General features: G+C 39.8%; 1 protein-coding gene across 1 annotated transcript; it reads left to right on the top strand.

Annotated features, from left to right (window-relative positions):
* Positions 1-29650: 29650 nt before the first annotated feature.
* On the top strand, positions 29651-120834 carry SH3GL2 (SH3 domain containing GRB2 like 2, endophilin A1; the record flags this gene model as incomplete). Its single annotated transcript, XM_084304659.1, has 9 exons — positions 29651-29695; positions 104404-104472; positions 106738-106810; positions 111477-111620; positions 113485-113618; positions 114423-114581; positions 116100-116203; positions 117900-118030; positions 120635-120834. The coding sequence occupies 9 exons, from the start codon at positions 29651-29653 to the stop codon at positions 120832-120834; spliced, it is 1059 nt and encodes a 352-aa protein (XP_084160785.1).
* Positions 120835-144179: the final 23345 nt, after the last annotated feature.

Here is a 144179-nt window from a genome sequence, read left to right on the forward strand (position 1 = left end):
ACTAACAAATGATTCCTTCTTCTTCACGCTTTTGATCTTAACAGTTTATATTCCTCTGGACCATGTGAAAAAAAAAAAAAAAAAAAAAAAAAAAGGAAAAACATAAGTTTCTGAATTGATGTTTAAATGACATTGAACATATTAGAATACGTGGCTTTTTGCCTATGGATGTCATGTTGTTTTACAAAGAATGGCAGTATCATTATTCATATGGGGCAGGGAATCAGAAGTCAGAAGACCTAAAATCACTCAACAGAATCATGAAACAGAAAAGTTTTCTGCCTGCCAGTCATGTGCTTTTCATAGGATGTCAACAGGTGTCTTTTAATTCATGGAGTTCAGTACTTGGTGTCTTTAAGGAAAGTATGAGGAAGGGAAGACACCACTAAGCATCTGCTTAGGTACCTGATGACAGTAGGGGCTTGAGAGAATTCTTATTGGATTTATGGAAAATTGAGCAAGCATATTCCGCAAGGACCTGTAATTTAAGATCTGGAAGAAGCCCTATAAAAAGAGGAATACATCTTTAGGAATGGTTGACCACCACCTTTTCCAAAGCAAGAAATAAGGGACATCATATCAACACTCATGACATATTCAGTGCAAGCAAAAGGATACCATTTCCAGGCAAAGCTGCATTATGGAACTCCTGTCTTCAGGGTGGGTATTACTGAAACAAAAAATGGACTTCTATGCCAATAAAAATATTGGAAAAGAAATACATCAAAATAAATAGAAACCATGTTCATAGATTTTCAGTTATTGCAGCAAAATGTATTTGCATATAATTTCAGTGTAAGGCCATTTCCACCAGGTACTGGAAATATCTTCATAAATCCAAAGCTCTGTTCAGATTAGCCTCCTTTGTCTTAATTTTCTTGCTCTGCAAGACCTTTCGGTGCCAGTCTAGAAGTCTCAGGTTTTGATGAAAGAGCAGAGAACGTCACCTAATTCAATGGAAACCAAAGAATATCTAAAGACAAGTTCCAGACTATTTTCTTCTCCTTCTTCTCCCACTTCTTCTTCTCCTTCTCCTCCTCCTTTCTCTTGTTTTGTTGTTGTTCTCCCCTCCCCTTTTTCTTTCTCTTCCTTTCTCTTTTTTCCTTCTTTCCTTCCTTCCTTTTATTTGCAGCTGTTTTACTTGTGCATCAAGAGACCCAGAAATGCTCTACAAAGAAAAAATTTTCTCCATAACTTTCTTTGTCCTGGGCCTCAAGTGTAGGATGCATTTTCTACTTTCTCTGGAAAGTCCTAGGGTCAATAAGCCTCGTACACTTAAGTGGCCAAAACGTTACATTTCAAGTCTTTTCCAAAACAAGTTCTGCAGAACATACCTTGATACAGATACGTCTTTTCTCATCATCGTAGTCTTCTACAATTTTCATCCACTTCTGTCACCGTAGGCAATGAAACAGCTCTATGTAGGGGAATTTCAATCAAATTAATGTATTGCTAATTAACAAACTTTTAATTACTGACTGTGGTATGGAGAAATCATAATACTTATTATATGTGGGAAGGGAACAAATGCCTGAAGAGGAAGAAAGGCACAGAAAACTGTTGACACAGGGCAGGGCAGGAGGGGTGCCCAGGGAAAAAGGAAACAAGAGGGTGCTGGGGGTGCAGCCCCAGCCAGCAAGCGACAGAACCATGAGCAGGGAACAGCAGAGACAAGCTGGGGTGTGTTTCCTTAACAGCTCATTTATTTGTTTGATTTCTCCATACCCACACCCCACGCCCTCAGGTGGGTGCAGAGCCAGCTGGCACCAGCTGAGGCCGGCTGCGGGCAGCCCCTCAGTGCTCCCCAGCTGCTGCTTGGGTCTGGCCCAGCCCCGTGCCCGCCCCAAAACCCACCCCTGTGCCTAACGCAGTGGTAGGCACGTTGGCCATCTGGTGGTTACAGGTTATATAGATGCAACGGTATGCATATAGGTTATCCCCCTACTGTGAGATAAACATTAAGGCCTTAAATTTATACTGATAAAGCACGGGATTAAGTACTGGACTGGAAGGTTGGAAATGCAATCTAAAAATTTTCAGAATCTGTGTTTTGGTGACCTTAAGCCTGCATTGCATGGCATGCCCCACTATGGCTTGGGGTTGTTTAGGCAGGTTGCAGTCTTCATCCTGCTCCGACGAGCAGTTTTCAGAGGCCCAGCTGTGTGCTTCGGTCATGGATCTCCATGCTCGCTAATCCAGCAAAACAGTGAAATTAACTCTCCAAATGTATCATGCCCCTATGGTGGTGTTTTTTCAGTTTCTAAAGTTAGATTTACTGGGTCCTCTCTGCCATTCCTACTGGCCTGCTCAGGGCAGACAGTGTTTGCAAGCTTTGTGTGCCAGCAAAAACGCAAAATTGCTAGTTCTGTTTCCTCAGCCGGTTTCCAGCCTGTGCTGGCTCCTAAAAGGCACATGTGTGGAGAGAGGCAGAAGGAACCCCACATGACATTTTATTTGCTACACCAACTTCTTCCTTCTGATTCAGAGGAGATTAACTTAAACTGTGTATTTTAAGAATGAGTTTTTAAAACCTACCCCCAGCACCAGTGTTGTTATTTCACCCCTTCTGGAATACAATAAGGAAACATGACAAAAAGCACATTTTGCAAATAGAAGCACTCAGACACAGGGATGTCTCTCCTTGGATTTTGATGTCTTTGGTATCTCTTCCATGTAAGTTATCACAATCTTAGATCAGTGGCATGCCCTTTACCTTGCAAATTGGCTTCCGGCCTCACAGAGCATTAAGCTGGGGAGCAAGGGCACCTTCTAAAGGAAAGGAAGAAAATACCCTCACACCTCTGAAAGAAAGGAAGCCTCTCCACAAAAGTGCAGGATTGTGAATTTCTGCTGTCTTCACATCATATTGTGAAGCATGTTATAAGCATGGCATATTCAGAAAGCAGTGTCTCCCTTAAGTGTCTCTGCTACAGGCAATAACTAGACTTTCTTCATGTAGCTGGTGAGTAGCACTCCACCCTCCACTACACGTGTATTTCAAATTCAAAAACATTTATTTCATTGTGAAATGAAAAAATAAACATAGTACATATTGTGGCAAGACATAGGTTGCTGTAGCAAATCCATATAGTTAAGAGTCTTGAGATCAAGAGACGCCGGTCATCTATCTACCATATCTGTTCCTCTTTGGGAAGTGTGCAAAGCAGTGTATTTTGACAGATTAATGTTTTTTGTTTGTTTGTTTGTTTTTTGTTTGTTTGTTTTTGTCTTTGTTTGTTTTTTAAGGTTGAAAATGGAAACCCAGTATCATAATGAGAAAGGAAAAACAAACAAACAAATATCAACAACAAAACACATGAATTAGATTTTGAAATGAAGAGGAGGAAATGAAATAAATGCTGTTGTTGTCTATGTGCTCCTTGAAATTATAGCACTGGTAATCTTTCTGCAAACTTCACTGGAATGCTTGCAAGTATCTTTGATGATTTTAGTTTATCTGTTAAAGGTAAAGGTAGTTCATTTCAACTTGTTTAATCTAATATGAAAATTGAAAATGGAAGTATCAGCATTTTTGGAAGAAGCACTTCATCTAGTTTCAGATATTTTTGTAAGGATAACAATGCTGATGTTGCAAAGAAAACTTTTTTTTTTTTTTTTTTTTTTACATTTCTCTGTCATTAAAGTTAAATTCTGTCTCCGAAATGAACATAGTTATTTTTTCTTATTATTCCATCTTTTTCTCACCAGATGAAGAGAAGGCTTCTGAAGCAAACTTTCTCATTGTAAAAGGATGGAAGTACATATCTCGATTATGCTTTATGAACAGTTAAAATATCCATTTTCACTGGAACCAGATTTCATAAGCATGTTACATATTAGTGAAGAACTGATTCTGCTATGGGGAGAAGCAACAGCTTGGCACTTTCAAGATAGTGTTGCTAACAAAGCTAAATATAAAATATTTTTAAATTTTTTGAACTATCTGTACCTATGAACATTCAGAAAATTCACTTAATCAATGTCTGGTATTATATCCTTGTGCTTCCTAAAATGACCTCTAGATGGCAAACTTTCACAAAAAATGTGTTCAGTGCTGATTTTTGGACACGGTGAGTAGATTCACTTGTGCAGCTTGGCTGGGATGTTTTATTCCTGGAAGCTCTGAAACACAATGTCAGAAAGACCTGTCACTCGGGCTGCAATAGCTGATATTGCAACGTATGAGGTATATTGGCTATATACAGCCTTTATGTAAGGCGTCACAAAGGCAAGTCCCTATAACATAACAACTTTCATGTATTTACACACCCAGCCATGTATGTATGTATACTTGTGTGTGCATGCATGCATGTGCATTCATACATAAATATGAAGGCTTCAGAGTTTTTTAAATGTTCCAGGCCTTTCAAAAATCTTCATTTTGTACTCTAAAATGTCAAAATTAAAGTCAGCATCTGTCAATAATGGCTTTTCATATTATGTTTCTCTAGTGCCATCTGTCTAACCCACGCAAATCCTAATTTACCTTGATAGGAACCAATCAGAGACATGAGTCTTCCAAAATGTAGATCACTTATGACAAATGATGCCCATCTGTTTCTGTCCTGAGGATTTGCCGTTAGAGAAGGCACTGTGCATGTCTCCCTCCCTGTGTGCTTCAGCACTTGGCATTGTCTGAATAACCCTGGTATCTTCCATGGTGCAAGATAAGGCTGCATATTCTTACATGAATGAGACTCTGGCCGTAATGGTATGGTATGACCTAGTAGTAAAGAGGAATTCAGAGAGAAATTCAAAATGTCAAAATGTTCATGTAGTTATTGCATGGTTTCTCACTCTTTGCTTTCAGAGAGAGAGAGAAAGAGAGAGAGAGAGCTGTTTACACCGTTATCTTTTCTCTGTATGCCTCAAAGTGAAGTGTAGTACAGTCATTGGAATTAAATATTATTCTATTTTTTGTGTCTTTGAGTCCTTGAACTCCATTTATTTCCGTGCTTCACTCTATCTTGTTATGCACTCATCTCTTACATAAAATAAAAGTCTTATTTTGAGATTTCATGGTCTGAGATTTTCTGGGGTATAATGAAGGACTGAGGGAGTAGAGAACACTCCCTTACTTCTGTTGTAGTCTGATATTCATAAATCAGTTCAGTTGTGCTGCTACTTGTGCCAAATTTTAGTTTTATCTTCAGGAATGCAGAGAGGCTATGGAATCAGGAAGGTCTGTATTCTAATTTTGGCCATCATTCTCTCAATTAAGTTAATTGCCTTTTCTGTTTCATCTTTACAGTTGAATTAATATTTCATTAAACTATAAACTGAAGATCAGAACAAAGAAAAAAACAAAACTGTGTGGAAGTAGCTGTGTTCCACAGTTTGAGCATCACTATTGGATAGTTTGGTGTGATTAAACTGGACATTTTGTGGAGGGGGTCTGTCCCCAGACAGATCCTGAAGGTCCTAGCAGAGGGTCTAGCTTGTTGAGGATTGATATTCTGAGATTTTTTAGGTCAAGGTACCAACCTTTCAGAGATAGCTGGATTAGTATTTACATTTTACTCAGCTGTATAAAAGTCACATTTCCTTCATGGTTGTTGGTCATGGAACAAAGCAGCACTTGCAGCATATGTTGTTACAATTTTTATTTAAAAAGGCATTCAACCTGATCTGAAAAACTGATGCTGTGAAGAATACAATACTATGATCAACAACTCTCACAATTCAATATTTCCCATTCAAATTGCCTAGATTCAAAGCTTTGCATTCATTGCTATAAGAAAAATCTCCCATAAAGGTAATCAAGGCTGTGAGCTAGACAGAATGTTAATTTCATCATGGTGTGCATGTGGGGAGGTAGGTATGACTGGACCATAAGCATTGTAATGCATCTGTGCTATGTCTCTATATTTTGTTCATGCTGCAGAAAGACTTGAAAATATGCGCCAAGCAGTGCTCTCATTACATGATTTTTATTCAAACGGTAGTGCTGTTGCCATATTCTCTTTGATCTTTTTCCGGTTATACATGCAAGGATCACGTTTACCCTCTTAGCTACAGCTTTGCATCAAGAACTCGTGTTGAACTGGGTATTCCAAGGGATTCACTGTCATTCTGTCAAGGTCTTTTTTTTCTTCTGTGCACTATCACACATCATTAGTAACCATAGTCAACAGGAGCTCTACCTATAGCATATCAGTGTGAAACTCAGGGTTTACATTTATCAATTGAAAATACAATGACTGCTACTCTAAAAATATTTTCTCTATGAAGTACCTTTTTCTCTATGACGTACCTTTTACAGATCTGAATGGGAGAGTAACATTGTCCTTACAGAAAGAAAAACAAAAACAAAAAAACAAAAAAAGTTAGTTTAATGCTTATTTATGTAACCCACAATTTCAGTTAAATGTGGTTCAGATGTTTGTATATTGAAGCTGCTGATTCTGTACTTGTTTTTCAAAATTAGCTTTTTTTCTTCTGAAGAAAAATAATACGTTAACACTTAAAACTGATCGTACTATCAGAATATTGTATATATAGGAAATTTAGAGATTTAGGGGTGTCATTGCTATGTTCTCTCTGTCCTTAAGGATTTAGTTCAAGATAGGAATTTCTCTACGTTATTTTATTGTCATGTGGCTTTCCAAGCATTAAAAAGCAAGTGAGGCCATTAACTGGCACAAGACAATAGCCATGCCAGGGAACCTGTGATCTCTTTAGGCAGAACAGAGCAGCTTCATGGCCTGAAAGCCCAAAGGTACCAGGAAATCACCCCAATGATTTCAGCGGGCTCTGTCGTGCCCGCGAAGGAGGCTGCGTGCTTGTTCAAGAAGCACAGATCCCTCCGGTGCCCAGCCCTGGATAAGAAGGCTGGATAAGCCCTGGCACATGCCTCAGAGCCATCGCTGCAGGGTCTTGTGACAGGCCTCTAGCCATCAGGCAATACGAAGCAGTGGCTTACATCCAGGGTCAGCCCAGGAATGACAAACAGCAGTTTGGCAGCAGCAACAGCAGGTGACAGGGCTGGAGATGGGCTCTCCTGTGGCATAGCTCACACCAGGTGGGACCTGGTGAAGGTTTGTGGAGAAGTTCAACAGTTCTGCACTGACTGATGATCATCATCTGCAACCTGCTCTAGGGAACCTGCTTTGGCAGAGGGGTTGGACCCAATGATCTCTTGAGGTCCCTTCCAACCCCTACAATTCTGTGATTCTATGATACTGGATATATTGTGAATTGTGAACACGGAAAGGTAAATCAGGAAGGGAAGTGTTAAAGTATCAGAGGGCTTTATTTTGTTTTGTTTTGTTTGGTTTTATGTAAATGACCTTTTGTCTAACACTGGATGGCACTGAAGCACAAAATATGAAGACAAGTAGGGTAGAGGAAGAGGCTAAGTGCTATTATATGGCTTCTTTTTGCATGGAATTAACTGGTTAAGGGTTTTTCCTGGTATTATCCTCCCCCAAAATAGCATCTGTATTTAAGGTGCTATGCAAAGAGGATTTACAAGTCATTCATGAGGTCTGATTCAGTATGAATCCTGGCATTATGACAGAAAGTCTGCAAACACTCGACATAGTGACAATTTGATAACTTACTAAGATTTCAAGGCAAAGAGCTCTATCCTGACAGTGCAGAGCAGCTTTCTGCCTGGTTTTCTATGATCCTGGCTTCCCTGCTGAGTGACACGTACAATTTGTTGAGAATCTCTAAGAGGGAGATTTCAGTATTCACGAACATGAGGGGGTTGCAGTGGCACAGCCAGGATGAGGAGGAGAACTGAGCATCTCCTGAATTTTAAGCACACTAGAAGTCCCTTAGGCAACCCCTCTTGAGTCACCGCTGACTGTTATTAAAGGAATGAAGAATGACAGCGCAGTGCAGGCACCAGATCCCAGGCCAGTGGCAATGCCTCCTTCCTGCCCTCTCCTGTCTGCACCCTCTGTGTACTCTGTAGAAGGAAAGTCTCAATCCATTTTGGGGTGATTTTAAGAAAGTTGTCTTACCTATATTTTAATATTTTAAGATGTGTGTTTTTCTCACTCTTAAATCTGTCTTAGATATTCATGTCTTATCTTTAGTAGAGCAATGAAAGGGCAGGATGTCTCCTATTCTGAGACTCTGTCAAGTCACTTGTGTGCTACAAAACAGAAGCTAATTGCAGGAGCTGGGTGTGGACTGATTCCTTCTTATGAATTTCCAACTTTCCTTTTTTTTTTTTTTTTTCCCTGAATTGTAATAAGCAGTATTGTTTTTGATTCATTTTTCTTTTCCAAGCCAAAATGCTTCATTATGATTGGTTTCTCCTCTTCTACTTGAACGTGTGCTGTTAATTTTGATCCTTTAACTAACTTGGAACATGATCCTGTTTTTAGTGAGAGATAGGTAAAGTACCAGAGACAGCTCAGTTCTTAAAAAAAAAAATAAAAATAAAAATAAAAATCTTCCCTTGTACAGTAAACACATATTTTTTATATTATAAATTTTATCACAATCGTTACCTGAAGTCTCCCAGCTTCCTCTGTATGCAAAGTCTACTCTTCAGCAGCTTTCCAGAGCACATTTGTCTGTGAGATTTTGTCTGTTGAGATCATTAAGTTTTTGCCTACAGACCTGTCGGATGGAGAGTGGCAAGTGGTGCCACTGAAAACAGAGTAGCATCAGCATCTGTCTGGTAATTAATATTTAAACTCAATGATAAAAGGCAACATACAGACATGAGCTATCTAGCATTATTTATGTCTTACATTTGAAGAACACTTTGCACCCAGGGAACTGAAATATGGGGGAAGGACCACTAGGTCCATCCAGAGATATGGAATCAATCAGTCATAGACCAAGTCAGGCATAAAAGTCAGAGCTGTTTCCTTGTGCTGCAACGTGCAGATCACAGACTGTCATCAGACATGACACCTGGTGGAGTTTGTGTTTCTCTTAGCTGATGCGGACACCCATGCTGCTTTTGCTCTCTACTACTTTTCCTGTCACACTATTTTGCTGCACAGTGACCTGTGCCAATACGTTGTACTTCAGGAACTTAAACCTAAATGACCAGTGATTCTGTTTTGACATGCTCAAAGAACTGGAAGTCTCTGCAGATACTCTGACAAGGACAGAGAAAATCTGTAGCAAGGAAACAACCTGCGAAGCACTTCATAATAGTTATAGTAAGGCTGTTACAAACAATTCCAAGAAAAAGAAATAAAAATCCTAGTCTAGAATATGGTTTTTTAAAAAAAAAAAAAGAGGAATATAATCATTCATAAACAAAGAAGCAAACCTATCCCAATTCTAATGTAATATTTACATTGGACAATAACAAAATCTTACATCAGTGATACCCTCCTTCACTCCCTAGTCCCTCCAAACTTCTAAGAAGACTTTGTGACAGGGAGAAAAAATGGCTATTCATTTTTAAGCTCTGTTGCTCTAAATTCCGCTGGCTGCAAAACAGCAGTGACTCATTGTCTTGTGTGTGCTTTACTGCATGCTGTTTGTTGGTAATGTGTGACATGCTACACACATAAACCAGAAAGAATCTGCCTCTTGTTATGGTCTGCAGGCTGAAGTCATAAATCCTGGAATGCTGCGAAAAATACAGTGAGTTTCCAACAAGCTTTACCTTACTTTACCTTTTCGTCATCTGCTGGTGTCCCCTCTGTAATCAATGACTCGGTTTAAAAGAAAGTGTAGTTGGACAGTAAAACAAACTTCCCTTCTTGTGAAATATCCAATGGCACTTACTTTAAGGGGGTTATGCATCAGTCTGTCAAAATAGAGAGAGGAAAATAAATCAATTGTAACATGCGTAAAGATGGTCCCACAAAATAATCCTGATCTGTGCTCATGAAATTTTTAGTAGAGTTCAACCCTGAGTATCAGTAAATTGCTTCTGACATTACTGTGGTTTATATATCATTTTTATTGGCTTAATGAAATATACATGTGTATGTTCTCCCTTGTCTACCCTTGACTCTTCCTAATGAGCACATCTTTTTATAGCCTTCATTTGCCATAACAACAACCTTAAGCCAAAAGAAAAAATACGACCCATTTGATAACTGTTGTGAGTTAAACTTGGTATTAGATGTGTTCTAGATATTAGATGTGTTCTAGGCTTCTTACAACTGCCCATTCAAGTGAGCAGTCCTATTTCTACTTATGAAAAAATATTAGTTGTCATTGCTAAAAAAATAATTTATTGGAGAAAATGATTCAAACATAGTTTTTCTGATCAACTTATTAATAACTAATAATTATATTAATACCCACCAACTAAACCACACACACACAAAATAATAATAATAGTTTTTAATTAAGAAGAGCACCATATTCCTAATGAAACACAAGTCACAGAAAAAATGATACATTTCACTCTGGGAATGGGATAATGCTGAGGTCTTTGAATTTGGTCAACAACTTATGAGCAAAGAGCAGGAGTATAGGATACCTTCAGGTTGGTTAACCTTTGAAAGAGTTTAATTTAGACCCTGGTTTTGCTATTACTGGAAGCTGAAGGAGTAAGTTCATAAAACTGAATTAGTTTAGTTAAATTCTTATTGTATTATTCTATCAGGGTAAGCTCATCACTCTGAATTTTATTCACCTCCTCCACCATACTTTCTGCATTTCTATGACACTGTTTTTGCTGCCTGTGTCTGATGTGTAAGTGCCACAATTGTCCAGACTTATTCCACTGCCAGAACTCATCCAAAAACATGACTGATGTCATCTTTGTACACTGAGCTGATGCTTGCAAGCTTAGGAAAAGAATTTTATTTCTTGGCTGTTTTTCTCCCATGTTAAGAATTGACTTGACCATCTCCACTTTGTCTTGTTGTATATAAATCTTACCCATTTTGTACTGGTTTTGGCTAATTTTCTGGTTATTTTGGGCATATTTGGTAATTTTCTGGTTTGTACTGTGTTTTTTTTTTTTTTGGCTAATTTTGGTTAATTTTCTTCATAGCTTCTCATATGTTTTGAATTTGTTATGAAAACAGTGCTGACAACACATGTATGTTTTAGTTGCTGCAGAGCAGTGCTCACACAGAGCCAAGGCCTTTCCAGCTCCTCGTGCTGCCCAGCCAGCGAGGAGCCTGGGTGTTCACCAAGAGCTGAGAGGGAACACAGCCAGGACAGCTGGCCCAGGCTGGCCAAAGGGGTGTCCCACACCGTATGGCATCGTGCTCAGCAATAAAAACATGGATGAAGTAGGAAGAGGTGGGAATGGAGGGGATGTACACAGTGATCACATTTGTCTTCCCAAGCAGTCATTACGCATGCTGGGGCCATGCTTTCTGGAAGGGGGTGAACATCTGCCTGCGATGGGAAGTAGTGAATGAATTCCTTATTTTGCTTTGCTTGCAAATCCAGCTTTTGCTTTACTTATTAAACTGTCTTTACCTCAACCCATGCATTTTCTCACTTTTACCATCCCAATTCTCCTCCCCATCCTACTGGGGGGCGAGCGAGTGTCTGTGTGGGGCTGAGCTGCCCACAGGGGTTAAAACCACACCTGCCATCCTCAGATATTGTTTCTTGTAGTATTTGGATGCTCAGATACAGAGTGCTGTGAACTCTCACTTAGCCTCATAACAGACTGACTTCCTGTCCTTGACAAAGTCTTATTGTTCTGTCAGGAATGTATTGTGTTGCCCTACCCTAGTGATGTTCCCTGAACTTTTTTCCCAGAATCTGCTCCTGATCTGCTCTTCAAACCTGCCAGATTCCTTTTTTTTTTTTTTTTTTTTTTTTTGACAAGGTTAACCACACACCCTTCACTAGTTTAAGTTTCACTCCATTATTTGTTTAATATAGAAGAATTTCTTACATTTTTATTTTATATGGAGTGCCATCTTCCTTGGTTTCACAGGATTCAGTTGCCAGCACTTGATTAAACTCAAACATGTTTAATTTATTATGGGCTTCAAAACCAATTACAGTCTTCTCTTCTGCTTACCAAGTGAAGTTTTATTTAAATGTATTTTTTTCTGATATGGTACCCATCTACAAAAACTTTAAACTACAGTGTGGTTTTGACTGCTCCATCTTTCCCATTATGGTTTCTTTCCCTGCTGAGTACTAAGTGGTGACCAGGCATTACTCAGGCTGTGGTTTTGCAGTCACCTTAAACCAACATGAATGCTGCCTGCCATAAAAAAAAAAAAAAAAAAAAGGATCTTTTCATCACTCCCTCACTAGTCTGCATGTGCCTTTGGACTAGTCCCTTTGGGCTGGTAACTATGTGGGTGAAAACAAACTGAACCCATTTTCTTGCATTTGGTTAGTTCTCACCTGTATCAGTTTCCTGATGCAGCTTGTTATGGACCTATGGAAATCCAGCCAGTCACAGCTCAGGTAGGAGAGGAAGGGAAAAAAAAAAAAAGCTGAGGAAGAGTAAGAAATGGCAAGAACTTTAACCTCCTGGCGTAATCTTCATGCAAGAGATCAACTTTGTATTCACCTGCAATAGCCTTTAGGTAACAAGGCACCTTGTCCAGACCAAGACGTAATGCTGAGCCTTTAAATGCAGGTTTTCCTGTGCTGTAGGAATGAAGGCATGGGTCAGAGTCTGTTGGCTTCAGAAGTCACATCCCCCATTGATTTAAATGGAATAAAGATTTTGCTCTGAGGAACACAGAAATCAAAGTAGTCCTTGCGGGTTGCTGTGTGCTAAACATATCTTTCAATCTCTTTAACCATGCTTATAGTGCTTGTGCTGGAGAAGGTGCCAAAGGCAGAACTGATTGGAACCTGTAGAAAAATATAGAGTTGCTGTATACTATGGACAAAGTAGCATGGGCAGAGAAGATAGTCACATTCCTAAAATACTGAGCTTTAGGAATACAGTCTTCAATTTAAACTTCGGGTATACACATGGTTTCAGCTCTGATTCCAACCTTTTGGATATATCTATGCTGCAGAGTTTGGTAGAAGTTCCTGACATCCCTGTAAGGGAAACATCTCAACACATGTTAAATTACCTTAAACCCAGTGGAAACAACCCTGCATCCAGGAGCCTACGGCCTAATTTTAGCAGATGCTCCAGGCATTGTAGGCATTAAAATAATGATCATCCAGCCTCTTAAAAAGATGAACAGGTTATTGTTGCAGCAATGTACAAAACTCCTATGGGATATAAATTTTGAACATATTTTACTCCACCATACATTTCAGAGTAAAGGAACCTTTATTTCTTTCAGGCATCTATATTGCCAAGTCTCAAAAACAAAAGAATTTTTTTTTCCTCAAAGGAAGAAGATACTATGGTGCTAGTGTCTATATCAGCAGAGTCCCCACTGCAAAGATCACCATGCAGAGAAAGAGCATGCCTCGAGGTTATCTAGTGATGTTGAAATTGCTCTTGACTCAAACCTTTTTTCTTTTTTTTTTTTTTTTTTTTTTTTTTCCTTGTAAAGGTACAGTGAGTAGAAATGAAGGAAAACAATGCTTTATAAATTTGTTTTAAAAGGCAAATCCAAAAGTCTTATTGCTTTTAGTTCGTTTACAACTGAAAAACATAGGTGTTTTTCACTGAAATCTAGGTCTTAATGAATTCAAAGCTGGAAGCCCATTCTTGCTGTTATACTCAATTTTCTCTTTGTAAAGTCCACTCAGATTGAGATCATTGCACTTAACAAAAGAGACAGCTTTGAAAATCATTCTGGATTTCTGACTCCCCTTTGGAAATAACTACATCATTTTTACACAGGTGATGCACTGGTGAATCCATTTTGCAGCAACCAAAATCTCTCACTAATCTTGCCCTCATACGCCAAGTAAGGCAATGTGTAAATCTCACCGTGAAGGCTCTCCTAAACTGGCTTCTGTATCTCATAGGAAAAAACAATATTGGCAACTGGTACTTGATAGAAGAAAGCACATGAAAATCTTATTAGTAAGTTGAATGTTACCAGGCAAACAGTAGTCAGCCTCTTTAAGATGATAATGAATCTGCAGTCACACAGTTTAATCTCCAAAAGATCTCACAAGCACGGGCCATTGTTTTTAACTAAGTTTGTGGGAAGATTTTGGCATTATTTTTTCTAGTTTCCTTTCTCTCATCTGTGAGAAAGAATGGTATCCTCCCACCACGTGCAGGTAACTTCCTGCCACATCCTTGTGGCTGAAGGGAAAGAACTGGAAATATCAAAGTGCAAAGATGGCATACAGACACAGTGATCACTGTGTGATCTGGAGAGCAAAAATGCTGTCAAGAAGAGAATTCAAGACAAACATACAAAGTGGCAGCCACTGGAAATACCCAGGGAAAGAATGATTGTGTAAGAAGAAAAGGAAAGTAAGAAAATGGTTTGTTTGGTGAATAAGGAACAGGAAGAAATATACAAGAAAAGATGGCTTTCATGGCTCTCAGAGACTGCTTTAAAAATGTATGTGCAAGACTGTTCCTTGAATGATTAATACAGGTTGCATACCTTATTTTACGTGATGTACTGCATCTCTTTAGCTTCTTCATATAGTGTTGTATCTGGAACTATCTAAACACATGATAAAGGTGATGTTAATGGGACATCTACTGAATAGGAACTGGGAAGATTTGGACTGGGGTTTGAGGATTTTTATAAGGACTCCCTAGAACAACGATTATGCTTGGCCCTTTTGAACATGCTATAAATAACTCCAGAAAGCACAATGCCAAGATTTAGGAAGTGGTCTAAAATAAGAACCTGTTTAGAGCTATAAGAACAAAACTGCACAATTTTTAGCCTATTTTTCTTTGAGCACAGAATCATAATATACAACTGAAGGATTTAATTCCTTAGTGACAGTAATTCTATAATGTTTGCTTTCTCAGCAGGTCCACTAATTGTGATGATGTGAGAGTTTAATGCGTAAATGATTGTTCACTGTTAATGCTAGTTCAGTGACCTTAAGCAGCTTGAGCTGAAGCTATTTATAGTCTGGCAGTGCCTGAAGTCTTGAATGTTGCATGGGAAAGCAGTAAGTGCTTCCTTCAATTGTTCATTTCTGACTATCAGCTTGGACTCCTGGCATCCCATCAACATCTGGAAGCAGCTGGCCTATTTTGTCTTGTATGCACTGATGTTGACAGCATATTTAAAATGACATTAGTAAGTATGGCCTGATGACAGTACAGAGCTACATCTTCCAAGGTCATATTCCAGTACTGGTATTTCAAAGTGTTGTAGCAGAGGCGAGTGCAAGGCAAAAGTACTTTGAGCAGTTTGAGAGATCTTAATGGTCTCTGACAAACTAAACAACAGATGGAAAGGTGCATCTAAAAGATTTAAACATTTCTCTTCGGAGCAAGCCTAAGGCAAGCCACTCCTCTTCGGAAGAAGAAACTAAAGTTGTTTTTACTGCTTGAATTAGTTCATTGCAGAACTTTTTTTTTGTGTGTGTGTGTGTGTGTGTGTGTGAAACACTGAAACTTCCACCACCTCCTCTACAGGATGCCTGAATTTCTCACCAGGCTGAAAATTCAGTTTGTAGCAGAAAATGTAAACAAAACCAGGGATGCTTAAAGTGTCTTTTCCTTTTGACATGAACAATTAATTTAACAAGCATAGACCAAGAAATAACAGAAGCAAAGTTCAGGGCAGTTTGTTCAGGGTATTCAATTTTACATTATGTGCTGGGGAAGGACAGCACCCCTCAAAGTTTGAATCCACCTTTCTGAAGGTCCCTCAAGTACACAGGGAGGGGTACTCCCTTTTCTTTGATACCCGAACTGGTATATTTAGAAAATTAAGTCTTCTGTGCAAAGTCCTCCAGACTTGTAAATGCAAAAAGAGAAGGGAACAAACAAAAACCTTCCTGATTTTTCAACCATATCCTCCTTTTCTAATAAACTAACCGTAAAGCATGTTCTGTGTGCATTTCAACAAAAAGCTGTGTGTACTCTGTTAATACAACTTACTTAAACTGTTTGCACAGGCAATGTTTGTCTCTTTCAGAAGTCTCACTGGGACTTCAGCAAAGCATACATACGCTTGTTTTACTGGGAGGGGAGACAACATCCATTTCCTAACTTATGAACGAGCTTTCTTCTCTTCTATTTATTCATCTGCTTTGGAAAGCATCATCAGCTTGCAGTCCTTCTTCCTCATTTCCACCAAACATTTCCTTAAAAAACTGAAACATTTCCAGCAATAATATTATTTTATAATTTAATACTTATAACAGCATGGTTCTTACTGATTTTGAAATATTGTTTTGGCAGTGTAGAAGAACCTCAGTGTAAATCTGTACTGTATGTGAGGCAAATTTACTGACGAGCAGTCTACATGACACCACTAGCAAAGAGTAAAGAGGTATGTTGCACTGAGCACAAACCCACAAATAATATTTCTTCCAGCCTTGAGGAAAAGACATGCTTAGAAAGATAATTGTCCTTCCAAAGTTGCATTACAATTTTAAGTTGTTTGTTTACTATCTTGAGACATTTTCCTCCAGTTTTGAAGACTCACCAAACAGCAGAGAATGCATTACAGAGTCACAGACGAGTTTAAGCTGGCTGGCATCTCACAACATTGTGCAGTCCAGCCCCCTGCTCAGGGCAGGGTCAGCGGCAATGGATTGTTTTTGGCCGTGTTGGCCTGGCTTTCAGTATCTCCAAGAATGCAGATGTTGAATGAAATTCATCACATCTAAGTTTAGGCAACTGCATTGTAGAGAATCTACATCTGTGCTGGTTGTCTTGTTATTTTTTAGAGTCTGTTGAGAGAAAAGGCACATCAGCAAGTGGCTGAAAAGCCTCCCAGCAGAAAAAGACCTGGGGATGCTCATTAACATCTAGCTGAATATGAGTCAGCAGTGTGCCCAGGTGGCCAAGAGGGCCAACAGCATCCTGGCCTTCATCAGAATAAGTGTGGCCAGCAGAACTAGGAAAGTGATCTCTTGTACTCGGTACTTGAGGTGAGACCACACCTCGAGTACCATGTTCAATTTTGGGCCCCCTCTACAGGAAGGATACCGAGTTGCTTGAGCATGTGCAGAGAAAAGCAATGAAGCTGGTGAAGAGACTAGAAGACAAGATTTATGAGGAACCACTGAGGGAACTGAAGTTGTTTGATACAGAGAAGAGGCTGAGGGGAGACCTCATTGCTCCCTACAACTACCTGAAAGGTTGCAGTGAGGAGGGTGGTGGTGTCTTCTCAGGACATGAAGAAATGGCCTCAAGTTTTACCAGGGGAAGTGTAGGTTGGATGTTAAGAATTTCTTCATGGAGAGGGTGGTCTGGCATTGGAATGGGCTTCACAGGGAGGTAGTGGAGTAATTCTTGGAGGTACTTAAGAGATTGATGGATGTAGCATTAAGGGACATGGTTTAGTGATGGGAATCAATAGGTCTGGTTGATGATGTTGAAAGTTTTTTCTGTCCTAGATGATTCTATGATTCTATTCTATACAGGAATAGAGAGATATGGTTTTAGGTTGGTTCTGAAATGAGGGTGAAAATGGTTGTCAATCCCTCTTACAGTTGGATATTAAACCTCTCACATAAGCACATTCATGAGAACTAGTTAGTTTCTGTATTAGCCTCAAAAGCTACTGTACTCTGGGACAAAGACGTGTTGTGTTTTATGTATATATGTTAGGAGCAGGGAACACAAAATTGTAACCTTTGACTATGATGCAGACAAAAGGGAATGAAATGAGCTGGCCAGTGCTTTAAAGAGAATATATATCACAGAATCTCAGAAATTATGTTTGAAGTTAAACAATGGGTTAGGCAATGGACATGACCTCCTTAGGGTGCTTAGAGAAAGATGGGTTGAGAAGTTTGCATTGTGCCCAGTATTCACTCTTTTCTCATTGACTTTCTATTCCCATTTCTTATGGGGCATTTAGATTAATTTTTAAGGAACAATGAACACTTTTACTGCTTTTTTCCTTTTCTGCATTTTTGGGGCTAATGAAATCTAAGTCCTGGAGCCTTTATGAAAAAATATTGTACCCTGTCAAGAGTGTGCTGCCTGCTTTTATGAATCTCTGTCTTCCCCACAATGCAGTGCAAGAGGCATACAGGAACTCTGCATGTTTCTGCTCAGGCTGTATTGATTCTCTCATGCAGTTATAGAAAAGGTTATGGGAAAATGTAGCTCGATTATCTCACAACACTTTGGTGAATTACCCTGTGTCACATTTTTGAGGAAAATGCTTAGGACGCCCTGCAGCAAAGAAACAGAGGCTGTGGGGAATAGAGGAGTAATCTTTGTTTAGCACAGGTATGACCAGAACTGTTTCTTGTTTTTGTAGTCAGTGGAGGTGGGAGACTTTATTGTTATCTGTTTTGTTTTTGTAGAAGCAGCAAAATTTGCTACTTTATATTTTACTCTCCAGTTTAAGACTTGAGGTTAGTCCAAACTGTGATTCCTAATCAATTATATAAAACAACTTCATTCATCGTATAACTTCCCTATACCCACTGGAGATACAGTGGAAGTCAATTCTTTGTTTTCTGTACAAACTCTGTTATAACTTGAGTTCAGTCATAGAAGTGGAACAAAAACAAAAAACAACAACCAACCAAACAAAAAACAGTAGCATTCTGAAAGCCCCACCTGTGCATCAAATATATATATATATATATATATATATATATATATATATATATGTATGTATGTATATTTATATATATCAATCATCTTGGTGAAAGAGATGTACTGGAAAGAGAAGTACTGATTACTTAATTAATAGAGAGGGTATATAAAGTGAAAGCAGTGTGGGTGATGCCAAACTCTGGAAGGACACTCTGTTTCATTTTCTCTTACCAATACCTGGATCCCTGTGCCAGTTTGTTCACTTAGGGTAGTTAATGAAGGACGGAGAACATGAGGCATCCTATCCTCCTATTAAAACTGTTTCTTTTATAGCACTAAAACCAGTGAGTGTAGGAACATTCATTTTAATGGGAGCCCAATGCATGCTGCATAGCAAAGGTCTCTGCCTCCTTAGCAAAGGCGCCTGCCTCCTCCCTGCTATGGAGACCTCTGCATGCTTAAATATCATGGCTAGCGTACTCAAGGTACGTGTGTTTGTCATTGAGGTCCCTGGCTCAGAACTTGGATGGGATCTGTTATGTGGTACAACACATAGCATTCTTAGGTGATAATTAGAGAAGCCTGAAGGCTATCAAATGAGACTTTAGGGGACTGGGACGGTTAGTGGATGGAGCGCGAGTACAGGTGGTGTTTTTGTCCATCCCTACGGTGGCAGGAAGGGATACAGAGACGACACAGAAAGCCCACCTGATAAACATGTGGCTCAGGGGCTGGTGCCAACATAGAAATTTTGGGTTTTTTGACCATGGTGCACTTTACTCGGTACCGGGCCTGATGGCTGCAGACGGGTCCCTATCTTTTAGGGGAAAAAGGATCCTGGGCCAGGAGCTGGCAGGGCTCATTGAGAGGGCTTTAAACTAGGTAAGAAGGGTGATGGGGCTGAAACAAGGGTTGTTGGAGCTGTGCCAGGGGAACAATGTCAAGGCCGGGGGATAAGGCAATGGCCCAGCTGAAGTGCATCTACACCAATGCACGCAGCATGGGTAACAAACAGGAGGAGCTGGAAGCCATTGTGCAGCAAGCAGGCTACGACTTGGTCGCCATCACGGAGACGTGGTGGGACCACTCTCATGACTGGAGTGCTGCAATGACTGGCTATAGGCTCTTCAGAAGGGACAGGCAGCACAGAAGGGGTGGTGGTGTGGCTCTCTATATCAGAGAATCTTTCGATGTTGTAGAACTTGAGGCTGGGAATGACAAGGTTGACTCCCTTTGGGTTAGGATCAGCAGGAAGGCCAACAAGGTTAGTGTCCTGGTGGGGGTCTGTTATAGACCGCCGAACCAGGATGAGGAGACAGATGAGGAGTTCTACAGGCAGCTGACAGAAGTTGCGAAATCTTCGGCGCTTGTACTTGTGGGGGACTTCAACTTCCCTGACATATCCTGGAAGCACAACACAGCCTTGAGAAAGCAGTCTAGGAGGTTTCTGGAGAGCGTGGAAGATAGCTTCCTGACGCAGATGGTTAGTGAGCCTACCAGGGGTGGTGCCCCGCTAGACCTTCTCTTCACATATAGAGAAGGACTGGTGGAGGATGTGATTGTCGGGAGCTGTCTTGGGCAGAGTGACCACAAAATGGTGGAGTTCTCTATTCTTGGCGAGGCCAGGAAGGGGACCAGTAAAACCGCTGTATTGGACTTCCGTAGGGCTGACTTTGTGCTGCTGAGGACACTGGTTGGTAGAGTCCCTTGGGAGGCGGTTCTGAAGGGCAGAGGGGTCCAGGAAGGCTGGGCGCTCTTCAAGAGGGAAATCTTAATGGCACAGGAACGGTCTGTCCCCACGTGCCCAAAGACGAGCTGGCGGGGAAGAAGACCAGCCTGGCTCAACAGAGAATTGTGGCTTGAGCTTAGGAGAAAAAAGAGGGTTTATAATCTTTGGAAAAGTGGGCAGGCCACTAGGGAGAACTATAAGGATGTTGCGAGGCTGTGCAGGGACAAAATTAGGAAGGCCAAAGCTCATCTGGAGCTCAATCTGGCTACTGCCATTAAAGATAACAAAAATTGTTTTTATAAATACATCAACACGAAAGGAAGACTAAGGAGAATCTCCATCCTTTACTGGATGCGGGGGGAAATTTAGTAATAAGAGATGAGGAAAAGGTGGAGGTGCTCAATGCCTTCTTCACCTCAGTCTTTAGCGGCAATACCGGTTGTTCTCTGGATACCCAGTACCCTGAGCTGGTGGAAGGGGATGGGGAGCAGGATGTGGCCCTCACTATCCACAAAGAAATGGTTGGTGACCTGGTACAGCACTTGGATGTGCGCAAGTCGATGGGGCCGGATGGGATCCAACCGAGGGTACTGAGAGAACTGGCAGAGGAGCTGGCCAAGCCACTATCCATCATTTATCAGCAGTCCTGGCGATCGGGGGAAGTCCCAGTTGACTGGCGGCTAGCAAACGTGACGCCCATCTAAAAGAAGGGCCAGAGGGCAGACACGGGAAACTACAGGCCTGTCAGTTTGACCTCAGTGCCAGGGAAACTCATGGAGCAGATCCTCCTGAGAGTCATCACGCAGCACTTGCAGGGCAAGCAGGCGATCAGGCCCAGTCAGCATGGGTTTATGAAAGGCAGATCCTGCTTGACGAACCTGATCTCCTTCTATGACAAAGTGACGCGCTGGGTGGATGAGGGAAAGGCTGTGGATGTGGTCTACCTTGACTTCAGCAAGGCTTTTGACACCATCTCCCACAGCATTCTCCTCAAGAAACTGGCTGCTCTTGTCTTGGACTGGCGCACGCTTCGTTGGGTTAGAAACTGGCTGGATAGCCGTGCCCAAAGAGTCGTGGTGAATGGAGCCAAGTCCAGTTGGAGGCCGGTCACTAGTGGCATTCCCCAGGGCTCGGTGCTGGGGCCGGTCCTCTTTAATATCTTCATCGATGATCTGGACGAGGGCATTGAGTGCACCCTCAGTAAGTTTGCAGATGACACCAAGTTAGGTGCGTGTGTCAATCTGCTCGAGGATAGGAAAGCTCTGCAGGAGGATCTGGATAGGCTGCACCGATGGGCTGAGGTCAACTGCATGAAGTTCAACAAGGCCAAGTGCCGGGTCCTGCACCTGGGGCGAGATAACCCCAAGCAGAGCTACAAGCTGGGAGATGAGTGGTTGGAGAGCTGCCAGGCAGAGAAGGACCTGGGAGTGATGGTTGATAGTCGGCTGAATATGAGCCAGCAGTGTGCTCAGGTGGCCAAGAAGGCCAACGGCATCCTGGCTTGTATCAGGAACAGTGTGACCAGCAGGGCAAGGGAGGTGATTGTCCCCCTGTACTCAGCTCTGGTGAGGCCACACCTCGAGTACTGTGTTCAGTTTTAGGCCCCTCGCTACAAGAAGGACATCGTGGTGCTTGAGCGGGTCCAGAGAAGGGCGACGAAGCTGGTGAGGGGCCTGGAGAACAAGTCCTACGAGGAGCAGCCGAGGGAGCTGGGCTTGTTCAGCCTGGAGAAAAGGAGGCTCAGGGGCGACCTTATTGCTCTCTACAGGTACCTTAAAGGAGGCTGTACAAGGTGGGGGTTGGTCTGTTCTCCCACGTGCCTGGTGACAGGATGAGTGGGAACGGGCTTAAGTTGCACCAGGGGAGTTTTAGGTTGGATGTTAGGAAGAACTTCTTTACCGAAAGGGTTGTTAGACATTGGAACAGGCTGCCCAGGGAAGTGGTGGAGTCAGCATCCCTGGAGGTCTTTAAAAGACGTTTAGATGTAGAGCTTAGGGATAATGTTTATTGGGGACTGTTAGTGTTAGGTCAGAGGTTGGACTTGATGATCTTGCGGTCTCTTCCAACCTAGAAACTCTGTGATTCTGTGATTCTGTGATTATTACTGCAAGTTTTTTACTGAAACTGATAATCTTTACATAAGCAGTGAAAATTAGAAACAAAACAAATGAACCAATGAACCAACCAAATGAATACAACCAGCCAACCAACAAACCAAACAAAAAACAACAAAGCTTGATAAGGGGAGAGAGAGATTTGGGAGCTTCATTCATATTAATAACTATGCAATGCAGCAGGTCAAAATCAAGACCAGGTCTTTTTTCAGATAAAGAGTTTGAATACTTCAATTACTCTTTTATTGCCTCTGCTGTCCCATGCATGATCTATCTGATCTACACAAAAATCTCAGAAGCAGTCTTTCTGTACAAAGACTAAACCATTGTAAAATTTGAAGCTTGTGGAGTCTTATGAATGCATGAATGTTGTAACATAATTCTTGCATTAAGAAGATCATAGGAGAATAGGTCATAACATCTGTGAACTTTATGACTAATCTGGGTCATGAATGGCAGATAATTTTTCTCAGGGAACCAAACAGGCACAGGTGGGATAGCCTCTGAAACTGTGGACAAAAATACAAACAATTGGACAAAAAATGCTATCTGATCACAGTTATTATTGGACATTCAACAGGACAGAATAACCAGTCTGTACCCAAACCTCACATGGTAATGCTATGAAACATAAATATATGGATAAAAAGTTGTGCATTTTGTTCTGATGGAGGTTAAGAGCTAATGGCACCTTACTGCACCAGAATTTACTGATTCAGCTGTGGCTGCAAAGCTGGAACTGCCGTTTGTTCTTTAAAGCGCATGTTCTTATATCATTTGATATGAAACTGTGGTTGTTTCATGCTGACTGCAATGGTAATTTGAATCCCTGAAGATGTTTTCACCTTAACAATGTCTGCCAAAAAATTACCTTGGATGTTCTGCAGTTTCATCTTGTATTTCTGTATATCTCTCTTACTTCACCTGTCTGGAACATTTTGTTCTCTATTAGCCAACCCATGCTTCCACAAAATAAAAGAAATTTTAAAGGTGAGCAGAAAGTCAAGAAAAACTGTGTAGTCATTGATTCTTAGGCCCTGAAGTTTGAAAAGCTAGACATTTATTTGGATGGCTTACGTTAGTTTGTATCAGCTCCATGTGTGGTACAGGGACACAAAGATAATATGCTGACAGTTTCTAAAGATTAAAATATTAAAAACATCCACAATGCAATAAAAGCATGAGCAAAAATAGAATGGTCACTTAGGTAAAACAGAATTATAGCACAGGAATGAAAAACTGAGTAAGAATTTTGCAACATAAGTATGCAAGCAGTCTGATGAGTTCCCACTTTGCACACTCTCTGATCAAATTTTATTTATCTACATGTAATGTAATCTGTAATGCACCAAGAGATGGAATAGCTCACTGTATAGATTGAATTAATATAAATTATCAGAAATAAGACTATGCTGGCTGCAGAGCTTTATTTAAAGCAGGCCTGCTGATAGAGTACAGTGAGGGGCTGCCCACAAGCACACAGATGAAAAGGAACACTCATTAGTTTTGGCAAGAACAAATGATGCTTACCTTTTTGCTGTTCTCTGCCTCCTGGGAGCTGGTGATGTGGACATGCTAACATCTGCTCCATGTAGTAGCTGATAGCATGCTACAAATAGACAAGGGAGAGAATCTGAGAAATTAAGCCACGCTACTCTGCTGATTAAATTTTGGAATACAACGGCAGTCATTTAAAAACCCAAGCTAGCTGCAGACCTAAAGCAGGTGTCTTGTTCTAGTACACACACATAAATGCATGTGTATTTATGTCTCTTGGCTGCAGGAGAAACATCTTGAAGATATCCAAAATGCTAATCCCGGGACTTCTGGACTACTAAAACACCTTTATCTAGGCAATGCAGCAAATACATGAGAAGAGCTCCAGCATCTCTGTAGTTGATCTAGGTTACTCTGTGCTGCTAGCCGTCCTAGCTATGACTAAGTTATAATGTTGGATCTAAGCTATTACGTTGAATCAAACAGGACGAAGGGCTGGTGGTGGGCAAAGGACTCTTTCTTCTCTGCATGCATTCTTCTGGTATTCCATAGCTGCTATGGTGGAATACATACATGGCGGCTGCTACAAAGCATGGCTAAAAAAATGCTAGTCAGTGATATTAGATGGTGACTGACAATTAATTTTATTTGTGTGTCTTAAAGATCTATTTATTATCCAGAGTAGCCAGCATCCAGTGAATGATGGATCTAACTACTTATTTAAGTTCTGGCTAAACTGGCATTAACGAAGACTTGAAGCTTGAGAAGAACACATCTTTCTCTCTCTTAATAACCAGTGGAGCAGTTCACACAAACATATTAGCTTATTGCTGGCGGTAAGCCACAATGACAAGATTCATGATTGCTTGGTCCTGCATTTTTCCAATATAGGATTAAAATGGACAAGGGAAGATGTATGTGCAGAATAGCAGGAGTAAAAGCAGACCTCATTCAACACGGCAGAGAACTGTTTAAGTATCTTCGGGAAAAGTACAGTGCTCTGCAATAGCCTTATAAGAAACATACTGTCATAAAAGGCTCTCATCACCTAAGAGAAACAAAAAATGCTTGCTTGCAAGGTATTATGGAAAAGACACATACCTTGTTTTCTGTTGAGCATGGTGACAAAAAAAAAATCTGCAGTGGTTTGATAAACACATGTCGAAGAAGTGTCATATCAGAGTATTGTGTTCAATTAAGCTTTGTACCCTTTAATAAATAAGAAATCTTTATAGGAGACATCATCTGTCAATCATGTACCAAGAAAGAAAATTGAAGTTTTAAATCCATAAGACTGGAATTGGATGATTTGCAAGGGTAGATCTGTTGGGACTAAATCTGAATAATTTATATAATGCTTGAAACAAACACCAAAATTCAGATATTTACTTTCTCTACAATGTTGTTAGGAAGAATAATAACACTTCAATGATAGGAAAAAAAACCCTGCTAATCCTGTTTTATTTTTTGTTTGTTTTCTGCAAAATGAAATGGCTGCTGTAATTCCAAAAAGAGGACGTGGTTTATGGACATTTTTCTGTCCTGCTTCTTTTGTTCTTAGGTGTTTCCATCTTCCTTCCTTGGGACTAGCTGCCTACATCTTGTGTACCATCTTAGCTGCCAAGATATTTCCCAATCAATGTAGGAATTCATTTTTTTAAGAGATTAGGGGATAATGGAATTTCTTTTTGTTTCCTTTATGTCTTACTTACATGCTTACATGCTCAATTGCTGTGATGATGGACAGAGTAACACAATGTATTTGTATCTATTTTTTTTCACTCTTTTGATAAACTGACCAATTAAATAATTGGTTTTATTTTCATAATATCATTCAGTTCCTGCTGATTTACCTTCTTTGAATTCACCTGTCTTTGCTAGCTGATTTATAGAAGAGTAGCTGAATGGATTAGGTTTTGAACAAGGACTTTGATATGCAAGGTAGAGTTTCTTGTTTAATTTCTGGTTGACCTACACAGTTTCTGAGCAACTGTGGGTAATTGACTGAACCTTCCCTGGAGTTTGGATTCCCTTTTTGTAAGGTTGTTTTATACTTTTCTGTCTTACACAAGCAAAGTGAGTATAATATCAACAAAGTTTTCATGTAAGATCATAAACGGGACACTGTAAGTACCTTTATAAATATCCAGATATTTCCCCAGTGAAGTGTGAGTGAACATTGCAAGTACATTCTGGTGTTTCCATGTTATCTATTTTGAAAGAGTTGAGTTCATAATGCTTGATGATTTCATCGTGTTTGATTACATTGACCTTTGGTCTTTCAATGTGCCTTTATTACTTTGTAACTGCTGGAACGGAGTGATTTGCTTCCAATGCACATTCTGCAAGAACCTGTAATATGTAGCCACAACATTCTCTCCTGGAATTTATTTTTGAATTCTTTGGCTCAAGTAACTCTTCCTAATGTTTTTCTTTTATTCTTAGCATTTTATTTCATTTTGGTGGGCAAACTGTCATGGGATTTTATTATACTTTACATCCCCTTGTGCTGTTGGAAATACTAGTTAACTGAGTTAAAAAAACAAACAAACAAAAACCAAACAAACAACCAAAAAAAACCTGGGATCAGATTCTTCAGGGTCTATTGAAATTAATCATGTTTTTTCCACTTCTCTCACATAATGACTTTCAGAATGAAAATAGCTGTTTAATTGTTACTGGCTTTAGAGCTGTGCAGTAAATTGCATCTTTAAAACATCTTGCTTATAAAAGGAGCATGGGGGCTGTCTCATACCACTGCTGGAAGATGCCTAGATTTCCATATCAGTAGAGGCTGAAGTCTTCTGGAGCTCTGCTATGCATCTTGATCTCCTGACAATGGGAATTGTATCAAACTCCAATTCCCTGAAAGTGATCTACTTGTGCTTCCCCTTTAATCTCTCTGTAAAAGGAATTTCAGTTCCTTGGAGTAAAATACGAGGCATAATTTGAGAATTAAGTTAAGAATGGCCAAACAACATAAGTGAAACACCACTGCAAAAGAATGAAATGAGGATTTTGAGAAAAAATGGGCATGTTAGTGTGTTTGTGCCCAAAAGAATTAACAAAAACTTAAAACTGAAATCAAGGTGCAGAGTAAATGGTAACAAGCCTTTTAAGTGTGTTAAGGAAGATCATGTTCAAACATTAATGGAAAACTCTTTCTGCCATCAGGCTTTAGCTTACTACTGTACTGATCTGGAAATTGCTATATTTTATAAAGAATTCATGCTACTGTCTAGGTAGCCGCAAAAGACATTTCCACCTTATTTTTCTGAATAATGCAGTTTAAATTACTTATATTTTGAAAAAGATTATGAGATTTTGTTCACTCTTCTAGAAAAAGAGAGGTTTTTTTTTTTTTTTTTTTTCAGCAATGTTCTGTCCCAATTAGTCTGACAATGTTTACTTGTAAGGGTTCCAAAAATCAGACAACTTGAGTCTGGAGCTTAACATACCAACTACCTCAAATTAATTCCTGCTTTAATCATCCAGATTTTAATTTAATTTAATTTAATTTAATTTAATTTAATTTAATTTTATTTTATTTTATTTTATTTTATTTTATTTTATTTTATTTTATTGTCTTCTTCTTTGCCTTCTTTACAAAAAAAAAAAAAAAAAAAAGCTGAAGAATTAATCTGTGGGCAAATGGTGAAATAGGGAAGATTCTTGCCATTCTAAATTCTCTGAAATGAAATTATCATATAGATAAGTAAAAGTGTTTCTTGCATGATCTTTACCACACTATCAGTGCTTACAAGTTCACAGTACAGCTCTTGGGTAGTTGAAAACTCAATTTTTCCTGTGATATATGAAATACTTTCTAAGTATTACTATCAATTATACTTGCATAGCATTTTTAAGTTAGTAGTCATCAAAGTCATCACATAATGCAAATATTGCTAGAAGTAGCACGCAGTTCTAAATCTACAAAATCAACTACGTGTTATATGAGAAAACATATGAGAAAACATATGAGAAAAAACAACATGAGAAAAAAGTTGTAACAGTGTGAACAAAAGATGGGATTAGGGTTGTCTGTAACAAAGTACTTACTGCATTTGGTTATTGCTTGGGTATGCAACAATGATATTTTCTTAATTCATTTTGCCTGCATATATATATATATATATTTTTTTTTTTTTTTTTTCAGAATGAGATGTGATATGTTATAAGCAAACACCTTGTTATTGTTCATTACAGTTTATTATCTATGATTCTATGATTCTCTTGGAAAAATCTAGGTGAATAATGCTCTGAAGTTCGCTTCAGTGCAATGACTTCTGTTTTTAATAAACTGTAAAGAACAATAAAAAGAGCCACAAATGATGTGATATACTGAAAAGCATATACCAAACAAAGTTGTCTTTGGCCAACAAACTTCACCATTTAATTTAGTCAAAGTAGTTGTAAGTCCATCGATGCTGACAGGCATGAATTGTATTTTAGTAAAGGAAATACTTCCAGCTTCCAGGAATAAAGGTGTTCTTTGAAATAGAGCAACATTGGTTTGCCATTCTTCATTATGAACAATGTTGGTAATGCTTCAGAAAGCAGAGATGTGACTTGTAATCATGATCCTTTCCCTCACTGCAAGTCCCTTTGTAGAACTATGCTTCTGGGTCAGCAGCATGGGGTCTTGGTGCTTTTCCATGCTTCAGAGAGCTGAGATGTATCATATGGTATCATAGAGTCACTGAATAGTTTGGGTTAGAAGGGACCTTCTAATTCCAACCCCCTGCCATGGGCAGGGACACCTCCCACCAGACCAGGTTGCTCAAAGCCCCATCCAGCCTGGCCTTGAACACCTCCAGGGATGGGGCACCCACAGCTTCTCTGGGCAGCCTGTGCCAGAGGTGGGATGTGGGCCTGCACAGGGCAGCGCTGCAGCTTTGCTGGGTGCACCAAGCATCTGTGGTACACCACGGCAAGTCCATGTGCAGTTTAGAAACATCTTCAGGTAGTTCTGAAAATATTTTCATCCCATCTAGTGTGAATCATCCTATCTAGTTTGTGTTGAGTGTTTGTTGTGACGGTGTTACAAAGCCAGCGTAGCATGGCTGCTTTCAGCCAGCTGGCTGAGCCTTGTGTGAACACACATCTCGGCTGTGCTAATTCGCGGCACACATGCACAGCTACGGGTCCAGCCTGCAGAGAAGCATCATTACGCCTGGATCACGCTGCTCTCACATTGCTTAGGCTTTTGCTGGCAGCGCCAAATAATCGTTAATTACTTTTCCGCGAGCGTTTAAAACCCATCTGACTGCGCTGCGAGAGAACTTGCTATCGGCGTTTATCGATACCAAGCGCAGTAAAAAGCCCAGGTATCACTCGAGGCTTTTTACCGTGAAGCCAACAGCCCTGCCAGCAGGGCAGCCTTCAGGCTCGGCTTCCTACCGGTGTCACTGGCACATGGACGGGAGGGGGGGAAAAGAACCGAGCTGCGCGTCGGGGGAACCCCTGAGGCAAACCGGGGGCCTGAGCGCACCGCAAGGGCTGCAGGGTTCCCGCAGGCACCGGGACTGCCCGGCTGGGGCTGCGCCCCCGGGTCTGTGAGGCGGGCACAGGGCGCTGTGTGAGGTGGGGGCGCCGTCAGCGCCGAACGTTGTGGCGGCTGGCGGAGAGGGGGGGAGAGGGGGCGGTGCGGCCGGCCCTGACGTCACGGCGCCCCCGCAGCGCCGCGAGGCCGCCGCCTGACGCCTCCCCCCCGTCCGGCAGCGCGGGGCTGCGGGCAGCGGCAGCGGCACGCGCGGACCCCTCCATCCCGCTCGGCTCCGCTCGGCTCCGCTCGGCCCCGCTCGGCCGCCTGGCGCCATGTCGGTGGCCGGCCTGAAGAAGCAGTTCCACAAAGCCACCCAGGTGCCCGCGCCGCAGGGGGCGTGCGGGGACGTGCGGGGCGCTCGCCGGGGTGTGTGTGCGTGTGCGTGTGCGTGTGCGTGTGTGTGTGTGTGCGTGCACGGGGAGGGGGGCGCGAGGGGAGCGGGTTTGCACGGGGGTGCGCGGTGCACGCGTGTGCACGGTGCACGGGTGTGTGAGCGTGCACGGGTGTGCGTGGTGCACGGATCTGTGAGTGTGCACGGGTGTGCGTGGGCATGCACGGGTGTGCATGGGTGTGTGTGTCCGGATCTGTGAGTGTGCACGGGTGTGCGTGGCGCACGGGTGTGTGAGCGTGCACAGGTATGCGTGGGCATGCACGGGTGTGCATGGTGCGTGGGTGTGCATGGTGCACGGGTGTGTGAGTGTATACAGATCTGTGAGGATGCACTGGCGTGCATGGTGCACGGGTGTGCGTGGTGCATGGGTGTGTGTGAGTATGCACGGGTGTACATGGTGCACAGGTGTGTGAGTGTGCACAGGCGTGCGTAGGCATGCACGGGTGTGCATGGTGCACAGGTGTGTGTGGGTATGCATGGCTGTGCATAGTGCACAGCTGTGTGAGCGTGCACAGGTGTGTGAGTATGCACAGGCATGCGTAGGCATGCATGGGTGTGCATGGTGCACAGGCATGCATGGGTGTGCACAGGCATGGATGGTGCATGAGTGGGTGAGCATGCACAGGTGTGTGAGTGTGCAAGGGTTCACACAGTATATGAGTGTGCAGGGCTGTTCATGGGCATGCACAGGTGTCCATGGGTATGTGGGGCTCGTGTGTGCAGGGGCAGGGGCTGCCTCCCCCTGTGTGGACCTCGTTGCTCCCCTTCCGAGGACTGGGGTTCTGCCGGCATTTGCTCGGTCTGACTTTCTAAATCCGTGGTACAGTGACATTTTTTTTCAATTTTCTTTACCCCCTCTCCCCCTTCCCCCGAGTACAGCCAAAATCTGAATAATGAGATTTGGCCGTGTTGCTCTAGGCACGGTGTGTTATTGCGGAAGGTCAGGGTGGCCGTTTCACCAGGCTTCGACCTGTTTCATAATACAAAATCCTGCATGTTGTGCTCTGTAAGGGTGCAATTCCTGAACCAAGGGCTGACTTAACATACTTCGGGGATAAATGTAAAATGCTTTCACAGAAGTCAGGGGAATTTCCTTGCATTTAGAGATTTGAGACTGAGACCTGTGTTGATGCTCCTTCATTTTATGTGCAACTCTGTGCAAAACTCCTGGTTACAACCCACTAATTGTCCTTGCAGGCATCTTCAGGTAGCAGTTTAGGTTGCTGTAAGCAATTTGTAGGTGCAAACACGCAAGATGCAGCAGCCGTTAGGCTTCTCAGCACCTGTGCTTTTCCCTTTCTCATTTGTCTTATCTTTTTCATCTAATCTCTTGTTGCACTGTGGAGAAATTTGCCCAGAAGGAGGATTTCTAATACAGGTAGTCCCAGTTCTCATTCTTGCAGTCTTTATACCATACCCATTTTGACTACAAGTGCAGTGGGGTATGTCAAGTCCTGCATAGGCCCATGCAAGAACAGGGTGACATTGTGTCTCACCTTTCTTACCAAATTATGCTGCATCACTGGTAAAACAGCCCTCACAGAAACCTGCTCTACTCTGGCAGATGCGGCAAGGAGCAGTTCAGCGTTACTGAGCCCATGCTGCAGTGTCCATCTGCTGCTGCTACTTCGTTTTATCCCCCTCCTGCTACCTACGGCGCTGGCAGGAGCCCGGAGAACCATCAAACCGTCACCACTGCACTGTGTTCTGGTGCCAAAACATGCAAATTGCAGTGTCTGTCTCACCTGGGCAAGCTGCAGTTCACTTTTGAATAATGTGTCTTGATTCACCATTACTGTAAGTTAATGAGTGTGCCTCTGCATCAGCAGGGGTAAACATCTTTTTCGTGGGGAGTGTGGTGTGAAAGGTCTGTGAACGATGCTCCGTCCTTCAGATGACACTCTCACACTGATTGTCAGCAGTACTTGTCATTTGGGAGGAAGGAAGAGTTTTAGCTGTCTGGAACCAAAATAGTAAATTTCTGATGCCAGATTTAGCAGCCTGATATCAGATGACCCAGGGATTTTTTGGGCCCAGCCTTGACTTTCACAGATCGTATGCAGGGCATGAAGACACATTCATGTGTGAGAATGACTCACAAGTAGATTGCGAGACAGATCTGTTTATTGTCTTTCTTTCAGTAGGAGTGAGAAATCCAGGACTTGGTCGTGCTGACCTTACTCCTGGGAGTAATCCTTTTGATCAGGGATTAATCCCCAGGTGGAATATGGATTGGTATTGCCACTATGAATAAAGCTTCCCAGACATGATCAAAAAACAATTTTGAAGTTTTAAAGTTTCTGACTCATTTCCTTGGTTCTTATTCACATAAGATCCTGTGTATGGTATGCAGTCATACTAGAGTTCTAAATCATACCAGGAACGATTTCAAGTTATTTCTGAGGTTGCAGTGTCCTTTAATCCCGTTAAGCATTTTCAAGTCTTTGGTTTAGTTTCTTTCTGTCTTTAATGTTGTAAAATTAGTAGCCTTTATTAACACAGGTGCATTATGACCATACAATATTATTACAAAATACAGTTCCAATTGCAAGTATAAAGATTTGTGGCACAATTTATTTTAAAAATATTTTTCTTTCATCAGTAACATTCTAGCAGAACTTGCAGTCGTGCAATTTCCATGTATTTTTTTTTCCAAGTATTTTTGTTTTCATTCATCATTTTTTGACTTGTGAAAGATTAAACTCACCTGTATTAAATACTGACACTCTGTTTTTTTAACAAGAAGTCATGCTGAAGAACTTACGGTCTGTCAAATTCCTTGCACCAGCTGCAGCAACAGTAAGTCATTGAAAAGCAGGTGGGAACTTTGCTCCTTTTAGAATGAATGTAGAGTGAATAGAATGTTTTGCCTTTCAGAAAAATAATAATAATAATAATGGTTTTACCTCTGGGCAGCATCATAAAGTTCAGAAGAAGTATTCTTGAGTTTGTAAAAACCAGGTTGAGTCTGGAACTCTTGACATTTATTCAGAATTGCAAGAAGTTAAATTGATGGGTGGAGAGCAGGCTAGACTATTCATTTACGTCAATTATCCACAGAGTGCTGAAGGAAGAAAAATAAACACATTTGAATGTTAACTGTGCTGCTGCAGATCTGTTGGACATCCTGGAGCTAAGAAGATTGCTCCAAGTCCTTTTTTTTTTTTTTTTTTTTTTCACCAGAAATAGGTAACTAAATGCTATGCCACTAAATGGTCTCCTTTCCTTTAGGCGTGCAGACTCCTCTGCCATTAGCACTATCCCAGCATGAGGGAGAGACTATTGTGGCCTGCAGGTTGCTGTATGGCTTTAAAACCACCAGCATGGATTTGGCACATAGGTTCATCCACAAGAAGACAGCATTAGAGATGAGGCAGTGTTAGGAAACACTGAACATCTGCATTGAATGGAAGAATGTCTGCTTATTAGGCAGGATCCAGCAAAAGTGAGTGTGTGTAACCCCATAAACTTGTAAGAGGTTCCATTGAAATCAGTGGGAATATGAGAATGACAAAAATTTATCTTTTCAAGTGCTTTCTATATTGTGGTTCATCTAGCTAATTTATTTGTTTATTTTTAGTTCCTTGGTCAGGAATGTGTGAAATATTTTTCACTGCAGTGGGTAAAGCAATCTTTCTTTAGACACAACGTGTTTTCTACACTTGCTTTGCTCTCAAATTTCAACTAACTAATTTTTAGTGTTTCTTTCGTACTGATAGAGGACATGGAAAGTGACATACTGATAGCAGTATTTTCCTAAATACCCATCCAGCCCCATCTTCTGTAATATACATGTGACTGTCCCACTGTGTTCAGTGGAACCTATGCATGCTTTCCAACCTCAACCGTTCCAGGCAAAGCACTTCACCTGTCTTTACCTGACTTTGACTGAAACTGCACTCAAATGGTGTCTGCTGATCTCCCTCCATGTTTCCTCTCAGCACTACCCACCAAATTCTTGTCCGTTCCCATACATGTCGAGGTATGTGGGCTAGTTTGGGAGGTTGAACAATTCTATATCGTTCCTAGTGGGGCTGTTGCACTTTGGATTGCTTACATTGGACTTAGGAAGCCTCCACCTCCCATGGCGTGGAAGGTTCTGAGCAGGTGGAGGTAAGACAAAAAGGGCCATTTGCGAGGTGGCTGGCTGAGGACAGTGCCCGAACTAGCTGTTAAAAACCTCTCTTTGAGGGCTGTGTGCCACCATCAGTCTGTTGTTTTCTCTCAGTGCAAAGTGTTAAAATTTTAGGTCAGGGAAAGGGAGCAAATTTTTGATCTGGGAGTAAAGACAGTTTTTGAGAAAGTTATTTACTTGAATGTGGAGGGAATGTTTTCAGCTTCAGGTAGGGAAATTCCTTCTATTTGTGCACTTTAGTTTGTGTGCCAGATACGGTATTCATAGTTGGCATCATTCCCATATGTCCTTTTATCAATATTACATAATTGAAAGGGTGAAAAAATTGACCTTAATCTGAATAGCCCATTACTTGGATATTGTGTAACCCTTCTGAATTGTTGATGGCTTAAACAATCTGCTCCAATTTCCATCTGTTTCTAAATCTAACAAAAAGAACAACTGCTTAGTATGTAAGAAAGATAATGGCTCATTATTTTTTCTTATTTTTGCAGTATTTCTTAGGCATTTATCACTTCACTATCTTTCCACCTGATATATGCCGTTCCCATTCTTTGTATGTATATATGTAAATATATATAAAACTGAAGTATTGATTGACACGCATTTGCAATTTTTCTCCCAGTGATCTTTGGAGGCAAAGAACACCTGTGGTTGCTATGTTCAAAGCACAACTAGGATCAGAGTTTTGTTTTTTGTCTTGATTTCATCACCATTGGAAGTATTTCACAGCAAAGAAATAGGAAGAATGAGGTGCTCCTGGTCATTCCTGTACAACAGTGTCTAAGATTTAAACATGCCCTCATGACTGTCATGCTAATGGCATTTCTAAATGAAGCGGCATACACAGATTTAGCAGAAACGGACTCTGCAGAGGTTACTCTGCAGAATATTATGCTGTGTAACTGTGAAGTGCACATTTAAATGAGGTGCTGGGATGACTATACACATTTGTTGTGGAGGCTGAAGGAGCTTGAACACCGACTGTTTGACCTGGTAATCTGCTAGTGACATCTTTGACTTTAAAAGATGAACAGGACAGACAGCATTGAAAATATGTTTTGCAGGCCATGGGGAACTGTTTTAGCTCTGTGAGTAAATCTGAAGAGAAGTAGTGAGTGGACAGCATGTGGTGGGAAGTGACAGGAATTACGTAGACCCATGGCCCTCTTCTTAGTGGGGATCTGTAGTACCCTCATAGGCAACCAGAGCTGCCTTCCAACACCCTTTTCTACAAGTTCTTGCTTTGTGCTGCCTTCTGGCAACTTCTTGGACTCTGGTCCTCATTGTCTTTGTACTGGTCCCTGGTGGACAACTGTGGTGCTGACACTCTTTTAATATGTCTATTTGCAGAGGAAGGAGCACCAATCTAAAGCACAGTATTCCTATGATGGTCTTTGCCACAGCAGAATTGCCTAGAACTGCCTCACCTTCCACTGCTTATCTAATCTTGCACTTAATCTTGGATTTAATCTTGGAGAAGAAAGAGTACGTTTTTTAAATCTGAGGTTATAGCAGATGTTAGAGGAATCTGTCCGACCTGTCACAGAAATGACAGAAATTAACTTTTTGTTTGTTTGTTTTGTTTTTGTCCTGAAGAGGGGAAAAAAAAGAAAAGAATTTTACTTTTCCTGTACTAATGTTTATCATAAGCTTTCCCTTTATGGAGTCCCTGTAGACTTTTTGTGGAAGAAAATAAAAAATAAGTGGCTATTTGAAGTTCATGGTAATTCTAATTTGTCTGAAAATGGAAACTGCCATGGCAATCTCAGACGGGATGATTTGTGGGTTTGTCATAATAATTGATGTGATGCTGTTTTGCCCATGCTGGAGGCCATGTCTTTATAATTAAATAGCATTTTAAAAAGAATCCTCTTACTTAGACTGAAACTGGCTGAAGTAGTTGCTCTAGCATTGTATGGGTCACACCAAGCGGCAATGGTTTGCCTCATCTCCATTCACCCACCAGTGAAGGGGTGTTATTTGATCCCAGCAGAGGTGCTGCTGAGGCAGCAGCAAGTGTAACCTTACTAGCAGCAGCCTGTAAAGGTGGCTTGACATTTTGCCAGAGGACCTCCTGAAAGAATTAGAAATTAAAGCACTGGTTCTGGTTCAGGTAACAGGCACGCCACGTGGGAGAGGGCTGGTGAAGTGAATCCATGCATATTTCAAAACAGATAGGTGCCACTCGTTGAGTTCATTGGACACAAAACAGCTGGAATTGCATTTCTGTAATTTCAGTTGGGCTCTGTTTTGGTCATATCTACCTTGGATTTGTAATCTGTCTGTCCAAGTGGGAATTATACCGAATTCTTGCAAGCTGAAGTTCTAAACAGAGAAAAATGTTGACTTTCTCCACCATTTCCCCCTACTCTGGTGACAGAAAAGCTACTTATACCCCATTTTAGTAAAATGCTGACACTGCTCTGTCTTCCTCATCTTTTTATGGGTTGCAGCTTGATTTTTGAACATACATATTATTTATTTATATAGATTGCCTAGTTATTCTACTGGCTGAGAAAAATCTTTAAATGTGAAACCTAAGCATTTAGAAATAGGGCTTACTTTTCACTTTTGTGTTAATAAATTTAGGTAGTGTTAAATTCACTAGCACTGAGGACACACTTCATTTTTCTTTGACTCTAAAATATCAACACTGACCATCACTTCTGTTCTGCTTCTGTGGGCAAAAGTGCCACAACAACAAAATAGGGTGATGCAAAACACATTCCAAAATAGATGCTCCGCGGATGCATCAAGCATGGCGCTGCTTGCTGATTGAGGGAAGGGACTGTCCTGCTGGGGTCCCTTGGTTTGCTCAGCCCCAAGCAGAGCAGGCTGAGGGGAGGCCTCATGGCGGCCTGCAGCTCCCTCATGAGGGGAGCGGAGGGGCAGGCGCTGAGCTCTGCTCTCGGGACAGCGACAGGACCCGAGGGAACGGCATGGAGCTGGGACAGGGCAAGGTCAGGCTGGGGGTTAGGGAAAGGGTCTGCACCCAGAGGGGGGTTGGGCACTGGGACAGGCTCCCCAGGGCAGTGGGCACAGCACTGAGCCTATGGGAGTTCAAGAAGTGTTTGGACAACACTGTCAGACACACAGTCTGATTTTCTGGGTGGAGCCTGGAGTTAGACTCGATGATCCTTGTGGGTCCTTTCCAACTCAGTATACTCTATGGTTCTGTGATTCTGTGAAATTAAGGTTGGTGGTTTGTTGGTTTGTTTGTTTGTTGGGGGAGTTGTTTGTTTTTCCCTAGAGAGAATGTTTCCCTGAAAACTGTTCTTGATTTCATCTTTTATGACTTTATGTAAACTAACAGGACTTTCAAACAGCAGTAGCTGATCATATAATTTTTGCTGAGTTCTTTTGTAGTCTGCAATTTTCAGCCTGCAAGAATGTGCCAAGAATTCCTTTTCATGCAAAATCAATGTAGATGCAGTAAACCAGTTAATAATTCAAAAGACGTGAATGTCAAAGATAGTGTTTGTCTTACCAGATGAGTCACTTAGAGCTTGTCTGTCTTGGAAAGTTATGGCATCATAATCGGAGGACTGAATTTAAAGCGCTGCAATTTTTAGAAGTATAACTCTAGGATGGATGGAGTTCCTCCTGTCAGTATACCTTTTCAAGTAGCTTTTCCACTTAATTGATATTGTTTGAAAAAGGATCTGAGGACAGTGAATGAAGCACCGTCCTTTCCACTGGAATCAGAGTATTTGCACAGAACTGTTCATGGCATTAGAGATGATCAGTTGGTATATTTTTTCTCAGTGAATTCACTGGCTGAATTTGTTTTTGTTTTTCTGTAGGATGCTATTTTAGACACTGAAACAGAGTTAGTTAAAGGTCTCTATTACTCCAGTTGGAGTAAGAGGAGATTTTAGTACTTAGGAGCAGGTCTTAGCTGAGTTTTCTGGTGGTTGCTTCATCCCATTTCTTGCTGTGGTGAAGAACAGAAAGGATTTGATTTTACTTCCTACAGTTATTAAAGGAAGTAAGAACTTTTAAAACAGTTCCAGCATGAGGAACGTTCAGTGGTATGCAAATATTTTTTAGGAACCAAAAAGTTTGAATGTAGAAGTGTACTTTGAAATGCGGAATAAGCATATGTGCACATGGTTGACTGACTAGAATGGAGTCTAATACAGGGAGCCTTGTGCTAACACTAAAAAATAAAAGTTTGTCTTTCAGGAAGAGTGGCTGTATCTTATGGTACTTTTACGGTCTCTATTATATATGCTCTAAATTTGTTTCTAAAATAGGACTATTTGTTTCTGAGACTGAGGGGAAATCTCCTTCCCTTTCCACAAAAGTGCTGAAAAACATTTTACTGTATATTGGGCATATTCACTGCTGTCAGAATGCGACTCTGTTGCAGGCAGTAGGCATAATGTGCTGTACATCTTGCCTGTCTTAAGTATAGACAGGGAAAATGTGAATTTCTGGAGGAGAGGAAGACTTAATTATTGAAAAATACACAAGCTTAGAAACTTCTGAAATAAGTAATGTAGATCTTTAACTTTTGTTTTCATATAGAAAAATACCTTTTTCTCTGTTAGTTTTGACCAGTTTGTCTTGCCTCTGTAAACAAAGGGCACATGGCAGCAAAAGTTAAGCTTTGGTGAGAACTGGATTCTTGTATTAAAGTAAGAAACACAAATGCCTGATATCAAAAGGCAGATAACTTCACTTTGTTTTGCAATGTCTTAATTCAAAATAATTTCATTTTGGAACCTGTGATTTTCACAATTGTCAAATCTCTCTGCAAAGGCCTGGTTGGCTTGTTTCAGAATGGCTGCATTTTTATAGACATAACAAAACAAACAACAACAACAAAAAACTACTCTGTGATAAGTGAAATAGATTGTAGAGCTTTTGGTGTTCTCTTCAGAGTACTCTAGTTTTTATTTAACTGTAAAGGTGGGTGGGAGTAAGATTTCCTGAAATGAAGATGAATGAGGATGAAAGAGTAGGAAAGTTCTCAGAAGAAAGCCTCAGAACCAGAACAGAGGCAAATTTTGTGCTTATGTTTGTATGGATAACTCTGATTATCAGAGCCAGGAGAAATGGCAGGCACTGGTGAATGAAGCTGCCACTTCGTATTTTCTGCTCCATTAGTGCACTGTATCCAGGATCCTCAATTCCTGATCTGGACACTATTACAGTATGTGTTGCTCCAGCATAGGAGACAAGATGGTCAGCATTCCCAAAATACACAGAACCTCAATAAAACCGGTGGTTATAGAGGTCAATGTGCATTTAGCGGTGTCCGTCAGTGTACGTGGAATCGAACATGACTAAGAAGGAAAAAGCCGACATTATTTCTATGATGATAAGCCCAACTGTTGCAAATTTCCTGTCTCACTGGGGAGAAAGAATAAGGAAAAGGGAAAAGAGTCAGCTGATCTGAACAATCTTTTAACAAAAGTTTCCAGACAGTGTCTGCAAAATAAGCCACTTGTGATTCGGGTGCTTGTTCCTTCCCATAGTTTGAGCTTGGGTAGCAAACAGAGTGGCAGTCCTTAAGTATGTGAAAATTTTCCTCAGCATTGACTGCCAAAAGCTCTGCAAGCTTGTGATGAACAAAGCACCTATTTTAAATCTTTTACTCATTCTAATAGGTAACAGTGAAGTTCAGAAGTGTTCTGGGCAGAAGCTGAACTCTGCATTAGCATATTCCTGCGTCTCTCTGAAATGCTGTGGCATCTGTGCTGGGTCCGCTGGTACAGCCAGTGACGGAAAGTATCTGGATAAGTTGCAAATGTGAAATGCAGTATCTTGTTTGCTAACTATACTGCTGCATGGATTCATGTGATTCAAGACAAGACAGTTTCAGTTTTTCGTGCTTCTTCCTAACTAGGGAGAAAACTGTGTTATTTTAATGCAAAGAAGTGCTGGTGCAACTCTAAGATAAAAGTTGTAGAGTGTCTTTAGAAAATGAGTTATCCTTCTGTTTTGTGCTGATAAGTGTGTAGCAAAAATGACTGAATTCGTTTGCCTCCTTGCTCATATTCCTGTTTAATCTCTGGACGTATGAGAGGTTGTGATGCTAAGGTCTAGAAAATCTCAACTCCAGGAGCTAGGGTTTTGTCTTTCCTGATGCGCATCGCCAATGTAGTGACCAAGAAAGCAGCTGGGCATGCTTGGGTTCAGTTTCTGATTGATGCCTACGAGTACCGTAGAATACATTTTAATAATAAAATAAATTCCTAAGTTAAAAACAAATTAGAATGTAGGTGGTCTTAAATCTAAAAATACTGCCATTGTACAGGAGAAAATTCAGTGCTGTCTCATTTCTTTTGCTGTAATTATGGGCTCTGTGAAGGTAATTCCTGATTTACTCCTCTCATTTTGAGAACAAGACCACTACCAAAATCATACATTAAAATCAGGTATGTGGGATTTGTAGCAACTTTTATAAAAAACAGACAGTCTTCTGAGCAGATTTGGAAAGTTCTCTAGAGACATGCTGCCATGGTGCTGTTATATCTTGTTCACTTTCATTTTGTGAAGGACTTTTTTCTCTCTTCTCATTTAGGGCACTGGAGAATTGAAGATTTAATGAAGCTGCAATAAAACAGACTATTCTAGTTTCATATTTTGCTCATTTGTGTTTGCAGATTAACTATGCTTGTGTCCAGGGGAACTTCTTCATCTACATGAATTTAAGCAGATTCACTGCTGTAGACTTTTTTCCCCAGATTTCCTCCTGATATTTCTTTCAAACATTTGTAAAATATTATTACTGAAATTGTATTTCCTTTAATTGCTTAATTCATTTTCTTGCAATAAAATTAAATTTAAGAAGGTAAATTAAGCACCTGGGAGAGAAGCCACACATATCATATGAGTTCTGTTGTTAAAGAGTGAAGACCAGATAGAAGCGTGAGAAACAAACCTGTGCCGTGTCTGAGCCAGCGGCAAAGCCTCCTTGAATCCTAGAGCTTTTAAGAGGATGCGAAGGAGCAGGTGGCAGTGGGCTAGCAAGATGGGAGAGTGGGACCAGGCCTTGCCGTTGTTTTCTGTGCTTTAGGAAGTTTGTTAGCACTACACTGTTGGAGAAGAGCTTATGAGGAAGGCAATGACTCTCTCTTCTACTGGGTTTTCTGTTCTCTAGTGCACCATCATGCAAGTAGTCGTGGTAAGGCAGCATAGTGTGGCTGTATCTCTGTAAGAACTAGCAGTAGCTTGCGTGCCCGTTTTCTGGCTCAAGGTCTCTCCTGTTGCCCTAGAGAGTGACTGTGGTTTTGTGGTTATAAGTGTAAGACATGCAGTGTTGAAACAGCATGGATGAGATAATGCCACGGTATTGAGATATATGAGATAATTGACCCACGGTATTCCCAGCTGAGATTTAGGAGTGCTTCGAAGTGTTGTTGCCCCTTTTTCAGTTGCATGGGCTGCCCTCGGAGGTTACCTTCTGTATGATGAAGAAAAGCGTAGCAGCCGTTTCTGGCTGTCCTGTGCTCTGCTGTGGGCAGCCTTGAGGAAAGGAGACAGGGACTTGGTCTTGACCCACCTCCCTGGCTCAAAAGCTCAGGGATGAGCGGGGAGAAAAACAAGAAACAAAAAAGAAACCAAAATATAGTTAGATCAAATTTCTTTCCTGCAGCAACTCTCACCAGCCCCAGACAACAGGGAGAACTTCTCTGCAGTGCACTGTTCTGCCCCCGTTTCCCTTCCCAAGTGATCCATTTCATCCAAGTCTTTGCCGCAAAGTGACCAGCACGGAGGGAAGAGTTGCTTTTGTCTCTTTCTCCGTACCATCCTTTGAAATTTAAAGAATTTTTGGCAGGGTTTGTGGACCTGGTTTCCTCTACAACCATCTCAGTGTCACCAAGGAGCTGGAACTTAAGCAATTAATTCATTGTATGCCCTAGGCTCTTCTGAAATTGTGTGTTTCGTTTGCAGGCTGGAAAGGTTGGAGTTTGTTCTGATACCTTATTTATTATTTAAAAGCAAGGGTTCTGTCTTTAACAACTGCTCTAAGTTATGAAACAGAATAGTATTGCTCTTAATTTTTAAATACTATATTTAAAAGATAGATAAATCTGTTCACAAAAGCAGGTGATGTTGTAACTTCAAGGAATGTGGGAGCAAACATTGCATACTGAAAAAGTTCAGAAATGTTGCCATAATTTTGTCTCTTAAGACTCAGAAGTGAACAGTGGAGTTTACCAGGTAGGTAAGAGATGATCACTAATGTTTGTGCTATATACCTTTACTCAGCAGCAAAAAAACAAACAAAAAACCAAAACATTCTGCTGACTGTTCTGCTAATTTGGGTTATTTTGCTTATTTTACATAAAGTGTTCAGTGGTCACTTTTAGCAGAACTTTTTTTTTTTTTTGAGTCATGTTTTTTTTCAGCATATATTCCCAAACTGTAAGAAATCATTACAGGATCAAGACATTTTAAAATTAATAGTGCTAAATTAATAGTGCTGTCTTCTATCTCTTTTCTAAATTCCCTTGATTTCAGGGTTTAAGTTAATTCTTTTTAGTTCAGTTTAGTTCTTCTTAGTTCAGTTCTTTCAAGGGTAAGAGATTTTCATATAATCATATGATTATAAGACTTAAGACTTTTGAAGCAGATGACAGCTTTTGCAAAGACCTGGCAATAATTCCTTTGAATCATTTTGTCTTCTAGCAACCTGTCTCCTCTGGGAGCTGTTCTAGTTCAGAATGCATGCCAGATCTTTGACTGTGAGGCGTGGTTATACCCCTTCCTCTTGGTTTCTTTCATATTGAGTGATGTATCAGCTGATCTGAAATTCTGAGGCTATGTCTGTGTTGGAAAGTCACACAGTGCAATAGGCACGGGTCTGCAGAACAGAACAACCGGTGCAGATGACCCAGTGTTACCCAGCAGAGGTCACATTTTGGGCATATTGATGGGATAAAAGTAATCCAAAAGAGGGAGGGGAACGCACAGCAAAGCTTGCACTGCCACTGGGCATCCCTTAGGAGTGTCTACAGCCCAGCTTGTATCTAGGTGTACAGAAAAGGAGTGATTAAACATCCTTTATTTCTTAGTCCAACTAAGGCAGGTATCAGTGCTCACGCACATCTGCCAGACCTGTGACACTGAAAGATCAAGTGAAAGCCAGTGAAAACACTCTGTGAATTCTTGGTGTGCCAGGAAGGATTGCTATTGTAAATAAGGCCCTAAGGACAAATGCCTGTATCCTGACTTTTACTCCTGTTACATATCTCCTTGTTTATCTCTGTTTGGAGCCATTGCACATATACAACCACAGTATTCGCCCAGTGAGTACAGTGGAGTATGATCTTGCTGTATACTGCTCTGTCTGCAGAGGGCTGGCATGTAATTCGTGATTTGCTAAATTGCTCAAATGTGCAATGTTAATGGGCAATAATACTGCCATTCCTGTCTCTTGCCAGTGGTTTGAAATATATTGCTTTAAAAATTAGGGTTATCAGCCAGAGGTAAGCCTACTATTTCTCCATGAGATGTTAGGTGAGATTTTGCCATTGATGAAGTATTCAGTGGGGCTGGAAGACTTGGTGGATTTAATCTATGCTAGATAGGCAAAGTTCCTTATGAAACAGGAGTATCTTAGGTAAGTATAGGAAGTCCCTGGACTCCACGTCCCTCTGAGGAGTGGAGAGTGTGCCTCTCTTACAAGCTGTGTAGCTCTTAGGAGCCTTATAAATACATTACTTGCATTTGTTTTTTTAATCTACAAATGTATTTGTTTTTATACCAGTTCTACTGCATATATACTCATCGTCTTCCCAGCTAATTCCATCTCTGTGTGCTCTGAGGAAATGCCTGTGAGTCAGTCTTTGCTTCTCTGCATTTGGAGATGGATTTAAAATTCTGGGATCCAATTAGTGTCTCCCTGTAGTCATGCAAGTCTTTTTGATTTCACGTTCCTCTACTTCACTTGTCCTTGTGGAACTAGCAGTGAAATGACTGCAATACATCCCCTGTTTGTAGAACTATATCTGATTATGTATCAAGCACTCCCAGCCATGAGGATGAACACATTATTTATACATACTCAAGTTTATCGATGACACTAAGCTGTGTGGTGCGGTCAGCATGCTGGAGAGAAGGGATGTCATCCAGAGGAACCGTGATGGGACTGAGAGGTGGGCCTGTGCAAACAAGGCCAAATGCAAAGTCCTGCACCTGGGCCAGGGCAATCCCAAGCACAGATCCAAGCTAGGTGGAGAATGGATTGAAAGCAGCCCTGAGAAATAAATTCTTCACTCAGAGGGCGGTGAGGCACTGGCACAGGTTGCCCAGAAAAGCTGTGGACGACCCATCCCTGGAAGTGTTCGAGGCCAGGCTGGATGGGGCTTTGAGCAACCTGGTCTGGTGGGAGGTGTCCCTGCCCATGGCAGGGGGTTGGAACTGGATAGTCTGTAAGGTCCCTTCCAACCAAACCATTCTGTGATTCCATGGTTATACTCAGACAAAGGAGATACATTATTTTGTGTATGTTTCAAATTTTTCACGTGCGGCATAGGAGATCTTTAGATATATATTTCCCACCTCTGGCAATCGGCAGACTGCAAATTGAGCAGACTTTAGAATTAAGAGGTAGGTCAGGGAAAATTTCAAGCTACTGCCACTATCTGACCATCACAAAATATCTGAGATGTAACGCATTATTCAGATATTTAGTGGAAGAGTGGTGTTTCCATTGTAAATGTGTCCACTGCAAACACAAAAAGAAAAAGCGTGGATAGTGACTGAAAGGACATTAGCAGGCTTTTTGGAGCAGATTTAAGGAGAACATTATCCTATTACAAATTAATGGATGAAAGTGGCTTCTGCAGTGGTGATTAATATTTTATGTCGCATATCCAGGTTGTTAATTATGGCCATTTAATGAGACAAACAGTGTTATTTTGGTATAGCATAGACAACTGTGAACGTTTTAAAATCATGAAGTGTACTGTTATAATAGGGAGAGGTTGCATTAAAAGATTAAAAAAAATACTTTTGGACTTATTTTGTATTACTCTTGATTTGAACCTTTACATTTTCATGTTTAAAAACCTTTTTATGAGTTCAGGCATCGAAGGCTTAATTCATAAGTGTATGAAGCAGGTATTTCCAAACCATCATTTGCATTCAGGATATGGAGCTTTTAGGAAAATACTAAATAAAATTGCAAGATTTGAAAGTAATGAAAGCTCAGAACTTACAGTAAAGTAAATTCCCCCATAGTGTAACTATACTGTACTGCCTTTTCTTTCCACTGTTGTTGTTGGGATAATACTCTTCCAAATCTAAACAGGTTTTGCTTTGCTGTGAAAAAGTGATGGATAGCGGATGCTTTAACTAAGTGTTAGACAACCCTCACATGGCATACTACATTTTTAACTATTTATTTATACACCAGCAATGCTTCAGACTTCTTTAACGAATCCTTACGACTGTCATGAAAATTCTTACTGGGTCTCCTCACTTTAGTTCTCATCTCATCTCCTCCAGTTCCCCTTTGTGCATTGATTCACTGTGTATACAACTACAGTGGTGACTCATTTATGCTGGGTGATATATTGACCCCAGTGGAGTAGTTCTATAAAAACAGCAGGATTGCAACTCAGTTCTGTAGAGTGTAGAGGGAGTCAGCTCCAGGTAAATTTCACAAAATGAGCTTTGTGTGCTAGAGATCCTGCCCGTAGGGTGCTGTTCAGTGGCAGTGGGAAAGGGAAGCTCTACCTGAATGAGGATTACTGTACCAATATACAAATAATAGTATACTCATAGTGTGATTGTTGTATTAACAGTGCCATCATGACAAGCTATAAAGTCAATAAAGCCACTATAAATCCCATTCAAGTAAAACAAACTACAGAAGAGAAATGGCTTTGCCACTTTGCAAATGGCTTTTCTTGGCACTGCTGGTCTTGTTCTCAGTCCACTTCTCTTGGCCAGCAGGTTGGGAGTCAAGTGAGTTCCCAGTCAATGCTGAGATAACTGCACTGGGGCAAATGCAGTCTAGATCTGTGTGGGATGGTGTGTGTGAAAATGGAAGGACAGGAGGGTGGTTGTGCAGTATCAGTCACACTGATTACAGAGTCCGAAACAGTAATGAGCTGTGGCTAGCCTGGGAGACAGGCCAGGATGCAGAAAGCCACACAGGAGTACAGATAAAGGGTGCTTCTTAGAGGTCAACCCAAATCTCCAGATTCTCTGAGGATGTAGGGCCTGGTTTGCAGGCACTGTACAGATCCTGAAAACGTGATGCATCTTGAAACATTCAGTTGTACTTTCAGATCCTCTATTTAGGCTCAAAGTTTCAGTTTAAGACTATGAGGACAGATTCTTGAAGTAAACAGGAGCTTGTGATAGATAGATAGATAGATGGATGGATGGATGTAACATATGAAACATTTTTGTGTAGGTAGTTTCTGTAACTTACTCCATTCCAACTACTGAAGCTGCATGGAAATTTGTAAGCTCTTAAAATCCTAATGCTTAGTATTACATTTTAGTTTATTATAGGTTTCTTGCTTTGTATTTTGGAGAAGAAAATAGATCATTTTTCTATTTCAAGTCCTGCACAGTGATTTTTTTTTTTAACCTGAATTCTCAAGTAAATTGTTTTTTGAGCTACTCCTAGTGTATTGAAGAATACTGAAAACACAAATGCTGTAAAAGTCTGGTGTGGACATAAATAATACACCCAGGGGTGATGCCTGCTACTGTGGTGGTAGTGGGAAAAGCTGTCTGTAGTTCTGAGGTAAGAGACAAGTCAAACTGTGAGAGTAACAGCATCTTCTTTTACAAGTAAACAATAACTGAACACCAATTAGAGCCCAGTTTGGCTTGTGATACACTGGAAGTGGAAATACTCACTTGGGAAAAGAATTCACTGTATGAGTAAATGAAGTAAAAGGAGACACACGGTGCTTTGGACCTTGCAATAACCTCTGTATAATTTTCCTTCCTGATTCTCACTGATAAGTTCCAAATCTAGTATTTCTGTGGTGAGGCTGCTGGTCTTAATGCTGCATCAGTCAGTAAAGTCAGTTTAGGGTCAGATGACTGAGTGTTGGTTCCTCAGCATCAGGGATGCAAGTGGTTCCAGAGTTAGTGTTGCAAGAAAAAAAGCAGAAGGATTATGTGAAGCATCAGTCTGGAAAACACTGTATCCAGGAAAAAAATAACAGGTTGTAGATGAGCACAGCAGTGAAGATTAGTGGGGGAGACTGGTAGAAGCAGCCTCACGGGTGTTTTAAATCAAATAGGAGTATTTATTATACTTTTTTTTTTCAGGCCTCCTGTGAAAACTCTCTGGTTGTGTGGGTATGAAAGGGGATTTGATTTTCCTAAGTAAGGGATATTAAGTCCTTTCACTTAAATAATGGCTTTTTCATTGGAAGAGGAAAAAAGAACTGTTGCGCATTTAAGTTTCCATTGTAAGTAGTCTAAGAGGAAAAAATACAAATGTTCAAACCACAAATGCTGGGGTTAAAAAATACATGTTTTTAGAATTGGTCTGAGGGAGGAAAAATGCTGATGCATGTTTCCAGATGGAGATGCAGTCTGTATAATATAGGCTGAAACAGCACAATAATCCCCTTAATGTTCACACACACACACACACACACACACACACAAAACAACAACTGTAGAAAATGGTGATAATTGCTTAGTTAAGAAATTATTCATGCATGGTAGTACATAAATATGTTTGACCATACTGTCCAGATGATTGTAGCAACCACTGGTGTTTTAGTCCATTTTGTGCAGATGGAAGCATCTTTGTCACATGACAATGCCTAAAGTTCTGACACATCTCAGGATCTGATATATTTTGTAATGTTCATTACAAAAATGCCACAGCACAACAAAGCCATATTAACTATTGTATTGAATGCTTTTAGTCTGCAGCTAGCACAAATGCAACTTCTCCCACTATATTTAGAGTTGGTGCAGCCTCGCCTTGAACATTACGTGCAGGTCTGTGCCCCAGAGCACAGAAAGGGTGTTCAGGCACTTGAAGGCACCTGGAGGAGGGCAGCAGGGCCGGCAGGAGGCCTGGAGGGCATGCTCCCTGAGGAGAGGCTGCACACACTCGGGCTGTCCAGCCTGGAGAAGAGGAGGCCGAGAGGCATCCCCACGGCTCCCTGCAGCTCCCTGGGGAGGGAAAGCAGCAGGGAGGTGCCGGTCTCTGCTCCTGGTCACCCATGGCAGGGTGCACAGGCACGGCACGGAGCTGCACCAGGGGAGGACCAGGCTGGGCATTAGGAAACATTTCTGTGCCGTGAGGGTGGTCAGGCACTGGCACAGGCTTCCTAGCTGGGTGGTTGGTGCCCTGTACCTCTCAGTGTTGACGAGGCATTTGGACAATGCCCTCACTAACATGTTTTGGCTGTTTGAGAGCCCTGTGGAGGTCAGGCAGTTGGACTCCATGGTCTTTGAGGGTTTCTTCCAACTGAACTGTTATGTTCCGTTCTGTTCTATTATTCTTTAGTAAGTAATGTTAAACTCGTTTTGAGTGTTAACCTTTACAGAGTCAAGCACTATCACAGGGATTATTCATTGTTCAAGGATTTTAAGCCTATTGTCTTTTCCCCCCCCCCAAATATATATATATATTGCTACATAGGCCTCCTGAAGAAATCTGATTTCTATGTAAGAATCAAGATAACTGTGTTTTATAGGAATAACATATCTGATCAAAACAAAAGAGAAACAACTGGAAGGATGTTGTGTAAGTTCAACATTGTGTAAGTTCAACATAATTTAAAAAAAAAACACAACCCACATAGTGTTGCCATTTAACTTTATATAGAAATACATATTTCTATATATAAAAAAATATAATATATATATATATACATTTCTATATAATTCTATACAGAAATATATATTTCTATATAAATCTAATGTTCAGAATACTGAAATCTTGGTACAAGTGCTGCAGATGTAGTTTCTTGCTATGCACAGTGGATGAGTTATTAGTGAACTAAGGGTTAAATGAGTTCTGATTTAATCACACTCCTTAGCTGGAGAAAGAAGTTTACTACATTTGTCAAGAGTGTTTTCAAATGAGACAGTAAAAATAGATACATTGATTTGTTGGCTTTATGGATGAGGCTACGTAAATGCATTTATTTTGAGCTTTGGCATTCAGAAATCACAGAAGATACTCAGCTGAAAGCCAGTACTGACCTGAAATTCACATCAGGACGTTAATGATGCCTGTCTGTCGGATGTTACAAGGTCACATTTCTTTTCAGCATTCCCAGAACACTGCTGATTTGAAAACTGAGTCTTCCACTGCTCTTTCCTTTGTGCTTATTTGTGCAGAGATCAGTGACATTGGAACAGTGATGCCTGTTTTGGCTGGGAGCACTTTTAGTCAAGTTTGTGGTTTCCAGCATAGGGCAAGCTATGTGGCAGTGTCCAATAGCATAATGCTCCTGTGTGACCTCCCCTTAAGGGGAAACTGCCTATATTCTCAGCTCTTGCTTTTGTTTTATTTCAGCCTAAATAAAATCTGTCTGGGGGGAATTTTGTCTGCTCTTACGTTTCTTCCACCAGAACTTTTTTTCCATTCAGAAGTATATTAAATGTCTACTGCAAGATAGAGACTGGAAGAATTGGTCTTATATTTCTGTGTTCTCTTTCCTGTGTAACTCTCTTGACATTGGTCTTGCACAGCTACTGAAAAAAAAAATGTAGGAATTAACAGCACTTGTAAAGAAAGAAAAGAAGTTCAGACTTTTGGGAAAGTCTGTCTTGGCTTACAAACACTGCAGTAAGCTGTTGGAATACAAATCTGATTCCGTTTGTGTAGCCAGTTTCATGGTGTGTGAAGACACAAGCATACGTGAAAGTATGTTTTTTGCAGAAGTAACAACATAAAATCTGTAAAATCATAGAATGGTTAGAGCTGGAAGGGATTCTAAAGATCATCTAATTCCACCCGCCTGCTATGGGCAGGGACGCCTCCCACTAGAAGGAAGGTTCAGCTTCCTTCTTACCCAAAGCCCCATCCAGCCTGGCCTTGAACACCTCCAGGGATGGGGCATCCACAGCTTCTGTGGGCAGCCTGTGCCAGTGCTTCACCACCCTCACAGTGCAGAATTTTTCTAATGTCAAATCTAAATCTACTCTTCTAGTTTGAAGCCGTTCCCCCTTGTCTTATCACTACACTTCCTGACAAAGAGTCCCTCCCCAGCTTTCCTGTAGGCCCCATTTAGGTACTGGAAGGCTGGTCTAAGGTCTTCATGAAGCCTTTTCTTCTGTAGGATTAGCAGCCCCAACTCAGTCTGCCTTCACAGGAGAGGTGCTCTGGCCCTCTGACAACATTTGTGGCCCTCCTCTGGACGTGCTGTAATAGGCGCACATCTTGCTTGTGCTGGGGGCCCCTGAGCTGGACACAGTACTCCAGATGGACTCTATGACATCAGCTTGTCTCTGAAAACATGTAATAGTAACCTTGTTGAAATAAGCTGGTTGTGGTAACAGTTTGCAGTATTAGTATTGCTATTTTAGATTAATTCTTGCCGTGGTGATGAAGTCCAGCGAAATTTAATAGGAACCAGAATTTCTTCTATCAACTTGGCATTCACTGTTCAGTTCTTCAGTCTTTTTATAGTACCTTCTGTAGAGCTAATTTTCACTTTTGATGGAGTCATAAATTCTCATAAACCAAGTACTTGGATGAATCGTTTAATTTTAACAACAAAACAGGCCAACTCAGCTAATTTGTACTGTTGAACTAGTGGAAAATAGTCATCATTTTCATCAGAAGATAAAAAAAGATTAATTTTTTACTACAAGATTTATTTTCTAAAAATAGCACTATTGGTTGTCTACAAAATGATCTATGTTTCCAAAGATGACAAACACTTGTTTCAGTGGGGAAAATGATAGCTTCAGCCAAGTGCTCGTGGGTTTAATTTTTACTTTTGCAGATTAAACAGGGAACAGAATTGAAACAAAAATTTGCTTAATTGTTTATCCTTTGTTTCTGGTCTGGAATGTGATCACAGGGAGATTTGGAAGCTAGGAAGGACATTATCATAGCCAGACCAAAGGCTTGACAGAGTTCAAATAACAGCAGTGTTCTTTAGCTTTTAGCATCTTTCACTAGGAAGGAGGTGAAACTGCTGTAACAGCCAAGGGAATAGGCTATGGAGTGCCTGTGTGTTCTGTACTGTGCCTAGAGCAGTGATGCATTGAATGCATAACTCGGGATCTCTTTGCTGAAAGTCTGAAATGATGTTTAAGGCAAGTTGGTGGTAAGAGTGACTGGAGGTTCTAGGACCTGCTAAATCACTTTGACAAAGATAAGCTGTCATTAGGACTTACAAAGTATTTAGAGCCAGGAATGGTGTGCTGCTGAAATGGATTTTAGACTGTTGATGGGTTGAAGTGGAAGGAGAGAGCAGTGAGAATTTCTTACTTGTGGAATTCACAGAATCACAGAATCACAGAACTGTAGGGGTTGGAAGGAACCTCGAGAGATCATCGGGTCCAACCCCCCTGCCAAAGCAAGTTCCTCAGAGCAGGCTGCCCAGGTAGACGTCCAGACAGGCCTTGTATATCTCCAGAGAAGGAGACTTCACAACCTCCCTAGGCAGCCTGTTCCAGTGCTCCGTCACCCTCACCATGAAGAAGTTCCTTCGCATGTCAGTGCGGAACTTCCTGTGCTCTAACTTGCAGCGTTGTCCTGTCCCCACCAACCACTGAGAAGAGGTTGGCTACATCCTTCTGTCCCCCACCCCTCAGATATTTATATACATTGAGGAGATCCCCTCTCAAGTCTTTTCTTCTCCAGGCTAAACAGACCCAGGTCTCTCAGCCTTTCCTCATAGGGAAGACGCTCCAGGACCTGTATCATCTTCGTGGCCCTCTGCTGGACTCTTTCCAGAAGATCCCTGTCTTTCTTGTACCGGGGAGCCCAGAACTGGACACAGTACTCCAGGTGAGGCCTGAGCAGGGCAGAGTAGAGGGGGAGGATCACCTCCCTTGACCTGCTGGCCACGCTCCTTTTAATGCACACCAGGATCCCATTGGCCCTCTTGGCCACCAGGGCACAGTGCTGGCTCATGGTCAACCTGTCGTCCACCAGGACCCCCAGGTCCTTTTCATCAGAGAAGTTCAGTGAGCACAGATTCCTGTGCTCACACACGCTATGCAAGTTATCGGAACAGGTTTTTGTAGGTGGCCCTGAGAAAGGTGTTCATTTGGTGCAGCATAATCATGTATGGTACCTTAGAATAATTTATACTTAAGCTTGTGCTGTGATTCTGAAAGACTGAGTTATCAGCCCTCTTTGCCCATAAACTTAACTTCTTTTTGAGATGTCAATAGTATGATTGCTGTCATTTCAGTATGTTCTTGGAACAAAGTAATCTGGGATCATCAGCTGACTTCTTGAAGGTCACAATAGCCAGGAAATTGAAATGACTTTGTTTCTGTCATCTAGGGCTTCTGTAGTTGAAAGCAGTGTGGAAAATTGCATTTGACTTGAGTGACAGGGAGATCAATCTTAAACTGAGTATGAAATGGTTAGAAATGAAGGAATTTCTGTTTCAGTACCAGCTTTCCAAACATCTCATGGTACAGTCTGTTTCTGTTGTAACTTGAGAGCCTGGTAACAGACACATGTTGTGGAGATCAGAATATTCACCGGTAGCTGGAAAATGGCTTAGTGACAAAGTTATCGAAGTGGCATTTTACTACGTTAAAAATGTATCCTAGTGTGTTGCATAATCTCGGTGCTGAATGAAAGAGCTGCTGGGGCTTTGATTAGTGATGTGCTTTGAGACTGCCTAAGAGGACCAGCAATATCATCAGTGTAAGTGTATTGTTTGGTATTATTTTGCACTTAACTCTCACGTCTATATAAAATAATAAAATATTAATAATACTTTCCTGTTCTGCCATGGCATTTTGGGGGTACAAATTTTCTTATGCATGCAATTCCTTCACCTTCTCACTATTAATAGCTTGGAAGCAGAAGCCCTTGGGAATTTACAGTCAGGAGAAGACTGGCTCCTGCAAGTCCATGTTCTTCCTTCACTAAGGAAAATGGAGATGTCTGTGGTACTACTTTGCTCCTCATTGCACTTCTGGCTATAAATGAATGCCCTTCCCATTCAAGACTATCTCTTAAAATGAAAACTTCACTTTTTCATTGTAAAGTAATTAATTCAATTTTTACATGCATATGAAAGTAGGAACAAAGTCTCACTTATTACAGTCTCAGTCAGAGACTCTGGTCCCTGCTTGATGGTGATTGCTATTGTGGCTGACTGTTCAGTGCTAAATGAGGTATATCCATGACTAAAAATGCAGGATGGTTCAGGTTAATCTTGGATCCCAGTCCACCCTGGCTGGGGTTATGGCAGGTTTATATTCTACAGAGATAGAGGGTATAAAGGAACTGGTGTTAGTGAATCAGAGCTGAATCATTATGTCCATCCCTGTGAAAAAAAGTCATACTCTTTATCAGTAGTTACTTCAAACTGGGATAATGGATAAAATCCTCCACTGTTTTTCTAAGAGACACAAGTCAATCAATATGTGATGAGCTGTATTTAGAACATGCTTTTGCTGTAGAGGTTTTGTCCTCATCCTCATCTACAAATAATCAAATACACTGCAGGAGCTGCATTGGCTGCACAGGTTAATACCTTCTTTCCTGGTAGGATTGTAAGCAGCCATGCCAAACTCTTTTATCCTCGTTCTTCAAAGAACCGCATTGGTTGTTTGCAGGGGCCTCTCTCCAGGCTGTAGAGTGGTCAGAGCAATACTCCCACTTGAGAAGCGGTTACAGAGTTATGAAGCCCACCATTGATGCCAGCAGCAGTGGGAGGCCTGAGGAAACCCAAGCCCAGGCAGCCGGCTGGGGGCTGAAGTGTGGCCTGGGGCCCGGCCCTCACGCAGCACATCTCAGTTAAGGGAGCACGGTATCCGTGCTTTGCCCTGTGCCTGGCCCTCTCCCGTTGATTTAAGAGCATTAGGTGCTTACATAACGCCGTTATTACAGTGTCTCAAGATCTCATGTCTGAGGCCAACTGATCGGAGAAATTATGGTTTACTGCGCCTGGTTGGACCTCCTTGCCCCCTACCCTCCTAAACTGATTATTGCCAGCTAATAAAGTGGTACAACCTGCTTGCGTTCTGTTTGCCTGATACAAAGTAAAGCTGTGTTTAGTCACAGGGACTGATAATCTGTATGGCTTATGTGTACGTTACATAATATTTCATGAATGCAGGCTGGGGGCTCACTTTGTCTTGGGCTGGCTCTTCGCTGCTAGGCAGGAAACTTTTTGCTGTGGTGCTATTGTCAGGACCCATATTTATGCATTTATTTAGAAATGGGTCTTCCTTTTCATGTGGCCTTTTATAAAGGATGTTGTGGCCAACTCTTACGAGGATAAAGCATCTAGGAAAAGGTCTTAAGCAATAATAAAAGTCATAAGCAATGATAGAGCAGTGGTCCTTCTATAACTATTTATGGTTGATGGTGAATAAAATGTCAAAAGCTTCCAGATGTAGTATAAATTATGTTCATCATGTTTTGACATAAAAACTTTTGATGTCTGTAATACTAACGTGCATTGGGAGAGCAAAATATTTAAGTGGATATGGGCTACTTATCTTTAAGGGCTTACCTTCAGGCTTTAACTGGTATAAAATTAAGTGCTTATTTACATCAGAGATGTTCTTGCTGCCTTATAGAAGATTTTGTTGTTGTTGTTTTGGAAAGCTAGAAATTTGTTACTTTAGTGACACAAAGGCTATTAAACATGTTGCATTTCTAGGGGAATGCCACTAGAGCTCAATCATGAAAATTAAGAATATACTACAAAAAATCGCTAACACACTAATTTAATTTGAGAGCCAGAAACTAACCAATGCTGGAAAGAGGATTTGTTTCAATCCTTGAATATGCAGAAACTTTGTAAGTCACAGTGTTGCATTGAAGTTTTTTAACTTCTGAAGACTTTAAACTTGTCTTGGATACTTATGGCGCACAGATTCTCAGGGTATTGATGCTCTTTGATGCTCAAGGTTATTGATACATTTCATAAGCATGGAGATACGTAGTTTACAGATAAGATATTCCAAAAGTGACTATTGCACTTGCATGAAGAAATAAAAGATGAGTAGTAAGTGAGTGGAGATTTGCCATGAATAGGATTAGTCAGACACTCCAAAATTTGTTAATGTGTTCTATAAGTAAATAAATCATAGACAGCAGTTGGATACTCTTGCAGCAGTGTTGGTCATTTTCATCTCTGCCTTGTCAAGAGTTTCTGAAGACATACCTTTGAAAAGCTGAAGTCTATACCCTAAAATAGATTATAGAAAAATTAAGACAAGTAGTGAGGTTGTGTTAGCCACATGGGAAGTTCTTGTGGTCAAATGTGAGTGATCAACAAATACATTTCACCATAAGCTGTCTTCAAATACTTAAACAGAAGTTAGTATCACATTTACCATATGTGGATGGAAAAAATATATCAGTAAAACCAGAAATTAATCTGTGCTAAAAAATAGGTATGATTTTGCCTTTGAGCCTATGTGGAATCATATCAAATCCTAGGCCATGTGTTTTGAATACATATTTTTCCAAAGATCCTATGGAAAATACGACAGAGAATCTTTTAGTGCCTTTGTTTATGTAGGCCAGTGTATAACCAACAGAAAATTTTGTCAGAAAATGAGTAGATAGAAATTGAAATTGAGACAGTTGGAAAATGAAGGTAGGTAGACTGAGATACTACACACACTCTTGATTCACTGCACTACCTCCTATAAGGTATTTATGAGCTGAATAGTAAAAATGAATTTTACCATTATCTGTAACAATAGTCCTTCTCCAGAGTCTTTCCCCCTGTACAAAGATTATAGGCAGAAAATGACAAATCAATTGCACAGTAAAATATAGCACATGATTGTTCTCAAATAAGCTGAAAATTTCAAATACCTATGTTTATAATCTCTTCAGTTTATACTGATTTGGGGTATTAAGAATAGTAGTTATTTTAAGAGGAAATAATTATTGTTTAGAAATGAAATGTGGGTCTCTCTCTCTTTTTTTTTTTTTTTTACAAAAAATTTTTTTGTAAAAAAAAAAAAAGAATGTAGTATTTTAGAAATATTTCGTTAATGTACTAAGTAGAAAAAAGCTGGACATTGCAACTGAGTTCATTAATAGCAGTGCTGGCTTTACTGGCATAACAGCATTTATCTTTTTGACTCAATGAGTAATCCTCAACCTAAATTGAACCCAGCTGTCTTAGCCTGTTATTTAACTGATGCAGCTTCTGGAATAAGCATGTGTTCAGCAGAAGCTTCCTGGAGATTATCCATTCCAGTGAACAGGACATTGTAAAACTCTGATATGTGTAACTGTACTGGAAGTATTCATTTGTAGTCTGATGATCTGGGACAGGTATCTAAAGTTGATTCAACTGCATTCTAATTTTGGTGTATTATGATAATGTCATTAGTCTTAAGACCTTTTTGTTGCAGGTCATATTAGAATTTTGGTCTCTTCGAGGAAGTAAACATTCATGACTCTTTGTGAAGAAGATGGAAAGTGACAGAAATACTGGTCAGTATTTCTGAACCTTTAGCAAAGTTTATGCAAATCTATCCTTCTGAAACCGATGTTTACTTCTGAAATAATAATGTATGTTAATTTTCATGTCTCTGGGGCTAAATGAAATGAACAATCCCCAGAAAACTGACATGGCTCTCTTACTGCTCTGGTTTTCTGTGTAAACTTGTATAAAAATGGCAGAACACCAGTAGCATCCATTCTGAAGGATCTCTGTGAAATGGTTTTAAATTAATTTAGTTTTGGGGAACTGTGGTGGTTTCAACCAGATGGCCAACTGAACTCCATGACATGTCTGAAGAGGGGAAAATATGAGGAAAAAGAGCTCAAATATTGAGATGAGGACAGGAAGATTGCTCACCAATTACCATTATGGGCAAACAAACTTCATTTGTGAAAAATAATATGATATGTTGTCAATTAATAATAGCATAGAGTAATGAGAACTAAAAGCAAACAAAAAAAAACTTTCCCCCATCCACCCTCTCCCCGAGGGGTGCAGGGCAATGGGGAATGGAGGCTGCGGTCAGTCCCTGTCATTTCATCTCCACCGCTCCCTCACGGTCTCTCTCTGCCCCTGCTCCCGATGGGGTCCCTCCCATGGGATGCCGTCCTTCCTGAACTGATCCCGTGTGGGCTGCCCACAGGCACCAGCTCTACAAGCACTGCTCCCACACGGCTCTGTACCATGGGGTCCATCCATCCCCAGGAGCAAACTGCTCCAGCACAAGTCCCCCACGGGTGAGCAGCAGCTCCCCCCAGACCTCCTGCTCCTGCGTGGGCTCCTCTCCACGGGCTGCAGCTCCGGCCCGGGGCCTGCTCCTACAGGGGCTCTCCATGGGCCGAAGCCTCCACCAGGCCACATCCACCTGCTCCACCGGGGGCTCCTCCACCCATGGTGGGGCTGCAGCGTGGAGATCTGCTCCATGTGGGACCCATGGGCTGCAGGGGGACAGCCTGCTCCACCAGGGGTCTCTCCCTGCACAGCCCACAGGGGAACTGCTGCTACGTGGCTGGAGCACCTCCTGCCCTCCTGCTGGATTGACCTTGGGGGCTGCAGGGTTGCTTCTCTCACATTTTCTCACTCCTCTCTCCCAGCTGCTGTTGCACAGCAGTTTTTTCCCCCTTTCTTTAATCTACTGTCATGGGGGCCCAACCAGCATCTCTCACAGCCTTGGCTCTGGCCAGTGACAGGTCTGTTTTGGAGCCATCTGGAGCTCGCTCTAATCTGACATGGGGCAGCTGCTGGGCTCTGCTCACAGAGGCCAACCCCCTTTAGCCTACCCACTATCTAAACCTTGACAGGTAAATCCAGTAGAGAAACATGGGAAGGTCCTTACTTGGAATGATTTGATGTGCTTTGTAGATTTTTAGAGGTCTAAGCACTGTTTTTTTTTTTTTTTTTTTTTTTAATTTGCAAATTTGTGAAAAATCTAAATTATTTTTCTACATATTGAATGAGATATGCAATTATATGATTATTTGAATGACTTCGATATGAGATTATTTGAATGACTTTTGTATTCCTGCAAGCCTTTATATATTTATTTCCTAAAGTGAAATTATTCCCACTGGTTACTCTCCTTACTAAATAATTTCTCTATGCAGCTTCTTTCTGAATTTTATTTTATTTATTTTATTTTTATGGCAGAAACTAGATGGATGAATCCCTTATCAGTTACTGATTACTTCTTAACAAGTCTTATTTTTCCATTCTCCTATTTAATTTACAGCTTGCATATGAGTCAGAGCCCCAAGAGAATGATTTTCCTTCTCATTTTTTTGGATCCTGAGGTGATTTTCATCTTAATTAAAACCATAACAAAAGGAAGAGTTTGGAGAAGGAGACTTGTACAGGGTTGTCACTTCACACTGATACACTCCAGTGCTTTCTCCTATGGCAGTAGTTGTCACTTTTTACTTGATGAAAATATATAATTATGATGAAGCTTGGTATATGTCTCTTGTCCAAACGCAATGAACTGCATCAAAGAGAGACCGAGTTTTTTTTTTGTTGTTGTTGTTGTTTTTTTTTTTTTATCTTTCAAATTTGGGAGGGGGTTGTAGTTTTGCTTTTTTTAAATTTATTTATTTATTTATTTATTTATTTATTTCTCCAAGTGCATGTTATTCACTGAAAGCTAATTCACAGATCTTGCCAAACCCATCTTTAGTCTCTGCCTGACAGGGAAGGACCTGGGAGTATTGGTTGATAGTCAGCTGAATATGCGCCAGCAGTGTACTCAGGTGCCCAAGAAGGCCAACAGCATCCTGACTTGTATAAGAAGCAGTGTGGCCAGCAGGGCTAAGGACGTGATTGTCCCCCTGTACTCGGCTCTGGTGAGGCCGTACCTCGAGTACTGTGTTCAGTTTTGGGCCCCTCGCTACAAGAAGGACATAGAGGTGCTTGAGCGGGTGCAGAGAAGGGCGACGAAGCTGGTGAGGGGCCTGGAGAACAAGTCCTACGAGGAGCAGCTGAGGGAGCTGGGCTTGTTCAGCCTGGAGAAGAGGAGGCTCAGGGGCGACCTTCTCGCTCTCTATAGGTACCTCAAGGGAGGCTGTAGCGAGGTGGGGGTTGGTCTGTTCTCCCATGTGCCTGGTGACAGGACGAGGGGGCATGGGCTCAAGTTGCGCCAGGGGTGTTTTAGGTTGGATGTTAGGAAGAACTTCTTTACTGAGAGGGTTGTGAGGCACTGGAATGGGTTGCCCAGGGAAGTGGTGGAGTCACCATCCATGGAGGTCTTTAAAAGATGTTTAGATGTTGAATTTAGTGATATGATTTAGTGGAGGATGAGTTAGTGTTAGGTCAGAGGTTGGACTCGATGATGTTGAGGTCTCTTCCAACCTAGAAATTCTGTGATTCTGTAGTGGAGCCTATACATGGAAAGTAGGCAGGCAGGGTTAAAGTGTTTTCAGTAACATTCCATTTCAGCTTATGTTTTTTCTTTTCATAAAAATCAATCTTTCAGGTAAACTTCACTTTCACAAGAATTATCAGTTTATTAAATTTTAGACTTATGTTAAATCCAGAAAAGTATGATTAGGAGCTGTATTTTGGGTGTCTTTTCCCTTTTAAGGGCTGAGCTTTCAAGGCGGATTTCAGATGTGCAAAAAGCGTGATGGTCTGTTATCTGAGTTATGTTATTTATAAAGACTTCTACAGAAGGGTGGACTTCAGGAGGATCATAGATTGTTATGCTTAAAAGGAATTCAATACCATTTCTGAGTCCTAGTTTTCAACCCAGTAAAGCATGGCGGATGGGTAAAGATAATATATTTTGACTGTATTTAATTTTTTGTATGCTGTTAAGAACAGTTCAACATGACTATCAGGTAATAAAACTAGCTTCATTCAGCAATTCTGCTAGCTCTGTTGAATTCAAGAAAGATGAAAATGATACTTTGAAAATTGAATGTGTAAATGTTATTTCTTAAAGTAGTCCTTTGAGTTTAAGTATTAATGAAATGTTTCAATTTTTCTGTGTAGTGCAAATTCTGATGCTTATATTCAGTCCTAACACAAGGAATATATCCACAGTCTTCATTAAGGCTTCACTTGACTAGTAACAGTAAAAGTGTGGACATTTTACTCAGATGATGGTAGGCAGCTCCAAGTTTAAATCAGCTGGTGAAGTGAAGTAGACAGCACTTCTGTGACATGGCATTTTACCTATATTTTTCTTTTCTAACTGCTGATTTGTTTCTCAACATATACAGAGAGAAAGGGATGATCTTGTCAGCTGTGCTTTTCCACAGCATAATAACTGCTAAAGTAGTATGTGTAGTAGACATATTTAGTGACAGCCACTCTAATATTCCTTCCCTTCCCTTCCCTTCCCTTCCCTTCCCTTCCCTTCCCTTCCCTTCCCTTCCCTTCCCTTCCCTTCCCTTCCCTTCCCTTCCCTTCCCTTCCCTTCCCTTCCCTTCCCTTCCCTTCCCTTCCCTTCCCTTCCCTTCCCTTCCCTTCCCTTCCCTTCCCTTCCCTTCCCTTCCCTTCCCTTCCCTTCCCTTCCCTTCCCTTCCCTTCCCTTCCCTTCCCTTCCCTTCCCTTCCCTTCCCTTCCCTTCCCTTCCCTTCCCCCATAAACAGGAACAGACACTGAAAAAAAGACTCACCAGCCCATTTTATTCCATGGTGGTTTTAGATCTCCCACCTAAAGCCACAAAGTTAATTTGTGTCATTGTCATCTTGCTGGCTTCATAGTTAGGTCAGTGGTGTTCCAGTACTTTAAAATATGTTTGTCGGAACTGGGATATTTTGAAGTAATTGTTATTTTTGAACACAGAATTACGTAAAGTGCCCAAATTCTAGAGAATTAAAATCTACTCATATTCCACATTTTACACAATCTACATATCTCTATTGCTTGGGTGGCACATTTAACCAAGAAACCTAGGTAAGGTAAAAGATTTTAATTTAACAGATGAATGAGAATCTGTTAATGGCATGCTGATGACTTTTATGTCCAAACACAAAACAAATAATCTCTTTCCCCACTTTCACCACTTGGAAAAAGTATTGTGCCAATTGCTTATCTTGGATTTGCTCTGCTATTTTGATGTCTTCCACTGTGCAATCAAGATGAGCCTATTGCCACTCTTGCAGAGAAAACCACAGCCAGAAAAAATACTAATGAAATACCACTCTTTACATAACGTAGTGTAGTGATGCTGAGAAACCACCAGGGTGTATGCAGTAAGGAGTAAAGCAGTAAGTAAGCAAGCAGTAAGGTAAGTCATTTTATTTACTGGCTCATACATCTAAGTGTACCCATCCTGGGCTTGCTCATAGTTCTCATGAGCTACAGAAGAACCTTTTATTTTGTGTGTTGGTTTGTTTTCTACAGAGTTTTTAAGTTCTGCATTTTTTTTAAGAGTTTGTATGAGATGTCTTCCATAGGCTTTTTATTCAACCCTCAAAGGTGACAAGAAAGGGAAGACACATTTTTGTTGTGTTGGTGTGAAGTTTACAGATACATTGTATTCTGGCATAATCTGATACAGTCTTTTCTAGGCTTCTCTGAGATTTGGACTTTTTTGGACTTTTCCTCCTTTTCTTCGAATGATCTGGCTATTTTTTATTGCTTTTATTTTATTTATTTATTTATTTATTTATTTTTGTAATTAAGAACAAGAAGAGAGAATTTAAACCACTGTGGATATAGAGAACAGATGTTGGTGCTCCAGAATGAGAAACCTTTTGCAATAGCTACTCTATTAGCTGGTATCATGGCTTACAATAAATTTTAGCTTTACCACAGGATCCATTCTGCATTATGTAATGTTAAAAATTTTGTGGACTAAGATGAAGTGGATTTCTGAGACTTTAAGTTGTATCAATCAAAATAAAAATAGGATATGGAGAAAGTGGTATGGATTTCATTGCTTGGCTGATTGCAATAGTTCAGTGAATGCAAAGTAAATGTAATAAAAGGTTGAAAACCACAATGAAACGTCTCACTACAGACTATTGAGTTTTCTTGTCAGCTGCTAAATTAAGCAATCTTAAGTTAGGTGTTCTTAATGAATCATTATGATTATGCTTTCTTTTGTATAACCTAAAATCCGTTTCACTTAGTCACTATATATGACCTTCTTATTGCTATTATACCATATATTCTTCATTTTGAGTTTCTTGCTTGAAGATACATTATCTTGGCCTCTTAGCAATTAAACTTCTTAAGTTGTTAAGGTTGTCATTTTAAACGGCAAGTAGAGATAGTGTAAAGAGTGCTTTTGAATGATTTAAAAGGGTTCTGCTTTGGGGTGGAGATCTGTGACTTTTACTGCCTTCAGACTGTACAGTCAGCAACAGTTCCCTGTCAGTTGACTTTAAGTAGTTCACTGAGCCTGCCCTAATTTCTTTCACTGAAGAGCTTTGTGCTCAGATGTAGATAGCAATCAAAACCAGTAAGAAATGGCCATCTGATTGGTATTTTTGAGTTAGGGCACATCAGGGAAAGCAAATTATTAATTATTAATTAATAAGCCATTCTTATCTCTGCATAGGTATACTATTTTCTGAGTCTAGTGGAGGATCTTGACATTCTCTGTATAATACAATTTCTTGGCTAACAAACTTGTGTGAAGGTGCTGCATTTCAATGTAATATTTACCTTACAGTTGTGTAGTTTTACTTTGGAAGGTGGCCAAAATTGCCTTTTATGAGTTGTTGTTGGGTTTGTGCTTTTATTCATTTACATTTATTTTCATCCTAAAATCAATGATTTTCTATTTAGCAACATTAGGCTTAAAATTTATCTTGAGAAGTAAAAATTAGGCAGATTCCTTTCTCCAATGCAAACAATAATAGTATATGTTTTACAGGCTATTTATGCTTACAGCTGGATTTGAAAGTGGATTTAGCTGAAATCTGTCCCTGAAATTACGAACTAGAAATTCTGAGAAAAAAAAAAAAAAAAAAGTTTTACCCCTGTTTTTAGTTTTGTTTCGGTGGATAACCAGCTGAATTGTCTTTAGGCAATTTATTAGCTTAGCACCTTGGTCATAGGTAAGGAGAACTGGGATTAAGAAACTTGATGTTCATTTGTCTGCTCTCCCTAAAGAGGCTAGTGCTTCATGCCTTCCTTGTGGTAAGACTTGATTTCATACTCAGTGTAGGGATGGTCATCTCTCTTTCTGTGGTGCATTCATTGTACCATTTCTTTCACCAGGCATTAATGCACTTGTTCAAAAAATGGGAGATTTCTTTTTAAGGCTTTCAAGACTCAAGTGTCCCATCTCCCATTTTTCTTAACAGTTTCACAGTCACCAAATTGTGTCTGTTATACCTTATTCCTTAAGCAGATGTAACAAATGAAGGTGTGATCTTTTAAGTGAATCATGGCTGTAAGATATAATTTTCCTGTACCTGGCTTGACCGTATGGGATTTGGAAGATTTCTGTCTGGAGAACAAGGGGCGGGCAGAGAGGCAACCCTTGTAACACCTCGTGCTTGAATAATTTTACTGTTATATCATTTTCATTATACCAAATTGTTATTTAATGCTAACCAGGATTCTCCAAAGAGTCTTACATGTTAGCATTGTAATAAAAACCTAACTGAAGATATAGAAAAGTACAGTTACTGAAAGTATTTTTCTCTACTCCTTTCCCTTAACCATTCTCTGAGGGCTTGGAAAACTGCTAGTGGGACAGAACTCTTCATGTGAAGGAAAGGTGAAACACATGAAGAGCAAACAAGACTGAAAATTGAACTCACTGTGGTGCATGTATATGTGAGTGGAACTTTAAATGGTCTCCGAAGTAGATGATTGGCACATTTTCATTTTCAGCAAATCATCATGAACATTCATTCCACATGACACCAGAACCTGCTGGCATCTGTAAGACCAAGATGTGTTGTAGTAGTAGTGGCAGTAAGAAAAGAGAAGGGGAGAGAAATAAAAATCGACTAATGTTCTGGCTTCCTCACAAGGTATTTAAATGCCTACTGTGCCAGCTGGTTACAATTAACCCTGTGCATTTAGAGTCAAATAGGTTTTGGATACATCTGGTGAAATATAGAAGGAGGAGAGTGGGACTGGGAGGGAAATCAGTTTACAGGATATGCATTGATGTGTCCAGGTATTGTGACCAAAAAGATACTTTGTCTGTTTTTCATATGCAGTCAAGTGAGAAGTTTGTACGTCTGTTGCTGTGCTCTTTATCATTCTGGAGTAGTTAGGCCCCACAAAGCAGAACTCACCAGCTGTTCGTCTTTTTCTGAGAGGAATGTCTGTAGCATAGCATCTGTTGAGTCTAACTTCACCCACGTTTCGCTTTATGCTAAGAAGCTGCCTATAATGTCCACTGCTTCCATGAATATTTGTGGATGCAAAGCTCTTCTAAAAATCAAATGCAATCATTTCTGTAAAAGCTGCTTTCAAAAAGGAGAAAAACATGCAGAAAGAGAAAGGCCTCACAGGAGACTGAGAGATTTAGCTGAACAAATTCTGATCCACACACTAATTAGAACTTTCCACTTACCATGCCTCCAATGACATCTTGGAGATCTTTGTCTCTTTTTCACAGAGGAGGAAACTGAGGCAATGGTCTAGGCAAGTTGGCTGAAATTCTAAGACAGCTGTCCTTTGCAAGTATCATTTTTATGGCATGTACTTCCTATATTAGTGAAATCTAAGGCTGTTTTGATTACAGTGGGAGAATGGATCATCCTCCTTAGGATTCTGGACACAGCATTACTCAGATTCATCTATGTGAGTAGAAATCATCTATTGTTGTAATCATACAGATGCCTGCAAATTTATTACAGTTTCAGCTGAATTGTGTGGACTTAACACCAGCCAGGATTACTCTTACATAAATTTACTTAAAAACCTCTTGAGCACATGATAAAATCTACTTGAGGAGGAATGAGGCAGAGATGTAAGGATGAAAATGGAGGTGTGATTGTGTTACAGCTACTTGTATCTGTGTTAAAATCCCCAGTAAACTGTCCAGATGCACTTGCTCCCCTTCCAGATAAACAGACACTGTATGTAATTGAACAGCAAGTGTTGAAAACATCAGTCTGCTAATTAAACTATGCATTAGTTTTCAAATTTTTGTCATTTAATCACTTGGTGAATAGAATACCTATACCATTAACACCAGTGACAGGACCCGTGGGAACGGGGTTAAGCTGAGGCAGGGGAAATTTAGGCTTGACATCAGGAGGGGGTTCTTCACAGAGAGGGTGGTTGCACACTGGAACAGGCTCCCCAGGGAAGTGGTCACTGCACCGAGCCTGTCTGAATTTAAGAAGAGATTGGACTGTGCACTTAGTCACATGGTCTGAACTTTTGGGTAGACCTGTGTGGTGTCAAGAGTTGGACTTGATGATCCTTAAGGGTCCCTTCCAACTCAGGATATTCTATGATTCTATGATTCTATAAGTAGAAAGCAAGCAGAAGCAATAAATCATGTCCAATTCTGATATCTTTTGTAATACAGCTTAAGAACTAGGTTTCTATCTTAAAGAAAGAATGTATCAATCACAAAATGGTTCAGGCAGGAAGGGACCTTGCATCCAGTTCCAACCCCCATGCCATGGGCAGGGACACCTCCCACCAGACCAGGTTGCCCAAAGCCCCATCCAGCCTGGCCTTGAACACCTCCAGGGATGGGGCACCCACAGCTTCTCTGGGCAGCCTGTGCCAGTGACTCACCGCTCTCTGAGTGAAGGATTTCCTCCTAGCATCTAATCTAAATCTATCTTCTTTCTGTTTAAAACCATTGTCCCTTGTCCTATCACTACACTCCTTGATAAAGAGTCCCTCTTTGGAAAAGAGTCCCTCTCCAGCTTTCCTGTAGGGCACCCCTTAAGTACTGCTTTGCACAAGCATGTGTTTGTATCATACAGTTAAGAATTGCATTTTCTTATAAAGCAGAGGAGTTCACTACTTTGTACTTTGCCTTTCATTACTGCTGACTACTCTGGTGGATGGCATATTTCGTTATGGACCCACTAAGGATTAATAACTAAGGATCGGGTAATTTTGTGTTTGACCGCTAGTCCTTCACGAAAGAGGTGATGACCTCAGATATCCTTTAATTCAAGCTGAGTGAGACATCCCAGGGAGCTAAATTATGCCAGTGTAAGTGAAATGTCTCTCTGCATCTGCAAGGCACAGCACCCTGGACCTGCAGACTGCAGAAGTCACACTTGGATGGCCAGGAAACATTTCAGTATATATTACAAATGGCTGACTGTGTGAAAACTCAGCTCAATGGTAGTCAGCGTCCTTGAAACTGACTCTGTGTTTAAATTTGGAGGACAGCAGTTTGCCTGGGCTGCAAGTTGCTAGATGACCCTTCACAGAAGCCTCCCTGCTTGTGGCAGCGAGTGCAACTGCTGTTCTGCTTTGCTTTAGGGTGGTATTTTTCTTTTAATGAGGAACCATTAAAACCATCATTAACCAAAATCATCTTTTTCTGAGACAGTTCCACCTAAGTGGCATCTTCTGGCATTTGTAATGGAAAATCCTGTAGTAGGATCCTGTATATAGCAGGAAAATGTACATTTCATGGACTAAATACAGACACCCCCACAATCCCCTGCTTCCCTCTTGCCTGCTTTGGAGTGATCCTAGCAAGTATGATCATTGTCATGATCATTATAGTTGATCAACTACATCTGTAAAGAAAAACTACTTTGTTAATGGTGCTTCCTCTTCAGAGCTTTCATGGCTAATAAAGATCCAAGCTCCTAGTATCTGTTACATGATGCTTTTACATTTCTGAGAGGCCGCAGAAGAATGATGTCTTCTAGAATCGGAGTTTGAAGGAATTGTTTAACAGATAGCCTCTGGGAGTCAGAAATAGCCAGGTGCTGGTGAAACTGGTTGTGTGAGTGTGTAAAATATATATGTGGAATATATCTGCAGTGTCCCTCATTGGTGTGGAAGCAGTGCCCTGTAAACACAATAAACATGCAGACATTAAATAAGGCAGTTTGCTAATCTATATGTAGTTCTGCATCTGTGGTAGCAAAAATCATAGTGCAAGTAAAGCAAAGCAGGTAACTTTTAGATAAAATTGTTGGTTTATTTAAGAACCTTGGCAACATTGAAATATGGCACGGTCCATCTTTTAAGACATTTGAAATGAAGTAATTTGAGTCCAAAACAACTGCAGTGCCGGCTTCTTTGAATACTGGGGGAAGGAGAAAGGGTGTGAGAAAGAAATTTAAAATAATGTTTTGGATTCTTTTTTTTTTCTCTCCCATTTTCCAGGTTTACCCAGAAGGCATGCCCACATAGACTAGACTGATCTTTGTCATGAATCACAAGCATTGATCTACATTACAGAATTACCATGTAAATTCCCTGTATTCAATTTGTATACAGAAACTTTACCCCAAAATTGTTAGTGTTACGCATCTGGGTTATCTTCTGGGTCCCAAAGATGTAGGTTTGGTTTTGAGTACTTTGCTCATGCATATATGCATCATGCTCTTGACACTTCATGCTAGAACTGTAGGCCAGAGACTCATTAAATCCTGAGAATCATAACTTGTCCATGGTGATATGTTTTTGCCAGCTTTATAAAGCAGCTAGTATTTACTGCTGCAGTAAAACATACAGCATCTTACAGTACCACCAGGCCAGACAGGACTTTGTAATGCTGATACTCTCATTAGAGCCTAGTGAAGCCAAATAGTCATACTGCAAGTGCCAAGGGTAACTGCAGTAAAGACAAACTTAAAGGCTGAAAGTCTGACTTCTCATCTCACTGTTCCCATGGAGTGTCTGGATGCAATTTCTCTGTTTTCTTCTTACTTTGTTCTACCACTCATTTCCTGTGTTTTATATTCTTATAGACTTAACACTTCAATATTTTGAGCAGCAAATGACAATTGGTCACTTAGGATAATGGTTTATCATCAGTTCCTTCCGTTAAAAATCAATCATGTAAGTAGGAAGGGTGCTATGGATTGTTCTGAGCATGCTTGAATTAACGTAGGTTTTGAAAGGATATAGAACTGGTGCAGATCTTGAAAACAGTTGAGCACTTAATGTAATGTACTTCTAATTTTTTATGGGCACTTCTGTAAAAACATTCAATATTCTATTTTATCAAGGAGTGCCATTTTTCAGGAACACCTGGTACATGCAATTATGTAATTCTTGATATTACATTAACTTCTTATATTAGCTTCTCTCTTTACCAGGAGCATGTAGGTGTAAGGCATTTTCCCTGTTGTAGCCTATTGGCCAGATAACAGGTGAATTTCCAAGAAACCAAGCCCCTGTAGGAATTTATGCATACATCGATTTTGTTAAGAAACACTTAGGCTTAGCCTTTAATTGTCTTTTTTCTACTAATACTGTTATTCATTTTGGATTGATACTGACAAAGATGATTGTATAAAGAATTATTTGGAACCTAAAGATAATTTAGAAAATGAAATACTAGAATACTCTCCATATACAGAGGAACAGCAGATTCTACTTCTGCTGGCATAAGTATCTTAGAAAGTCATCTCTTTAGATTTCAATTAAAACAGCATATCTTTTCTACTCCTAAAAAGACATACTTCTGGATGCACATTGAAGAGAAAAATTCTGAATACTACACTTCAGAGAGATACCTTCAAAATACAAGTCTTTTCCTTTTTCACATTAAGGTTTCCAGAGATAAAATGATGTTTTCAAGAGTTTTTTGTTGTTTTTTTTTTTTTTGAGGGGTGGGGGTAGGTGGATCTTAGTTGATGTTCTGTGGTAAGGATGGTGTTGAAATTGTGCAGAACATTAAAAGTTTTGTTTGTACCCTTTACATCCACCCAAAGCCAGAAGTGACAGTTGAAGTAAGCCCTTAGGATTCTCCTTTGCTATTAGTATCAGTAGCATTTAGAAGTTTAGCCTCCATTAAAGCTAATCAATGAGAAGGTAGATTGTTACTGAGTATTTTCCCTTTGACATACTCAGTAGCTTTTGAATCCTGATCAGAAGTGCAGATGTGTAAACATTACTACTGTTCATTGAGATGGAAGATGTCGTAAGTCACAAACCACTGCACCTTTATTTAACATGTCTCTGATTCTCTGCTCTGTGGCATTTTCCCCTAATCTATGATCACATAGCAAGAAAGGAAATATTCACCCTGAACAAAATCGCATTAAACCCTTTCTGCTTAAAAATTGCATTTCTTCTCTACAGAAGCATTTCTAAGAAGCATCAACAGATTACTTCTTGCATATTCAGAAGGTGTAGCTGACCTTTCAGCCTTTTAAGTGTGAAGTTAGACAGTTCTTATAAGACTTTCTTTAAAGTGCAGTACTTCACAATAAGTCTTACTTGCTTGAGAGACCTTTTGACTGAAGCTGGCTTTACCACCAGATAAATGCAGCTGGGCAAAAATGCACCTAGCACATTTTCCAAAATCTTAACCTAGTGTTTTAAGCCTAAAGTGTATATCTTCTTCCTCTGATGCTTTGCATTTTGCCGTTAATATCTTCCTAAAAACCAGGATTTTATTGCAGATTTCTCGCTGCCACTGTATCCTAATTATTTCCGGGGTACATGGTTTTGTGTTGTAGCACTATTAGGTAAAAAAAAATCTTTATAATATTTGCTGCAAATTATATTTTATTAATTTATTTGTTTTTGTTTATTTTAAGAATATTTCATAACTCTTTTCACAGAGCCAAAATGTTTCTGGAATACATTCTTGCTTAAGCAAGATGTGTTTCATTGTGGTTTAATTAATTGTAATTAAGTCAACTTGAAATTACATGACATTGTGATGATGGTTAACCTTGGCTGATCACCAGGTGCCAACCAAGCTGCTTTTCCACTCCCTTTTCACAACAGGACCAGGGGAGAAATTAAGATGAAAAGCTTGTGGGCTGAGGAGAGGGAGATTGCTCACCAGTTGCCATCATGGCAGAACAGATTCACCTTGGCAAAGATTAATTTGATTAATTGCCAGTTATTAACAGAGTAGGATAGTGAGTAATTAAAACAAAGCAAAACAGACTTCCCTCACTCCCTTCTCCTCCAGAGCTCAACTACACTCCTGACTCTTCTACCTTCTCCCCTCTGAGTGGCACAGAGTGATGAGGTATGGGAGTTGTGGTCAGTCCGTAACACTTCATCTCTGCTGCTCCTTCCCTCTGCAAGCCCCTCTGTAACCAAAACCTTGCCACATAAACCCAATAAATACATCTTAGAGTAGTCCAGCTGTTTATCGTAGACAGACTCTTCTTATAGCTAGATAATCCATTTGATATTAGTATGGAAAGCTCTCTGCAGACAGTGAAGAAGAGAAAAAAGGTCTTTATCTTCTTTTCATGCTCAAGAATTAAAACAAAACAAACAAAGATGAACAGAATTCCACACAGCTCTTGTTCTGCAAGCCACATATCAGCAGGTAGGAAAAAGGGTGTTTGCATCAATGAACAAGAACAAATGTAGCATATATATTATCCTAGCCAAATATATTTAATTACTGTCCTAACCAAAGAGTGGGTTTAGGTGCTCTCTCCGTGTCAGATTTCAACTGATGCAGAAATGGTATAGCTTAATTGATTTCACTGGAAATAATATTCACATTGATTTTCAACATGGAATTGAAATTTCAGATTCAAAAATCTTCTACTGATTGTGTATGCTCTATCAACATCATTAAGAGGAAGAAATTGACGGAAGAGTTGAAGGTAAATTCAAGTTGGGTCCAAGGATGGAGTAATGTACCTCATTTGCTGTACAGAGGAACACACTTTTACGTTCTTCATTAAAAGATAATGAAAGCTCTGATGCTGGCAATTTCAGCAGGGAAAAATCCCCATGATTTGTCTTGCACAAGTAGAGCTGAGTCACTGTGCCCAAAATAGAAGAAAATATTTCCATTCCTTAAAGCAACATAGCTGTGGAAAAGTAATAAAATGAATAGAATAGAATAGAATAGAATAGAATAGAATAGAATAGAATAGAATAGAATAGAATAGAATAGAATAGAATAGTTCATTTGGAAGGGACCTACCAAGATCATCTGACCTCCTCAGGGCTAACCAAAAGCCAAAGCATGGTACTGAGGGCATTGTCCAAACGCCTCATGGACACTGTGAATGCTTGCACACAACGTCCAAGACGAGGCTGCATCAACACTAAATATAGCGGGAGAAGTTGATTGTCCAATGCACCAGTCTACCTGGATCCCTCTGCAATGCCTCTCATCTCTCCAGAGAGTTAGCCACACCTCCCAGCTTAGTACATCAGCAAACTTGCCAAGAATGCATTCAACTCCTGCATCCAGATAAAATGTTGAACAGAACTGGCACTACAGTAGGGCCCTGAGAACCCCACTAGCTGCCAGATGTAGCTCTATTCGCTAGAGCCCTACCATTCAGCTAGCTGATCGGCTGGTGTAGTGTGAACTTGTTCCTCTCAGAGGAGGACTATTTGACCAGAAGGGTGTTGTGAGGGACAGCAAGTCCCTCACAGGTCTTACTAAAATCCAGAGAGGTTCCATCTACTGCATTACCTTCATCTACAAAGGGGGTGGCCTTATCATAGAAGATCAAATTACTAATTGACTTTCCCTCACTGAATCCATGTTGTCTATGCCTGATAATAGCCTTTGTTCTTTAAATGCCTTTCAGTATCCTCCAGAATATTTTCCATAACTTGTCCAGTCAGTGAGGTTAGACCAACAGGTTTGTAGTTGCAGTTCCTGCATCTTCTCTCATGCCCTTATTGTAGGTGTAGGATGTAACACTGGCTAGCTTCCAGTCAGCAAGGACCTCTCCAGACTGCCATGACCTTTGGTAAATTGGTTGTGAGTGTTAAAGCTATAATATCCGTTAACGCCTTCAGTACTCGGGTGAATCCTGTCATGGATTCATGAATCCATGAATCCTGTGTGTTGACTTAGAAACGTTCAACTGTTCCCTTACAATTTTGGTGACCATAGATGGAAAGTCACGGCTCCCCGAGTCATGGTCTTACAACACAGGGCAGCTCAAAATCTGTCACTAAGATTAAAAATGGGAGCAAAAAAGTATTAAATGCCTCATTTTCCTCCTCTTTGCTTGTGTTACCACCTGCATCATATGTATTAGTCCAGTGTTTTCCTTAGACATCCTCTTGCTGTTGATGTATTTGACATATTTGAAGAAAGCTTGTTTTGTTGTTTAACACCACACAAGGCCAGTGTCAACTCAAGTTGAGCTTTGGCTTTTCATGTTTTCTACTTGCAGATGCAAACTGCATCTCTGTACTCTCCCTGTGAAGCCTGACTTTCCTTCCAGATATCATGTATTTTCTTTTTCTTCCCTGTATTTTACTTCAGTAATGTGATTTTGTGGCTCTTAATTGAGCAAGACTTCGAAAATTTTGTGGAGATAAAAGAAGTCTCCTCATGGCATAAAAATATCACAATACTTGCACATGTAACGAATTGTTAGTACAATGAGATCATACAAGAATAACTAAACTATTTGAATTGTGACAATTTATTTAATGCATTTTATTAAAGATGGACTTTATCCTCAGTTCCATTGTGCTTTTAGAAACAGTGTCTTTTTAGAGACATTAAAGAGCACTTTTGCTAAATGCATGGAAAAGCAATCCAAAGTTGCTTTGCTTTCATATAGCGTGATCTTAAATGGTGTAGAGAAAGGGGCATTTTTACTGTGCTTGCATAGCACCATGCCCAGAGAAGTGTTTTTTGTCTTTCATGTCTTGTTGTAATACTATTTTTAAACATAAAATGTTAGTCATAAAAAGTCAGGACTTTTGAAGTAATAGTTGTCATGACAACCTTCACTCCTGGGGGCACAGTACAAGGTCTTTCAGTATGCGACTGGACAGCATATGCTGCAGGGAGCTAGATAAAACGTGACTCTATATAATAAAAATAATTATGATTTCATTAAAAGATCGGCTTTTTTCAAGTTATGCAACAAATAAGCACAAAGCTGCAATTCAGGAAATAAATTGTAAGCACTATGCTTATTCCATGAATCACATGTAAGAACGTTAAGTAGACTGCTGTGCAAGAAAGGACTACTGGTGGAAGGGACACATTTTGTGGGGTCTTCCATCCAGATTTCTCTTTTCTCCTTCTCACACTCTGCTTTCTTTTCTTCTCTCTTTCTCTTCACCCCGTCTCCCGCTTTTTTTTTTTTTTTTTTTTTTTTTTTACCCATTCTTTGCTCTTAATCATCCTGTGAACTTGGTGCACACTTCATGGCAGAAATGAAGGAGGTGATTTTGTGAGTGTTTAGTTAAGCCTAGGGAAAAGGGTTGTGAATCACCCAACATGGCACTTCTGTTGCTGCCCTCTTGAAGTTGTAAATATTAATAAAATTATAAATGTTAGTGTATTTCTTTATTTCCAAAAAGAGAATAAATAACTTCAGTTTATAATAGTTGCCTGAGTAGTTCTTTGAAGTTTAAGGAATTTTTACTTTTCAGTTGAACAGTAAGAATAAAGTTAACCTGGATTTTTTAGAGTCATTTGGGAATGAAATAGAAAAAATTGTATCCAGGCAACAGCACTTTAATAATTTTTATAGGTTCTTAGGTCTGCTTGCTCAATATGAAGCTGTTTTCTGAGCAAAAAACATCTTACATAAACCATTTTTCTTTGTACTGTTATTGTATGTCTATGTTTCTAGTAGATGGGAGAACATCCTCGGATGTTAAGGTACAGCAAGCAAGTAACAGGTAGTTAACTTGTCCTTTCAAAGGTGTAATCACCAAGTTTCACTGACAGCAGTGAAAAGCACAGTGGTTGAATGTCAAAGTACAGGTTCCTCTAGCTGAATGCAAATACTTGTCTCTGGCTTTCAAATTAGAAGGAGATTAATGTGAAAAAAAGCTCTTCTCTTTTATAATGAACTGGTGACAGCTGCTTCTGGGGGGAGACTGGTGTGAAAACCTGATTTTCTTTATCTGGGGGGGGTAGCATGTCTCTGGGGACTGCCTTCCCTGAGCCCACACCTGGTATCTCTGTCTGGTGGTGGGGAGGCAGCGGCAGGCTGGTGATGCACCCTGGACTATGCCAGTTCAAGTGTGTGCTGCGTGAAACACCTGGGAAATTCAAGGATGGGCTTGGGAGGAACTTGGAGAGAAGCAGGGTTCACTGGAGTGTTTGGAGTGAATTTTAGGTCATGAGCCCAGGCCTGGCAGCCTTTCCTCAGGGAAAAGAAGGGACCTGTGGTGCTGCATGAGAGCTGCCAGTACCAGCTTCTCTGCAAGCCAGAGTAAATCACATTATCATTTCTGAAACATTCAAGTAAAATTGTCTAATTGTGTAATTATGACTTACCTAAAAATTAAGGAAAAATTGTTGTTGAAATAAAGCTAACTGTCTTCTGGTTGTCTCTGCCTGCTTCATACAGAATTTGAACATCTGAAGCTTCTGTCTTTGGATGGTATTTGCTTCAGAGACTCCTGATGGCTAGCTGCCCTCTTTAGTTAATCATTTGTGGGGTGCTGCACTTCTAGGGGGATGCATCATATACTCAGGTCTGAGATATTTTTTTGACATTGGTTGGCCCCATTCCTTTTTCACTGTGCACAGAGTTCCAGAGCATGAGCTGTTATGGCTTGTTAGGATTGTATATGTTTCTTCAGATAACATCGTTGTCCTACATCATGTTTGACACATATGATCCATCCAAAGTTATAAAGGAGGTCTGGGACATGTACCATTGATAATCTTACAAAACAGTAATTTAATCTTAAAGCTAATTTTGAACTTCAGCAAGAGTAAGAGAAGAACAGGCATGATAATGCAAATAGCCTGTATTTAAAATAGTGTTCTTTATTTTATTTTTATTTTTTTTACAGTTTATAGCTGCTTGGCAATGCCACATTTTATAACTCTGGAGGAATTTGCACATGTTTTAACTCAAATACTTATTTCAACTTCTACCTCACTGAAGGCTTGTGGGAAAGCCACTAAGTGAATATAAACCACAGATTGTTTATCAGCAACTATGTAACAACCTCATTTTAAAAGTTAGTAAAGTCATGTCAGAATTGATAATGTTGGAATTACATATCCTTACAGAGATATACAATGTGGTACACAGAGCTGACCTGCAGGTCTTGTTGAGAAACTGATGAGCTGTATTCTGTAAAACTGGAACTTATGGAAGTCATTCCGAGGCTTGCAAATAATGAATCACAGTAGTAACGCTGAGAAATAGCGAAACTGTTCAATCACTGTCTCAGGATTTTCCTCTCAGATAGACATCTCAGCTTGAAAGCACTCCACAATTGATTAAAGTGCTTTGTTCAGTGCTGTTAGAGAGGCTATGAAAAAAACACTCACTTTTTCCAGAAAACAAAGCAGAATATAAAGCCTCTTCAAGGCTGAGAATCCAGTGTTACTGTTAGCCTCTTGAAAAGATTTTTTAAGTGAGAACATGAACTCATAGTTTCCTGAAGGAAAACTCTATTTGTATAAAGAAAAGAGGCTTTAAGACTAAAAGTAACAGTCTAGACTATTAAAAAATAATAAAAAAGAAGATTTGCTTGTCTTGTTTTTTGTTTGTCATCAGCTATCAGGGTGGGTCTCTGTGGACAGACCTTTCTGCATAGAATGTGATTGTAAAGTTATTTGTCTTTTGCAGGTCATGGTAAGAACAAGTTTGAGTTGAGTCTTTGATTTCCTACTTTAAGATAACACAATTGCTCTAATTCTTACATTGCTGCAAATCCAACCTGAAGTAATATAAACTATACACAGAAAAAGCATGGAAATTTGGTCCTGTAAGTTGAGCTGATGCTTATGCATTTGAAGAAATTATGTCAGGAGACACGTGTTTAAAGGATGATTTGGGATTTGAAGAGGCAACAGGTGAATACATGTATATAACAAACTGAATAAGGTAACTTACTTTAACACAGGATATGTTAATATGTTTTCACATGAACTGTTAAGGTCATTAAATGACCTGTCTGAAGGTCGTTAAATAACAAAGGTAGTGAGGTTAATGGAGTTCGAACTTTAAGTGACCATCTAGTGTCAAGGTGATCTGGGTAGGCAGAGATGAAAGATGAAAGTAATGATGTTCTTAGTCTGCTTCAAGGTATTCTTTCTGCTGTCCTGCTTAGAACAACTCAGGGAACTGGTAAAACAAAACTGATCATTACACCGCCAGAGCATTGCTGTTGATACAGGGTGAGACAGCAGCTTATTTTCAAGCTTCTGCTGTTACCAATCTGGACATATCTAGGCTATTGTGAGGGGTTTGTCCCCACAATAAAGTAGTCCGTGTGACAGGTTATCTCAGTCTTTGATTGGAAAGAAAAAAGTGCCATTTCTAATGGGCCTGTTGGATAGCACCCTTGGAGCTCTGTGTTCTCGTCATGGAGAATGATGTAGGGAAGGTTTTTTAGGGTAGTGACTTTGAGTTGATGTTTTTTCAGTTTTACTTACAAGTTGTGTTCAGCGCTGTTCATTTGGGAGGAAATGTAGCTATTTCTCTTACCTAAAGTCTTCCTATCCATTGCATGTAAGAATAACAATTATGAACAGAATTACTTATTTTGTAGGAGGTCTGTGAAACAAAACCAGGTAGAATGTGTTGCTAAGATCATTGACACATGCTTAGATGAAGGTGAGACTGCAGATGTTGAAATGCTTTTCTAGATCAAGATTTTGCAGAATTTTAGACATTTGTTGTTGTTGTTGCCACAAAGACCTCTTCAAACCTAAAAATATATATAGCAAGCATTTTGGCTAGTGCAGAAGGGCTAAATGGATGATTAAAAAACAAAAAACAAACAAACAAAACAACCAAACAAAAAAACTGTACTGTTTCAGATTTCAAATGTTGCTATAAATTTCATTTCATATTCACAGGAGAAATCTTACCTATTGTTATATTTGAATTTAATACTTCTGCAATTACACGAAACAGTGTGCTAATTTCTCTTCACACAGCTGCTACCATTATTACTGCAGAAAAAGAGACTGTTATAATCACACACATGTTTTCTTACTCTTACATAGCCAGCCAGTACACAGAGAGACTAATTTAAAGCAAGAACAAATGTTGGGTCCACTCAAAATAATGAATATCTGCTTGCAAAGTAATCCTTGTTCAGTAGTTTTAGCTACTGCTCAGACAAAAAAAATAATAATAATTAAAAAATGTTTTGGGTCTATGTGAGACAGAAAAAATAATTACTTGAAACTTTATTTAAGTGATTATCATAGAGAGGGAATCAAAGAGAGAAAAATTAAAGCCATGGATAAAGCATTTTGTAGCAGTGTTTACTCCTTTTAGGTCCAAGTTAAGAAACAAATGGTTGCTACTCTTTTTACAAAACTACTTTGTTGCACTTGTGGCAATACATCCTTTTCTTACTTCATTCCTATTTAACATAGTTATTTTAATTCAGCTTGTGTCTCTCTGGGAAATTTAGTCACAAAATGGAAACTGGAGTCTGGAGCATGTGGAGGACTCAACTCTGCAGAAGTCACCAGTATTAGTCACAAAGATCCTTCTGAAAGGATGAGTAAGCAACACATCTTTTAGACAGCAGGTGTGACTGGGTGCTGCAAAGGACTGGGTCCTTGGTGCTGCAAAGCTCAGGGAATACAGGCAGTCAGGTTAGACCTAGTGCTTTGTTTGAGCAAGCCAAATTCAAAATAATCCTGTACTTGAGACATTTTGATGCCTGTTGCAAAGCTCTGTATTCAGCTTTTGAACTTTGAACTTTATATTGAACTTCACGTGCAATACAGATAGTTTGCAGTGAGAGAAAAAATCCATCCCAAGAAGAAATTGTTCCAGTGTTTTTCAAATAAAAGTACTAGAACTTCTCCCTCCTGTCCAGGTTAGCTCAACTGTAGACCACAGGGTAAGGATAATTGTGCACATTCTCTTTATCTATTAGAAGCTTTGCTTGTATTCCCTTCTTACCTGAAAACCACCTGTTGCTGGCTTTCATATTTAACTCCCCATGGTTCCCTCCTCCCTTGTGTGCAAACCATCTGTCATGACATTTCTCATGCTGGTGAGTATGAGCCAGGCAGCTCAAAGCATACAATGCTGTTTTCAGTATCTTTTTCCGTTTTAGATGTGTGTAAATGAAAAATCTCTGCTTGCATTGCCATTCCTTGTACTCAAGTGTTCAGCTGGTTTTATTCTTGCTTCTAGCAATTTCTCTTCAGTTCTGTTTACAAAATTTCAACTTCATCATTCATTAGTTTGATACTGGGTGCTTTCCTTTTTTTTTTTTTTTTTTTTTTTTCTTTTCCCTGCACCTGTGAATATTGTTTTATTGTCTTTGCAGTTACTCTGTTTTATGTGTTTTTCAATAGTTTTCTTTCATTTGAGAAGCCAGAAAAAGTAAAATTTTAACCTGGAAATTATAACCTTTGAAACACTATTGGCAACTTTACTGTCAGTTTGAGCTTTGTAAAATGACATTACAGTTTTCAGAAGTATTGTAAAACTGTCCTTGAGTCTAGCTTGAGACATTGTGTACAGAACCACAAAAGACAATACTTACCAAAGTTTTATATCATCTGAAAAGAGAGACTGTTACAGGGAGCTTTTCAGAACTGCTAGTTTTCTTCAAGAGTGAGCCTGAAGTGCAATTATAATCCATAGTGGAGAAGAAAGGGGAAAGGGAGGAAATAGCAGTAAATCTTGTACAAAGGAATGTATGCTTTGTTTCATTCTGACACGTGTAACTTCCTGATCCTCTTCAGCTCCTTGGTTGGCTTTGTACCTTGTGCACCTTCAAGATAACTTCCTGCTTTTCTCTTTCTGTCTCTGTCTGCCTGTGTCTCTCTCTCTTTAGGCTTTGTATTGTGTTTATGTGGCAAGCTGTTAGTAGTGGAGGGGTTGCAGGGGTGGCCTCTGTGAGCAGAGCTCAGCAGCTGCCCCATGTCAGACCAGAGCCAGCTCCAGGCAGCTCCAAAAGGGATCTACTGCTGGCCAGAGTCAAGCCTGTGAGAGATGCTGGTTGGGCCTCTGGGAGAGCAGATTGAAGGAATGGAAAAATAACCTGCTTCTCAACAGCAGCTGGGAGAGAGGAGTGAGAACCAGCCCTGCAGCCCCCAAGGTCAGTGCAGCAGGACGACAGGAGGTGCTCCAGGCATGCGGCAGCAGTTCTCCTGCAGGCTGTGGAGAGGTCCCCGGTGGAGCAGGCTGTCCCCCTGCAGCCCATGGGTCCTACATGGAGCAGATCTCCACAGTGCAGCCCGTGGAGGAGCCCCCGGTGGAGCAGGTGGATGTGGCCTGGAGGAGGCTGTGGCCCTTGGAGAGCCCCCGTAGGAGCAGGCCCCGGGCTGGAGCTGCAGCCCGTGGAGAGGAGCCCACGCAGGAGCAGGGGTCTGGGGGGAGCTGCCACCCAGCCGTGGGGGACCCGTGCTGGAGCAGTATGCTCCTGGGGGATGGATGGACCCCATGGTACGGAGCTGTGTGGGAGCAGTGCTTGAAGAGCTGCTGCCTGTGCGCAGCCCCTGAAGGCTCAGTTTGGGAAGGACGGCATCCCATGGGAGAGAGTGACCGTGAAGGAGCGGCAGAGATGAAGTGCTATAGACTGACCACAACCCCCATTCCCCATTGCCCTGCACTCCTCAGGGGAGGGACATAGAATAGGGTGGATGGGTGAAGGTATTTTTAGTTTGCTTTTAGTTTCTCACTGCTTGACCTTGTTAGTAAGAAGTAATAAATTACATTAATTTCCCTTATGTTGAGTCTGTTTTGCCAGTGATGATAATTGATGAGTGATCACCCTGTCCCTATCTCAACCCTTGAGCCCTTTTCATTGTATTTTCTCCCTCTTTCCCTTTGAGGAGTTGGAGCAAGAGAGTGGTTGTGGAACTTGGCTGCACAGCTGAGTAAAACCACAACAGGCTTCCATGTGGGAAAAGCTTAATGATATCTGGCAGCTCAGTTATTAGTTACAGTGACCTGGAAATCTCTAATCCCGTGGACTTTTAGATCATGACATCTATGCTACGTCAAGGGCAATGCGGATATTAATCCAAGTATGGGAAGTCTTTGTTTAAAATGTCATGTGGGTGGTAGCACCGGATCATGACCCCAGCTAATGTATTTCAATCATTCTGGGTCCTTTACTAAAAAAAAGATTATTGACCCTGAATAATGGTTTCATGGTACAAGTGTGTGGTCTCTAACAGTAAGCTTGAAATCAATCACTTTTTTTTTTTTACAGGGTAAAACAGGATATGAAATTAAACACTGAAATGAAACTGGCATACAAACACCTCTGCTCTGAAAAAGCTGAATCCAGGGAGAAGTCTTTTCATGCACAAAGTCTTCAGATGCTCTCTAGTTGTCTTATTACAGATGCTACAGGATAAAATTTAAGCAACTGTTGCTGGTTTAAATTTTGTTCTGCAGCTGATCTCTGAAAAGTCTTTACGTAGGCCTTAAAGTTCTAAAAAACCTTTCAGTTTAGTAGCGTTATATGTTAGCAGCGTGATGAACTTGCAATAAATCAGTGTCATGTCCAAGAGAAAAAAAAAAAAAAGAAAAAAACACAACACCATCTGTAATGAGCAGAGAGCTGTGTCCTGGTTATGAAACACAGCTCAAAGATAGTATGCACTGAGTCATAGCTCTACCACTGCTCATATAGCTGATGTAGGTGAAGCTTAACTGCCTTCAGAGATACATTTTATAATTTTTTCAAGGGAAACATTAGCTCAAGTACAAATACAGCATCTTGCAAAATGAAACTGGGACATGGTTCATCCTGAAATATCTTCAGACAAACATAGTAACATTTAAAATGCCTCTAATATCTGCAGCGGACAATAGCATAGTGCAATGTGTTTCTAAAAATAGCATTATCTAATATAATGGTAGAAACCTCTGAGAAAAGAGGTCTTCAGTATTATCACCTTCAATATCAAAGAACATTTAAGAGATACCCCAGTAGATAGTAATTGGCTAAAATGACAACATCAGTTACAGACTGCACACTTTAATTATGTGATTTAGAGTTTAATCAACATAGATTTATTTTGAGGAGCTGTCCATAATGCAATGATGCCTTTGTGAAAAAGAGAGGAAGTGACTAATTCTAGTGTAAAAAGGAAAGATTCCACTGGAAACTTTTTTTTCCTCATTAAGTAGTTAAGTTAGGAAGAATTCTGAATATACATAGAATACTTTTAATCTCGATGTGTAAATAGGAATCCTTGGATTAAAGAAATGCACTATATATATTTATGCTTTGCAAAGGAGAGTAGTATTATTTCCCTTTTGAAGACAAATGGGTACAGGCAGGTGGAATGATACGTGAAAAGCAATGCAGCACAGGTGACTGCCTGAGACTAGAAATAAGTATTCAGATTTTTCATTGTCATGCTACAGTAGCTTGCCTGAATTTCCTCTATGTGCACATTATAAGTTTAAGGCAAAACAACTATAGTTAGTTAAATAGAGTTATATTGTTAGTTAACGTTGCTGATTACAATATGTTTTTGTTGCCTCTTGGACATATAAGAGTTTCAGACATAATATGTCTGAACTAATATCCAAACACATGGTTTCTACCATGTGTTTGGATATTAGTTTATTCTTCCTTTTCTCTGAAAGCTCTCTCACTTTTGTGCTCTGATTTGGTAAAAAGCACTATCTCTTATGTGTTTGCAACTGTGATGCAACTTGTGACGCAAATCATGTCTAAATATGATCAAGCTGTGCAGCCAAATGATCTGAGGCTTTCAGGGCATCCTTTTCCTCACATTTCATCAGACTAGTAGGTAACATCTTTTATGTCCAGGAACCTGAATTTGTTTCCTGTTGAGCTTCAGTGTTTGTAATTTTTCTTTAATGTTACTTCTGCCACACACAGATCGTTTATGAAAGGTGTAGCTGGTAAAACATTTCAGTAGATTTCTGATTGCTGTCAGATAGTTCTTTTTATATAGATACTTAAGGGATGGAAACCTGTGAAAGGGCTGGGGGAGAAGCATCTGAAGTACAGAGAAGTGAAGATGTTGGGATTTGAAGAAGGGACATGGAAAGATGTGCAATGGCTGAGAAGAGCACTTGGATAATAACCAAGCTGCGGGAGAAACTAAAGGAATAATGGAGTTCAGCAGTCACTGGATGATGGATTATTATTTTACTCTAGGTTGGTGGTACAGTCTGGCCAGAACAGGGATCTGCCTATGGCTGATTTTTTTTAGGCATGAACAGGACTGCATGTCAAATGCTCTTATACTACCTTATATCTTGCATCTTCCATTTTACTCGGACACTTTTTAAAAGTATTCTGTGCCTGCTAATTGGAATATGAAGAGGTTGGACAGCAATTACTTTCAACAGTGGGGAAGTTAGTGTACAAAAACCATGTCAGGATCCATTTTGTATCAGGGCTGGGGCTGTACCAAGATGCTTCAAAAGTTATCCACAAAGAGGTTGAGCCGTTTTTCCTTGTTTTCTTTCTCCTTGCATCTTGTTATTTTTGTTCATGGCATTGTGTAATATCTCTCTTGTGACTTGTGGCTCATCTGATATCTTCCTAAATAAAACTAAAACAGCGGTGGCAGAACTGATAATAAATTGGATAAGCTAGTAATAAATGAAAGTTGTGTGGGAAGTGAGAGCTAGACTGTCTAAGGCTGAGGTATGACACCTCAGAGAATGCCCCCTCAAAGTCCAAACAGTGGGCAGAAATCCACATCAGGGTGGTAAGTGGCTGATAGCACACTTTGAAATTTTCTGCTTTTAAGCTGCAATTGGGAGTGCTTGCAAAACAAAGTAGAACAAACAAAACCAGAAAACAAACGAACAAAAAAACAATTAGGTTTTAATGTGGGCTGTGGTTTCAAACCTTTCTACTGATTTTTTGGTAGTATATTTCTTTTCTGAGAAAATTTTAAGGATGTAATTGTAATGAAAAGTAAAACAAATTTTGAATGAAGAGAAATTTTACTTCTAAAATGTTGCAATGAACAATCTATGCCAATGTCTGTGCAGCAATGGTTGTTAAAGGTACAAACCTCTAAATGATGAACATTGTTTCCTCTCTGTGGAATTCTAATCTAGGTCTAACACCGAAGCATTTTCTGTATGTGAAATCAGTGGCACAGAGAGTTTCACAGTAAAGCATACATCGACTGCTTTGCCTGAATACGTGAATTTACATGACTTAGTGACCGTAGTTCATATGAGTTAACCATTTCTTCAAATAGTTATTGCTCTTTTGAGAAAAACACAAGTTCATTCTTCAGTGATTTGAGGGACCTGTCTTATCTCCCAGTATTTTCAGCAGACATCACTGTTGGAGAGTGCAGCTTTAAAAAAGTATTATTTAAAAAAGCTTTTGTCTTCTCTTCCTTTAAATTTGCTTAATTTAGAATTCTGGCATCCCTTTGATTTTTTTAAAAGATATATATTCATAATTTATAAATCAATACAAGATGTTGCACTGTGTTCCTGAATCTTTATATTAACCTATGGTGCCTGGTGATTATCCCCCTTGCAGCCAGCAGATTGCTTTTTCTGCATGCATTTTGAGATGACACTTCAGTACCTCTGCATGCCAGTTGTGGCCTAATGATGCCCTGCTGCCTTAAAAGCTTTTCTTCTCTAAATATTTAATTTGAGCTGAGCTAATTTAGGAAACCTATGCCACTAGCATTGCTACTGAAATTGGCCTAGTGTGGAAGTCAGTTTAATGAGGCTGAAGACAAGAAATTAGATTTTTTGGCATTACTTTCATGCAACAGCTGCTTACCTCTCAGGAAATACCTTATATTCAAGTCAGTGAGACTAGCCAATTTCTTTGTAGCAGAAAGCAATTAAAAGTTAGTTTAGTAATGACCAACACAAGGAAAAAGTTACCCTTTATCTCTTCATGGATCATCCAGTCTGGTAGGGTGTACAAAACCAAGACTTACCATACCTGTATTATAAACACATTTGCTTCCTCTGATTAGTGGAAACTAGTCTTAGATTACAGAGTTTTCAGTAGTCCTAAGAACAGGGCTGTAGTCCATAAACACCATTAGAGGTATAGAAAAAGGACATATGATGACCATTATGGCACAAAATTGGAAGCACAGATTTCAGCAGAATATAAGCACAGTTACACTTGCTATAGCAAAACCTGTTTGACTTGGAGAACCCAAATCTTAGCTCCCAAAATGACATCAGCACAAGTCATAGGTCTTTTGAGGAACAAAATTCAAACTTTTGAAGATCTGGGTTTAGACAACTACTGCTCAGAGGGACTGCTCAGAGGGATCTCTGTCACTGTGGTGGAATTTTTATAATGCTAATCACAAATTTTGCAGCTTTGCCAGCTTCCTTAATATCAGCAGTTCTTGTTGCCTCTGTTGATCAAAGTATTTCCCTGAGGTAATGAGGCATGTAGAACTGAAGGTTAAGCATGAGAGCAGGATGTCCAGTCACCAGTAGAGGTTTCACTTGCCGGCTCGGTTCCTGAAAGGTTTTACACATACCACCTGGGCTAAAATCCAGCAACCCTGCGTGCCGCACTGCTGCATTTGTCTAAAATCTCATCAAAGTAGCAAAGCCTGTCTGAAAACTCTGACCATTTTCTATGTAGGAAAGACTTGACAAATCTAAAGGAAAATGATCATTCTGCTGTGAATAATTGGTACTTGCATTATCCTTTGGGAAATCTGATGCAGTAAAACCTTTTATTACGTGCAGCAGGCTACCATGAAATGATTCAAACAACTCGTTACTGTGCAATAGAAATATATAGATTATAACTTGTGCTTACATACAAAAGAAGGGAGGATTTACTGCTTCTTAGTAGCAGTTAGCTCAGTAATGAGTACCTTTGCCTGAGTAAGCAGGATTGATCATATCCCTTTTCAAGAGCTATAGATAAATTGATTTTAATGGTTTATTAAATTAAGAAATGTTATATAATTAGGTTTACAAGTCACAAATAATTTTCCTTTGTATTTTTGCTGTGCAAAAAATGTTTTTCTCTTGTGCATGTAGTTTCTGTAGCTCTTTCTGGCACTTTCTAAAGCAGGAATCACCTAAAAGAAGTTTCAGTGATGCCATAGCAGGGCAAACCAAGGCTGTTGTTTTTGTGATTTGAACATACGGAAAGATTCACACATTCTGCATTTATTGTGCTATCTTCTTCGCTTCTTACCTTACCTTGTAATGAACACATACTAGCTGCTGACAATGTTCTTAATAATATCCTGACAGAAATGGGGTTAGCAAACTAACTTGTTATTGACCTCCAGAGCAAGATATTTTCCACAACATTTGCTAAAAGCACAACATACCTGGAATTTGTATGAAACAAGTCTGATGAAACAAACTCATCAGATCAGGAGAAGGATGATTTCTTAGCCTGTACATCTGTTTGAGATTACAGAAAATCTGCTAACGTGCATGGTGCTGGAGAAAGTTCTGAGATAGCAGAGGAATTTTTTATGTAAAAGCTGAGAGTGGCCTACCTAAGTATATACTGTTCACTCAGATTTCTCCTGTGAATTGTATGATCTGTGTTGTGAGTTCCTTCTCCACTTCCGTTGCATGTTAATAGGGCCAGCATAACTTTTGTCCGAGAAAGGTAAGGCTGTGCGATGTCAGAAACCGATGTTTTAATCTTTTTGGTGGGAAAGGTACCCAGAGGGAAGTTACAGAGTCACTTGTTCTGATTTTGAACAGAATAGCTATCTAGGCATGGAGAAAACATTTCTCAAGTCAACCTGAAACTACTGAAGTCCTGCCAAAAGTTTTTTTGGCCAATTGACATTAGCTGTCCAACAGCTAATGTGAAATACTCTGCATCTCTGAAGTTACTCTATAGCATACAGGCAGAGTTACCATTTGTGTTTACTATTTGCATGCGCTAAACTATAAAAACACTTTCTCAATTGTTTAACATGCTGATCTTTTGCGTTCCCAACCATCTTTACAAAGGATATCTGAATCATCACAATCTATTACATAGCAGAGTTCTCAAGGAAGAGATAATCATATAGTGTCATCCAAAGTGTTTAAACAGAGCTTGAATCAGTTATCTCCTTGACTGCCCAGTGATGCCCAGTGCTGTAATAACTTCAGTTTTAGTGCTTTTTTTTTTTGTGCAGTTTGCAAGAGGCTATAAGGCTCATGTAAATGAGGAATGTGAAAGGTTTTAGACTTTTCCACTATCAAAATGCCCAAGGATAATTTTCACTTAATTTTGCATGTCAAAATGAAGACAGATCTCCTCAGCAGTAGTGCCTAGGGAGTGTCAAACCTCTGGTCTTGATAGATTGAACCAGATTGATGATGTATACTCTGCATACAAATAGTCTTGACTTTACCCAGGCAGCCTTACAGCTCAAATTCACAAGAAAGACAAAAGTAGAGGAAGAAGGTGATATTACTCTTACACAAAAATCAGTGACATAGAAACATTGCCAAGTTCATTTTGAGACATGACTAGCTCTGTTGGCTTTTATGAGTAGTGCATCTGTTCCTGCAGTATTTTAGAGGTAAGATTTCTCTGGTTTTAAATAGGATTTTTTTCTTGTGTCAGAACAGCAAAATTGGAACCTTTAATTCTTTTGATTTGATTTATTTTTCCAGTTTCTAATTTAAAGATGATTGTAAAATGTTTGATAAAATATTCATGGCATATTATCTTCTAAAATGTTATTTTTTTTCCTTTTTTTTTTTCTTTTTTCTTTTTTTTTTTTTTCCACTGATAATCACACAACAGAAGGAAATACTAATTTTCAATTCTAAATGTTCATTTTTCTCTCTTTGACATTAGCAACTTCATATGTTAAGGGAAGAGTGAACTGGAAAAATACCAACTTCACAAAGCAATGTTATATGGCAAAAAAAGAAGTAGAAACTTATCAGCTACTCCAAAAGATAAGGACAGTGTCTCTTACAAGAGCAAATTACATGCTGTTTTGCATTAAGCACAGTAATTCTTTCTTCAATTTCCTCAGTAATTTAAAGTACCATTATCCCTCAGACTGGCTGTGCTCTGGTAAGATGAGCTTGAAGCTGAGATGGAAACTGCACAGCAGCAACGACTTCTTGTTCCCCCACTTTTTGCTGACTAAAATAGGTCAGCAGCTGTGAGAGTTGTGCACTGCTGGGTTGTCTTAGCAAAGGATGCTGGTTGTACTGATGCTGGAACCATACAAATACTAAGTCGGGGTGGCTGATGGCAGAACTGATGCACAGACACATTCTTGTGTGGTACCTGGTGACTGGAAATGGTCAGGAGGTCGTGTTTATAATCATTTTTCTCACAGCTCCACCACTAGACGCTGCCTTATGTTCTTGGTGAAGAGCAGGAGATGGTGTACAGCTGAGGCTAAACTTTCTTTCCTTAGAAAGAAGGTAGTATTGGCCTGTGCATTTCTGGTGTCTTTAAAAAGACCTGCTGTTGTTGTTGGCTTTGTTGTGGTTAAGCCCCAGTGGGCAGCTCAGCCCCACACAGCTGCTTGCTCACTTTCCCCGGGTGGGATGGGGGAGAGAATCAGAGAGGTGAAAGTGCGAGAACTGATGGGCTGAGATAAGGACAGTTCACCAGGCAAAGCAAAAGCCGTACACAAGCAAAACCAAACCAATTTGCTACTTCTCACAGCAGGCAGGTGTTCAGCCACTTCCATGAAACCAGGGCTCAGCACGTGAACAGCTTCCTGGGAGGACAAATGCCATCACTCTGAACATCTCCCCCTTCCTCCTCCTTTACCCCAGCTGTTATTGCTGAGCATGACGCCACATGGTGTGGGACATCCCTGTGGCCAGCTTGGGCCAGCTGTCCTGGCTGTGTACTCCCCCAGGTCCTCCTGGAGCACCCGCAGGCTGCTTGCTGGCAGGGCAGCATGAGGAGCTGGAAAGGCCTTGGCTCTGTGTGAGCACTGCTCTGCAGCATCTGTGTGCTAGCACCTCTATTTTCATCAAAAATCTAAACCACAGCATCATATGAGCCTCTATGAAAAAAAATTATTCCAGGCAAAACCATGTCATGCCTACGTGCTCTCCACTTTCAGAAGCATGCTGGTACTGGCAATACCAGTTGCCTTACTAAACATTCCTGTGGTGCTGGAAGGCAGCCTTTTCCAGGCTGTTTCCCCACCACTGCGAGATCTATATGTCTCTTTAGAAAGCCCTAACACAGAATGGATTCAAGTGATCATGGCCCACATATCATCAATGAGGCAATGAACGTGAGGCTTGAAGAATAAGAAGTCTTAAGACAGTATCGCCAGTATATGTGCCTGTGTTTTTTTTTTTTGTTTTGTTTTGTTTTTTTGATCTGCCTAATTTGTCAGTGTTGCTGTCTGGACATAGTCTTGGGCAAAAAGCTCGAGGTGTCTCTGCTTGAGCAGGGTCGTTGGACCAGATGGCCTTCAGAATTGACTTCTAACCTCAGCTGTTCTGGGATTCTGTGATTGCATGTACCAAGCTCATTTTCTCACTCTTATTAGTGTGTGGAGTTCTTTTGGCTTTTTAAAAGTGCTGCTAAATTTATGTTTAAAAAATATTACCTTTTTATAGTTCTCTTCTACCATCTGTTGATGCTTACGTAGGCATAGGGTGGCTAGTGTATGAGTTAATAGGATCGTAACTAGATGGTAGAACACAACTGATTTGTGGATGCCGTCACAGAAGATATAGAAATGGTTTATTCTGGGTTTATTCTGGGTATCATTTCACGCAGAAGCCTAGGAACTAGGACACAGAAAATGTTATTCACAGTTTCATGCATATTCACAACATGACTTATTTACTGTCCACCAGACTACGCAACTTCAAAGTGAGTGACATATTCTGCATAAATAAAGTATGAGAAATGAGATATTGCAAAACCAGTGTGATTTCTCTGTCTCCATATGCCCTAACTTCAGTTTTAGATACTTTTCCACCACTAAAATCCTCAGTTTTGCATCGCCATTACCTAATGGTGAAAGAGAGAAATACTTGCGTATTTGCTTTTGTCTAGAGACTTCCAAAATCCTATATAATTTAATACCTCACCTATATTCGTATGTCTTGCAATGCCTGTATGTGACTTCATGATGAACAGGTATACTACAAATTTAACACTAAATAATTATTGGCAATAAAGAAGCTTAAGATGCAGATAGTTCTTTATTTTTAAGGAGAAAGAGCAGATTTTCTTTTTTTTTTTTTCGGATGCTGCAGTGTCTATATCCTGTAGCTAAGTATTAAGGGTGAATCACCTAGGAAACAGGGGTGGCATGCTGTTATGGTGCTTGCTAATGCTGCCATTTGTGTACACAATTTCTGACCTTCCACATTTGTATTTAATTTACAGGACCAAAATGCTCTATTTATACTTAGGAAGTTCATAGTTAAAATTTAGCTGTATGTTCACTCATTCCTTCTTGCCCACCTTCCATGCATGCACCAGGAGGTGTAATTCAGCATGCTGCTACACTACAGTGTATTCATGCTTTTTAAATTCCAGCAGCCATCTTCAAGTCTCAGTTGTCCGTACCATATCGCATCTAGCAGTGAAGTGCTAACCTGATTGAGTTCCACCTTTGCTGACTGTATTGGGTGTCTAGGTGTAGGTAGGTCACCTGGCTTTGCATAGGGAAAACCTATGCAGGTTTAGAAGTAGCAGTGTTCAGATTGCCAGCAGCATGTGAAGTCCTGCTGGAGCCAGGGTACTCCTTGCCATGGAGGAGGTTCTTTTGCAAAAGACTCCCCAGAGTACACAAAGCTTTTACGTATTCTTATAAATCAATTAAAATGGTGCTTAAAACCAAGAGAATAATGGATTTAACTGTAGACTGTCACATTACAGTTGTTAAATATTGATTGTTTTATATTGTTTCGAACAACAGCAGTTAAATACTAATGAAGTGTGAAACCATTCAAAGGTCAAAGTTTTTGTAAAAGTTTCTCTTTAAAAATGTCTAACATTGGTGTTCCGCTTTGTGGCAGTATTTCTGAAATCTGACTAGTACAATGTTATCTACTCCAGACATTTCTTGTTAATATAAGAGACTCAAGAAATCATAGAAGTATTTGGATGATCAGAGGCATATGAGGAAAACCTTGACCTTGGTAAGGCTAACTTAAAAATGAGATTACAGGTAAGCAGACTGCAGCATTTTGCATCTCTTCTGCTTTGCTTGATCCTATAGCAATAAGGTCAGTGGGAATTTTTCTACCTCCTCTCTGTAGGTAGAAAAGGTCATCTCTGGAAGCTATCATTTGCTAAGAAACAAGGTTTGCTTCCTGCCCATTAAGAGAATTTATGATTTGCAAACATTCTGGCTCCAAGATGTTGTGGAAACTGGGATCACAGTTAATTAAATGACCCTTGTACTGACTTTGTGTAGGGAAAAGTGCATGTGTGCTGAAATCTGACCACAGGTAGATTAAATGACTAGGCATAGGCTATGCTCAGTCAATGAGATACCTCAGTGGAAGAAAGTTATATGCCATTAAAAAGATACACATATGAGTGCAAATGGTGTCTGAAGCTGTCTGTGGGGATGCAGTATCAGTTGCAATACAGGCCTTCCTTGTTTGCTTCCTTTCAGTGAGAATAAATTAGTTTAAAATATATTTTTAAGATAGATAAATATCAGGCACCATCATAAGTAGGTGACAGTGAAAAATCTGTGTTTTCAGTGACTCCATAAAGTGCAGGTGGTACTGTGATGAATGCCAGGAATTTCTGCCTGTCGCTGACCTTTTTGTCCTGGCTAATCTAGGATCTTCTCCATATTTGAAGTTGTATTAAGATGTCTGAAGCCTAGCGTAGTATATTTATGTATTTCAAACCAACCATTTTTGTCCATGATTTCTGCTTGTATGTTGCCTTTGGAAACTAATTTAAACACAGTGTTTTAAAGCAAGAAATGACAGTGTAAAAGATTCAGATTTCTCAGGAATTATTTTAAGTGCTAAGCATGTTAATGCAGAATAAGGCATTCTGTCTGTCTCCGCGTTTCTTCTTTTACAACCCACTACTGATCTGAAGGCTGTGAAAGAACACAGAGCCCAACTTATCCTCCCTACCCCCAAAAGATAAAGCAATATGCATATAACGAACAAGATACTGTAGTAATTGCGCGATGGACACTAACTTTGAATATGTGGGTACATCAGCTAATAAGGCTGATTAAATAATTACATAAAGAGGATAATGCTTTACTTTTAATTGTGTTTGTGAGGTTCAAATTTAGACATTTGAAAATCTCACCTGCTCTGTATTTGTTGCCATGTGTTTGATTTTACACCACCACAGAATAATTTACAGTAGATTTAGTATTGAATATAAATGTTCTTCTATTAATCTAATTAGCAGATTGACATAAAGGATCATATATGCTTTAAAATTCCATGCAGACTGCGAGATATTTAAATCTTAAAATTCAAGACAAATTTTAAGACTGGCCAGTATGGAAAATTCAACAAGGAGGGAAGAGAAAGTGTTATTTTCCCCTGCAATGTAAGGCAATTATCCTTAAAAATGTTTTGCATTAGGTTATTTCAAATAGAAGAGAAATCCTACAAATACAGCTTTATTTTTTTTATTTGCCTAACAACTCATTCTGCAAAGTACGTTAATACCTTTTGTTGAAATGTGTTGCCTCTTGAATAGAACCTGGCAAAAATAAAACAAAACCACAGAGCTCAGCACGAGACAACATGATATAAATATTTTCAGGAAAACAGAATAAAGAAGATGATATGGGTATTCTGCAGGGGGAAGATGCTAGCCCCCAGTTGTTCTACAGCAGCTGGAAAGCCTCTGTACATGTGGCAAGGACTGTGTAGTGTGGCTGATGTCAGCCATGTACTGCAGAATAGATCCAGTCCAGAGAAAACAGGCATCAGTGAGATGGCTGTGGATGTGTAGGCAGGCAGCTTCGGTGGCAGTGGGCCACTGGGGCTGGCTTCCTTCACCTGTCAGAGACAGACGTGGTCCCTAAGTGTGATGAGAATGGTTTAAACCATGGCTCTGTAACCATACCTGTTAAATGTATGCAGCCATTTTTCTAAAAGGACATGCTTAGCATGACTCTTCACCTGCATGAACCTGCTGAGAGGATCAGGTGGACTTTTATAGTACTAAGTATATTCCCATGCATACATTTTTGCACTCTAAACTGTGAATATTACTCCCTTCATATAGCTATGGTTTTGTTTCATAGTGCAGTTTAAAAGGTAATTGCCCTCCTTTGTGATGGGACATGCCTATGGTGGAATTTAGGAAGGATGGAATTTGGAATTACAGCACCCGTGGTCTTCCCTTTATGTTTTATGGAGACTTCACTATTTTTTAGTCTTAATTATTTTCTGAAAGTAGGCTGCCTTTGAAAGTAGTCTACCTGCAAGTTCATGTGCATCTAACTTGCCTTTTTTTCCTGTATGGGCCAGTGCAGTGGGCACATAATTTTCATTGTGGATAGTGAACTTACAGAGGAATTCCAGATGCTGAGGGCAAGTGGAGAAGTAAGAGTGGATTAATTGACACAGAAAGTAGTTCAGAAGAGTATGTTATAAATCATCACACTTGTGTATTGAGCAGGAAATGTGAACAGTTCCACTTCTGTATCTTCCTAACTTGTTTTAAAATTCAGGAGTTGTAAATGAAGCTGCACAGCCAGTGCAATCTTCATGAATATTCCATAACATTTTTAGGAAAAGTCAATAAATCTAATAGCTTTATAAAGCTGAACTTGTTGATGGAATATATTTGTATATTTCATTTGAAATTAAAATTGCAGGGAATATAACTAGGCAAAAAGTATCAACTGAATTTGCTCTTTCAGAGAATCATTTCTCCCTTTCTTTTCTATCAAATTTACGGTGTGTATATAATTCATACACACTGTTGTCAGCTTCAGATGCTGTAAAAGACTGAAAAACTGACTGAAAGTACTTTGTGCGAATATCTTGAAATAGATAAAGGTGTAAATATTTCCAGTTTTTGAGTTGGCCATAGGTCCTTTTACCAAGCCCAGCATTCCTTTTTATTTTATTTTCATCTGCATCCTTTATTCAAATGAATTCCAGGATAACATTAGCAAAAACTGCCTGTCTCATTATTATATCTAAAAAATCTTTATATCCCTCTTGCTAGAAAGAAACTGCGTTGTAAATTAGGTAAAAACCTAATGAAAGGTTTTCGTTGCAAGGCAGACTTCTTCGAGTATCTTTATCTGTAACACCAGCTAGAACCATAGACATAAATTGTTTATCCATGTAAAGCACGGTTTGTTGTATTGATTTGTGTTGTCTTATGATCAGTCTTGGTGGTGGTAATGAACCAGTTAGTGAGATCATCTGCCTCTGGGGGGATTTTGTGGTCATTTTCCCCTTTTCTTTGGTATCTCTTAGAATTCCCAAATAAGTATCACAGAACAGCATATGTGGCTCTGCTGTAGCTTAGTGCAGGTATGTCTTGTTTAACTGCCTGGACTCAGAGGTGTTTTTTGTGAATCGCAATAGTGTTTAGGTCAGAATTGAGGTCTTGGGGCTCTTGTTTATTGTACAGGTTTTGGTTCCTTACCTACCATGATCTCCTGTGCCCCTGTTAACTGATACATACAGTGATGAGAGAAGGAAAGAGTATGATCATCTTCAAATTTAAATAATAATTCCTGAGGGCTGTGGCTAAATATTACTGTTAGAAAGAAAGGGCTGGCCTTCCCTCTGTCTCTGTCTGACAGAATCCCCTCACCAAGCTCTGCTGCAGCTGCAGAAGAGAAGCTGCATCTGCTCCCTGCATCTGCTGCCTAGTGCAGCACAGCAGCAGGCTCAGTGATGCCACACAGCGTCTCCACCCTTTGTTTGTACTTACCTCTTGACATGTTTCACCCAGTCCCAGCCCACCCAGTCTCCTCTTTCTTCTCAGGGCTTGTTGGTGTACATCCCAGGAGTGCAAAAAGGCAGTCTGCCTTTTTGGTCAAGGGCGTTCCCCCAGGAATGTCCAGGGCCTGGTGCTGTGCCCCTCTGCCCCCCGCAGCAAGGCGGTGCTTTGGGCCACGCTGCTTGTGTGCAGTGAGTGTGAGAGCATGTGCAGGGGGAACGTGAATTTCAGGAAAGGGCATTCAGCTTAGTTTATGTAGTGCTCATGTGAGAAACTTAACACAATTGTCAGCAGAGTCTACATATGCTGTTATTAACTGAAGGTGGTGGATGGCTTTGGAGTTTTGGTTTCTTTGCACGTAGTGAATAAACTCTCATTGCTGCAAATAGGTTATGGAGATATACGAACAGTTTGGACTGGCACTCTGACGTGCTATGCAGAGTCTGCAGCCTTTTATACCAAGAGAAACACTAGAAATAAATGTTCCCTATCAGCAACAGCTTGTAGACATGCTTTCCCGTGCAAACTACCCCTAACTTCAAGTCTTTGTCAGATAACAGTTAATTCACTGACAGAGTCTAGCAAATGAACTTTCAAATGTAGAAAGATTGACTTCACGATGCAGCTGTTAAAATGATGAATCATATTTAAGCCATGTTTTGTTCTTTCAGTCTGCAGTAGCTTCTGAATGTTCCTAGCATTCCCACATTTCCAGATGTTAAGGACTATTCTGACTTTCACCCAGCAAAAGGACTGCAGACTGGCATACATTCTGAAGAGTTATAAAATATGCCTTAAATGGTATTTAATTGCGATAAATTTCTACTGCTGTTATTTTGCTTTGTTAGGCCTGAGTATGCCCTGTTCATTTCTGCTAAAACTTAATTAACTTTCCTGTACCAAGAGAGAAATTATGTCACTCCACAGCTTTAATACCGTGTAAAATGGGTGGTTGATTTTCCTGACAGAGTCACATGTAGCAGACTGTACTTTACTGATGAACAGCACGTGGTTGCATCATTGCTTGTGTGGTGCTGGTTGGGCATTTGGGCTCCACATGCTGTGCAGACTTGAGTGGTGGACAGAATGTGTCCTTGCGCTCTCCGTGTGTTATGCCTGCATGTGAAACACTCAACTTTTCAAAGCTGAAGTTTGATGCAAACATTATTTGTCATGAGGGGTGAAGGTGAACTCTGCTTCTCAGCTGGCAGATTAAACCACAGCTACAGGAAACTTCCTCACACAGCTTCATGCTGAAATGGACCAGATGAGCTCAGGCAGCCTGGTGACAAAAACCATGGGATGGTTTAAGTCACCAGTTGCCTGTGCCCAGAGCAGGTTTGCTACGTGGTGAGGTTAGCATGTGACAGCTGAAGCAGTGGGAAAGAGATCATTGCTTCTGTTGAAGTCAGAAGCTGTGTGGTTGGGGAATGCTTGAGGTAATTTATGCAGATGAGATAAGATGGATCACGATACATAAACATGCTGTACCTGAGCTCCAGATAGGATGCTAACTGGATGGATACGTAGTCTGTGTTCTGTTTGCCTTTTTTGCACTCTGTGTGCTGTTATACACCTGTGTATACAGTTTTAATATCTACAACTCCTATGAGAAAGGGTAGCAACAAAATTTAAAGCTGCAATTCTAGGTTCTACCTACAAAGGAATTTTGTAAGAAGCATGTTCCCTCTTGAAAATTCATACTAATTGCTTTGGAGACATGAAAAAAAGATACGGAAGATGGAATGAATATATAATTCTGTGGTTCGTGCTCTCCATCTAAAATAAAAAGAAAATAAAATATTTATTTATGGTAATAGAGCAACTGACAACTGATAGCATTTCAGATGGTACTGCTCACCACTCCAGGCAACGGACATGAGAACCCCCCAAAACTACTGGTAGTATTCTCGTATTGTTTTTGCCTTTCCCACAGAGTTGCCTTATCACCATCTAGCTGAGTGAGCCACTTACTTTGAAAAAAGCACTGAGGCTGCCACCAGACTTTTTTTTACACTCTGGGAAATAAAGCACAGATGTTAGCTTTCATTGTGGCAGTACAGTGTAGGGCAGAGCTCCCAGTGCTGCTATGTGGGGAGCTCTTAAGGATTGTCAGTCTGAATCCATAGTCCTTTGCACAGGTGTGAAAAGCTTGTGAATGTGTTATTTATTGCCTGCTGGTTTACTACAGGGACTGGATCATGGTACTGTTGTCATCAGAAGTGGAAATACCATATGGGAGTAGATTCTCTGTCCTCCTCCTTACTGCAAAAACAAACAACAAAAAAAAATAGAGATTGGCACATCTTCTAGCTGATACAGGCACCTTTTTTATAACAATTTCTTCTCTGCTGCTAGTATTGGTGGCCTGCTGGGAACAGAGAGGTAGTGTTGAAAAAGCACACAGTGTTCTGATTGTCCTCAGATCCCTGGTAGCTTTTGCCAGCTTCTCTCTGCCAACTCCTGAGCCCACTCTAAACAGCAAGGTGCTGACATTCTGGCTGAACACAAACTTTGCAGAGAACAGAACTCTGCAAAGAACAAGAACAAGTCTGCGTTTGGCAAACATGCAATTTTGGTAATAAACGTAAACATATGAAATAGATTCCCTTGTTCACTGTGGATGCACTGCAGTGTCTCAGTTATCAGCACACCTCTGTCAGTAGATTGTGTAATACTCATTGGATTTTGTGTCTTCCCTGTGGTACTGCCTACAGTCACCCGTTGGGATGGGTGCTCCTGTGCAGGGACTTTCTGTGCGGGTACAGCCTACTGTAGGTACAGCTACTAGTACAGCAGCACTTCCTTCTGTCCCTGCTCTCACGCTTCCCTATTTCTCTCACCAGTGGACAGTCTCCAGTGTAATGCAGTGGCATTGCAGCAGTGGCTCTGCAGTCACTGCTGTCAGTGCAGAAGCTTGCGCAGAGGCAGGCGTACTTTTATGTTGTGCACTTGTGCTGAGTGTGGACTCCCTCTGCAATGCTGGTGAAGCAGGAGTTCTGTGGTGTGGTCCTTGCTGGCAGGCAGGGAGCAAAATGCTGGACCAGAATGGCAAAGTTATCACTGGTCCAGACAACCCCTTTTCCCTTCAGCTTCTGCTGAAAATGAAAAAAGGGCAAATTCGGGATTTATTCTAAATGATGAAAGTAAGAGCATGGGACAGGTTCACTATGGATATTTGCTACACTGGATTTCTTGAGATTTCTTGAAATGTTCCACGGAACCATTTTGCCTTTGCTCCATATTATCAGTGGAGACACTGGAGAACCTGTCCCATGAAGATTTTTGCTTTTGACTTGACAAACTTTGTCAGTGGGTTGTCTTTAGGATTGCCAAGTCCTGTGTCTTCTGTATGCCACATTGTTTCTAATTGTCACATTCTGTATGCCACATCATTATTAATTTTCCTGGACTTCTGACCTGCCTCCAAGACAAGTAAGGCTATAGGCACTGCTACTAGCAACTGCAGGAACTATCATGGCCAAGCTATCGCACATGTATAAAGAAGACATCTTCAAGAAGATGCTTTGAGAGAGATGAAGACAAGCCTTTTGTAGGCCAGTCTCAGCCTTTGCTTTTCTTCTTGAGTTTCCTGAATTCAGTTCACTTACCGATCTTTGAATAGTGCACTTTTTGTTGTCATTCTGCATCCAACATCATCAGAGTCAAGGGCACTTTTAAGAAAGGACAGAAGTACCCAGTTGTGGTTGGTGTACTCACAAGGTGGAACAGATCAGTGAAAAAAGACTAGCAGGGAGAAGGTGATTGGAGTGCTGTCAGGGGAAACAGTGTATTATTTCCTGATTAAGTATATCTGCCGAGTGACAGAAGGGGACAGAAAAGATAATCTCAGACTTGGCTGCAGATGCTTACCTTAACTGTATCACTAACGTTTCTATTAGATGTGCTCATGCTTACAAGCAGTAGCAGGTGCAAATTAATGCTCACAATTTTCCCATGTGGTAGGCAAGTGTATTTCTTCATTTTGCCAGGGAGAAAGCAAAGCTTCAATGGCATAATCAAAGTATCAGTGCAAACAGAAAGGAAACAGTGAAGTTCCCTGGAGATTCCTGGAGGTCTGTTTTTTCCCTTTTGCCTTTCACACTGTTTTCATGACTCCTTACGGTTTTTGTTGTAGCAGCACAGTCACTGTGCTTCTCAGTTTTGTAAGGGGAGGATCCTGTGCTGACGAACCCCAGCTGGCATTGTGCACTGCTCTTCTAGCTGTCACAAGAGAGGAGGAGAAATTTAATAATGGAAAGTAAATGAGCATTACCATCCTTGTGAATCTTCCATGTATGTAAAATAGGGATCCTATTTGTGTTTTGCCACTGAAGTGGCTTGTCCTGCATTCTCTTGCTACATCCTATTGACAGTCCCTACTTTATACAGCGTGTTTAGAAATTAAAAGCAAAATAGAATAAAGTAAATAGAATATTAAGTGCAAGGGAAAGGGTGATAAGCTTTCTTGTCCTGTGAAATCTTCTCTGTTTAATGAAAACATGTTTTTTGCTCAGTTTTTCCAATAAATGAGTGGAATACTTTGTAAGGTAAGTGAGTGGAATAGTTTGTGAGGTAAATCAGATGCTTCTGGTGAGCTATGTCAGACCTGTTGAATTTTCTGAAGCTTTCCATAGCTAATGGTTTTGGATCATTTGGCTTGTAAATTGGGAATTCCCGTATCTAGGTGGCTGTTTCTGAGAAACTTGAGTGAGATCACTCTACCTCAGTTAAAATCAAATGTAAATTTCCTTTTCATTACAGAATAAGGTTCTTTGAACCAACAGTGATATTTTCTACAGCCTCTTAAGATTTCTGAAGATGTGCTTTCTCCATATTTTATGAGATAAGTAGCCTCGAAAAGGTGTGTTTTTTATTTTCTATTCTAATGTTATTTGGATAAGTAGAAGTATCAAATACAGCTAATTTACTTATGCTTCTGAGGTGGTTTCTTTCTTTTAGTCTATTTTATAGTTTATCTGAAATTACCAAAGAATCTCCTCTCTTGCTTACTGCTAGTGCTGAGAGTATGATTTGCCACATGATGTATGCCTCATTGGACCAGGGCCATGATCATAAATTGGAATTTCAGGTGTCATATTTTCTGTGGTAATGAATTCTGATACCTGAAGTGGCAAAATGTACAGGAATCAAACAGGCAGAAAAAATAGCCTGCAAGTGTGAAGTGACAGAATGGGAAGCGATAGAATAAATAAATAAAAAAATCTTCATTAGAGACTGTGCTTTTTATAAATGTTCTTTTTTCAAGTGTTTTCTCCTTCTGAGAAGCCTGCAGTGTTGGCAAACCTTCACTGTGTGTACACAGACTTCTTCCCATTAAAATGTGTATTTTTCACTACTTTCTTTTGCAAGCCAGCTATGTCTTTCATCTGTTTGCAATGCTAACAAAGCGTCACAACATATTAGAGCCTTTTTGAAAATCCTTAACAAACTTGAATATACTTCTGTCACTGTGCTCCCAGAACATGAAACCTTGTAGGGACAGGTAGAAGTAAAAGAGGCAAAAATGGCATGGAGGAACCTGTAGAACATGTACTAAGGAGTGAGACATCAACAGTGTGACTTGTATTTAATAAGCATGAACTACAGAGGGTATTGTTGTTTTCTGTTGTGCATTTCTAACCTCCTTTCATTACTGTATTTCACAAAACTAGTAGAGCTGCAGACTCAGGTGACTACTCTTGTGGTTTGATGCTGATTTTGCTACATTGTCAAGTTTGGATAGTGACATATACTGCCATGCAAGATTTTCTTGTAGCATCTGTTTGAATTGCTCAGAAAGCACTCTAATAGGATGCAGCGTCATGCTATTGAAGAACATAATTCTCATGGAATAGCAACCTAATGCACACTTGATATAAGTTAACATCTTGTGAGTAGTGAAAGATGACTGTCAGATTTGTATCATTACTAGTTAAAAAATGGCTTTATGGGATGTTGTACAAGTAATCATCCGTGTATTCTAGAAAAGATAATGGGAATTCTCAGCATATTCATAGAGACTTTTTTTTTGCCCTGTACAACATACTGCATGTGACACAGCAATACAAAGCAGGTGATTTGCATAGCTGTATGAAAACAAAGTCAGTGGTTCCATAGCCAAGACCTGTTTTCCTGTTTCACAAGAACTCCATCTACCAAATCTACCAAACCACACTGCTGTCACAATGGCTCATATTCCAAGTCCTGTCAGCATCTACCACAAAACTGCCTTAAAAAATTATCTATTGGGGGAAAAAAAAAAAAGGCTTAATATTGTCATGCCACCTTTGCTGTATGTATCAAAACCATTCTTACCATCGGATGTAAACTTAATATTCTATCTGAGTGGAGATGGGATCTTTAAACAATTGGACTGTACACACAGCACTTCTTTTCAGGTGTGTAAAATCTGAAGATCCTGACTTTAAAACATGACATTTTTAGATGTAGGAAAGTTCTGTATATCTTCAATGCATTAAAAAAAAAATCTTCATATTTTCCCCACACTTAGATAATGCTTGTTTGTTGAACCTGCCTTTTTCATGAAAATAAATTTATATTTTTATGATAGTCTTATTGCAAAGGCTTTTTGGAGACAAGATGGAATAAGTAATCAAAATTAGAAAGAGACAGCATGATCAGAAAATAACTAAACACTATTGCCCTGATATCAGATTAGGTCTTGTTTCTTCCATAGGATGACTGGTTTAGGAGGAAATGTGGTAAAGACAACTTCAAGGGCCTAATCTTCATTCCATTGTAAAATAAGAAACAAAGTGTTGAAATCTTGACTTAAATGACAGAGCAAAAGAGAATTTAGTTTTCTTGCTGTTTGTAGCTGGGGATTTTTCTGACTGCTTCTGAATCTTTGGCACAAGCAGATCCTCAGCTGATGTAAGCTGCTCTAGATTTCTGACCTATGATAATCAAATCTGATGATCTTAGAGAACAGTGGAAGGACCAGCCACAATTAAATGCCTTAACAATGCTTTAACAATTGATTAGAAGGATGGATATAAACAGGCCAAGGAATATCTCTAAATTTAATCAATACAGTGATGACATAGATGTGGTTTAAGTTGGAAATGTTTCAGTTTCCTTTCTCAGGCCCACAGTTCCCACAGGACCACCTTTGATGATGGCCTTGAAATGGGGTCTTAATATTCTCCTCTGAGTAGATTGCCCCCTTCTGCCCTAAGGGGAAAAAAAAGAAACTTTTTTTTTTTTTTCCTTTAAATTTGAATCCTTAATTTGATTGCTTATCTCTGGCTGCTGAGTGCCTGTAGTGTTTCAAGAATAAGTAGCATTTAAGTCTTCAGATATGATGGTGGTTCGGTTGTTCTTTTCCTGTGGACTGTCAGCACTTCTGCAAATTAGATTTTTGTCTGGATAATGGAGGTGAAGGTACTTTCTGAAGGTTTATGATGTAACTTGCCATGAGAGAAGAGTCACACCACTCCAGAAAGACGAAAGGCTCAATGTTTTGTCTCCCATCCCTGATGTCTGTAACAGTGCTTGACCCAGAACTGTACAAATAAATTTTGATGTGTAGAACATGGTTCTTTTGTTTGTCACCTTAAATGAGTGACTCTTAATGCTGATTGTGAAACTAATATTGACAAAGTGACCAAAAATGTAAAGCATGCTGAGAATAGAAGAGTGAACTGCCTTTTTCACTTGACCCGACAGTGGTCACTTCAGCTGACTACAGGGCTGCACGGTTGTGTCATGTATTTCCCAGCTAGAATAATGATGAATACGAAGGGAAAGAGCAATTGCTAAGGTTTGTAAATGTGAGATGAGATCTTCAGGGAATCTTTGGGGATGATAAGACATGTCTGCAAAACCTCATCAGCTGTGAAGAGATTCTAAGGTGTTAGAAGTACAAGAAGAACTGCAACTAGAAGAGGCTGGAATAATTACCTTTGTTTACTTTGTATCCTTAAGAGATGAACCTCATTTATTCAAAATTTGCTTTTAATATTTAACTGCTAACATCTTTGCAATTGTTTTCAGGGACCTGAAATCTTTGTTGTTAGACAACTCCTATGCAGATTTTGCCATCTTAGCTGTAGTAGGAGGTCAATTTGCAGAAGATTCATTCATGGATTGATGAAGAAAACTTGTGGCATTTATTCTTTCTTTGTTTCATTTTTTCACAGAATCTGCATATGAATATTATCTTTTAGGACATTGAATCAACCTACTGTCCACAGTATAACTATTCCTAACAGCACAGAGTTTGAAATCTGTGACTTTTTGTGGTGCCTCACTGATCTCTTTAAAGTATAAATTCAGTAATACAGAGCATACAAACTCATCTTCTACATTCAAATTAATGACAGGAAAGTGTCTGTGTGATCTGGACATCTATTTTGTATGGGAAGAAATGGATAAGTCTCTTTTTCTTTCTTTTTCTTTCTTTTTCTTTTTCTTTTTCTTTTTTTTTTTAAGCTTTGTGTAGTGTTGATGTATCATTAATCATTAATGCATAATTTTTGATACTTACTTCCAAAGAGCTGTCAGAAAACAAACAGAACTGATAGCTATTTTCTATTCCAAACCTAATAGTCTGCATTAATAAGTGCTTGACTGTGCTGCGCTTGCAGCTTTGTAGGAGTGAACTGTGGTGAATATGAAATTGGATGCCTGGATTTTATTAGTAGCAGGTATTTGGCAGGCTGTGGGTTGTCCTTCTCTATATTGTGAAAGAAAGATAATGGATGAGTTAACATGGGTTGAAACTAAGAGGGGAAAAAAAGTGCAATTTTTCTTTAATTTCTGCTTGTTTATTGCAGGAGTCACTTTACTGAAATCGGTACTTACACATAGTTAAAACAGTCTAACGAAGACTACATGTACAAACTCTCTGGGCAACCTGTGTCAGTGCCTCTCCACCCTCTGACTGAAGAATTTCCTCATAACCTCTAATCTAAATCTTCCCTCTTCTGGTTTAAAACCTGTCATTATCTGACTGAGAAAAAAATTTGCTCTCCATTTTTTATATAAGACCCCTTTTAAGTATTGAAAAGCTGCAATGAGGTCACCCCAGAGCCTTCTCTTTAGGCCGAACATCCCCAGCTCTTTCAGCCTTTCCTCACAGGAGAGATGCTCCAGCCCTCTGATAACCTTCATGGCCCTCCTCTGGACCCACTCTGACAGACCTACATTTTTGTTGTGCTGGGGGCCCCCGACCTGGACGCAGCACTCCAGGTGGGGAGAGCAGAGGGGGACAATCACCTCCCTCCACCTGCTGACCACCCCTCTACTGATGCAACCCAGGATGCAGTTGGTCTTCTGGGCTGCAAGTGCACACTGCTGGCTCATGTTGAGCGTTTCGTCTACTAGAACACTAAACGAGGGACCCAAAACTGAACACAGTGCGGCCTCACCAAGTACAGAATGACAATCGCTTCCCTAGTACTGTTCGCTCCACTGTTTCTGATACAAGCCAGGGTGCTGTTGGTAGCATCATGTAATTTTCCAGTTTGCTTTCCAAATGAGACTTTTATATAAAAAAAGAATATTTGCTAAAAACATGACACCAGCATTCACTTTTTTGTTTGTTTGTTTTTTAATTCCTAATTGTTCTGTCAGCTAGGTATTCTATATAGAATGATGAAATCAGAGAACAGCCCAGGTTGGAAGGGAACTTGAAAAATTACCAAGTCAGATCTTCTGTGGGAAAAGGGAGCCCTGTCCAGTTGCATCTTGAAAACCTCCAGTAATGGGGATTCATTCTGCCAAGTCCCTGGGGAGGTATTTCCAGTGATTGAGTGTTCTCACTGTAAAAAAAATATTTTATTTGAACATGAAACCTTTACAAGAGCAACCCATACCCATTGCGCTTTGTCTTCTCCTTGTGGCTTCTTGTGAAGACTGAGTTGTTGTCCAGATTTCCTGAAGTCCACTTTGAGTACTGGAATACTGCCCTGAGGTCCCCTAGATCCTTCTTCAAGGTTAAATTCATGTGATCCTCAAGCTATTGTATGGTGTGAATATGTATGTATATTTATGTATTTTAACATATTTACAATATTTATATTTTTTTTATAAACTTTCATTTATAAACTTGATTTTTAATGCAGAAGGTCTAGTTGTGGCTTTAGTCAATATGTTTCTGAGAGTTCAAGGGCATGGAGGCCTGTTGCCTTCTGTGTGGCTGGAGTCATGGCTTGGGAGCTTCTTGCTATGTGCTTATATGTGATTATTATCCTTGGTGTTGAATTGATATGTACTGGGCATTTTTCATCTCTGATGAGAAAGTTTTTCATACTGTGATTCCTGTGATTCTGTCGTCACTTCCTTTTTCACCAGTACACATGACCACGGATATTTGTCTGCTGAATACAGTTTTGTCATTGATTAGTTGCTAGATAAGTTCAAGATATGGACCTCCATCCCACAGAAGAATAAGGGTGTGATAGTGCAAAGATGTGATGATATGGATGTCTTCTGTTAGCAGCAGAGGACTGGGGCTGTGAGACTTATGCAATAGGGTTTTTTTGTTTGTTTGTTTGAATGTTGTACCAACTTGCAGAAAAAAAAAAACAACAACGCTTCCCCAGAGAAACATGGTGGCCAAAATTGATGTTATTGCTGAATGTTTTTTTTTTTTCTTTTTTTTTTTTTTTTAAACTGCAGAAAGTGAGTGAAAAAGTAGGAGGTGCAGAAGGAACCAAGCTAGATGATGACTTCAAAGAAATGGAAAGGGTAAGTCTAAATGCAGATATGTACATTCACTATTACCATTCTTTTTTCCTTTCTAGGACAGGATTTTCAAAGCTTTTGTCCCCATTTGAGTAATTTTGAAAGACTGGACTTTTATTTGTCAGGATTAAATTTTTGGATTCTTATCCTATTTTATCTTGTGACTGAGGAATACATAATGTATGGCACTCTTTATACTGCCAATATTTCATTCAGAGAATAAGGCTGATGCCAGCTACAAATTACCTTTAGTTAAATTACTGTGGAAGATCCCTGTAAGCAGAGAGAGTCTGTCTACAAGTATGGTCATTTCAGTGGCAAAGGGTGCCTGTGATTCTCAGCTCCTTGAGCATCAGTTGAGAGGAGCAAGAGTTGTCTGAGGAAGGGGGCTAACATAAGTACTTGGTTATTCACTCACAGGTTCAGAGTTAGGCAGCCTCCAATGACAAAATGCTTCAGGAAAATGGGGAATAATTTCCCCCAATGGACTGCTCAGTGAGGCTGGCAGTGGTAGCACCAAGTGTTTTCATGGAAAGAAGAGCCCACGCTATGTATAGCAGTACGAGTATGTTAACTGAAAAGGTCAGTGGTGGCAGGTTTTTTCTAACTTCAGCTTTTAAAGTTACCATCAAGTGTTTTAACATTAGTTACTGCTAGGTGATTTGTAGGATGTGTATCTGATACCAGCCAAGAGAACCAGAAGCTATTTATTTGCACATTTTTGTAGGGAGATGGGGAATAAATATTGGATGAAAAATAATGGAGAAGGGTATATCCTTTGCACTTCACGCAGTGGAGATATTACAGAAGTGATTTCTCACTTCTGATTTCTCACTTCCCCCAGTTTCCCTTTGAATGTGCCACAGGTTTAAGCAGTGCCATCCAAACTGGAAATTGTTAAAGAAAATTCAGAAAACTGATTCTAGGTTTAGAGCTGGAAGTAGGACAGAGCAACAGCCACGGCTGGGTCCCACATATGCTTGTGGGTGGCATGGGTTGGCAGCCCAGAAGATGAGCGCATTGAGAGCTGAGAAGAGAACAGAAAACTCATCAGCTGCCTCCCTGCTCTCCTCCTGGCCCTGTGTAGATTGCCAGCTTTTCTGTAGGCAGAGGACACGCTCCTTCTGCCTGCCCATGGCCTTCTGTTCCCTCGCCCCCACTCTCTGCAACCTTCTAGCCATTTCTGGGCTCCCTACCAGGCAGTTCAGCTACTTGTTCACCCAGGGCAGGCAGACCTCTGCTGCTTCTTTGTGTAAAGCGTAGAGCAAGGCCTGGCAGATGGCAATGGCCATACAAAACAGGAAAGAGGTCAGTCACAGCATGTTGCAAACAACTTATCTCAGGTGTTCTTTTTTAAAATAGGAACTTGCCATTATGGTAAAGAAGTTCACTCTGTGGGACACAAGCTACCTGCAGAGATAAGCAATGTGTCTTCGTAAATGCAGAGTACAGAACACATTACAGGGATTCCCAAATCTGCCAAAGCAGCATTTTTTAATTTGAGTTCTGATTCTAAGAGATAGAATAGTTGTATATTTCACTATAAGCAATTTGGGAAGATGATACAGAATACTTCTTAAGAAAGCAAGAATTCCTACGACAGTAAAAGAGAGTAATAATAGTTCTGAATTGTTGCTTTATTTTAAATTCGTAAATACAAAATACTTCTTCATGGAGTGATCCAGAGGAAATAAATGGCCAATGCCTTCAAGCTGATAATTTTCTTGAAATCAGATGGCAAGGAATACTTTGGCTTCCCTATCTGAATTTTACCAGAACTCACTCTGAAAAATGTACTCAGTGCATTTTATCACTGGTGTTTGGTTTTGATTGGCATCTGCTTTTCTCTTGGTTTGCCAGCTACGAAGGAACCAAAGATTACTAATTCTTCAAACAGGTTTCAATGACATTTCTATCAAAAAGGTATCCCTGTTGTGGACACTTCCTGGGGTGATGCAGAACATCAGTCAATTGCAATGAATTGTATCAAATTCCCTATACATCATGAGGTACTCTGTACTAGTGGCCTCGCTTAAGAGTGATTCTGCTACAAGCAGAAATGATGGACTCGTGTTTTGGTATTTTTCCAGGCATTATCACCATGCTGGAAACAGAGCTGGATTTACTCAACAGCTATGCTCAGGCAAACAAAATTAAAATAAAAATAGTTAAAGGAATTCATAAGAACAAAAAGAAGATTGAAACACATATTGCGCATGTCTGACATCTCTTTTCATGTTTCTTGTTGTTTAACTTCCTGTCCTTTAGAAAGTGGATGTTACCAGCAGGGCAGTTATGGAAATAATGGCGAAGACAATAGAATATCTTCAGCCCAATCCAGGTAATATAATTTCACAATCTCCCAGTAGTTGGAGCACTTTTTGAAAATACTCTTTTTCTCACGAGTGTGTTGTCTGACAGATCACATCCTTACTGATGCAGCTGAGATTAATGCAGAGTCAGTGAAGTGACTGTGGAGTGAAAAGGCAGAAATGAATACAGGCTTCTGTGTTAGGCTATCAGTGAGAATGAAAGATGGTTTTGAGTGACTTGTTTTATTTTTGGTGTTCTTCTTTCAGGTAAAAATAAAAGGCAGCGTGTGCTTAGAAATTGTGTGTGATTGCACGCAAGCATCTGCATGGTGGCGGTGTGAGGGTGGGGGCTCCCTGGGGGCTGGAGGTGGCTGCAAGTTCTGCACAGGGATAGCAGAGCAGGGCCTCCCACTCAGAGCCATCCCACCACCCCTGCCAGCTGGGGGCACTGGGGCAGCCCCAGCCCTTGCTGTCTCCCTGGGAGGGAGACAGGCAGAGGCTGGGCCATCACCCGTGGGTGGGAATCAGGATCAGACATGGCAGGGGTGCCTGTGTGTGGCACTTCTTTCTTCTGTGGTCCCAGTCATTCTACTGTGTGAAGGAAAAGGGTTAGGCAGTCCTTTCAGACCTTGGAAAGACAGATGAAGGTCTGAAGCAGCTTCTTCCAGAGCACAGGAAAAGAAATAACATCCTTTACCTGCTCCTCTAGCAATTTCACATCGTCGTAACTACGAATGGAGGGATGCAAAAGAGCTGCTCATGCTGAACTGGTGAAAAAGGCAGGTTAACAGACCTAATCATAAATCACTAAACTGGACCTTCAGAACATAAATGAATGGCTGGTTTCCATGGCAAGAGGAAAGAAAGTCTTTTAGAGTGGGCTGATGGAGAGCTGCATGCAACTCTCTTGCTGAAGGATTCTAACAAGGAGGGGTGATCTGGAGCTGTTGTGGTCACTGGTATACCATTAAATTCAATTACTTAAATATTTCCATAGTGATCTAGGAATGTAAGGGTTTTGAGTCAATGCCAGCTTCACTGGTGGCATCAATGATGTTATGCAAGTGAAGAGTTAACGTGAAAGTAAAATTAGTCTGTGTACCTACTATTAGTGCCTTAGAGTTTTATGGAAGTACAGAGAAAATTCATTCATTCAGTGTCTCTTTATAGCTGGAAACAAATTCAAACTAGTGTGAAATATTGTATTGCCAGTGTGGTAGAATGAAGGACCATTGCTGGTATAGCTTAATTGGTGACATTTGTATGTTAGATCACAGAAAAAAGAAGGATAATCTGATGATGCTGCCACTGGATTGATAAAAGGAGGAAGAATATTTACAAGAACTGTTAAAGAGAAAACAATGACTAAAATGGTTTCTATGCCAACAGATGGAATAATGTTTATGACTTGAGTCCACAGCTACATTGCTCATCATCAACAAGCACTCTGCAGGAAAAGCAATAGGATTGACAAACATTATGGGGCTAGTGATAAAATTGTTAACTACAGTCAAGCTGCTGTTGTGCAACATCATATAGACTGAGTAATAAGTTTTGGCTCTTCTGTGCTTCTCTGGCTTGCCTTCCTGACACATCTGAGTGATTATGATTGCTATGAATCACAAAAGAGGCTCACTGTAACAGCAGAGAGCAAAATGTCTGGAAGTAGCTCAGGGTGTGATTTCAGGCACCTGAGGCTGTTTTAAGATTGCACTGCTCCAGGAAGGAGCTGCACATACCCCAGCTGCACATTTTTTTCATTTGCTTGTGGAGTACGTGAGTAACATCCGAAGATTAAAAAGGTAATAGACACTGAAGGATTTACTTTTTTTTTTTTTTTTTTGCATAACAAATGAGATCATGTTATTTGCCAGCTGGGCAGAGGTAGCAGATGGAGTAAGCACAAAGGAGGACTACCTCTTGTAGCTCTCACCTGATCTTGGATTGGTTTATGCTGATTGCAAAAGGGCTCCTTCGTAGTGATACGAATTATATGGAAAAATGACATTGTTCTTCAATAAAAGAAAAAAGATTATTTCCATACAACTATATTACTATTTGCCAAAATAGTATTTGTGGCATCCAAACTACCTATTTCCATCATTTTCTTTGTTGTTGTTGTTGTTGTTTGTTTGTTTTTAATAAGAAATAGAGACATTAAATTCAAAAGTGGAGGGAAAATTAATGAAAAAAAAACAATTTGAAATCAATATGCTTTTCTTTAGAAGTTTACCTGATTTTCATAGGATAAAGAAGGTTTGGAGTGCACTGCACACTCCTTGATAAGTAGGATATGCCCTGAAAACAGCCTTATCCTTGTATGACAACATACAGCAGTACGAGAGGGCGACTACCTTCATGGTATTTTGTGTGATCGACAAATGAAGGAAGCACTGTTGACGAACTTCAGTAAACAGTTAGTGAACTGATAGTAGAAGGAAAAGAGGGGAAAAGAAATTAAATGGAAAAAGAAGAATTTTAATGACAAAGGTGAAATTATTGAAAGGGATGTTGGGCTGAGGTTACTGTGAAGGAAAAAGCTTTGTAGACTTCCCAATATGACAAAAAAAAAAAAAAAGGAAGGCCACTTGAAAAATGACTAAAATTAAATATGATGAAGGCTTGGAGACTTTCCATGAAGATGTACATGTAATTTGAAGAAAGAGATGAAAGATGAACATGATTGAAAGTAGAAATAATGAGTATAAAGACAGAATAAAGAATTATTTTTCACCATGAGTCTGTTAACACTTGCTATTAAGGTGAATCATAAGTGACAGCAGGGAAATCAATGCAAATGAGGGAATTGGGAAAAGAATCAAGCATTCAGATCACCACCATGTGGTACCTTGTACGTCTTGGCCTGTCTTCACTCAGGTTGAGACATAACTTAGAAAAGAAAATATGTGGCACTAGCACAGCAAAAGCAATAGAATTGAAATGGGTCAGGATGGGATTTTCAGACTGACTGAGCACAAGCCTACCTCAGCTCCCCTGGAAGTTACTGGAATCAACTTTAAAAGAAGAAAAGTGGAAAGAAGACACTGGTGGATGTATTCTAAGATTTTATACTAAAGCAATATGATTTGGTAATTTAAATTTCCGATAAAGTTAACTGTAGAAACCAAATCTAATGCTTACAATAAATAGATGAATCACTGAAGCATGAATATTTCTTGCTTACCTCTCTCCTCTTCTTAACACTTCCCTTATTGTTCTTTCGTCTATTACATTCTTTCCTATACTTCTTTCTTTTTACTTTTGCCAGCCTTTCTAGAATATAACCACATTGTTGTTTTTTTAAATTTCCCTCTTATGTTTTGGTTTTAATTTCTGAAAGTATTCCCATTTGTTCCTGTTTTAATTCAGCTTGCTGCCTCTATTTCTCTGTTTCCATTTCTTGTCCTACTGATTTTGTTTGTGCCTGGGTTTCCTTTTGTGCTTCTGTATTTTCCCTTTTCAACCATGCTTTCAATGCCATTTTTAAAGGCCACACACTTCATTAAAATGCAGATTCTTATACAGAACAGTCAGCTAGTCAGCTGAATGTAGTTTTGTAATGGGTAGCAACACAAGGCATCAAAAAATTCCAAGTGCAGAAAGGCATGATATGATGGCACTGAAGGGCAGTGAGAAAGCTTACAAAAATATGGTTACTATAGATTAAAAACATGTTACCTTTTCATAGCTGCTTCCCAGGCAAAATAAGTACAATGACATTTGCCTGAGTTTCCTTTGTTTGGACATCTATGTCTGTGCATATGCCACGAAGTGAAATATATTCAGCAACGAAAAACATCTCTTGATATATACTGTTCAGCAGTAAATTAAGAGAAAAACACTTGTTGACTGCAGCATGCTGATGTTTTCTTCTTACAGAAACGTGTGCAAGGCTGCGTGTTGAACAATGATGTTAGCTACTGATGTTTTGTCCACAGAAATGCTAACTCATACGAGCAACTGCCAAAATTGAATTTTTGCATGGAGGAAGGTAGAGGCATTCACAGCTGCCATCCTGTAGCACATGCAATAGTGTAGGTAGAGACACATACTCTGAGTCAGCTGTGCTGGCAAAATTTGAAGTAAAATGCAATTACTTAATTCAATCTCTGCAGGCCATTCACATATTGTAGTTGCAAAAAATCACTTTAAAGCACATCATCAAGAAAATTATTTAGTTTATTTTTGCTGGCTTTGTTTTCATCAATTATGATAATTGTGTGCTTTCTTCTGATCTGCAATTGTGTATTTGAACTAAACTAAGTACAGTCAAAAGCATATTGAAGTAGGAGTTTTCCAAAATTCTCTTTAAAAAATTTTTTTTTTTTCAAAGATTGTTGATCATTTGGGAACAGTTTTTATTTCATACTCCACAGGTGAAAAACTGTCAAACGTAAACATTTGAGGTTTCAAAAGTTTAATCTTGAGAGTGCCTAGTCTCGACTTGTCCTTGATAGGAAGGCTGACTCAGTCTGCTATCTGTCTGCTAGCCAGGGATTCTAAGTTTAATAATTTGGGGATAGCTTAAAGATTTTTCTCCTGACTTGTAGCACATCAAACATTGTGTCTTGGAAATGTTCATGGCCTTTCTTCTGTCTGAGTCATTTCAAGGGAGGTTTTGATTTGAAGTTCAGAACAGAGGCTGCATACTCAAACTGTTGTGTGTTTGTAACCTCTGTCACTTTCCTTTTTCAGCTTCCAGAGCTAAACTCAGCATGATCAACACTATGTCAAAAATTCGAGGCCAGGAAAAGGGACCAGGTTACCCACAGGCCGAAGCCTTGCTGGCAGATGCAATGCTGAAATTTGGCCGCGAACTTGGAGAAGAATGCAACTTTGGTAATTTGATTAATTCCTTTTCCATTATACTGAAATAAAAATGGTAACCAAATTTAATATTTCTTTCATTATTGGAGTCTTGTGCTCTTATAAAGAAATAAATTCTGCAAAAAATGTGAGAGTTCAGCTTCATCAGTCTTAACCCTTGAGGTCAGTTTAGGCCTGCTGAGATGATGTGGATTCAGTATCTTTTGCAGATTTGAACAAGAGATTTTTCTCTCAGAGCTGGAAGTCAAATTGTTTTAATTTGGAACCGTACCCATATAGGCTTTAGGCTCTGTCATAGATTATGCTAAAGGGACTTTGTTGTGGTGGAAGATATACATGTTCAGAAGTGATATTATTATCCATCTGTGCATACAATAAGAACCTTTTAACCTCAGAATTAATGTTACTGTCTTTATTACAGGCAAGGAATTAAGGATAATCAATTTTTTAAAAGCCGTTACTGAAAATCTTCATTCCTTGCATTTTGGCTTTTTTTTCTTTCCAGCTTATGCATTTAAGGCACTAGAGAATACTCCTGTTTTGCCTGTAAAATCCTTCTGCCCACCAAGCCCCAGATGAATTTACAACTTCCTGAGTTAGAAATGTTAAACCAAGATTTTACATTACATTCTTTAATGCTGGAGGTCTAAGTAAAAGAGGTAACATTCATAGCAGGATCCTTTGTGTCCTAATTGTGTGAGCTGCTCTGTTGGCTATTTTTATATGTCAACACCCCAAACATTCAAATAGGACCCTGAAAATTCTATTTCCTTTTTGAATCTTCATAGCATGTTGTTCCTTTGTTCCTGGCATAAAGACATGAGCAATGGAGAAGGTACTTGTTTGTTGACTAGTAATTGACTAGCTTGGTAAATGTAGGCTGGTTTGTACTAAACACTATTGAATTATTTTTTTATTTGTTGCCTCTCACTTGCTGAATTTCAAATATATTTTCAAAGTGAAAATGAAGAACTAATAGAATTTAATTTGTGCAAATTGCTCTGTATTCTCTGATGATTGCATTAGTACACAGCAGAATAGATATGGCAATTATTTTCACATTCTTAACTAATAGGAGCTATTATGGCTGTTTGTCATCCAGGTCTGGCAGGCTCTCTAATTTTGCCTTGCATTGCTGGCATCCCCTGTTTGGGAGACAAAGCTCCTTCTGATCCCTTTCATTTTTAAGTTTTCAGACCCTTTCTGTTCTTGAAAGGAAAGTAGATTTTCTTCCACCATCCTACATTTCAAACCAGAGAATATTTTTGAGCTTCTTTTGTTTCCATATAGAGGACATAAAATAGAACAGTAACTTTTTTGGACATCAAGTGATCTTGGAGGAGATCTCAGAAATTCAGGCAGCTAGTTCTCACTAAGTTATATGAACTTGTCTAAGGGTAGGAACTAGAGAGTTTCTTCAAAAGAATCTTTTATTCCCTTCTCCCACCGGCTCCCCCAACAAAAAAACATTGTAAATGTTTACTATTTTTACATTCTCTGATACAAATAGGAAGACCTAGACTTGCATTAAAACTATTTTTATATATAATCTAATATCTGGCAGCAACACTGGAGCAAATGAAGATAATTATTTTTTAACATATTTTCTTCACCAGATTGAGGAATGAATGGACAATGAGGTATGTGTAGGGGCAGGCTGTCCTTATACAGTATGAATTCTCAAGTTCAGATATATTGCAAGGCTGGAGGCTGCAGAAATGTAAAATATGTGTTGCCCTTTCATGTGGTTTGCCAATCTCTGTTTCTTTCCTAAACTTGAGGCTGAAAACTTATTATTAACTGAAATTTCCATGAGTCATTCTACAGTGCTTGGAACTAAATTATTTTAAGTTAAACTGAGCATCGTCTTTTTCAGGACCAGCACTTGTAGATGTGGGAGAAGCTATGAAGGAGCTTTCTGAGGTCAAAGACTCTTTAGACATGGAAGTTAAACAAAACTTCATTGACCCACTTCAGAATCTCCATGACAAAGACCTGAGAGAAATACAGGTATTGTCCTCAATGTGGTGTTTGTACTCTGTACATGTATACAAAATATGTAAATGTTCAAAATGCGTTTGTTGTCTAATTAAAAGGGGCTTTTCGTCTACAGAGGATCTGATTTGAGCTTTACTTTTCAGTCCTGTCTCTCTCATTGATGGTTTAGAAGGGGAAGGATCAAAATTCTAACATTGATTCTTCCAAAGGAAAGTAAACACCTGAAGTGTTCATTCTGGGGCTGGTAGCATTAACTTTTTGGAGGTTTGACCTGGCAACTGCTAAATATAATGACACGTAAGTTCTGTCAGTTAATAAACTGGAAAATCTTTAATAAAAGATAACATTAAGATCCTTTGGTGATCTGATGAAATTGATTAAAAATATTTTCTCTGTTGTTTTGTTCATGAAAACTACTACACAAGCAAAAATGTTCAACCTTTTGATTTTATTTCAATCTTCTCTTAAATTTCTAGGGGAAAATAATAGTATTCAGATAATTATACATCAGAATTAAATGTCAGAAACTCTCATATCTTTTAAACAGTTATCAACTGCAGTTACCCATTCTGTGTGGAGTCTGTGTGGCCTTTTTTAATGCTGAATGTCTGTCATATTTAGGGGGCAGAGCATTTTAGAAGAGATGTAAAACCACATCATTGTTTTTCCCCTCTCAGGAAGGAATGATACACAGGAAACAGCACATACTTGAAAATCTGCATGGACTATCTGATTACAATGCAGATGGCCTTTGGCTAAAGAGAGCTGGGAAACACCCTTTATTCTGTGCTTATTTTTTTCCTTTTTGTTCTTCAGCATCACCTAAAGAAAATGGAGGGTCGGCGCCTGGATTTTGACTACAAGAAGAAAAGACAGGGCAAGCTCCCTGATGAAGAGCTTCGCCAAGCACTGGAGAAATTTGATGAATCAAAAGAAATTGCTGAGTCAAGCATGTTCAACCTTCTGGAGATGGATGTGAGATATCCCTCATTTATGCTTTGAGCTGAATCTTAACAACAAAAGAAAGATGCTTGTTCAGCAGTGAAGGCAATCTAAAGCAGTCTAGAACTTGAAAACCTTTATAAGTCTATGATGCCACAGTTTCCTATAACTTTAAAATGGGGAAGCACTTCCTACCTCGCTAGACTCAGTGAGACACAGTGAGAAGCTGTATTAACGTACAGCATGCACATGCAGGACTAGTTTAGCAGGTGTTTGATAAATAAGTGAGATAAAGAACATCAATTCTCTATAGCAGCATTGTACTTCCTTACTGAACAGTGTTACTTACAAAGACATAATACCTTCCTATTCAGAATTACATAAATGTAAATCATGATTTTTACTTTCTGTTGTTTTGAGGTATGATCTGTTGCTTTTGTTCAAGGATGTATGCTGCTGATATGATTGGTAAACGTCAGAGATGATAAGCTCGCAGCCTCCATGGTCTCTGCCCTAATCGTATGCAGTAATGAATTGAAAAGCCAAAATTAATGTGACTGCTGAAACATGACTTTGCAGCATAGTTTTCACTTATGCACTAGTTGAGGAATGAGCATCTATTAGTTTTCTTTATTTTCTATTTGTAAGTAATGTTGAAACTGTAAAGTGAGAAGAAAATGTTGCTACTTCTGGATGAAAACAAACAAACAAACATTACAGATGAAGTCGGTCTTACAGGGTATCTTGTCAACTGATACTCTATTTAAATATTCCAGTTGAAGGAAATGACTGGTTTTAAGTTTAAATTCATGTGTAACTTAATTCCTCATTTTGTTGCCAGAGTGCTTTAGAGGGGACATAACAAAAATGAAAACATTTGCGTATCATAAATGACATATAGCTGTGCTAAAATGAAAGTGTAATTAATTTGTAGTTTTAATCCCTGTACTAAAATACAACCCCATATAACTAGATAGTCCTGGCCTGCATGACACCATTGAGAGGTGTATTGTGTGAACTACTGGGAACTACAGCATCCTCAGAAGAGCTTTGGATGATTTTTCCCTCACAAAGTAGAATTCTATCTGCCTTCACTACAAATACCCTACATACAAAAGGATGTAACATCTTCCTGTTTCTGTCTATTTCACAGCCCAGAATGCATAAGAAGCATAACTGTACTCTGTACCATTTTGTGTCCATCTAAGGGTGGGGCAGAGATGGTGTACTATGTTTTCATTACAGTCCGATTTTTACTTTCACAGTGTTTCTTGAATGAAGTAGGTCTGTAGGCTACTGTTCATGCAAATAGGCCATGGAGATGATCAACAGAGAAAAGTTGCAGTCACCATTCCATACCCGATCATAACCAGATATGGTAATACATGAAGGCTGATATGTAGCTATTTATGAACCACAAAGATGGATGATTTTTTTGAGTGAAAAGTAAAGGCACTCTCTTTGCAGTGTCAGCCTGAAAGTGGTCTTTACTTTCTACTGCTGATGTGTTGGTACTGACCTAAGATACGATGTTTTAATGTCAATCCTCAGATCGAACAAGTGAGCCAGCTTTCTGCTCTTGTACAAGCACAGCTGGAGTACCACAAGCAGGCCACACAGATCCTTCAACGAGTTACTTCTAAGCTGGAAGACAGGTAATACACTTCCTTTAAATTTGTTGAATTGCTTTTTATGTTTTACAGACGCAGAAAACCTATGAGTAGAATGCAAAATGTATGTAACACTGACTTACAATGTTTATAACAACATGCTTTCAATTAAATCACATTTGACAGCTTTGGTGAGCTGAGATGCTTTCCTCAACTCAGTCATACTTAGAATTATCTATATATCTAAAACACATAAACCGTAATTTGCAGTTGCCTGGTGAGACAGTCTCTGTCTTCATAATCACATAATTAGCAAGTTCCAAAAGATAACATTTTTGCATTCTACACATTAATGGAAGGCTTAAACTTCCTTAAAATACTGTGATTCTAGGAAACGAGACTTGGCAAGCATTGGAAGACTTAGAGTAAAATTCATAAAATCTAGAAGGTCAGCAAAGATTTTTCCTTTTAAATTCTCTTTTTCATCAAGTAGAAGGAGTAGCATGACAGTGCAGCTGGGAAGCAAGAACAGTTTCCTTGGAGATATTTCTTTTCTGAAGGAACAAGGCTCATGCTGAGCTTTTGGAGAGATTTTAGGAAGTCACTAAAACTGTCGCCTTCAAGTTCATAATCTATGAAAAACGGTATCTCCTTCACAGAAATATTATGTGTAATAGAATTAAGTATTTTTTTATTCAAAGCTTTACTGTTTTGAAAAAAAAAAGAACTGTAATTGAATGAAACACAACAAAGCCTTTTTGTTTAAGTTTATTTTGACAACCTCATTACTTTTGTTTTGAATATATTTCTGTTTTACATTTCTGAAGAACAAAATCAATTTTGGGGGAGTGACTAATACTGATAATATTTTAGATGGTGAAGAGACTCTTGTTATCAGGACCACAACTGGTTAAGTTTGAAGCAGTTTTTTTCAATGCATAAATCACGATGCAGCCAACAGCAGCTGTGGGGCCAGACTAGGGAAGATTAGAGACACCAACCTGCACTTTAAATGCAAAGGTCTTGACTCAAGTATTCTTCCCTAAGTGGTATTAGAATTTCTTATGGAAGTTGTTCTGCATAAATTGCTCTCATTCTATCAACATTAACTATGAATCTGAAAATGTACCCTTTCCTAGAAATTCTCGACTTCTCAATTAAAAGAATACATTAACATGAATGATGCATAATATTTTTATTTTGAGAATCCAGGAAAACTGGAGTTGTGCATCTCTGTGAAGCAAGTATACTAAATTACAGATGAATGCAGTCAATACAGCAAAAGTCAATACATTCCCACACAGTCTCCTCACAAAATGACAAGAGTTGGCATCAACCAGCTGAATAGTTAAGGCTTGCCAAAAATAGCAGCAAAATAACAGGTTTCAGTCAAGCTAAAAATGAAGGTAGAGTTATTTGTACAGTCCTTCTTTAAGCATTGCTAGATCATATCACAGGTTTTTCTCCATTATAAGCTCTTTGTTATTCTTAGACAAAAGGAAGTTGGCCAAAACACTATGTCTTAAGGGGAAAAGAAAAATGAATAACTTCATAGCACAGTTGCATCAGGTTGTTATTGGTAATTTGAACTAACATGTTAAATAAAAATTACTCCAAATCCCAAAACTTTTAAGACAGGCTGATTCATGGATGTTAACTTTAGCCTTGGAAATAAAGATACTTGCATCTCATCCGTTGATAAGAAAGTAACTCTTGACATTCAACTGATATGTTTTGGCAGAATAAAAGAGGCATCATCTCAGCCCAAAAGAGAATACCAGCCCAAACCTCGTATGAGCCTGGATTTCACAACTGGTGACAATACTCAGCACAATGGAGGAATATCCCATGCCACCACTCCCAAACCAGCAGGTAATGGCAGTAACAATGTGAGGGGGGAAAAGCCAAATTTGGATGAATTTTTCTACAATGCAGAAGTTCCATGCTTCCTCCTAGAGAGTAGTTCTTTGGTGAGGGAAAATGAGAATGAGGATAGTATAGGTGAACTGCTTGAACTAGCTATACCAATTCCACCAAAGGACATGGTCCAGTTGCAAAACAATATTCTTTCTGAAATATTCACATCCTCAGGCATGTGAACATGGATCCACTGCTTTAAATCTGCCATTGGGTCAAAAGTTTCCTTAGTACTAGAAACACAAAGAGATGCTGCCATACTAAATTCACCTCAAAATACGGATCTTAACAAAACACTCATTTAGAAAACCCAAAGACCAACTGTAAGTTTTCCATGAGCATGCAAAATCCTAAAACCCTACAAAACTCCATAATCTTATCCTGCTCTATAAAGACAGGTATTATATGCAGCCTGAAATTAAAAATCACTAAAAACAAGAACAAAGCCAAGTGAGTTTTCCATCCAGCTGGGAGCAGGATGAAACATTTGTGTTTCAATAATGATGCATGTGATCATGCATCATTATTGTCTTAACAATGTACTTTATTTCATATCAGCACATACTAAGCATTGTCACTTGTTTCTCACAGTGATGGTCTGTTAATTCCGTGTTACAGTGTTGATTGTCCTCTTTCTGGTCCCTGACATCAGCTGTTCTGGTTGATCTCAATGACAATTGCTAGCACTTCCTGTATTGCAAGATAGTTGTTTTTCACCAGATCTTTTGTCAGGATTTCCTTCCTTCCTGTTGTATCCTGATGAGAATATTTACTGTTCTCCCAAGTATAGGCAGCAACGTTATCTCCATTTGGCACCTGCAACTGGAAATTGTCTTGCATAGCCTTCTAAAGTAGTAATTTTCTCATTGTGCTGGCAAGACATGGGGGGTTATACTGAGGACTATGCATGGGGGTTTACATGTATACTGGGGATTCCTCGTTCACAAGTGTGGCTTGAGTCTCGCATAGTAAAGGTCTTCCTGTCTTGTCACCAGAATTTTCTTCTTCCTTTGTGTTTTTGTGGTGTCATGAACACTTGTCTGTGCAAAGGTAGTACAGACTGATATTCCTGTATCTCTTTAAGCATTTGTCTTTTCCTTTTCAGAGAGCAATATTTAGTGTTTTCTTCAATGGGTATGCTTTCTTTTGAGGTTCTCATCAGTTTCAGAGAACTGCCTTCTTCTCTGACAATTCTTTAATGTAGATTTGGGATGATTCATTCAAAGCACAGAGCTTCAATGTTCATTTGAATTTTAGTTCTAGTTTACCTTTCATAGCTAGGTCTTTTATGTTTCAGCTGCTAGAGATGAGGATACCAAACAGGCATCATAAGGCTTGTTAATGCCAGCAAAATAGACTTCATGAAAAATAAAAGATGTGTGCTGTCTTATCTTTAACTTTACCTCTCCAGCAAAATAAACAGTGAGCAGTATGTAAAGAAATGAAAGGAGGTTTCACTACAGAATTTCATGAATTAAGTCTTCTATTTGAAAAACTTACTGTATTGACATCTATAGAAATGTAGCTGAAGCGTAGATCTTCTAGCTACAGAGAGTGGTTGAAATGAGTATGTAAAAAGTCTGAATTTGAAACCCATTCATCATGAAGCCAGTACCTATGAAAAAGCTGGAATATATATTCCTAGAAATGTCATTATAGGGTAATGGCATGTATCAGTTTGCTCTGACCACTGGAAGCACATGAACTTTTACTATGGGAAGGCAGGTAGGAATATAAGTTCCATACATTTTAGTTCTGATAAATTCTAATTATTTTGACCAGGAACAGTTATGCTTTTGGTAGGCTTGAAGCTATAGGAACTTGGGAGGCTAGAGGGTGGGGCAAGAAGAAAAGAATATTTCTTAATTTAGTATAATCTATAAAAATCTAAACTAACTAATAACTTATAGTAATATCTATCAGCCATTCTAAAGGGTGTACATGATGTTTATCAACTACCATATTTGAAAACTTTCCATTTCAAACCTGTTCCAAATCTATCCTGATGGTCCTGCAATCTTCAATGGGGAGAAAATGTCTTTGGAAACCTCACTTTTAAATTCTGAAAATTATAAACATATATGATTGTTTGAAGTATATCTGTACCAGTGAAGATTCCAAATAAAGGCATAGTTAAATCTTCACTCTCATTTCAAGATACCCCTTTCACTGTTTACCTGAGACACAGACAAAGCCTCTGTGCCAGTAAGGATGGAAATGTATTTGGGCTTTTGTTTCATTTTGCATGTTTTGTAAACAGATAAAAATCAGATCCCAAACTGGTAGTAGCCTCTCTTTTAGGGCTGGGCTTGACTGTAGTTAGTTATTTTAGTAGTCTCATTTACTAACGAAACCACATATGAAAACTCAAGGCTGCCAAAAGCTTTAAACTACCTTCTAATGCAGTTTAGCAGTCCAAATTTAGATGCTGTCAAAGGACTGTTATCACCATATGAACTACATCAGAACAGCAAAATTTGTAGAAAGTATGAGGGTTAGATGGATACTGTAACAGTTGAGAGTTTAAACATGCTGTTTCTTTCTGTTTCTTCTCCACAGGTGCTCACATGGATCAGCCATGCTGCCGAGCTCTGTATGACTTTGAACCTGAAAATGAGGGGGAGCTGGGATTTAAAGAGGGTGATATTATTACCCTTACTAACCAGATTGATGAAAACTGGTATGAAGGGATGCTTCATGGCCAGTCAGGCTTCTTCCCTATCAATTATGTCGATATTCTAGTTCCTTTACCCAATTAGAATGGCTGATTCACCACCTCTGACCCAGATAGTAATGTCAGTACCACTGCTTTCCAAATGCTGCTTCTTACACCTTACAAGTGCAAATTGCAGTGGTTAGAGTCATCAAGTCCCACCGAGCATCTTTGGTTTATGTGTTGTCATACTACGTAGTGGTGATGCGTGGTATCTTCTGAGCCAACACAATGTTGTGAGCCAAAACAGTGTTAGGTCACTTGGCCATGCTGGCCTGGTGGTAACCAGAGCTATTGCTGAGGCAGAGTTGGGAAGGCAATGGCAAGCCAGACAGATGACTCATGGTGAAGTAGCAGGAAGTGAAGGCGGTATTGGGAAGATAATGCCTATCACCACTGTATTACTTTTCAATCTTAGTTCTCTACAAAAAGAGGGAAGAGTTCTTGCCATTCCATCTTTCCCTTCCTTATGGTACAGTTCACACAGGTCTAACCTTGTCTAACCAGAATTGTGTCTTCTGACCAAAATGGCTTGCTATTCTCACAGAGACAGTATAAATGTAGACCCTCTGGTTTCTCAGAAAGTGAACCACTGTACTGTGTGCCCTTCTGATCTATGCTCATTTTTGTATTCTTGATTGTTATTAAAAGCCTATTTCCATCCAGAAGTAAACTGTAAACCATAAAAAGGGGATTCCTATAATAAAAAGCTTGAACCACAAACCACATGAATTTGCCCTTCAGAAACATTGAGCATGCTCAACAAAATGCCAGTAGGAGGGCAAGATAGGGGATAAAACTGCTTAAGTGTTAACTGTTTTTTGTCAATTTTTGGCACAAAATCATGCTGCTTAAGAACCAGATATTCTTTGTAAACTCATTCAATGGGGAAGAAAACCAACCAAACACAACCCTCCCTTCTTTTATTTCCATCTACCATGTGTTCTTCGAACATCATTTGTGCATATTCTGCCCTCAATGAGGACTAAATAAAACTTACTTCTTTTTGTGTTGAGCAATTAAAGATATGTGGCTGTATATGCAAAAACACTTCCCCATATGTTTAGTTCATTTTTTTTTTCCTCCTTACTGCACTTGGTGTGTACAGTGCTGTGCCTAGCTTCTCAGCGTTCTTTTGGTAAAAATTGCAAAAGTTCTGTAAGTTTAGTTATCCAGAGTTCTATTTATCTAAACTATACAGACTCTTTCAGAGGTTTAATGTGCTGCTTCGAATGTGCCACTTCAGTACTGGATGATGTGAAATGACGACATTCCCTACTGCTTTATGTATAAACTGTATCATGGAAATATTGATATTTCAAATAAATGCTGAGAGAATAACTGGAATAGTGTTGTGTATTATTATTTTATTGCTCATGAATCCGTTGTACTAACATGAGCTAATAAGAATTTTGTTTCAGAAAGCATTTTCTTCAAACCTGACCTGCAAATGTTTATATATATATAGGTTATTTTTTACATTATTATATTGCTTCTCTGAATTGCAACCCGTATGTATAATAGCTCTCATAAACAGGGTACGCTGAACACTGAGCACATCATAAAGACCAGCATGCAATCTTGTGGAGACATGGTATTTCCCATTAAAGATGGATGGTTTTCAAAAAAAAAAAACACCTAGTAGCATTTACTACAATGCTAGTAGTTTGTAGTAATATTTTGTTTTATATAATTCAGCATTTAATTTCATTTTATACTTTTTATTGTACACATAGAGCCAGACACCCATCCAACCACTTCCTCACGGTCCCTAAGTGGGTTGGGAGAGAAAACAATGAGAAAGCTTGTGAGTTGAGATAAAGACGGGGAGATTGCTTACTGGTTACTGTCACAGGCAAACAGATTCAACCTGGAGAAAATCAATTTATTATCCCTTAAAATTGGGCAGTGAGAAATGAAAATGACTAATATTAAAATATCAACTTTCCTGCCCTGTTTCCCAAGCTCAAATTCACTCTTTCTCTCCTGACTCCTCTTTCCCCAAACAGCCCATGGGGCTAAGGAGCTGGGACTGTGGTCAGTCCAGAGCAGTTCCTCTCTGCTTCCCATTCCTCCTTGCACTTTTTCCCTGCTCTTTGTGAGGCCTCTCTGTGTGCTGCAGTGAGCATATCTGCTCAGGTGTCATGGAGCACCTTCAGATGATTATTACTGACTTATTATTTTGTACTGTTTTTGTAGGGTGGGCAAATATACAGCAACTATCTTAGAGAAAATTATGTGTGATTTAGAGCAAAAGATGATTGGTATGCAGTGCTGCCCCACTCCCACCCTGCTGAGGAGTTGTTTTTTAGAACATAGGGAAACCACAGAATCACAGAATCATTTAGGTTGGAAGAGACTTCCAAGATCACCGAGTCCAGCTTCTGACCTAACACTAACAAGTCCTCCACTAAACCATATCACTAAGATCGACATCTAAATGTCTATTAAAGACCTCCAGGGATGGTGACTCAACCACTTCCTTGGGCAGCCTATTCCAGTGCCTAACAACCCTTTTGGTAGAGAAGTTCTTCGTAATATCCAACCTAAACCTCCCCTGGCACAACTTTAGCCCGTTCCCCCTTGTCCTCTCACCAGGCACATGGGAGAAGAGACCAACCCCCACCTCACTACAGCCTCCTTTAAGGTATTTATAGAGAACAATAAGGTCGCCCCTAAACCTCCTCTTCTCCAGGCTGAACAATCCCCAGCTCCCTCAGCCACTCCTCTCCAGACCCCTCACCAGCTTCACTGCCCTTCTCTGGACTTGCTCGAGCACCTCGATGTCCTTCTTGTAGCAAGGGGTCCATAACTGAACACAGTACTAGAGGTGCGGCCTCACCAGAGCTGAGTACAGGGGGAAAATGAGTCTTTCCACAAATAGGGCCAGAAAGAATGCAAAAAGAGTCAAAAAGACTGTTAAATGCCATCACTTTGTGACTTGGGAACAGACCTGACATGTTGTATTCTTGGTGCTTCTGTTTTCTGTCTCATCCAGGTGATCCCTGAAGAACACTCTGTTCTTTAAATGGGAAGATCAAAACCTTATTTGGCCAAGACAAAGGGCTGACAAAAATTTGCATCTAAAGCTCCAGTGATAGGATTAGGGAAAGGAAGAAAACTGGAGACTGTTTTTACATCCCAGGTAGTTCAAAGCTTTGTCTACAGAGCTCTGACTCCATTCCCTTCTAACATTTTATTGATGGAAGGCAACATTCTGTTTCACTGGCAGATACAACTTTTGAAATCCTGCATCCTAAGGTGTATAATTTCAGAAACATTTTAAAAATTCTATATGGCTGCCTAATTATCAAACTTCTCTGTAAAAGAAAAAAAATATTAAAAAGTCTCCCAGCACAAGCTATCATCTGCTGAATACAGCTAAATATATATGTTTATATATTTGCCTTCTTTCTTGTTTATTTCAAAGTCAGACTGTGAAAAACAGAAATGGGAAAAGAACACAAAGGTTGTGGATTACAATAAATAAATAAATAAATAATAATAATAATAAAAAAATCCCTTTTGAAATATCCCCTTCCTTGCTAGGGGTCTTCTTTCCTGGGCTCACATTTTTAGGTCTTTCTAGATGGCACCATCTAAGCTGAGTAATAGTTCTACCCCAAGATGTGCCCTATGCTTGTCATATCAATAGGCTGTGAAAACTGCGTAGATTTTGTAAAAGCAGGGAGCAGGGTATATGGGGGTCTATGTACATATGGGTCCCTTCCCAGCACAAAAGCAGGTTGTGTTCAAGCTGGGCATATTAAGCAGTGAATTAGGGCACATTCCCAGGAAGCACTATATAAATCTGACTCCATTTTTATTGAAATGAACCTAGTCTTAATTATCTGTAATGCACTAGTAGGTTGGTTATGCAATTAGCCTACTAACTAGCCTGCTATGCAACTAAGAAAATTAGAATTTAAGTTCAGATTTTCTGCTCTGTAGGCATTATTTTATTAATCTGTAAACTGATAGTCCAAATGCAGAGTTGAAATTTCCAAAAGGTATTGCAATCTTGCCTCACTGTTTGGCCCAAAATATTGTGGAAGATGGGAGCAGCTTTGTGAAAAAATCTTTCTGTGCGCTGTAAAGTACAGATCAATTCTATGCTATGTACCTTTAATAGTAATATCTAACTACTGATATATGAAGACAGTCAAGACTGATGGGCTAAAGTGAAATAGTGAAGGAGCTTAAGGTAATAAGATTTTGACTAAACATCCACTTAAGTTAACGGATTTGATCAATAATGAACAGATATAAAGGAATAACTTAGCCAAGTTTTGTAAAAAATTTCAAGTCACATCTAAGTGTACATAGTACAATTTTAGTTATGACCCATGTGTGTTGGACTTTTTTTCTTGAACCAGGTCATTTATAGAAAACACTTTACTAATCAATTTCACATCTGCATATAAAACCATTAGCTGCCATTAGCTGTGAGTGGTGGCAAGTGAAAGAAACAAGAAAGAAGACCCCTTAGCTCTGTTTAGAAAATATCAGGTGAAGTTAACAAGGGTGCATGCCTTGAAAAGATCAGTAAGGGCATCTAACAGCAAAAGTTGTACTTTGTGCATTTTTATGCAAAAATCTGTAATAATAGAGCACGATTGAGTAGCATTTTAGACAGTTGTCCTTTATAATGTGTACCATATGCAGTGATGCAGCGTGGAATTTAAAGTCAAATTTTTAGCTCAAAAAAAAAAAAAATCTGCTATGCATCTAAAATGTTTTACTAATACTATTATGTCTTCTCTATTCAAATCCTGGAGCTAAACACACTTTTGAGATCTCAGCTGTCTAATATCTAAATCACTCATCGTCATCGTCATCATCATCTTCTTCTTCTTCTTCTTCTTCTTCTTCTTCTTCTTCTTCTTCTTCTTCTTCTTCTTAAGAGACTGTGAGACATCATGGAATCACAGTATGGCTGAAGCTGTCTGGAACTTTCTAGTTCCATACTTGTTCAAGCAGAGCCAGCTAGAGTAGGTTGTTCAGGTCCCAGTTGTTCAGGTTGTCCATTCAGGTTTAAATATCTCCACAGATATTTGTGGTGGCTCCACAGCCAATCTGGGCACCCTCTGCCACCAGGTTTGACCAATCTCACCTACAGGCAATGCTTCCAGTATATCCATGCCTCTCCTGTACTGGGGAACCAAGGATGTACCCAGGACTCTAAATTTGGCTTACCAGTGCTGATGAAAGGGGAAGGATTACTTCCCTCAACCTCCCAGCAATGCTGCCTAAAGGAGCCTGGAACTTGTTGGCCTTCTCTGCAAGGGCACACAGCTGGCTTGTGGTCAACTTGGCATCCACTGGGTCCCCCATGTCCTTCACATCAGAGCTGTGCAAACTGCTCTGTCTGTCAGCTGCCTCTAAAATTTAACCAACTATTAAATTTAACTGTTATATGTTATGCATCAAGTACTCAAATGTCCACAGGCCTTTTCCAAAGCTTGTATGTTATGCACAGTGAGATCAAGACTAGTTATGGCTTTGTGTAACCGTTAAGGCTATAATGGTTGACAACACAAAGTACTTGAGGACTAGTGAGGCATCTAATGGTGGAAATGACAACATACAGTTTGCGTGATTACAGTGAGTTAATTGCATAAGGAGAATTCCATGAATACCTTGGCTAGGTTTCAAGGATTTAACATCTATTTTAAGTGCCTATGTATAAAGTTTAGTTTCTTAAAGTGCTCATTGAGTTGCCACTTAGGCTGGTGGTGATTACAGGTTTTGTTTGCAAAGTTCCTCAAGTGTCTGCTTGTCTTACCCAGAAGCATTGAAGCCTTGGCAAAACTCAACCATGGCCCTTTGCAACTGACAGGCTAGGTAATACTCTGCCAATATTGTAAGCAGAACTCAGTCCACTATGCAGTCTCATATTTTCTTAATTTATATCAAGGTCTGCTGGGTGATTTTATCTTAAAGCACTCTCAGCAAATTTATAGCACTAACTGTAGTTAGGCAGTCCCAGACAGACATTTTATATATCACCTTCTGCCTGAGCCCTCCAGAGATCAGAAGGGTATGAAAACCACAAGCTCCTGTAGTAATGCAAAAAGTGTCATGTCTGAAGTTTCAGCCTGTGTATGGGGTTGCATGATGAAGAAGGTGATTCAAGGAGAGGCACAAAAGATGTTTGGTCTGCTGGAAGGAAGCTTCAGAGCTAGAGCTATTCTCTTCTATCACTAACTTTTCAGGTGGTGTAGGGGAATAAATGCTTGCTAAATCAAAACAACCTTGCAAGCATACTTTAATTTCTCAGAGTGAAAGGAGCTGGCCTTTGACCATATCTCTTGTGCAGAGACAGAACAAGCTTGTTAACAGCTCACAGTTACCATAGTGCAAACTTGAACCATGAGGAAAAGATATGGTATGATGATGGACATCGGCATATATTGGTTCAAAGGAAACTGCAGATGCGTCAGCTTTATCCAATACTACAGCAATTTTCTGATCCAATATTGTACTCTGTTTCTGTGTGATGAGTGGAGTAGAGGAAAGGGTAATGCTAAGGCAGCTCATCAGCTCCTGTAAGCCAGTAGGTGCAGTAAAGCTTGCTCTTCAAAGACCATAATGAATTACAGAGATTAAGTAAATAGAAGGCATCTGGACCATGTGTGCCATCATTTTAACACTTGTCAGAAAAAGGATAAAATGCCAGACACATTAGACGAAAATAATTTAGACTCACAACATTAACTGCAAAAGAACAGCAGTAGTTGTGTTCAGCTGTGCGTGAAGTTGAAATAACTGTGTAAAATGAGGAAGCCTCTAGAGGAATAGGACAGTATAGACAATTTCACAGCTTCTTCGGCATTTCTTCTCCCAGAAACAGCTCCCTGCTTTCACTCTAGATCATCAAGAAATTACTATTTGTTTTGGCCTGGAAGTCTAACAGGGTCTCATGGGGATCCCCAAGTTACTGAGGTCACATCATACTCATTTCCAAAGCACACAGAGATCTGTTTAAGGTCCTAGGATGTGTCTCAGCATAGATTTGATTTCCAGTGCTGTCAGAGAACTGTTACGTGAAATTGGTCCATGTGTTTAGTTTTAGACTTTCAGTTGTACAATAAGGACTGAAAATAATTCCATGCTTCACAGAGCTGTTGAGAATGTGTGTTAATGTGCATGAAGCTCTCAGACTTAACACTGTAGACTTGAGGAAAAATCTGCTCAGTTTCCTCTGTGCAATTATTGCTCTAATCCAACCAAATAAGAATTTCTGCGTTTAACCAAGGACAAAATTACAACTCTGAAGTGTTACCTTTGGCTATTTTAGAATAGTTGCTAAGCTTTCATACCCTAAACTTCAGCTGAGAGACTGAAAATGGAATTAAGCTGAAGGTATCCTCCAGTGTATATTAGGGTGATGTTTGGCAAATACTGGTATTAATGTGCTGCAATTTGATTGACAAATATCTGGAGACCACAACTTTAGCATTTCACTAGGCTCTGAGCTTAACAGCAGATGTGCTCCTCCACACCTCTGTGTCAGAGTGCCTATGAAATAATAGTACTAACAACACGAACAGCTCTTTTTCTATTCTTCAAAGCCTGCAAAGGTGAAAAATAGTCCCATTAGCCGGTATGCTTTTCACTTCTTTATGTCTAAATGAAGTTCTTGGAATTCTCCAACTCTTTATACCCCAGGAAAAGGACCTAGTAAGGTCTCACTTATCAGTTGCTTCTTTGTAATTTTGTAGTATGAAGACATATGAAGAAACAGGTCTGCTGATTTGACTTGTAGCACTTTATACACAGTTTTAGGGATTGCTAGGAGGTGAAGCTGGGAGCACAGTCAGGTGTTAAAATGCCTCATATTCCTCCTATGTGGGGCAGTACTTCCTGAAGATCAACAGTCACCTCTGCAAGTATTTCCAGTTTGTGCAAGAAGCCTCTTATTTGATCTCTGAGGTAAAGAGATTCCTCTTGATAGTGTGTGACATAATACAGCCCAGCAGCTCACTTTTGTCATTGGTCCTGTGGGAAACCACAGCAGGGAAGGACTGCGCAAGAGCAGGAATCTCACAATCCCTGCTGTATTTATAGGCTCCCACGAGCTGCAGAAAATGTAATAGGGCATGCTTTGTTTCTCTTTTCATACCCTGCAAAGAGTTTTTTGATTGGTGATGTATAACAATGAAGCCTCTTTGTTGCAATATGAATGTGGTTTCTCTTCCAGTAAGGCATCAGCAGCCACTGGATAAGACAGTCATTTTCTTCAAGCTGCATACCACATATGCTGCCACCACCTTCTCAAGACAACGGAGGGACACAAATCTGTCTTTAACAAGCCCAGCATGTTCTAATTAAATACAGCTGGCAAACTTCTCATAAATTTTGTATCATAGTTTTTGCCAGGATACAAGTATTTGCGTTTTATTAGTTTGCTGTTAATATTGGAAGCCAGTAGAGGGCACTCTGGCATTTAATTTTAATATTATTAACTAGTAGATGCTTTTTATTTATGTTTGTTTGTTTGTTTGTTTGTTTTCTCTGTCAAATTTAAAGTTTTAAAAGATACTTTTAACAAACATAAAGGTTCCTACAGATAATGGCCATTGTATAGAAGTGATTGTGAAAACTTGCATTTTCAATATCACCCAAACATGAAAATTGAAATTAAAAAACAAAACAAACAAACAAACAAAAAACCTGAAACAAACAAACAAAAATGTGCCAAACCTGTGGAATTTGCCAAAGCTCACCCTACATACGTCCATTTATCGTCTTGGCATACTTTGTCTTTGCATAATACAGGAAATCTTTCATGCAGATCTTCAGAATGGGTTAATGAAAGACATCTAAGTACTGGAAAGTCCAGTAAACGACTGAATAGCACCCATATGTTCAAATCACCCATCTGCCCTGAATAAAATTATTTTAGCTGTCTCCTACCTACAGATCCTCCCAGCATAAAGCTTTATAATTTCTGTCAGGTACATACATGCCTGGATATAGTTTGTTCTCCCTTCCCCCCTTATAATAATAGAATTGCAGATGCTTACCTTCGGAAAACATTAAAAAAAATCAGAATCACTTCTGGAATTGTTCATTCAAGCACAAACTATTCATCATGAAATACATCTTGTCAGCCTCTAGCTGGAAGGAGAGTTATGTTTTCTCTGGGCCAAACTGTCTCAGGGAAGATATTAGAATATGAATGTTTTGACAGTTCATAGCACCTTTCATCTGGAGTTCTCCAAATAATTCATGCATATTAATTGAGGTGCCTTGTAGCAAAATCTTTTTTATTATACCCATTTTACATATGGGCCCTTGAGGGATATGTGAGTAAGACCAACTTTTTCCAAAACATATCCTGAAGTATTGTTTCAGTGCCAGGTTGTACTTCACTGTAAGCTTAGGGTAATTTCAGATGTGTTTTGGTTGTTTCTCTAGTGATGTATTGCTAGTAAGGGGACATGAGTGGACTAATTATGCAATGGAATTTAATTAATCAGTAACTTGACCCTAATGAGTAAAGATGGGTTCTCCAAAGACTTTCCAAAAGTTATTCATATTGGTAAACAGCTAAGCCAAAAGACACCTCTTAAAGTGCTGAAACAACTACTCATCACTGTGAAATCAGCCTCAAAAACAGCTTTTAAGACTATACACCTCATGAACACAAGTGCAAGAGGAGACAATGTGTGGGGCAAAAGGATAATAACGTGAGGCATTATGGGGTTGGTTTAGTCAAGGCATACTTTGGATGTCAAAGGGACAGGAGCAATGATGGCAAAGCATTACCATGTGTGCTCCTGCATGACACCACTGGAGAGCTAGACTGATGTCATCAGCAATGCCAGACCTTTGTAAGATGCATTTCTTGCATTTCTGCCTGGTATAATAGAAACCCGTTTTCCTGACATTTTCACTTTGACCATTGATAACTATCATTTTGACTATTTAGAAGAAGTTAAAAAAAAAAAAAAAAGAAGCTACTTTTTTTTTTTTTTATTATTTTCTTCTTTTTTCTTTTTTCTCCTGTCATTGCAATAGAAATACAAGAACACAATCATGAGGATAAAACTTCATGGGTATATGTTGCTAATTCCACTTATGTACCACTGTCCTAGGAAAGACATACATGCTGTGCTGCAGGAAGGATGATATCAACACATTTCTTGCAAGTTTCTTGAAGTTGCAAAGTAGAAAGCTTTCATGGATGAGCTCTGGAAAATCCCTTCCAGTCTTTGCTGTCTTTATTCTTGTGTCCTTTCAAAGCATCATTAGTGACAGCACTTGCTTTAGCAGGTACTTTGTTTCTGAAGACCTAAGGGAATTCCCTTGTGATTACAAACCACAGGGCTTCTGAAGACAAGATTCAAATTAATTCATGTTCTGTGTTGTAGTAAATTTCCAAAATTTCTGTGATGATGGTAAAATATCTTGTGATGGCTGAAAGTAAATAATTTTCATAGAGTATTTTAGTCTTTATCCCTTTCCAACCTTTTTTATTTATTTTTTATTATTATTTTTTGTTTATATACCATGGAAGCATAAGAAGTGGGTGACTAAGCATAACAAGCCATAGCCAACACAGTCGTGCAGGCAAGAGCTGAGTGTGATGACCTCTGGTGTGGGCCATGGATCAACAAGTGACAGGAGAACAACACCTGAAACTGCTGAAAAGGCAGAGTGTGATATCATCATGCACCAATATGAGACAACACTTGTCTGCAAAACACTCATGTTACAGGGATTGGGGAAAACTGGTATGTGGACATCTGGCAGCACATAGAAGCAGAAGACCCGAGATGCAACTGTTAAAACATTTGTGACAAGCCCTTATGCAGAGCCCATCATACAATGCGTGAAGAGAGTAGCATTTTTTTCTGCAGCTTCAAATATCTGACATGAGGACTTGGAAGAAATCATGCACACAACTATGTATGTTGACAGTGTGTGTGTGGGAGTGCATGTACACATGAATGCAATACTTTTATTTGACACAGCCTATACCACTTTTTTAGTCCTTTTAATAAAGACAACTCAGTCATGTCATGCTATCTAGCTTTCCTTTTCCCTCTATGACATTGTTTTTATTATCAAACAACAACAACAAAACCACCAAAACAAACAAACAAGAAACACCACAGAAGTCATCTTGCTTCAAAACATTTGGGGATGGCCACAACTTTCTTTTACTAAAACATTTTCTGTAAAAATCTCATCGTTAGAGGAAAAAAAAAAAAAAAAAAGAAAAGAAAAAAGGTAAATTCTTGCTTTTGAACCAGTATGGAAACTGTGCAGTTAGTATCCCTGTGGTTTGTACTCCTGAAGACAAGGAGAAGGTAGTGGGAGCTCTGCACACAGAGGGAGACAGAAAAAGATGCCAGGAGCTAGGAATCTCATGAGTCATTCTGGAGATAGAAAGGATAATTAGAAATTCCTGGAAGTGTAGTATCAAGCAGGATGCCATCCATCCAAGATCAGCAAAGCTTGACACAAATAAAGGAAGCAAGAAGGTTCTGACCAAATGCTCTCCCCTCAGAGTGATATGAAAAAAAGCTTCAGGATATGTTTTTCTTTTCCCATCAAGTCTGAAGACATTTTCTTGTATGAGCATTTCAGTTTCTATTATTTCCACATAAGAACAAGAAAACAAAACCTTCCCACAAAATATATTCCCAAACTGTTGATTTACCAGTTGAAATATTCTGTGAAAGCTTTCCATATAGCTGTGCTTAAGATGGTTTCTGGCACCTTGAAAATGACTCAAGGATAGATAACCACATTGATGAAATACTATGGATGCTTTTATTTTGTAAAACTTTATCTTTAAAAAAAAGACTGGCTACATCTTCTGATCAGTTTCCCTTGAGACGTAGGTGCATAAATCTTGATATCTTTCCCAACATTGTGCAGATGATCTGATTTTTAGATGAATTAATAGTGAGTACGTATGGTTGTTCTTTATTAACAGATCAAAATTCTACACCTACATATCTCAGAAGGCTATCAGAGAGGTCTGAAGATTTGTACAGTTTTCTTCCCCATGTAGTAATGTTTATGTTTTTACTTCACATGCAACAATGCAACAATGATTTGTTGGTGCATGAACAGAGATATGGAGTTTGCCCCATTCTTTGCTTTTCATTCTGCATTACAAGGGAAGAGCTTTGGAGAATGGCCGAATGTTATTAGTATTCAATCTGTATTTTCTTACATGTATATCTGTAGCTGACAGTAACTATGCAACGTTCATGACCTGAGAGAACTTTATTCTGATTAATAAAAGTTAACTTTCACTAAAAATCAAACAGAAATACATGGATTATTTGGATTTAGACTCCTCTTTCCCCTCCCCTTCCCCCCCCCTCCCCCCGGAAATTTACAATGAGTTCGTTCTCTCATACTTGGCTTTTTCTAGTATTCATAGAAGTTGAAGATTCGCACTTACTTATTTTAGAAAGAGAATATAATAAAAGAATCTTTCTAGTGGACAGCTGTGTAAATTTTTTCATCAGCATTATAGAGTCAAACATTTCAGTGCTTCACCTACATAGTTCCTGCACTGTAAATTTGCCTGACTCTACCTATTTCAGTTTAAAGGTGTATGCTTCTATAATGTTTCTTCATGTTTCTATAATACATGAAGAGCAAGGCAATTTACATTCACGAAAGGTGATTTTAAAGTTTTAATGGCTGCTTTAGCCCCAGTGAGACCTGAAGAATGTTCATCTACTCTATTTGGACACTTATAACTGCATGCTAGAATGGCACAGTGCAATAGAAATGTTATCACATTTAAGATCTCCACCTAGCTTGCAAACAAGTGCTTTTTCTTTTATTTTCTCTGTTATGGAAAACATTCCTAATGTCAAGCATTATTAGCACACCTCTGGATTCCCTGCATATTTTCAGTTTACAAAAGGAGCTATATTGTTCCAGTTCCTTTTTTTTTTTTTTTTTTTTTTTTTTTTGATGTAATAGGGAAAGAAATGAATTCATTGTACAGTAAAATATTATAATAAGTGAATAACCATTGAAATATGTCAAACAACTTCTTCAGATAACAGAAGTGGGTAAAGTATAACATGTAAGGCTCACACAAGCTTTTGGCTAGAGATACACAAAACAAACTGATATATGTCAAGAACAAATCTTTTAACAAATGATCTGTGGGCTCTTTTTCATGCAAAACTAGGAAGGCTTTGTATTACTTTCAGCTCTCCAACAACTTTAAGCAATAGGCACAAGGCCAAGACAGAAAGAAATGGATACCTGCAAATACTTTTAATACAGTGGGAAAGGCTTGCATACCATCCAGGCAAACTGTCTTAGAAGAATCTTGGTAATGAAGAGGGAAACAATGTTTGCATTTGGAAGTGTTCAATAGGTTGCTTCATTTTTTTGTTTGCTCTCAGAAAGCACCTCTTATGGAGTTTTGTTTACTTTATCATTACTATGTTGAACTCAGTGCTTCTTTCCCAACGGTCTCAAAAGTGCCTCATGAAAAGGTAAAGGTGAGTCTTAAAGGTTGGGGTTGTAGAGACACTAATAGAGTTGGGGAGGAAAATAAAATCCAGAGACTGACTTAATGGCTGCACGAAACTGCTAGAGCTGACACAGGATCTGGTATAAGTTGTTCAAATTCTCATTACTGTCAATCTTTTTGAAAGACTTTTAAACTGTCCTACATTTTCAGTTCATCTTAGAAAAAAAAAAAACAATAATTCATTGAAGGTAAGCAGTAAAAATCCAGACTTCATGTTAGTGATATATTTTAAGTTTCATATAAAGCAAAATCAATTAGAATCATCTCAGTGATTCTAATTCAGTCCAATGCTGCAAAGTACTGAACATTGAATTTTTATTTGGCCCAATTATTTGATATTATGAGGTAGAATAATATCGGGTCCTGCACCTGGGGCGCAATAACCCCAAGCAGAGCTACAGGCTGGGAGATGAGTGGTTGGAGAGCTGCCAGGCAGAGAAGGACCTGGGAGTGATGGTGGATAGTTGGCTGAATATGAGCCAGCAGTGTGCTCAGGTGGCCAAGAAGGCCAACGGCATCCTGGCTTGTATCAGAAACAGTGTGGCCAGCAGGGCTAGGGAGGTGATCGTCCCCCTGTACTCAGCTCTGGTGAGGCCACACCTCGAGTACTGTGTTCAGTTTTGGGCCCCTCGCTACAAGAAGGACGTCGAGGTGCTTGAGCGGGTGCAGAGAAGGGCGACGAAGCTGGTGAGGGACCTGGAGAACAAGTCCTACGAGGAGCGGCTGAGGGAGCTGGGCTTGTTCAGCCTGGAGAAGAGGAGGCTCAGGGGCAACCTTATTGCTCTCTGTAGGTACCTCAAGGGAGGCTGTAGCAAGGTGGGGGTTGGTTTGTTCTCCCACGTGCCTGGTGACAGGACGAGGGGGAATGGGCTTAAGTTGAGCCAGGGGAGTTTTAGGTTAGATGTTAGGAAGAACTTCTTTACTGAAAGGGTTGTGAGGCATTGGAACAGGCTGCCCAGGGAAGTGGTGGAGTCACCATCCCTGGAAGTCTTCAAAAGATGTTTAGATGTAGAGCTTAGGGAAATGGTTTAGTGGGAACTGCTAGCGTTAGGTCAGAGGTTGGACTCGATGATCTTGAGGTCTCTTCCAACCTAGAAATTCTGTGATTCTGTGATTCTGTGTGATTATATTGGCATGATCTAAACTAAAAACTAAAATAGTATTACTGTTGGCTCAGTGAGCTTTTTATCAGGACATAAGTCCTGTATGTATATATAGTATGTATATACACAGTATATAATATGCTATGTATAATAGTACATAAATACATAGAATCATAGAAACATTCAGGATGGAAAAGACCTCTAGATCATCTAGTCCAACCCTTAACCTAGCACTAAAGGCCACCACTAAACCACACTACTAAGATCTAAATCTACACGTTTCTTGAAGGCCTCCAAGGATGGTGACTCAACCATTTCCCTGGGCAGCCTACTCCAATGCCATACATCCCTTTCAGTAAAGAAATCTCTCCTAATATTCAACCTAAACCTCCTCTGGCGCAACTTGAGGCCATTTCCCCTCATCTTATCACTTGGTGTTTGGACATGATCTAAGAGCCTCTTTTTTTTTTTCTTTCTGTGAGATACCTGTGCATACATCACTGCTTTTCAGCTTTAGCACAAGATTACTGGCAAAACTTTGATCATATGCAAAATATTGTGTTAAGGATGGAAAATGTGGTATTACCAGTCTCAGCAAATGTGCCTTTTTTCTGGCAATGGTGACCTTGTACTGCAAATGGTGAATCAACTTACTCTTTCCAGCTAATCAGCTAATGATCTGTTTTGTTTTCCATATTTCCACCTATAAAAATGAAAATACCACATGAAAGATCCTTATTTTCTGAGGCCTCAAGGGTTCTATAGAAAAAAAAAAAAAAAGACAGGCATGAATTTTAAAAAGACAGGCAGACATTACCCTGAGAAAGAAACAAGTTATAAGCCTTTCATGGAGTTAGAAGAAATGGGGTGAATTCAGGAAAAGATAAGACAAGCTAAAGCTACTAAGTCTCAGTGCTCTGTAATGTTACTTCCCTTAAAAATGGACAGTTCATGTGAAAGATTTTCAAACAAGTTCCTGAAATCAATGGAGAGTGTTTCAAGGAGGAGTGTTGCATCTAGTGATGCAATCTGTTGCAAAATATTTAGGAAAATCTCACACCTGTATAGGCATATCCCAAAGCAATTAGGAAGTGTTCATCTGAAAAGGTGATGTGACTGATAGCCCAGCTATGTGTCTGCACCAACGCATGCAGCATGGGAAACAAGCAGGAGGAGTTGAAAACAATGGTGCAATTAGAAAGATTCAACCTGATTGCTATCATGGAAACACGGTGGGATAGAGCACACAGCTGGAACACTGGAATAGAGGGCTACAAGCTCTCAGCTTGTAGCACGGAAAGAGTGGCAGGGGTGTTGCTCTCTCTGTTAGAGAAGGGATTGTGAAGAGATGCCTCTAAGAAACAGCCACAGAGAGGTTGAGAGCTTGTGGGTGAAAGTTAAGGACCACACCAATAAAGGACATCTTGTGATTGGAGTCTACTACAGGCCACCTGAACAAAGGAGATTGTTGATGAGGCCTTCCTGCTTCAACTACAAGAACTGTCATGCATGCATGGTCTACTCCTGATTAAATACTTAAACCACCTGGATGTCTGCTGGAAAAACTACACAGCAGGCTGTAAGCAATCCAGGAGATTCCTGGAGTACATAACTTCCTCATCCAGGTATTAGGCAAGCCAACCAGAGGACAAGTATTACTGGGCCTGGGCTTCGCCATGGTGGCTGAACTCATTAAAGAGGTGAAGACTGGAGGCAGTCTGGGCTGCAGTGACCATGTCCTGCTTGAGTTAGTGATTTTGAGAAATATGGGCCTGGAAAAGAGGAAAGCCAGGACCCTGAACTTCTGAAGAGCAGACTTTTAAAGACCAAGGGGACAAGATCCTCTGTTACATTGTTCTTAGAGACAAAAGAGCTGATCAGAGATGACAACTCAGGGATGACATCTCAAGAATGACATCTCAGATGACATCTCAAGGATGTTTACCTAGAACACAAGAACTCTCCAACCCCATGTGGAAGAAAGTGGACAGGGAGGGCAGAAAAACAGGATGGCGCAGCAATGACCTGATGGTCAAATTGAGGTGCAAGAAGGAAGTGCACAGGCAGTGGAAGCAGGGACATGTGGCCTGAGAAGAGTTCAGGGATGTCGTCTGGATGTGCAGGGATGGGATCAGGAAAGCCAAGGCACAGATGGAACTGAGCTTAGCAAGAGATGCGAAAAATAACAAGAAGAGATTCTATAGGTGCATTGGCAAGAAAAGAAAGATCAAGAAGAGTATAACACATCTGACAGATGAGAACGGAGGACTGGTAACTGCAGACATGGAGAAGGCTGATGTGCTCAACAGCTTTTTTTGCCTCAGTCTTTGCTCCCAGTCAGGCTTTTCATGACTCTCACTTCCCTGAACCCGAAGATGAGGGCTGGGGTTGCAAAGTCTCTCCCACTATAAGGAAAGAGCAGGTTTGAGACCACCCGATGAAACTGAACAGGTATAAGTCTATGGGTCCCGATGACATGCATCCCAGGGTCCTCAGTGAACCAACTGATGGAGTTGCTAAGCCTCTCTCCATCATATTTGAAAAGTCCTGGCAGTCAGGCAAAGTTCCTGGTAACTGGAAACAGGGAAACATCATTCCCATTTTTAAAAGGGGTAGGAAGGATAGAAAGGAGGACCCAAGGAACTACAGACCAGTGAGCCTCACCTCTGTGCCTGGCAAGATCATGGAACAGGTCCTCCTGGAAGCAACATCAAGGCACATGCGAGACAAAGAGTTGATCTGAGACAGCTAGGATGGCTTCACCAAGGGCAAATCATGCCTGATCAGTCTGGTGGCCTTCTATGATGGAGTAACTGCATCTGACCAATGAAGTCTGACCAATGTCATCTACCTGGATTTCTGTAAGGCTTTCGGCATGGTCCCACATGACATCCTGATCTCCAAATTTGTGATATGGATTTGAAGAGTGTACCATTCTGTGGATAAGGAATTGGCTTGAAGGTCACACCCAGAGAGTGGTGGTCAATGGCTCTATGTCCAGGTGGAGGCTGGTGGTGACTGGTGTCCTTCAGGGGTCCGTTTTGGGTCTGGTAGTGTTTAATATCTTTATCAATGACATAGACAATGGGATTGAGTGCACCCTCGGCAAGTTTGCAGATGACACCAAGCTGAGTGATGTAGTTGTTACAACAGAAGGAAGGGAAGCCATCCAAAGGGACCTGGACAAGCTTGAGAAGTGGGTCCATGTGAACCTATTGAGGTTCAACAAGTCTACATGCCAGGTGGTACACCTGGGTCAGGGCAATCCCAGACACGAGCACAGACTGGGAACTCAATGAGAGCTGCCCTGCAGAGGAGGACTTGGTGGTTCTGGTGGATGAAACACTCAGCATCAGCCAGCAGTGCACACCTGCAGCTGAGGTCAACTGTGTCCTGGGCTGCATCAACAGAGGAATGGTCAGCAGGTCGAGGAAGGGGATTGTGACCCTCTGCTCTGCCCTTGTGAGGCCCCACCAGGAGTGCTGCATCTAGGTCTGGGGCCCCCAGCACCAGAAGAATGTGGGTTTGTTAGAGCAATTCCAGAGGGCCACAAAGATGCTCAGAGGGCTGGAAAACCTCTCCTATGAAGAAAGACTGAGAGAAATGGGGATGTTCAGCCTGGAGAAGGCTCCAGGGAGGCCTCATTGCAGCATTTCAATACCTAAAGGGGGCTTATAAAAAAAATGAAGAACAAGTTTTTGCTTGGACAGATAATGAAAGGACAAGAGGGGATGGTTTTAAATTAAAAGAGCAGAAATTTAGATTAGAGGTGAGGAGGAAATTCTTCACTCAGTGGGTGCTGAGGCACTGGAACAGGTTGCACAGAGAAGTTCTGGTTGTCCCATTCCTGGGGGTATTTAAAAGCAGGTTGGATGAGGCTTTGGGCAACCTGATCCAGTGGAAGGTGTCCCTGCCCATGACAGAAACATGGAACTAGTTGATCTTTAAAATTCTTTTCATCTAAAGCCCTTGTATGATTCCATGATTTACGAAGTTTGTGTTTGTTTGTTTGTTGTTGGTATATAATAGTGAATTTGTTCTCACAGGTCATTAGTACATCATTGATTATTTGTTGTTAGAACAATATTAATATGATTTTTTTAGGATCTTTCACCCCACATGTAATATCAGGTCATCCTTTTTTGCATTTCTGAATTTCAAAGTAACATACATTTTGGCAAAGAAGAAGTGCTCTTAGTATGACTTCCTAGATTTAAACAGCTTTCACTAGCTCTGGCTGGTAACATCTAGAAAAAGACCTCAACATGTTATAGTTATTTCAGAAATGATTATGGAGTGCAGATCTCATGATAGGATACAATTTTGTTTTGGAACAAAAAAAAAGTTTAATACATATTTTGTTATGAATGGGACACAGATTTTAATACTTGATTCAAGAGTATTTGTAAAATCATGAAAAGATATCTTTATTTCATGCCAGTGTGTTACAAGCATAAAATAGATTTTCTTTTTGTTCACAGTAAACTCTCTGTGCTGCTAATAGCCCTGTTTAAATTTTCCAACCTCACAAATTTCCTTGTTAAAAATATGCCACTTGCTCACTGTAAAGACAGAAAAATTCAGTTGCTTATAAGCCTTATTTCTATTTTTCCCTTCACATCTCCTGCAAGTTAAACAATTTATTCTGTCTGACTGTTTGTGGTGTCTGTGTTTTTTCCTTGAAATCTAGCAAGATGTAAATGTTTTATACTCTTGCACTCTTTTTGCCTAGCTAATTTACAGTTTGTATTTCCTTTCCTTTGCATTTCCTTCACTCTTCTGTCCCGGTGCACCTTTACACCCCTACCTAATGGTATATGCCCCAAATAAATAATATTCCTAGGTCCCTGTGCTCCAAGAACCCAACTGGTCAAAACTCTTCAGAATTTACAATATGTCAATTTTTTAGGGCATGTTTGATTTTAACTCTTGTAAGGTTAGAAAGCGAAATTTTTCTGCAAAGTATATTGATTATGATTCATTATCTGCTTAATATACAAATGACTTAGAAAGCCTACAAGTTTTCTTTCCAACTTTCTGTCCCTTAGACACTAGCTTCAGGATGATTCACTAGGGATGCATCAGACATATCTGGGTCATTTTCAACACAGGTACACTGTCAAACTGCATTGGGTTTATGTGGCAAGGTTTTGGTCCTGGGGGCACCATGGGTGGCCTCTTTAAGAATAGTCCACAAGCTGCCCCTTGTTAAATAAGGGCCAGGTTCAGTTGGCTCCAAAGGGACCCAAAGCTGCCCAGAGCTAGCCCAATAAGCAATGTTGCTTGCGCCTCTGGGAGAGCAGATTTAAGAAAGGGGAAAAAAATAATATTTATATATATATATTAAAACAAAACAAAACAGAACAAACAAACAAACAAACAAAACAGCCGCACAACAGCAGTTGGAAGAGAGAGGAGTGAGAAACAGCCCTGCAGACCCCCAGGTCAGTGCAGCAGGAGGGCAGGAGGTGCTCAAGGCAGGCAGCAGCTGTAGGATAACCCGACCGAAAGCCCCGGGACAAACGAACACAACGACCAGCGTTCTGTGCCGTAAGCCAATTTATTGCTGCGTGACAGTATCTTATATAGTGTTAAAACGTCCCACCCAGGAACCCAGGACCCCTCCCACTGTGCTCGCAGGCACCCCAGACCCCTCCTTTTGTGCACGCAGGCACAACCCAGAATAATCCCACAGCAGCAGTTCCCCTGCAGGCTGTGGAGAGGCCCCTGGTGGAGCAGGTGAATGTGGCCTGGAGGAGGCTGCAGCCCATGGAGAGCCCACGCAGGAGCAGGCCCTGGGCCGGAGTTGCAGCCCATGGAGAGGAGCTGCAACCAGTGCCGGAGCAGTTTGCTCCTGGGGAATGGACCCCGTGGTACGGAGCCGTGTGGGAGCAGGTCTTGAAGAGCTGCTGCCTGTGGGCAGCCCCTGCAGGCTCAGTTCATGAAGGATGGCATCCCATGGGAGGGACCCCTTGTGGAGCAGGGGCAGAGTGACCATGAAGGAGCGGTGAAGATGAAGTGCTACAGACTGACCGCAGTCCCCATTCCCTGTTCCCCTGCACCCCTTGGGGGGAAGAGGCAGAAGTGGGTGGCTGGGGAGAAGGTGTTTTTACTTTGCTTTTGGTTTCTCACTGTGCTAGTCTGCTAGTGATAGGCAATAAATTATATTAATCTCCTCATGCTGAGCTTGTTTTGCCTATGATGATAATCGGTGAGCAATCTTCCTGTTTTTATCTCAACCCTTGAGCCCTTATCATTCCATTTTCTTGCCCTATGCCTTTGAGGAAAGGGAGTAAGAGAACAGTTATGGTGGAGCTCAGCTGCCCAGCTGAGTAAAACCACATAAACACACTGCTTCTGAAGTAAACAGATCAGTTTCTAAGAAAAAGTCTTCTGTAATTGTTGCCAGTAAGTGCCCCACAGCTCACTGTCTTCCCAACCCCTTTTTCATTTTATGTTAGGAAATTTTATTGCTTGGCCTGTATTCTACCTTTTATAAATTATTAGGAAGTTTTGCCATAAGATGAAGTCTGTAGAACAGAAGAAATAGGAACCAAATTACAAATTTTTAAATTTCAAGAAAAATTTGTGTACAACCTTGCTAATCATTTCTTGAAAGACTTTTTGCCCTCTTCAGCTATTACTGCACTTAAAATACTTTGCTTTTTTCAGGTTTATAGCATCCTTCAATTTGATCCAGCAGTGTAGGTCATAATAATGCTAAATTTGTGACGCTGTATTCATTTCCATGGCAACAAAATGTGAAGTCACAAATACAGGATTATGTCTGTCAGCAAAATTATTCTTATCCAAGTACAAATATGCCAGATAATAAATAACAAAGGAAATGTAAAAAATGATAGGCCAACTAAGTTGTTCTACACAGCTATATAAAGGAGTTAGCCTTAAGAGACTGGTAAAAACTGATTGCCTAGCACTGATTATTTTAATTAGAGTTCAAGTAAGAATTCAATTAGAAAAATTGGGAACATTTTGAGTGTCACTTTAGGTGGTAATTTTCCTACTGGAAATGGGATCCTCGGTATAAACATTATTATATTTTATTAAAAGGTCTTGATGGGAAAAAGAATTCTTACACTTTTACCTCTCTGATTCTCTCTACCATCCCACCCAGGGAGAGTGAGCAAGCGGCTGTGTGGGTCTGAGCTGCCTATCAGGGTTAAAGAACAAATAGAGGTCAATGTATTGTAAATACAGAAAATTACAATTCTATAAATAGATATTTTTATAAAGTTGAGGAGGTACCGGGAATATTAGATATCATACATTTGTCGTCGTCTGTACTGAAGAAAGACAGCATGAAATTAGAGTAGGTGCACAGAATGGCTACTATGAAATTTCACAAAATAGAGTATCTGAGGCAGAGGAAAAGCTTTTGAAGTTAATGGATGACAAGAGTGCCTATTCAAATGGTTATACATTAGTTAGGATGAAATTCATACTAACTGAACATGAACATACCAGCTGAAATATTGTTACAATGGTATCTCCAGATATCTAAGGAGATGTTCTGTAATATTCTCCAAAATAGAATAGAGGGTCAAGAAGTCCAAGCTCTTTTAACATGAAGCTTAAGAAACTTATGAACATGGTTTTATGTTTAAAATAAGATTATAGCTAGGAGATCAAGAATGAAATTTTGGATACTAGGAGATCAAGAATGAAATTTTGGATATATCAATACATCATATTCCAAAAGGAGTTTGAAAGGAGGCTTGATTACTCTTTGTTTGGAGTCTGTCTTTGCTATGTTAATCTATGCTTTGATTTTTCTGTTAGCTGCTTTGGGTTTTATTTCCATGCCAAGGATCTTTCTTCTCCCTCCCTCTCTTCCTCCCTCCTTTAGCCCCACCATTAGCACTTAAGAGATTGGCTGATGGACATTGTCATCTTTCTCTGAAGCACTGAATTAAAAATAAATTTAGATAAATTGTGGTTATGGCCTATGTATTTATTATTATTATTATTTATTATTATTACATTTTATTATTTTTTTAGCAGGTGTCTGACTGGTGTGACCAATGAATATACTCAGGATTTAACCAGCTGTCAGCTTTGGCAGAAATAAATAAATTGACTTTAGATCAAATAGGAAAGAAAAAAAAATCCCCTCTCATCAGTAATGTGAGGCATGGTTTCCTCTTGAGGACTAACTAGGAGGCTCATCAAAGGGGACCCTGGAATCAGGAAGCTATGATCAGTAAGAGCTTCAGTCCTTTCTGATCTATTCCTGTGTTTCTTCATAGTTGTGGAATTTCTTCATTTAGCTTTAATGTTTTTAAAGGGTATTTAAAAGTGCTATGTTTGAATACAGAACAGAAATTGTGTAGACAGTAATCTAAGCTGAGTATTTTTAAAGTACTTTTTACATTTCAAGAACAGGACTTGGCTAACTCTCTGATCCTATCCAATCTTATTTTTCTAAAACAAGCTTATTATCATGATTGCTGGAACCATGGACTCTAGGGTTATACCTAAAAGTATCATTAAATCTTCAGTTACTCAGCTTAAATTGCCAGTAAGAGTGTTGATTAATTTTTATTGTTATAATAGCTGCGGAACAGGGCTTTTGTTTAGCTACAGAAAACATTGTTTATTATTACCAGTCCTGTGAGATTTTAATCTTTCATATGACACAAACTAAAGACTTCATTCCTGCTGCTTTCCTAAGGGTTATCTGTGATATGTGTTCTAATATCATGTGTTCCTCTTGCAAATTAAATGACTGCAGAAATCAAA

The sequence above is a fragment of the Netta rufina genome (genome assembly GCF_964035555.1).
Source record: "Netta rufina genome assembly, chromosome: Z".
Taxonomy (NCBI): domain Eukaryota; kingdom Metazoa; phylum Chordata; class Aves; order Anseriformes; family Anatidae; genus Netta; species Netta rufina.